This window comes from Anarhichas minor, unplaced genomic scaffold (genome assembly GCF_050575085.1).
Source record: "Anarhichas minor isolate MPS153535 unplaced genomic scaffold, ASM5057508v1 ptg000026l, whole genome shotgun sequence".
NCBI lineage: Eukaryota > Metazoa > Chordata > Actinopteri > Perciformes > Anarhichadidae > Anarhichas > Anarhichas minor.
In genome coordinates, this window is record NW_027466472.1 from 17,761,080 (window position 1) to 17,905,258 (window position 144,179).

At 41.7% G+C, this 144,179-nt stretch overlaps 1 protein-coding gene across 1 annotated transcript; it reads right to left on the minus strand.

Annotated features, from left to right (window-relative positions):
* Nucleotides 1-569: 569 nt before the first annotated feature.
* cntn5 (contactin 5) lies at nucleotides 570-70,870 on the minus strand. The gene is made up of 24 exons (XM_076100699.1): nucleotides 70,843-70,870; nucleotides 69,617-69,733; nucleotides 57,678-57,884; nucleotides 52,733-52,856; nucleotides 52,476-52,651; nucleotides 44,898-44,993; nucleotides 41,077-41,280; nucleotides 35,911-36,013; nucleotides 29,477-29,658; nucleotides 25,629-25,765; nucleotides 25,340-25,469; nucleotides 21,414-21,558; nucleotides 17,003-17,130; nucleotides 16,423-16,598; nucleotides 14,945-15,065; nucleotides 13,092-13,250; nucleotides 10,651-10,800; nucleotides 9,683-9,753; nucleotides 3,643-3,877; nucleotides 3,437-3,546; nucleotides 3,138-3,324; nucleotides 2,854-2,966; nucleotides 1,148-1,316; nucleotides 570-673 (listed from the first exon to the last, which is right to left on the minus strand). Exons 1-24 carry the CDS (start codon nucleotides 70,868-70,870, stop codon nucleotides 570-572), a joined length of 3,372 nt encoding a protein of 1,123 aa, XP_075956814.1.
* Nucleotides 70,871-144,179: the final 73,309 nt, after the last annotated feature.

Genomic DNA, 144,179 nt, shown 5'->3' on the forward strand with positions numbered 1-144,179 from the left:
GTAACACAATGTACAAAATGCAAGTCTGGAAAGATTCTTGGTTCCATAGAAAACTTTTTCCTCAATGTGTGAATAAGAAAACAATGCACTTATCTCGACTGAGCTTCTGCTGCATTGCTTGTTAGGCAGCCAAGAGGTAAATTGACGCAGATAAGTAATGAAAAGAAACAGGCTGGCTGATCCCTGTATTACTACCACGGCAGCTTTTCGAGGAATTGTTCATGCTCTGTGGAGCCACAGAGCCGTAGGAGCCGTCTGGAAGTGGTTAGACGCCAGTCAATGAGAGGAACACTTGATGTCAAAGTAAACGGTTAAACAAATCTTTCCACGCAATGCACACTACAGTACAGCACTATTGTGATGTCGGAAAGAGCTGTGCAAATCAAACACCCAGGGCCTCAAAAGAAACAGGGAACTGAAATGGATGGAACTCTGGAGAACCGGCAGACTCAACCCCCCTTTGGCAGGCCTCGGGCCCTTCGGGACTGGCTAAGGCCAAAGCAAGCAGGCAGTCAGAGGGAATAAGGGAGCTGAAGACTGGTGGCTCCCTCCGTGGAGATGAGGTGGCCTCACCAGGAAGCTGAAGGCACCAGAAGAACCAGGAGCATTGCAGTCCATGTCAGGCCCCGTGGCGTGCAGTGCACTGAGCGCTGGTTGCTTTTTGCTCGCACACCTAAGAGAAGGAGGAGGAGGAGGGGGGGAGTCAATACGGGCGAAAACGAAGACGCAAAACAGAATGCAGGAACTGCAATTAATGTTTAATGCTAAATAACTCCATTGATCTTTCGAATGAATCCGTCTCAAGGAAATGGGAAGAAATGGTGAAAAAAAGAGAAATGGACAGTGAAGGGAAAGGAAAACATGGCAGAAAAACAGCAATCCGTTGCCCAATGTCACACGCAGGACTGCAAGCTTTCTGTCCATCCGGTTGCTTAGAAGTTAATTGGCTGTGTAAGAGAAGGAAGGTTTGTGTGGGCGAGGTAATTAAAACAGTATTAGCCAAAGAAAACTTGGCTCGCACAACATCTGCGATGACTCAACTAAGGGCAGAACATAAGAGAAAACAGCCTGTGCATAGCAATTGGCTTTCAGAGGTGATGTAAGGCAGCGAGTGGCTGAGAAGGAGGTAGGTAACTAACTAGCTTACCGGAGGAGGTGACCACTCGGACTTGGGAGCTGACCGCTCCCTCTCCCCCTTCGCTGAGGGCGCACACCTCGATGATATAGGTGCCTCCCTCTGGCAATGACAGCATGGTGGAAGGGTTAATGGTTCTGGTCACCTGGTTGTGGCCTCTGCCCTCCTGTTTGAGTAACACCTGCAGGACATGGGCACAAAGCCACTTTAGGTTTTACAGAGGAGAGTCTAGCTGCAGAGTTCCAGGCCCGGTTCCGTCGTCGAACCCTTTCCTGTCACGAGCACCGAGGCGGAAATGAGTACGTCAGAGACGATCATCAGGATACGATAGCACGCGTTCATTAGTTTGAAATAAGCCACATGACCTCCACCGATAACAACATCAGGTAAACAACACAAACTTAGTATTTTGAGAGAACTGTAACTTTTAAAGTTAGGTAACGTGGCCTCCCAACCTTATGCGTTTGCTAACTATGCTAATGTTGCTAGCAAAGTAACATGAAATTAGCTAAAATTATTGCATTAATTAACAATTTCTTTGCCCGTTGCTGCTGTGGTAATGTTAAAGTTAGCTTGCTAGCAACGTTAGCATAGCTAGCTAAAGTTATCATAGCTAGCTAACGTTAGCAATTTAGTACAAGTTATTTGCTACCTAACGTTACCTAACTTTATATAACTACATGTTTGTAGTTGTATTGACGTTGTATTGTGTTGTTTATGTGTTATTGGTAGAGGTTGTGTGGCATGGATGTGATACGATGTGCGTTATACGATGTATTAGATGTATGCTAAGTACGCTACTTTAGTAATGATAAGCGCGATAAAACAATACACACATGCGCAATATAGTGGCATATAAACGTAGGCTATATTGATAAAGAAGCACGATAAACACTTTGATTTTTCACATAATCATGTGATAAGGACGTGATTTTCACCAAGGGTGCTGGTGATGGAGACGGGTCCCAGCGCTGGAGGTGCCTGAGCCTGGAGCTCTGCAGCGGGATGCTATTGGGTTTACATGGCATATACACTTTGTACTCATAGAGGTATTAAACAAACTCAGTATAACTGCCCTTTAACAGTAACAGAGCAGCAACAATATTTCAGATGTCCAGGAATCCAGAAGTGAAAGTCCTTTATTTTCTACATAGACAATGATGAGCTGCGGTGGGAGCACTTTCCAGGCTCGGTTGGACATGAAACTCTCCTATTTTAATCAACAGTCCAAAAGATGAGCAACTTTGTTAGAAAACATTTGGTTCTTTAAATACAAAAAGTCAAAGTTACAAGACTGTGTGCATGCAAAGGTTAGGAGAGAAGAGTCCACTACGATCACCAAGTTAAAAATGTCCAATCACGGAGAATAATTTTGTTGCGCATGCTGATAACGGCGAGCTGAACCTAAAGTTTACACTTCAGATTAGCCTTATAATATATTCAGCAGTTTAAATTGACTCACTCTTCGGATATTGGGTCAATGTTGTTATACCAAATTGGCAGTAAAAGCATGCTTTCTCAGAAACAAGGTTGAAATAATAGAAACTCAACATGAATAACATAAAACTATAGCATTGTTAAAATATCCAGGAGAACACTGGAACAACTGGAACTAGCTGCTCCTCCCAATTAGCAAATCTATAGTATTTGCATAATGTTTAAATGTTGTCCTCATTTTATGCAGTTGAAGAAACGTGACTTTGAAGAATGATCATTACCATGTACCCGATGACATCCGATTCGTTGTCCTTTGCCCCCACCGGGTCCCAGTTTAAAGACACGTTGTTGCCCTCTTGAATCCACATGAGGTTAGTTGGAGGCTGAGCAGGAGCTGAGAAGAGAACGCAGCGCTCTGGGTGCAAATTCAAACAGACTTTTAACCAAGAGTTTCAACCAACTAGGTCAATTACTACCCTTTTTACAGGGAGATTTAGAGCGCGCTGCACAGGTAGCCTCCATTCCAGATATAGTGCTACATGATTAGTGTCAGTGCTGTACTCACGGGCTTTCCTGGTGTTGGCTGTGACAGCTAGAGTGGCAGGACCCTGGCCGATGCTATTGAAGCCTTTTACAGTGATGAGATACAGACTGTTGCCCTCTAGTCCTGTCAGGACCATGGACGTTTCATTTTTCACAGTTCTTTGTTTATTCCCCGACTCCTCCTGCTCCATGTCTTTCCAGTAGCTGACCTGTTAACACAAAATTAATGAAAACAGCCAATAAACGTCAGATACTGCATGGAAATGTTCAAGTGTGGATGCAGCACCCCCCCCCCCCACAGAGCACACAATTTACAAGCACCTCATATCCTCTTGGTCTCCCCGGGCCAGGATTGGGCGGTTTCCAAGTGACGCGGATTTCCGATGAAGAAATGCTGTAAGCTTTGACATCGGACGGCGCTTCCCTCGGCTCTGTGAAAACAAGTTGAAATGGTGACAACCATAAAGCTGCTGAAAAGCTTTTCCTCTGTACTTTGAAAATCAATGCAGCCACAAATATGAACCCACCGCCCTCCGCGGAGTGGATGATGACAACTTTGCTGAACGGCCCGTCTCCCTTGTTGTTGTACACTCCGACCTTCACTTCAAACGGGGTGAGGGGAGGGAAGGTCTCGTCTCGGTACTTGTACGTCGTGGAGTCCGCTGACGTCACCATCTTCTCCTTCCAGCCTCTGGTTCCGTTGGCGCGAAACGCGACGATGTACCCAAAGCCCTCGCCATTTTGGAACTCCTCGGATACGGGCTGAGAAATAGAGTGGAAAGACGGGAACTGATCATCACAGAGATAAAGTGCACAACCTGCCTTACTGTAGCGGCACCAGCACCGTACAGCTCTGTGACTGAGGGTGCATTACTTTCTCATTTTAAACAGCCTCTTCTGTGCAAGAGGGCTCTCATTAAACAAAACATGCCTTTTTCCTCTGGTAGTCCCGTATAACCAGCTTTTAATTTCCTACCGCTTGACTGTTGCCGTTGTCTGCCAGTGTTAATAAAGATGCAGTCAGTCTTGAGTAATGGAAACAAATCATATCTGGCTCAGTTGTCCCCATTATGTGGCACATTTATCTTTCCGTGTCTGACGGGAGGATTTCTTTTTTTGGGACACAGGTTTTTGTGTGCTGGCTTCAATGCTTAGCTGTGGTTTTGCTGAAGTGGCGAGACTGGGGGGCTGTCTTCCACAGCTGCTCGGCGCTTAATCAAATCAAATGCCAATTCATTAAGAGAGCTCGGCTTTAATTAAAATACGGGCTGCAGGGTTTTAAATCTAAATTTAATAAATGACAAACACCTGAACACCTGTTTTTTTGGCAACAAAAACTCAGCGAGCTGTAATGTGTTGATTTGCATAGGCTTCAAAGTAACAGTGTACCCTGAAGGCAACCCCCAAATTAGCCATTTAGTCCACAGAGGGATTGGTGGTGGATGGAGATGTAGTTCACATTTCATTCAATCAACCATGAATGCCTAATTACGGAGATGATCAGTGGAAATGAATTAGCTTCCATCAAAGTTATTATCAGAGCTGCCAAGGAATATAGGTCTTTGGGAAAAAAACAGCATCAACAAATTAGCTAGTTAAGTATAGAAACACTTGGAGGGAAGTGAGATAGTTGCGGGTGAGAGTGGACACGGTGTGAGAGGGCTGATTGAACCGAGGTAAGTCTTGTGGATGTAATTGCTGGGCCTGCCGGGCTCGGTCCCGATGACTGTGGGGGCATCACTAATGGTCCTCCCAATGGCTCCCCGAGAGAAAAAAACGAAGGAAAAAAAAAAACAGTCTCCCACCGTCGACTCTAATGAGACGGCTGAATGAAGCTGCAGAGACTGTTTAGTCATTCATCCTGCTTAATAACCCTGCCCACCATGGCCGTCCAGGCTCTGACAACTCGCCACAGATGATTGGAGAGGCAGAACTGTCGCGCGCTCGCATGCCTCGGCTGCCAAAAAAAGGGCCAAGATTCCTGCTCCGTCTCCTTTAATATCCATCGGCATTGATCACTGACGAGGTCCTGATTTATTTCCAAGAGCGTTTAGCAGAACGGGGAAGAAATAGGGCAGAGCTCGAACGACCCGAAATGGCAAGTACCCGAAAGGAGGACACCGCAGCTAAGTGGAGCGTCTCGGCATTGTCCGGCGGGGCTCTTGGCGTCTGACGGACTTATTGATGACTGACCAATTATTACAGACCCACAAGGAGCAGAGAGCAACAACAGCATAGTTTAAAAAGTACTTTAATCTTTTGCAATATTGTACACTCTGTACTTCAGAGGTGATTGGATCTGACCTGCAAAAAAAAAAGTGTGAATAAAAACAGACGAGCGGACTCGATGATGCTCACGCGTTATGAGGCCCTTGTTGAAGAAAGCAAATTGCTCCAATCATGGTGGTTACTGAAACTGAGAAGCTGCAGCAATGCATTTCCTTGAGTCTCATCAAGATGCTCCTTAAGAAAGAAACTATCGCTTTTTATAATTATCCTCAAGTTGATGCATGGCTTGAAAGGACTCGTTGTTAAACTTGTACATCCAACCAATCATGGTTTTATGGGACTTAAAGTATCTCCTGGTTGTTCTGTCAACACGGGGTCCTGCACTTATTGTTAAGGAGGTCGTCATTGTGTTATACAAGCTACTCTAATGACACTCTTTATATAGCATAATTCTCATTTATAAACAGGAAATGGTCTACCGCCAAACACCATCCCATCTGGAATGGACATTATCCCCCATAATGTGCCACGGAGGGGCACTTCTCCTCATGTGAAGGTTATCTTCCCAGTGGCAGTTGGGCTCCCATACTTAATAACTACAAGAATAACTGTCAGTTGCTTCCACATCTGTTCACTGTTCCCCTGTTAATATATCCTTCGACTGATCTCAATTGCAAATTCTCGCCATTGCTGATTGTAATTCTGCACACGTGGCGCCTCAGACCTGGCCGAGAGCCAAGCTGTCCGCTGATATCCTCTTTGCTTGGCGCCGAGAGTTATTACGTATTTTTTTTGCACAACCCTCGTCAAGGTTTATATTACAAACACATATTCACAAACGTCCCTCGGATTTATTGGGAACGACTCCGAGATTCAAGGTTAATCATCATTGTGCCGCTCTGGTGGGACTCAAATTTAAAATTCACGACGTCTTAATCACCGGGCCGGCTTATGCGGCTCTGTGTAATACACAGGCCCGGCTGGCCTTCTTTGAGCTTTGTCAGCAAATTCCGCCCGCCGTGACCAAGTTGTGCCCTCAAACTCTGAGACCCTGTGTGGTTAAACAAATTTCACAACAGAATAAAGAGGGACTCTGTTTAAAATCTGATGAGCTGTGATCCTGGGGTTGTGTACTGTCATGACAATCTCTCTTGGACACAAGCTCTTCAAATCAGGAGAGCCAATGAGAGACAAGAGCTGGAAATACGTCTCTAAAAACATCCATATTTACCGTATTTTCCGCACTATAAGGCGCACTTAAAAGCCTTTCATTTTCTCAAAAAACGACAGTGCGCCTTGTAATCCGGAGCGCCTTATATATGGATCAATTGGTTAATTGGTTGATCCATACTGGTTGTACACGGCGCTCTGTCAAAATGTTTCAGTACGACTGGTAAACTACAAAGCCGCACCGCGGTAAACACCGGTACTGTGCTTACTCCTAGTCCAACACCACTTGTGTGTATAAAGACCCCAAAATGGCACCTTTCAAGAGACACGCTTACGACGCTATTCTATTCTATGCGCCTTATAATCCGGTGCGCCCTATATATAAAAACAGTTCTAACATAGGCCATTCATTGAAGGTGCGCCTTATAATCCGGTGCGCTTTATAGTGCGGAAAATACGGTAGTCATTATTTCAAGTCAATCTGAGGTTTGTCTTCAATGATCAACATATTGTTTTTGTGGTATTTGTTTGAATAGGCTCTGGTGCTTGCATTGTATTCTTTGCTGCTGCCAGGCCTTTATTTCCCTTGGGACAGTTACATCTTTATCTCATAAAAGTGTTTTCTCTTTACAATAACCACTTTAGCCTCTGATCTTGAGGAGAAGCATCCTGCCCGAGTGGACTAAAGCACTTTCTCGTCTGGTTCGTCCCTCGTTGGAACAGTTGACGCCTTTTCTTCCAGGTTGAAAGTGCTCAAACCCTCGAATGTGTGGAAGCGAGTGACAGATAATCATGTAGAATACTGGAGCAGATGGGTCTACAGAGTCCTCCCTTTCCTGTCCTGATGCTGGGCGCTCACCTGGGCCCCCTTGTGTTATATGTTATATGGATATAATGTGCATGTCTCTCGCCGTATTCAGAGTTCAGAGCATCCCGTGAGCAATTCCGTATAGTATACGTCGGTTGTACGCGTTTCTTTTATGCAGGTAAGTAAAAAAAACTGACTTTAGAGATGAGATGATTAGGTCAAATATAAATGAGAAAAAGAACACGATCAATATCTATTTGGAAAATGTATGTAAACAACTTGTCAGCCCCAAAAATGCAATTTGAATTCAATGACATTTCTGCTGAATTTGAAGCTTCAACTCTTCTCGTCAATCGAAATAGATTGCCAACCTCCTGTGCTCAACTTAAATGCTCCAGCAAATCCCTGGATACGCCCGTCCTCCTACCTTTAAGAACATCTCCAGACTCTTCTCATCATTCTCTCACTTGAGGGTCTGAAACGTTCCTCTATGTTTTAATTAGATCCCACTTTGATGGTAGAGGGAATAGGACTGCGTGGAGACGCCGGTCCCCAGCACACACGCAGGGGAAACTGCATCTACTCGTCATATCTCACCTCAAGTGAAAGCTACCGACTGTAAACTGATGCAATCATCTGTATATCTTCAAGTCATTAAACCGTTTCCTTCAAGCTTCGGAGCCACGAGGACTTGTGTCGTCCATCAACCGTGCTTTATCCCCCTTAATAATATCTGACAGGTGTTCCCAGGCAACAAAAAGTGACGGTTTTGAATGGCACATGCAGTAACAACCGCTACATGATTATGAAGTCACATTCACATGTAGGATTTATTACTTAGTGACAGTTTAATCCCTAAGGGAACATTTCAGCACCGATGCTTAAAGGGACCCTTGTTTCAGCGGGCTTGTTGTCACTCATTCATAAATATATTAATAACACAGATTCTCAACCTGCAGGTTCAGAAATGTTCTTATAGCAGCGGCTCGGTGATGATAAATTCACTTAACGTACACATTTATTATTACTTTTATTTTTTTTGTTGAGTAATACTTTCTCAAGTTAAATGATGAATATTTACACCACATGGGTTTCTTCCCACATTTAATCTTGTAAAAATCCCGAAAAAGAATCGCTCCTGTGCTTTTATGCGCGGGGTTTTCAACACCGCAGGCACTGCTCTTTTTCAGAGAGTCGCACTTAGGAAAGGGTGAAAAACACTGGCTTACAGGATCAACTGTCAACTGGAAAATCTGTATTTATTATGTTCTGTATATCGCTCAACGTCAGCATGCCTATTACCATCATCGTGATACTGAAGATTACTGTAAAGCTGCTTTAAAGGTGGCTGACTTTATTTGCTGCAGAAAACAGGGACTGTGAACCACACAGCACAAGGTGTTTGTGTTGAGCCTTAGGTTAAAGGAATACTTCACACGTAAAATGACCATTTTGTATATCAATCACTCAGCCTGTGTTACCTTGAATTCATGAAGAAAACATAGTTTTTCTCTCGTGCCTCTACGACGAACGGAGGATCAAAAAACAAGAGAAAAGTCTTGATGAATTGAAGTAAAGGGGGCCTAAGTAGTCCTTCAAATGATTTATGTGACTTGTGCCTTTTTCCATGAAATACTCCTGAAAAAATAATTTCAAACTTTGTCCCATATTTACGCACCAGAAAAAAACAAACAAACAACTAAAACATGAGTATATTTTCTGACATAAAGTTCTTCCACTTCCGACTCTCATTGCCAGTTTGTTAGTTATGAGCAACTGATCCTTGATCGTCTCCCCTGAGAACGAACATCTTTAGATCGCGTTACCACATTTCTGTTTACATAATGCAACATATTGACATTCAAGACAGGTTTATTATAAGCAAGCATCTTTAGCGCTCAGAATGTTGATCTAATCTATTGACTGGGGGAGACATTGATTTTTTTTTTTGCATTTCTATTAGACTACTGAACGGTTAAGTTTCACATTCAGCCTTCAAATTCTGCTTGAAACCTTAGTGAACTCTTCTTAATAATTATCATTCTGGTATAATTAATGCATGACCTGTGGCAGATTCTGAATCATCATTCTTTATAAAGCGAGAGGATGTTCAGAGAAGCAAGCATCTTGAATTTCAAGGAGCTTAAATCCTTAAAACAACAGGAAGCTGCAAAGATTATTTTTAAGTGACAGTAGACTAAAATAAAAGCTTCCATTGACTCCTGTGTATTCGACAAGCATCGGAGTTTGCTGAACTTGAACAGCAGGCCCGCTGTGACATTTGCGGGGTTTTTTTTCTTTTTTTTTGCACACATGTCGTCACGTTTGTGCAGCAGAAGCAGTTTGGCAGAGGACCCTACCTCCCACGAGATGACCAGTTCGTGCCTGCGGCCGTTCCCTCCGCTGACGTTCGATGGTGCCACTGACGGGACTGTGTGAAGCAGAAAAGGTTAACAATGCATCACTGAACACACACTGCGAACACACTTCAACACGTTTTTGACAGAAAGAAAAGATGAAAAAAAAGAAAAAAAAAAAAGATGTGCTTTAAGGCTCAATCATCAATTTGAGCTAAACTTGGGTTTTATTAATTGCTAAGTTTGTCATAGTGATGCACTTCGTGATACAGATCATGAATACAACAAGACACTGTTTTAATGATGTTTTTAAAAACATCGCTGAAGTAAACAAACCTTTTACAGCATTAGAAAAACATTCAAAACTCAATCGTTTGATGTTCGCGCCTGCATTCAAATACCTGTCGATCAAATTGAGAGTGAGAGTAGGGTTTCCGTGCCGCGTTTTGAATTTATCAACTCTTGTTTCCCCCATCTTTGAATCACGGATTACAACTTTAAGGATGAATTACCGTAATGCAGTAATTAGTCTGTTAATTGCGCTGAAGCGATAGGACAGATTAAATAAGCCACTTCCAAATGACCACTGACCTTTGTAATTATTGCATTTTATAGACGGGAACGAGCAGTTAGTGAAGCGGCACGCCTGATGCAGACCGGCTCAGTCTATTGCTGCTCATCGTAAATAGTGTATTCTGCTGTGTCTTTGCCTCGGGGCATTAAAGGACAGGCTGCTTCAGCGGAAACACCACGCTTGTTGAAATTCATGTAAGCAGCTTATTTTCAACCCTTTTGCCCAATTAAAATGGAGTATTTTAACAATGGGAATCTAGCGTGGTCATGAGGTGGCATGTGGGGGTACTGTAGGCTCTGCAGCTACAATAAATCATCAGCACTCAGTATATTCTATACGTTTCTGGACTTAAAATGTGACTAGAATGTAGTGCATATTGACGGCTTGGCGGATTTACCTGCTTCTTTCGTCCTAACGCCTCTGGACGGTGCACTGGGGTCCCCGGTCCCGATCGCATTGCTGGCCACCACCCTGAACTCGTATTCCACCCAGGGGTTGAGCTCCACAGCCATGGCTGACTCCATGTCCCCCGTCACTGGCTCTGGGTCTGCAGACAGGAGGGTCGCTCATGTATTTATTTAAATCGGGACGAGGAACACTCACACACTTTTGTTCACAGTATTTAGAGGGCGTGAGACACGCTGCCTTGAGTGCAAACACAAAGCTTTAAGGGTGATTGAGAGATCCATGCTGAGTGAAGAGTGGAGCAGGACAGTGATGTTTAACACACAGGCGAAGAAATCAGGGAGGTTTTTGTTTTTTAACATTCGAAAGTTCTGTGCTGTTACCTGACCTCAATCAACCAACTGAGCATCAACACAGGCAATGGGAAGAAGGCTTTGGGCCTCCAGGCAGTCTTTAACTACAGAGGATTGTATACGATTAAATGTGATGACTTTGTGCGATGACTTAAAGACCACGTCAACATGTCCAATTACTTTCTGTTCCCCAAAACTGGGGGTAATTGCTACAATCACATTTGTGTGTAAAAGCAGCGAGTCGACACTTTACCCCAAAGCCCAGAAAAGCAACAACACCACACAATAGTCTCCTTTCCCTCCAGGCTCCCTGTGACTTGGCATATTGTTTCACCAGGTGGTGACGATACACAATTTACTTGAGGCACATGATGATGTCTGAAGAAGGGCTTACTCGCGGCTTTAGAGCACATCAGGAAGTGTAACTCCTGACATAGAGGGAAGCGGATTCCAATCAATTCTCACAGTATCTACAGAGGACTTAGAGAGCGATGTAATTACAAATCACATCCCGAGAGTGAGGGGGAAAAAAACAACAACAAAAAAACGTCGAGATTTCTGCATGTGTTTTTGAAAAGAAATTACAAGCAGGTAACACGACTAATCTAGCTTCTTCAGCGCTGCCACAATCAAGCTTCGTCAATATTGATCCCGCAACAACAAACACGACGTAGACTGAGAGCGTATCCGTGTCACAGGCGAACCAGAGGTCTCACTGTGCTAACAAAGGCAACTCTCGGGGAGGCCGAGGAGCTCGCGCTCTTATCATGGGAAGCAGCTCACGGATGAGACCGCTCCGTTCGAGCGGAGCCGCTCTTCAAACACGAGCTGATAACTCTGTTGGCGAGGAGTGGGAGCTTAAAAGCCCCGGTCCCTCCCCCCCTCTTTCAAGTTCAGCACTGACGATACATCACAGAGTCCTAATTGTGCTTTATCGAATTAAATGTGGTTGAACAGACATGATGTGAGAGGAGTGTATACAAAATGTGATTTATGTATCTGTGGGGATGAATCATTATGGCACCTTAAACTCTGCTATTATTATCACGCAGCATATTAAGATGGATTACACACAATGCTTAGCGAGCCTTCATCCTTTAAATGCTAAGTGATCGTAATTGATGGTTTTTCTTGTCAAGGTACAGAAAAAAAAAAAGCAGCTAATTCAGTTTTTGAGGCAGTGGCAGTGCGTCTGTGCTAAATGGACATGGATAGGTCCTCTAATTCAAGCCCAAAAGGTTAATTTCCCACTAACCGCTGATTTGACACTGAAGCAAATTCAAAGCAATGACATTTGATGTGGGCCCAAATTGCTTTTTGCAAAGCTCCTCTGAACAACAGCCAAGTTCAAACATAAAACGACAGCTTGGAAGAGAGCCGCATTTCAACTTCTTAAACAGGCATGTGAGGGAAAATGGAAACTCTGTTGGATTTTAGATTGTTGTTGAAAAGCTCTGTGGCAAACGCAAGTTTATGACACTTACATGTGTTTGTTCAGCAAGATAATCTTCAAATGAATGCCACTTTTATGAAGTATTGAAGCAATCGGAAGAAGTAAAAAGCTAACATTTGGCGATAAACAAACCACACCACGGTCACATGACTTCACATCATCATAACTTAGCGAAAAGGCAGACTGGAGTTTGACAAGATGGCATTTTGTCGTCTCATTCAGCTCCTTTTTGTAAGACACGTAACAGCTTCAGGTTATTTACTGACAAATTTTATATCGTAAAACAAAACATTCAAATCTCTTTCGCTCGTGTTAAACACAGACCTTATTTCACACATCTAACAAAAAAAACCCATTCAAAAAAATACAAACATTGACTTTGAGACGAGAGAACCTGAAGTGCAAAAATGCTGACTCATTTCTGGATTTAAAAGTCTGATTGTGTTAATATATAAAAGTACCTTTCTGCAAGAATGTGTAGTTATATCTCTCGACAACAGTAACCGTGCTCTTGTTGGGCTGATTCACCATCTCCGCACTTGACTTTGGGCAGGATTAAGGCCTTTGTATACGGCCCCACATTAACCTCACAGATCTAGAGGCTGCAATTTGCTCCTTATTGATTACCTGTTTTGACAGTTTGCCAGCCTAATGAAAATGGGCTGCGGGCCTGTAAATTATAGGTGCTGATAGGGCTGTGGTTGTCCAGGCCACGAGTCCAGGACAGGGTGGCCGTGGTGTCCGTGATCTCCTCCACTATCACCACTCCAGGGGGTCCGGGAGGACCTGGTGGAAACAGAGTTAGGACACAGATTAGATTACAGGTTGTAACGGCTGAACCACCACTGCTTCAGAAAAAACAATCTCTGTTGCTGTTGTAAGCTGGCCCATATTGTGATGTCTTAGTCACTGTGCATTGATGCCATTAGATACACTAATGGATGCTACCATGCAAGCATTTAAGGAAGATGTGCAGCTGTGTGCATACAGTGACAACATCAATTCTCTGTTGTAATCGTTGCACAAACAAACAGCAGACGTACTAAACTGAACCAGGCGGACACAGACCTGCTGTCGAGCATCTCCTGCTGACTAAGTGATATCCAAACATTCTCTTTTTTTTGGGGGCAGTTTACCAGTTGTGCTGGGCACGGCTGTGTGGTAGACCTTCCTGTGTTCTAATACAGCTGAACATATGTTTACCTCAGTCTTCAGAAGTAAATGTAATCTGCAGGAGCAGCAAACGTGGAAGGACTCTAGGGGGAACAGCTGTAAATGAAAAGCTGGCAGCTGGTGCGCTCAATGAAAACCAATGTACTGTGTCCCCAAAAAGTGCCCATTAGAAGGTGGCACTGAAAGGTGCATTTGCATTTTGGGACATTAAGATGCATATTGTGTCACTGTAGGTACAGCACACTCTTTATAGTGTGCCCAACACATGGCATATGTCCTCCCCTCAGAGCTTACCATACAGGTAAATGGCAATCATTAAATCCCATACTAGAGATGGGTTATATGGTCGAAGTTAATGACACAATTTATATCAATTTTGTGATGAAGATATATTCAATTATTTGAAGAAATTACATAAAATGATGTAAAATCTAATGTAAAAGAAACAAACAATATTAATATGAATGATCACAGAACCCTTCTATATTCAATCATTAAGCAAAACAAAAAGTCCTTTTATGTCATCTCAAATGAAACGATATGAGAAGTAACAGCCTTCAGTGGACAATAATCGTTACATTACTTTATCAGCAACAAGCGGAAACAGCCACAGAATCTGATCACTAGACATTTCAGCCAATCTATTTTACAGCACATATTAAACCTGTCCATGAGACAGACCGTCTGTCCGGCCAAACTCACACTGGCCATAAAATAATTAGTCAAGGGCAATAATGTGGAAATAGTCATTGTGCAACTGAGCCTTCGCTAAGCCTCGCCCTGCGCTGCTACTCCGTGGAGCTGTCAGAGCTACCGTGGAGCCCACACTGTCACTAACCGCACTCAATGAAGACATCGTAGTGGATTTTTGGAAAAAACAGCCTGAACATGAACAAAATCTGAAACGATTGCATGAGAGTCTATGGAACCCTGGTCGGAGGTGGCAAATGCTGCGCTATGATTGGCCAGCCTGCGTTAGAGGGCGGGACTTAGTAAAGGGTCAGTTGTCTCCACCAGTTGTGCATTTCTAACGTCTGATTAAATTTACTTCCCAAAGCTTCTGCTTATAACAAATATGAGCCAATTTCCTAGATTCACATGAAACATTATTTCGCAGTAGTGCCTGTCATCGTGTGCATTTCTACTGAACTAATAAACATGCCAAGATTAATTCTCTCTGAGAAACGCATTTTGTTTCGGGGTAGTGGCTCAGTTCACAGGGGGGGAAGTGAGTCACTGCCTCCACTAAAGAGTGCACGAGAGACGTCACAGTGTACTGGAGCACTGACAGCAGATGACAAGCTCACCTCGAACAAGGAGTTCGGCCTCCGCGAATACAGCGTCAGCACTGGTCTGGGCCCGGCACCCGTACCTCCCAGCATGCTTCAACAAAATGCTCCTAATCATCAGATCCACTGTTGAAGACTGCTGCAATTGGGAATGAAAAGGATAAAAAAGTTAGTTATTCGGCAGGCCTAAATGCACTTGACACGAAGCGTGTGATTCCTTTACATCTTGTAGAGGCTCAAGCGGCTTGAGAGATTCCTGTTTAATTCAGGTGCTTGCTTGCTGCTACATTCTTCAGCTACCCGTATTTCCTCTCTCTGTTGAAATGAGAAACGCCGGAGGCAAGTCTGGGAATAATTCAAGGTCCACAGGCAGCTGTTTAGCACGAAACCTGATTAAAATTACAAACCATGCATCAGCCAGGAATCTGTTGTGCCTGTAACGGATTGTCACTGCAAATACTTTCCCTCCCGAGCATGGGTAGTAGCAGAGGACACATCAGGGCAGATGTTGATAGAGGAATAGTGACATGAAGAGGACTCCCTACTCTCTTGCACATTTGTTTTCAACTTGATTTCACGGTTTGGTTACTAATGATTTTACTTCTGCATTATAGAGAGGGTAAATTAAACTAAATGAAGCTTGATGAAACTTACTTGACATTGACTTCTTATGTTTTGAAAGGATGCTTCTGAAAAGGGACGTTCAGCTTAGTTTAACACGTAATTGTTTGTGTGTACAAGAGACATTCAGCATAACAATGTTACCGTGTAGTAAGAGTTTTTTCTCTCGGGGGAAGGTCAAAATGACAAGGTTAACAATGTAACCGTGATGTTTTCGGGAAAGCAAAGGTTAAGCGGCTCTTTGTTTGCGTAGCTTTTGTTTTTCGCTGGGAGAATTTATACGACATCTTCCTCAGAGGATCCTTGACCGTGTCTGCCTCGACCTATTCTAGGTGTCGAGAATCCAACCGACAGACAAACCAACAGAAACAACGGGTACAGCTCAGGAGCGACGGGTCTTTACAAAGCCATCACTTGATAAGGAAGATGACAAAGCAATAATGTACATCAACAGAAATATTGAAGTTTAAATTTTTGTATCATTTTCTTATGTCATGATTATTGCTTATTCAAAAATCATAAAGATGCAAATCCACAGGTGCAATCCAAAACAACAGACTAGAATTTGATGTACATGATTCAATGCAGGTCTTTAATGATTTGCACAGATAACAAGAGCAATAGGTAATTCACATCATTACACAAAAAGCTCAAATGGGAACAAGTAAATAATTTGGACTTGAATAGGTCAATGGGTTAACCAACAACCACCTGTCTACACTTAGCAGGTAAACATGTATACAGACAGACAGACAGGTAAAGCTACAATGGATGACAGACAGACAGATAGAGAGACAGGCTGATAGAAAGAAAAATAGATAACCATAACCAATATGACGATTTTATTCCTCGTCTTCTCTTACTCTGGCTCTTACTGTTTGGATGTATTCAAAATGGCCGCCGTCCTGTTGGAAGTTGATGGGCTTCTGGTTGAAGAACCACTGGAAGGCCACATCCAGCGACGTGTCATGTGCGGCCTTGCAGCTCAGCACCACGCTCTCCCCCACGGTCACTTCCACTCTGCTCGGGCTGAGCTCCACACGCATGGCCTCTGGAAGCACAAAGCTGCTACACTGTCACCTCAGGCTAACCAAAAGCTAGCGTCAAGCCGCTGCATTCCACTTTGACATCACTGCCGGAGCAATCGCGAGAACCCGGACCCTAACTCGGGCAAAAAACAACAACACACACTCACCTTTGTTTGGATAAATACCCTGCTGGGCTCTGATCTGGACTGTGTACAGTGCATCTATGAGACCAAGGCCTTTACGCTGTGTCCTTGTAATATGATTCTTGAAAGTGAGAGCCCTTGGTTCACGGTTGAGCAAGCACAATAAATTTCTTGGCGCCCGAGCAAAGGTAGAGGGGGGGAAGAAATGACATTGGGGACTGTTTACTGGTGGCAGACTTGTGCTAATTTGGCAGAAAATATAAGGCCCCCGGGGCATCACTTACCTTTTACCCACAGTACGGCTGTCATCTCTGCCGAGCCCAGCTGATTCTCTGCCCGGCACACATAGTTCCCCTCATCTGCTCGGCTGGAGTTGACAATTCTCAGAGTATTGTTCCGTAACAACATAATCCTGTGAGACAGGACACAAAAATCAATACTGGTATGAGAAACAAATACACTTACCAACAGTTGCTCGACAAGTTTTCGAGCATGAGGCCGCGTGTTGGCGCTTGCGTCGGGTTACAAGAATAGCAGCGTTCACATGGGATGAGATAAAACTGAACAGATAATCTCAAAATAACCATCCACTGGAGATTCCAGTGGAAAACCTTAAAATAAAACTGTGTTTTCAGCGAGCAAATTATTATCACTGAATTGAAGGACAAAAAGCGCATGACGGTGCGTTGTTTGTGTTACGACAAAGCTCAGAGGACCGAGGGATGTGGAGTCAAGAACAGGGTTTGTATTTGTTGCGCAACCTTCAGCAAAAGGAAGATGAAAATAAACCCTTTTCCGTGGAGATCAATCAAGAATTAAAATGTGTTAATGAATGTGATTTGGAGATACCACGAAGTAGCCCTATCTCGAACAGGATTAAAAAAACAGATGTTGTTAAAGATACAGATTAATGGGGACACATTTTCTGTAAAAAAAAAAAAAAAAAAAAAAAAAGTATTGATGACAAGAACAAAGAACCACAGTATTCCTCTGACTTTCAATTTGGGTACAATGATGCACCATATCTGATCTCCTGCCGCCGAAAGAGCACAATAGGCTGCCAATCTGAGTAATTGCCGTATAATTTAAAATTCATTAAAGGACATATCGGAAAACATCATCTGTGGAGAGAACGCTACACAACATGAAATAAAATAGATTTTCTTTTGTTCCTCTGCATCAATATTTCCATAAATCTAAATAAAACGCTGATGGATCCACCTGACAAACCCTAAATATTGCAGCATTCAATGAATCCAAAAACATAAGCTGTCAAACCGCGGCGTGCATATCACCGAGCTGTCCTCCTGGGAAACACAAGTGTAATAGAGAGGGGAGAAAAAACCAACAACAACACCACGCCTGCATTCATAAGTAGCCCCTTATCCAGCTAAAGGACACTAGCAATACAGGATCGACATGTCGCTCGGAGTTGTGAACAACAGCTGGAGCATTAAGCGCTTGACATCAGATAGTATAGAGTGTATCAACACCGGAGCCAGGCGTGTGAGCAGATGGCTGCAGAGAAGGAATCATATGAAAGAATATCCCCATAGTGTCTCGTGCAATCCCCTTTTTATTCAAAAATCCAAATATTTACATCACATTTGATTTCAGCATTGTCTCACAGAGGCGGGGATGAATATTTACAAAGTTATTGGTTTATTAGAAACGTCCAAAATCAAGCTGATGGGTGTGTGTGTGTGAGGTGTTGTAATCTTATGATCTTATTTGTGTTTGGCATTTATATTTGCAACACTAAGCTCTTTCATCATGGGGCAAAGTGATTGAAATTCACGAGGGCGTGACAAAATCTTGCCGCACATAAGACAATCCAGAGGCAACCTGCAGCCAGGAGACATTTTTCAAATTAGGGTGGAAATTCACAACTGACAAGGACGCCGAGGCAGAGAGGACAAGGTGGGAATATGCAAATAGATTCAACCGTAGGAAATCTAAAGGAAACATTTAGAAGATCACGGCAAACCAATGTGGCATTTGTAAATGTGTATTTTTTTTATTATAAAGGGGTTTTCTGAGGTGAAGCCAAATAGACTGCTACAGAATACTTATAAACATATGAAATCAGAAATAGTTATTTCAGAAATAGAAATAAACAGTAATTATAGCAAAAATGCCTAATTACTGAAGGCACAGTCTGACTCTTAGACAAAGAGTCTGTGGGCTGCAACTGAGTCTGCCACATACTTTCAAACTAATGGGATTAATACTTTCTGTTTAAGAGACAAAAGCCCTGAACATTAGCGGAAATCCATGTTAATTACAAACCTTCATTAAGTCAGCACAGCTGTCAATGCCAGATAAACGTGAAGCTGCTTCGATTCCTCCCCTGCTCTCCCAAGAACAGAACGTCTCTCCATCCTTTAACTCTTTGCTTTACTATAGGTGATGGCAGAAAATCCTTGCCAGGAGTCACCCTGGCCAACACCGGCAAAACGCGCTGCTCCTGTTGATTTCGGCCTTTTCAGATAGGAATCACCCTTTCACAAGGTTGGTCTCCGGTCGAGCGGTAAAAACACTGCGTTACTACACAGTGGTGACGTGAATGAGAATGGACCACACACTGTACATATGACAACGACGGCACTAGTAGTGATAGTCAATGATAAATTACTGCGAAGAGAAAATAAACTGCTTTTTCCAATATTGGGTTCTGCCCGCTTAAGACATGGCTTTATCTGAAGTCAGATAAAAACAATATCAAGGTTTTTCAGACAGGTATGAATCTCCCCCCGCGGTGTGCGCCAACATCACACACACACACACACACACACACACACACACACACACACACACACACACACACACACACACACACACACACACACACACACACACACACACACACACACACACACACGCACAAAAAAATAGATTTGTGAGGGTTTGACAAATACCTCAAAGGCTTTATCAGATCCAGACAAGCCAGGGTCATTAATCACCATTTTAGGGCAACACACTTTCTAACTTCTCCCCATCCATCAGCTCGACTGGAGCCAGCTCTTTTATAGAGAAATAGACATCCAAAATTAGCTCAGAGGACCATTTTCTTTCTTTTGAAACATGTGCGCCGACCTCTGAAAAGGGGCGCGTTAAACCAATTCCTGAGAACTCCTGTTTCCATTCACCTGTTAGAGGCTCGTTCTGAAGGAGCAGCACACTGAGGATCTTATTATCAACTGGCTGCCCTTGCTGCGAGGCTGTTGAACAGACAGCTGTGTCTCGGCTGATAAACAAAGGTCCCGTTCTCTCGCTCCAAACTCGGGATGCTCAGCGGTGGCTGATAATTTCAGCGGCGTCGCTCAGTTTGATTGATGGAGCCTCGCCCCTCCTCAGCCCCCCCCACCCCACCCCCCTCTAGGTGCAACGGAGGGATGTTTCTCATTAAAGATGGTGCATCAAACTGCATGTGAATTCCAAAATGCAATTGTGCCGGTCTAAATTGTCAGCATCCCTGAGAAGGAGGCGGGGTTGAGGATGAGCCTCCAGAGCGTTGCCAGTACCTGAAGGTGTTTTATTCTAGTAGTGACACTTCATTTCAGTTACAGTAATGAAAATGTGGTGTGTTACAACGAGGCACGCGTGCGCTTCCTGAAGGGCCTGCGCCGGAATGGCAACACTTGAAGTTCAGCCATGACAAACCCGCGATTAAAAAACAATACGAAGATATTGAGGGAGACAAACTTTTCATAACTTCATGCATATTTTACAGGGCAATTAACTTTCTCTCATAATATTCTGTTCTCTAAAGTGTGCAGAGGAAAAAAAACCAACAAATCGGGTCCTATTTATAACACTGCAGCAAATCTTCCACCGGCTGCAAAGAAAATGGGCCCGATCCATCCCAATGATAGAAGCAGACATGAATCCTTCCTAAACATCTGAAATAGTGACACTCCAGGCACTGAAACACGCCCCCCAACATATATAACAACTGTTTTGTGGATGTACAGTAAAGAGCTCAGGGCGGATCATTACTTTTGGGATTTTTCACGAAATGATTTTGTCTGAGTTTCACACATTTCAGTCACTTTTTAGTAGCTGTACGGAGGCCTGCGCGATATGACGATATACTGTGCAATTACAAAGACCATAGAGCACCACTTCTACTGAGGTATCTATCTATCTCTTTTAATATCTCTGGATACATTAGGCCAATGCAGACAATGTTGCAAATCAATGACCAGGAAAGCTTTATGGCACCAATGTGATGAAGCATGTCAGATATTAAATTATGAGATATTAAATCAGAATCTCCATCTGGACAATATTTAATCTATATTTGTTTCTGTAGTTTTCAATAAAAAAAAAAAAGATGATAATAGCAGTGTGCTGCTATGAACTCAGTGTGTGTCTATATTACCATCTGGTGCTGGAAAGTGTGCTCTGTCTGTGGACCCAGGTGCAAACTCCTGCGCTACTCAAGTGTCCTTGAGCAGAAACCTTGAATCCCTGTCAGCTGCGGTTAATGGAGGATTTCCTTTCTATTCGTCATTATGTCATATAACAAAGCATACTGCCCAGGGACTATGGGTGTAACTTAGCTAATAGCTAACTCTGGTACAGCTAAGAAGCTGTGCATTGTCCCAGTCAAATAAATATAAAACGCATTAATAAATAAATCCCAACGTCTGTTTGAGAGTGAAACAGGATGCATGTAGAGAGTTGCTGTACCTTCTGCTTTGCTGTATCCGTCGGTCTCCTCTCTTCCATGTTATCCGTGGTTTGGGCGATGCTCTGGGTTTGCACTCCAGCAAAACGTCTTTTCCAAGCGTGGCAATGACCCGTACGGGATTGTGGACAAAGACAGGAGGCGACGCTGTGCAAGACAGACGCACGGCATTTTAAACGTTGGAAAAAAGTGAGACGGACCATAATGCAGTCATATCATAGTAACACACACTAATATTCTGACATATTCATAACATGTGTGATTTATTATTTCCAAATTTACACTCTTGTTGAAACAAGCATGTAAAATGTCTTCAGTCATCAGTTGAGCTCATGTTAAAAGACATTATGAGCATTTTATTTGTAATGTGTGTACAAATATTGATCTATCTTTAGAACAAACGCTGAATCAAAGGACTCCTGATAACAGGGCTTATTGTGAAGACCATTCACTTTTTTTCTCGTCACACAAACTAAAACTAAAACAATGCTGCCTTGTCTGAAAACCTGTTTTCAGCACAGAGTCTACCATAAGCTAATCATATCGTATGCTACCTGCTCAAGGGAAAAGGACACCAATGGGATCTTCGTGTTTCTGCTGAATAGCCAAATAACATCCGAACACGACTCGACGAGCTTCCGTTTGTGTGATTTTGTGGTAAAACAAACCTTTTTAAAGTGGCTTTTCCTTAACTGTGCGGTTAATGCATTTACAAACGTAAAACACGTAGTAACACGTCTTCAACTCTGACATTTCAAAGTCATTATTTGTAAAATGCTGGAGGGCTTAGACTGACACATCATGACTCAAAATGCTTGATCGAAATGCTAATTTGTTTAAAAGTAATAACTAGATTTTCAACGTGAAGTATAACAAAGCACGCTTCTATATAAACATGCTTTTATATACTGCATAGCGCCCCATACTTTGTCTTAATTATGTGCTAATTCAGTATCCACAACAGTTCTACAAATACACAATGTGTTGTTCAGTCTAATTACTTAATAATTGTCATGTTAATGATGACATGCTCGGGTGATTCGCACTGCTTTTATGAAAACAGTATTAACAGTGAATAACAAATGTGTTTTTTTAACAATCATGGCTCGCTCCAGAGAATGAATTAGGCACTAATGGTCTAAATAAGGCTTCAGGCCCCAAAGCAGACGTGGTACTGGTATACGGCTGTGATGCACATCAAGGCCATCTACAGGCTGCAAGGCTTTGTCAGCTGTGATTATTCTAATCCCGAATGATGCTTTATAGGTGACATTATACACAATGACAATTCAATCCCATCTGTAGCTATAGGCTGACCCCTGTCCCTGCAACACTTGTGTCTTTGAGGCTGAGTAGTTGCCTGAGTGGCAGAGGTCCCTCTAGACACGGAAAGCAGCGGAAAACAGAGCAGTTGCTGTGTGTATTTGTTTTAATCAAAATAAGAGCAGGCCTGCAGCCTGGTGGCAGCCGTACCCTTATTGCTTCACCCGCCACCCTCCCAGAAGAGCCGGATCTGGGACAAGATCACAAGGGGCGAGGGCAGCCGCTGCACCCGTGCAGCCTCAAGTGATCGCTCATCTGCAGGCTGTTATTAGCCATGTAATCTGTCCTGATAGTGTTTGCTTGTGGACATCTCCACAGAGCACAGGTCACTGGGAAGACATGCCTGGGGGGTGTAGTTATGAAAGCATTCATCACCAGCTTCCAAACATCATCATTGTGACTGTGACTCTAAGGAAGGCAAAGAAACTTCCTCATCAGCTCATGGAAAGCGTATTAAATACTAGACTTTCTCACTCTTAGAGGCAACACGTTGCAGTCAAATTAACTAAAAAGTGGTCGTTTTAAACGGATGGGGTGTAGGGACAAAACATTCCATGGATCTTCCACAAAAACCTTTGTACATTTCCAATAAGATTTTCAAAATGCCACACATTACCCCTCAAAAAAGGGCATGCCACACGGACGGTGAATCAAAGTGTCCCTCTGGGGATGAGTGTCACCAGATGTGTCCCAGTATAGAAGATGACAAGGAGAAAATAGTGCATCAACACAGAACAGTGGACGGCCATTCAGTATGACTATTGTGCACTCAGCCTGAAGCCTTGTGCGTTAGTCTGAAGAGCAGTTTCCTTTGCTTTTAGTGTCCCTAGATTCTCAAGTACATGCGACTCCTGTTTTGCTACTTAGAAAAAGGAAGACAAATAGTCATTTGAAAAAATGAAGATATTTTACAATGTGTGAGTTATTGTTAATAAGGAATGGAGGAAGTACTACACTGAACAAATATGCTCTGTTACAAGCAAAAGTCCTGCATTCAAAATGACTTTGGTGAAAATATATATATATATATTAATCTGAAAAATACCCCCCCTTCTGACAAATAATATCATATTTGTATTATATCATTACATTAATACATTAAAATAATTTAAAAGAAAAGTAGTAAATTGTAATGTATGTAAAGCTGGAACCAGAAAATTATTTTTGCTTTAAAATGAATTCAATTAATTGACCCTTCACTAAATCCTGCCTCTCGAAAACAGACTGGCCAATCGTAGCGTAGCATCAGCCAACCTCCAGCAGCTCTGCTCCATAGACTCTCATGCAATTGTTTCGGAATTCCATTTCAGGCTGTTTTTGTGGACTTGGAGGTAATCATGGTTAAACGTTGAGTAATAGTGATACTCTTTACCTATTGAGTTCGGAAGCAGATACATGTTTCCAAAACGATACTATTACATGTTAAAAGCTGTAGAGCTAACTTTAGCAGAGTATTCATTAACTAGCGTTAGCACGTCTATGCTACGCTAGCTACTGAAGGTATACGGAACGTGTACACATTCTGCTTTGCCATTTTAATAAACAGTGTTGTTATTTTAATCTGATTGTCTTCAGTCTCGATCACCAGGTGATGTGGTGGTTCACGTTCACACTGATCTGTAGCTTTAGCTTCTGTCTTTAATCTTTATAAACGTTTTCACTGCTATATCAGTTTAACATGCTCGATATATCCTTCAATCGCACATTGTAGACCCCTCTGTCTGCTTCTCTGGGAAATTACTTTTGCTTTTTTACAATAATTTCATAACATATATGCAGGGAGTGCAGTTAGTGACAGTGTGGGCTCCATGGTAGCTCTGACAGCTTGGCAGAGGAGCAGAGGGGGGCGGGGCTTAGTGAAGGGTCAATAGACTAATCCTTTCAGCTGTACTTGTACATTTTCATATATTTTTAAAACTGTCAGATTAATATAGTACCTCGAATCTGTACGTAAGTACAAAACTTGAATAAATGTACTTATTTGACATTACAATTTATTATTAAACTACAATAGAAAACACTGACTAACAAATACCTGATGGAAGTCAAGCCCGAAACGAAGGTTTGGTTTTTTTCTGTGTAATGAAGATTGTGATGTAGGCTGTGCTTTGATGACGAAGGATAGAGCGGAGATAAGACCCTAATGGAGTCATTAAAGTCCATCAAAGAAACCATTGATGTCTCTCTTTTAGTGTTTGCTCCCCATTAGTATAAATCTATACCTACAAGTCATTGCTTTTCGTTCTCCTCTGATATCACAAAGAACTGTTCCAGACCCTCCTCAACTTGATGCAGGCAGACACCTCATTGAATATAACCATGAGGGTCCTTCTTTTATTCATGCCGTCCACTGCCTAGGTTAAATCAGGGACCATTGATTGGCAATCAGCACATCTCACAGTTCAGTGTTCCCCACTTGCATTTCAATCTCCCTTACCTATCATCGTACCTTGTTCAGATGCCAATACTCTGCGATTCCAGAGATTGCAGAGAATCAAGAAATGAATTTGCCCGAAAGTAAAGGCTGCCTCATGAAAATGACACAAACCTTTCTTTCAATGCCATGTTTTGTCTATTCTAAATTATAAACCACATGTATAATTACCTAAAATCTTGAGTTCGGCGTTAGAGTAGATGGCCCCGTACTTATTTCCTGCGACACACTGGTACATTCCTGAGTCCGCCTGCTGCACTCTGTGAATAGTCAGCTCTCCGTTCATTATTTCAACTCGGCCCTGTAACAACAAGAATGCATCAACGGACAACCTATCTAAATATAGATACACTGTACATCATTAAGAATATATAGTGGATGTGTAGTTTCATAAGGATAATTCAGATGTTTCATGGTGCAATCAACAAAAGGAGAGGGCACAGTGTAGTATGGTAGGTACCTGGGATGTCAAGGGCAGACCATTAAGAAGCCAGTGATAGGTGGGCCGGGGCCTCCCCATGGCCTTGCACTCCCACTGGAGCTTCTCTCCACTATCCATCTGGGTGTCATTAATCATCCTGACCCACTGAGGGAGGGCTGGAAGATAGAAAAAAAAGAATCTAGAATAAGTAATATATCCTTGAAACACACCTGTACGTAGAGGAGAAGAAACAGGCAATGCACAAATACGTAGTCAACACACAATGTAAGAGGTTGTAGTTAAGAAAGTGGATGTTGTAATGCTTTTTTGTATCCCACTATTATTTGTTCTTGAAAAAAAAATCCTTGAATCCACCCTAGACACGCTGACTTTTATTGCTCCTGCACTTAACAGAATTAATTCATAAATCACACAATGTATCCGGGAATAAGACATCGTTTTTTCGGATCCTCTCTTATGCTCTTTAACCCTAAAGAACTGAAGGAAAATGCACATGCTCACAAGCAGACATTACATAAAGGAGGGGGAAGGTTTATAATGGTGTTCAGTACTAAACCGACCTGTTCCAAGTCCAGACGCTTGGTCAGTGCCCCTAAGAGTATGATACAGAGGCACCCTTTAGCTTCTGTATAAGAAGAACCGGGCTTTCAACTAACTCCAATGTAAACCGATCCCTATAATTATTAGGCACTAGGAGCAACTGACGTAGTATAAAGAGCGTGCAAGTCCACGTAGTGCAGGTGAGAGTTGACGTTGGATAGGTCAGACAGACAAAGGACTTTCACCCAGGAGACTGGTGTCCATGTCCTGTGTAAAACCATGGCAACATAGACTTATTTTACTATCATTTTGCAACGTAACTGACGTTGGAACTAACGCTACATATGTAACAGACTTATACAACGCAACAAACATACTCTTTCTAACCCAAACCACAACCTTTTCCTAGGCCTAACCAAGTACTTGTGTTGCATAAACCTAACCAATTACTTGTGTTGCCTAAACCTAACCAAGTGCTTGTGTTGCCTAAACCTAACCAAGTACTTGTGTTGCTTAAACCTGACCAAGTACTTGTGTTGTTAAACCTGACCAAGTACTTGTGTTGTTAAACCTAACCAATTACTTGTGTTGTCTAAATCTAACTAAGTACTTGTGTTGCTTAAACCTAACCAAGTACTTGTGTTGTCTAAACCTAACCAAGTACTTGTGTTGTTAAAACTTAATTTAGTACTTGTGTTGTCTGAACCTAACCAATTACTTGTGTTGTCTACACCTAACCAAGTACTTGTGTTGCTTAAACCTGACCAAGTACTTGTGTTGTTAAACCTAACCAAGTACTTGTGTTGCCTAAACCTAACCAATTACTTGTGTTGCCTAAACCTAACCAAGTACTTGTGTTGCTTAAACCTAACCAAGTACTTGTGTTGCTTAAACCTGACCAAGTACTTGTGTTGTTAAACCTGACCAAGTACTTGTGTTGTTAAACCTGACCAAGTACTTGTGTTGTTAAACCTAACCAAGTACTTGTGTTGCCTAAGTAAACCTAAAAACTAAGAAAACCTACGTTGGAAGTTTATTTTGAAAAGAGGTTATATGCTTGTACGTTTCCTGTGAACACAGAGGTTTATTTAAAAAAAACACAATGCAAGTTACCAGCAGATACTGACATGCTGTCCCGGACATGTCCAAAACTGACTCTAATGGGGCAACTAGAGCGGGAGAACCAAGCATCTTTTTGACAAGTTGAGAGTGAGAATGTGCTGCCGAAACATTCAAGATTTGTTTCTGGAGACCAGGATTACGAATATACAGTAACCTGTTTAACAGCACACCTCTAGTCAAGACCACCAAGCACCACCATCCAGACAAACCCTCATTGAGAGCAGCAACCCATTCAATACATTGGATTAAATGATTAACTTTCTTTTGAATATTAACAGACAATGCAGGGGAGATTGTCACTGATGGGGTATTGCATTGTTCTCACGTGTGGATCGCATTTATGCTCTTTGTATCATGTCCATAAACATTTTCCTTTTTTCTCCTTTCACTGCATGGCTGGTCCGTGGCAAAGGCAAGCTTGGCACCTGCCATTCCTGGGAGCCCCTTAACTGAGGAGATTTTTTTCTCTTTTCTTTTTTCCTCTGTGTGTAGCCTACTCGCTTGTGTCCACGGTTCCTCTCCTACTACACATCTGTCACCACTCAAGATCTGAGCACTGTACAGGCTGGATGCATTTTCTTTTCATCTTGTAGTCTCTTTCTATCTGCTGGATCCTATACTACACATGGTTGTGCATTTTCCAGTTCCTGTACATTTACAAGTATATGAAATTAACAAGGACCTTTTGCTGGGGCTGGATCACTCTGTCAGTCTTATGTTGGGGGAGGGGTGTTAATTATTTAGCCACTAACTCAAGCCCTGTTTTCTTTTTTATTTCAATCTCCTTTATATTGTACTTTCTGTTCTAATATGCGTTTACACCCAAATGACACATCAATGTGTGCATACGGCGACATCAACTGTTGTATGTTGTAATGAAGGTGTAATACTGAGCACTTAAAAAAAATATATTTGTGTAGATTGTATTTCTTGGGACAAGTTACACGATTTTTGATAAAGACGTGACATTATTTTAGGGTCAATGTGTTGCATCGTGGTGTATTTCTTGTACTGAGTGCAGAAGAAGAAGGAAACCCCGTCACTGAGCTACTACAGTAACATGCCGAGCACGTTCTCTTGCTATTCTTTGCATATGGCACCTTGGGTAGAATACTTCTTTTTGTGTGTGTGGTTTGATTGAATGATTTCGGTCAGGAAGGTCTCCCTCACAATGTGAGTTCAAACTTGCAGCTGACCTGGGTAAATTACATTTAGCGTGAGGCTACTACAAATTAGCTCCCTATTCTCCTTGTGATGTCAACAGAATGGAGGTTGCCAAGAAGTGCAGGGCCTTGGAAATGTGTCCTATACCAAGGCCGAGGCAGTCCATTATCTTGGTCCTGTGCACACGGCACAGACAGAGAGGAATGGAGGACACCCACCCTCATAGACAAGTATAAGATAATGGGCTGGTAATTCAGCGCGCTTTCTAGTGGCTGGGAAACTAAAAACTCTTCTTTAAGCGAGGTCTGCACTGAAACTGATATCTAATCCCTGGGCACACAAAGCTCCATGTTTTTTGTTGATAAGCCTGTATTTGGTAAAATGAATAATTATAGTGTATACCTGCATTAGATAAAAGATGAGAACATTACAATGTTAGTATAGATAAATAAATAAGGCTTGGTCCTAATCATATAGGTATTCCCAACAACTGAGGATTCTATAATTAATTTGTTATCTACGTAATATAAACAGATTTACTGAAACTCAGCACATTCATATAAAGCAGTGACCAAAGGCATCGATGTAACCACTAGAGTAATATAATACATCTTTGAAAAAAAGACAAAGAACAGCCGCAGCAGATTGTTAAAACAACGAGCAGAGAAGCCGTTAAGGTCATTTTGAAACAGCTAAAAAATATCTTGCTTGAGAGAACCACAGTAAAAGAATCAGCTCATTCGTTGAGGTGACGCACACTTGTTCTTGGATTATCTGCCGTGGATGTATAATTCTGGACTGTTCAGAAAATGAGAATAAAGTAACTAGATTATATCATGAATAATACATGGGAACGGTGCAGAACGACCAAAAATAGCTCCCGAAAAAATAAAGTGTATTTGTTGTTCAGACTACAATGTTTATACCGATATTCCTGGAATGCAACACATCAACACTTGTGCTCTTATCTTATGTCTGACGGCTGACCAAAAGTAAAAGATGAACGAATGAACAGCGAGTGAGAGCATGCCTAGACTCACTGTAGACCTGCAGGTGTCCTTTGAAAGCAGTGCCTCCTCTCGGATTCTCAGCTTTGCATTCGTAGGTTCCCGAGTCCTCCAGTTGAATGTTGGGAATTTCCAGCACAGCCTGGGACTTCCGAAGTCTTGCTTTTTTGGGGATGTTGCCATTGATCTTCCTCCATGTGATTGTTGGCACTGGACTGCGAGGAGAGAAGAGTGGGATTATATTCTCAACGGGACAGTGTAACATAAGAACATAAGAACAGGTTATGTATATATTACACCGTAATTATAATAATAAGAAGAATTGAAATTACTATATATTTTCATGTCCTTGATAGATTCTCTACCTAGGAAATTTAATTCACACCTTTTACAGATTTGAGTGAACTGTTACATGTTAAATTTCTGCATAATCCTCCATTAATTTATTCATTAGTTACCTGAGTTTTGGACATTAGTAAATTAAATACATTAATATTGGCTTTTGGACATTGTTAAGGGTATTTTCAAACTTTTTTCCTGACTACATAAGTAATTAAACCAATAACCATCAAGTTATTCAATAATAATAATTGTTATTTGTTTATTTGCCCAACAAGGGATATTTAAAAATGATAACGTCTAACTGTAACAAACATCGGCGATGTCCTGTAGCCTCCAGCACGATGAGTATTTCATGTTGGTTCTGCTCCACATGTAAACTGCTGACCTTCTGACCACTCGTGACAACTTTACTGTACCCGACGACACGCACATTAGAGCCGGGCTTCAGGGGGGACAAGGGACGAGATTCAACTCAGGCTATGAACAGCCAACGAGATTTTTTTTAGGATTGGTGTTCAAGCGATGTCATCCATCCCTGTTTATTCACGGCTTGCCCTATAGATCCGCGTGATAGATGACTTGCGTATGCAGAGAGAGAGACCATGCGCTCAGTATCAGCAGTGCTCGTGTATGACAACTAGATTTGACAGGTGTCTGAAAGATGGAAATGTGACACCATACAAACCTCCTGTGAACCCATCAATCATTTAATCGAGATGAAAATGTTACATCCCTGAGCTTTTTTATCCGCTCTAAATTCACAAGGACATTGAAGTGCTCTTGGCTGCAATGGACTCAAATTAGGATTCCGAGCATGTTCTGTGTTAAACAAAGCATTTCTTCTCAAAGAGTGTCTTTCATTTTGGACAGGAGTTTTCTGTCACGTTTTCTTCATTTCTTTAAGACTATTGGTTTCAACATTTTCTTTTGCTTTGTATTGTTGAATAGCTAACTCGTTACCTTACAGCATGCATTGAGGTTTCGTCACATCACCGAGGCTGTGAAGCGACACACTGAATTATAGTCAGTGGTTTCAAACGGACGTCAGTTATTGGAGCCCCACGTTTCTGCACATGAATTTGGGCACAAAGTCCGATCACTAAAAAGTGTCTCGATGCAAAGTTTGAGAGACGAAGCATGGCAGTTACTTAATGCAACATTTAGGATGATGTACGACATTCATAGAGAGTCACAGTCATTTATATTTATGTAACAAGCATTCCAGTTAATCCCTTACAAAGTATAATCCCCCCGTTTTAATTAGTCATACAGCAATCTAGTCAAATAGTGTCGAAAAATAAGTGGTTGTCATCATTAGTAACTCCCCTTCTGTAGACAGACAGAGTTGTTCTGATACCAGTAACACAAATGCCTCCGATACAGAATAAAATGCTGGGTTCGGGTATCGGTGAGGAGGATGCAAATCCAATCCAATGTCATGTTATCATTTCATACGTCAGCTCATGTACGCTACATAGGAACAACAAGTCTGTCACTGCCCGATCCGTTCTGCACGTGTACATCCTAGTACTACACACATGAGGTCAAACACTTGAGCAACCTTTTTTTCCCAGGAAAATGCTACATGGTGAACGACAACACTGTGTTGAAATCGGCATTAGGAGAGCTAGTTAATGTTAGCCGTTAGCAGCCGGTGGGATGGCTAAATAACAGCGCTAACTGCTAACGTTTACTGAGGTTGCATTGAGTTACATGATGCATTCAAGCTCTTATCAGTAAAAATTAGCATTGGGGCGTAAATTACAACAGTAAAATGTGTTCAACAGCTTGTAGAATTGTGTTTCTTGCATTAAACTTGAATACATATAGTTGTTTGAAGAGTTATATGTTATTATAGCAACACATGATATATATTAGAGAGAAAATGATGACCTGTTTACCTTCCTGTTTTTTTGTTGAAAATTATGTTTTTGTGAAAAATGCACAGGTATTGGATCGCCACTTGGTATCGACCGATGTGGTGTATCAAACACCAAATATCCTCCCAAATGCAGTATGGTTACCAGGGGCAACATCTGGGGCCTGAGGTAAAATCAAATATCTGCGGTCTAACGAGGGTCCATTTGTCAGGACTTGGCATTTTTATTTCAATGCCCCTGTGGGGTGTAAGAACCACATATGCCATCACCAGATTGAATCAGTACTCATGCATATGGCATGCGGCTGTTTTGGAGCCCTTCCTGATATGTTATTGATGGAGGATTTAGCAAGAGACCTTTTGCTCCAAATAAACTCTCGACCAGCCGCAGAACAGAGCAAATCTATAGAGACCTCGAGGGGCTGGAACATGAGGGTGTATCTGTGGCAGGGTTTCTGTTCGGAGGCTGAATAATGAACACCGGGCCAGTACGTGTCCACAGTCACTAAGTTCAGAAAGCAGAACCTCTGCCTGTCAGTGTCTTCTGTAGCAAACTGCTGGCACCGACTCCTGAACTCAGAAGCTGAGGACATGTCCATTTTATCAGAGAGTGTGCACACTGAGTATTTCATACCCTAACAACGTGAGTGTGCTACACACCAGAGTTTATGTAAGGTGTTTTCAATTTACGAATGTGCCCATAGGCACGCTGTTAATTAGCATTCCACACAACTGCTGTGCCCTCATCTTGTTCTATAATAAAGGTTGAAAATGAAATATAATACCAAAATATAGAGGGGAATTGGTTTGCCTCAGATCATTACAATCTGGATGTTATTCCAGCATTTAGCTCATTTGCTAAGCTCTCAATGTTTTAGTGCCTCTGGGAAATGCTACACGACTTCATAAGGAGAATCTAAAGCCACATTCCACCTGTATTATATGAGCTAAAAATGTCTCTGAAAAACATTAACCATCGTACCAGGAGTATGGAATGTGTTGTCAAGAGACACTCTATGTTACTGCTGACGATGTGGTCTTTGTGGTGCAGCATTGCTCAAAGAGGAACGTAACTGCGAGTGTTTTCAAGAGTTTGATTCCCTCTGGGGTCACTGAAGCTAAAAGTATATCCACTCCTCTCAGGCAATTTTGATGAAAGCCTCCACCACATATTGTATTTTAAGTGGAAATGAGTGGGAGAATGTGTAACCCATCTAATGTACAAGGCCTTTTGAACTACATACTCCAATATCCCCTGAAATGAAAGCAGCTAAAAGCACTGCACTTCCCAGAGTGCCTTGGAAATCCGACTGTGAATCCAAAAGTTTTCAATTGAATTAGTGTTGTTTGAAAATCTATAGGTAGCACATCACATCTCTTTTAATCTTTAAATGATTAGAGATGCTATTATTAGAATGTATATGGCTATTATTTCATCCTTTGTTTTGTTATGTATCATGTCAGTCGCTGTACATCACCTTGTTTACTGAGGCTTTTCCAGGTGTTTTCTGATATTATCATTGTCGTACCACCTGTAAAGTCACTGCTGTTTTGTTTATGAACAAATTAAAAAATTATTAAAATGCCGAAAATCATTCATGGCGATTATCCTGGTAATCTTTTATTTAAAAAAAATCGGGCTGAACAATAACTGTTTTGCATCAGCAAATAATCAAACCAACATGTAAATGAGAACACCGCATATTATTTCAATTAACGAAGACATAAAAGATGTGTTCCCCCAAATTGGAAAGTGCTAATGAAGCTCCTATTTCAAACAAGGGTTATTGTTCTACAGTGAATCCACTTTCTCTCACACACACACACACACACACACACACACACACACACACACACACACACACACACACACACACACACACACACACACACACACACACACACACACACACACACACACACACACACACACACACACACACACACACACACACACACACACACACACACGCAAGTCACGATGGCAAACTATTGGACTATTTCATCGGTATCGTCTCACTGTTCTCTTTGCCCTTGACTGTGGCCTACAAAGTAGTGTCACTGGTAAATATCACAACACACAATCATATCAAGGAGCTCTGGCATTCACACACAAAGAGCTGCTCTGCCCCGTCTCAGCTAGTGGTGCCATCATCAATATTGAACAACAGGAGAACAAAAGCCATTTCAACTTCATTTTCGGCGCTATATAAAGACTGGCATTTCTTAATAGGGAGGCATTGATAAATCATTCATCTCCACAGTATGTAAAAGGGTAAGTCACCACTATCACTGTCTGACTGAAAGCCATCACGCACAAATTGTTTCATTGATGGAAGCACAGAGCGAGGACTGTTCTGTACGAGCATCCACAAAAACTCCTGCTCAGCTTGATGGGAAATACTAAGAGGTGTGAGATTAAAATGCAGTGTCTATATATTTAGGAAAGGATTTACCATAATGTGGATAACTGATTGAAATCAAAGAAAACAATTATGAGGTTCTTAGTCATCTGCAGATTAGAGACTGTTTACACTGAAGATAGGAATCAGCAATGAATAATTATAAACAAAATGGAGTAGGGGTGATAAAAGATTATGTTGTACATTGAAAATGATCCCTTGTAATGTCAAACATCACTTCAACCTTGCTTTGGAGAACACATACACACACACACACACACACATATATGTGTGTAAATATATATATACACACACACACATATATATACACATATATATACATATATATATAAATACATATATACACATATATACTGTATACATACATATATATACATATATACACATACATACATATATAAATACATATACATACATATATATACACATACATATATAGATACATATACATACATATATATACACATATATATATAGATACATATATATATATATATATATATATATATAGATATATATATATATATATATATAGATACATACATATATATACACATATATATATAGATACATATACATACATATATACACACATATATATATATATATAGATATATATATATATATATATATAGATACATATACATACATATATACACACATATATATATATATATAGATATATATATATATATATATATAGATACATATACATACATATATACACACATATATATATATATATATATAGATACATATACATACACACATATATATATATATATAGATATATATATATATATATATATAGATACATATACATACATATATACACACATATATATATATATATATATAGATACATATACATACACACATATATATATATATATATATAGATACATATATATACACACATATATATATATATATATATAGATACATATACATACACACATATATATATATATATATATAGATACATATACATACACACATATATATATATATATAGATATAGATATATATATATATATAGATATAGATATATATATATATATATATATAGATATATATATATATATAGATATAGATATATATATATATATATATATAGATATATATATATATATATATATATATATATATATATATATATATATATATATATATATATATATATATATATATATATATATATATATATATATATATATATATATATATATATATATATATACACAATGTTGTTATTCATTTTTTTGAATATATCTGTTTTCATGCAGTGGTTGTGTACACCATGGAGCCTGCATGCTAACTTTAGTAACTGTGGTAAGTGGTTTGGATTGAAGTCTCTGAGGACAAAAGTCTGTTTTCCCTCCTGGCAGAGAACTATTACCAATTTCATCACACCACAGATGTAACCTTGCCTTCCTACATTCACAACAGACCCTGAAAGCACCCAGGAAACACAGATACATTTGGGCTCTCAATTATGAGAACACATGGGTCCCTTGGGCGGAATTCCCTATTCAGTCCCCCCCCACCCCCACCCCCCACCTCTGCACTAACATGCCATAACAGCAGAGCTGCGGTGCTGCACTTTCTCTACACTCACTTAACATCCCGCCCGAAGACAAGATACGCCTGGTCCCCTTTCAGGTAATGGAATAATGCAATTTAAAGAAGAGGGAGAAACACAAGGAGCGTTATCAAAAGGATCGCTCAGCAACAGAGCATTATACTTTTCATGGTGATTAATATGATGCTGCAGCAATAAACAACATACCCATATTTGTGCAATATGTTCTTCCTTTACTTACTTCCCCAGAGCAAAGCACTCCAGCCTGACAGTGACTCCTCTGGCAGCCAGAACAGATGTAGGGAAATGCACTTCAATTTTGGGCTCATATTCACCCATGACACCTGGAAAAGGTTAGGAAAGAGGAATTGCAGACATTAGAACCAAGCAGATTGAAACGGCTACTTACCCCCCCCTCCCACCCTCCTTTTTCCCCATCATCATCTTTGTCTTTTCTTGCAGTGAGCTACACAGAGACTGGGTGCAGTGATTTGCCCCGGTATCTGTTTTTATGATAAGAAACTATTGAAGAAAAGAAAATCTAAATTTCTTGAGGAGTTCCTGATTCAAAAGGCCTCTCAAAGGATACCGAGGTGTGTTGAATCACGCAGTGTGCAAGTGCACATTATGCGCACCATCTGGCACATCCACCTTTGCTTTAAACACTGTTTATTAATAGGGCTAGTGATACTGATGTAGCCCAAATACAGAGCAACAATCATACGTTTTTTTGCTATACCAAAACAGATTTTTGAAATCTTTATGTAGTCAAAGACAGTTGGAAAATTCAGTCCTGATTCTGCATAGGCAGCATATCGCCATCTACGCGGTGTCACAAAAACAAACCATTAAGATGATGTACTAACGCGTACTCTCCAGTGACAACAGGGTGAAGTAGTGCATTGTCTCCAAGAATTAGTAAGCCACTCTACAAACACACTGTGAAGGACACAAGTGGTATCGTGTTATCGGTCTCGCTAAGTGCCGCTATGACTAACACCCCGGCTCCAAGTCACAGCCGGAGGACGTGTTTTTCTTTGTTTGTTCATCTGTACGTCCAGGTGGCCATTTATATGCATTTACATCCAACGATGTGTCAGATCGGCATCGAGCTCATTTGGAGTAACAAAGGAAAAACACCTTCATCTGGGGTCTAATTACTATTATCGGTCTTATTAAATGGGAGTTTGCCGACATGAATATTGCATGAGCTTTTTACTCTTTACAAAAGAATGTTGAATGTACACACAACCATTGCACGTGAGCGCCGCCGATGAACTGACACGCTGCTAACCCCGGGCACCTTTCTGAATACCCAGCAAAACACAGCGGACCACATCCAGTGCTCGGCCACGTGATCAGCAAGACAAATGGCCGGCATGACATTTGAGAAACCATAATTACACCTCCTACATGTACCTGACACTTTTTATGTGATAAAATGAATGCAGCAGAGAAGGAGTGGGGTTACTGAATTGTGGCCCACTATGCATGGTAAAGGAGTTTTATGTTATTTGTTCCAAAGAACTTTTCAATTTCAATCTCATTCTCAACATTTATAGCTCCAAAGCAGCCTTTCGCATATAATGAATTTGCAATATTTCATGGGCTCAATCCACAGTATATCGAATATCGTATTCAGTCTCGGCGGCTGGACCTGATGGAATTGAAAGAAATAATGTCTCGGTGTGCTAAAACATTAACAGCCCTCATTTGAAGTGTGGCTTTATATTTTATGCTCCGGTTTTATTTATTAATCACATAAAAACTATATTTTTTTCTGTTGTGCTTTGTTCTTCTGCGAACCAATTCCAAAGTAAAAAGCCTATCCTGAAACTTACTGGGACTGCAAGCTGATAGCATTGAAAAAGTGTTTTATTTGCTCTCTGATCCAGTAATACACCGGTGTTAATAGAACACATACACATACAGTACATATCTCGGTAAATAGCTTTTGTATGTTTTTGTCTTATTAAAAATTTTGACCTGAAAAAAATCAAGTCCTCATGCATTAGTGAAATTGTAATAGTCTACTACAGTAACAACTCCCTCTTGGTCCAGCCTATTCCTGGATAGTCTGCCTAATCGTAATTGGATTGTCTCACCCCTACTGCTGAGCTCATTGAGGAAGTTGCCCTACAGGCATTGATCCTCCATCTGCACCGCGGTAGCAATGTGGCCATGCTTTACACGAGGAACATGACTAACAATACACAAAATGTTGTAATATAGCAGACAAACTCTGATAATGTGACGGTAAATATTGATTCATGTTGATCAGATTTATTAAAAACACATTTCCTCTTGAGGTTAAGGTAGAAAGTAGGCTAAATGTCCTGGCTTCATGTTCTCAATGAACACAATACATTCAAAATAAAAATGTTTGGTGTAGTACAGAAAACATGCCCATATGGAGATGAGATGTGCCTGAGAACATTATGTTGCACAGATATCACTGTTGATGTGGAGTGACAACATTTCTTATAACATTAATAACACGAGTACTGCAGTCCAACTGGAGGCGTTACCATTTACCTGTATGTAAAACAATGGTTAAAAGCACAATATGCATTTTTTTTGTGGCAACAAACATTTAAAGAATATTTACATTCAGAGTGATTGAAGAGTTTTAGTTATAAATAGAGAATTCACTTGGTATAGTGCTGTAAATAAATCTTTAAAACAACTCTATTAAATGAACTGTCAATCAGCTGGAGAACAACAGCAGTTTGTTTTAACTGACACTTTCCATTAAAATAAGTTTAAAATAAAAAAAAAGTGCCTACAAAAGCAATGTGTCTTCTTAGCGTAGACTGTATGTAAGAAGAAGATGTAGTCACTGTGACGTCACCCATTGGTTTGTGGACTGGGTTTTTGAAGCCTCGAGTTCGACCTTTGGCCGTCATCATGTTGGTTTTTTTAAACCAGAAGTGACACGAGAGGTTGGACAACCGAATGCTGAATAAGACATTTTTAGGCGACTGAAAATCAATTAACTTTCATGAAAACACAGTGTGAAAGGGTTAAAGGAAGGTAAAAAACACGGAGAACTCTCAGACCGGACAACACCGTGGTAGCGAACTGTGAACCACAACATAGCCCCGCCCTAAAGCATAGCCTGCTTTATGGTCTATTTGACTCTACATGGATCATAATTTACTAAATGAACATCATGCTGTGTTGAAGAAGACTTGAAACTAGCGATTGAGACCATAAACCCATGCTTACAATGTTCAATGCGGTAATGAAACAGGTGAGAAGTAGAGTCATTTTCTCATAGACTTCTATACAATCTGACTTCTTTTTACAACCAGCAGAGTCGCCCCCTGGTGGCCATTAGAAGAAATTCAAGTTTAAGACACTTTTCAGACCCGGAGGTTGCCGCTTGCTTCTTAGCAGTCGAATAAATATATAACAAACTAAATAAATGAATAATCAGAAATAGTGATAATTTTACTAAGATCTGGCATTTACAAACTACCTTATACAACAGTGAGCCGCATGCAAAGATTAAGTAACCCTGGTAGGTTACTCCTGCACGGTCAACCACGATGTACGATGTAAAACCTCTCGGAGGCTTGTGATCCTTTAATCAAAACATTATTATAACTGATATACAAAGGTAAAAGATGGATGACAAAATATGTCCAAAACTACAAGATGACATAATAGACTTTTTTAAATGTCTGTTTTTTTATTAACAGCAATTTCATTTTCCTGTAGAAGTTCTCATTAATAAACAAACAATCTACATGTGTTCTGATTCAGAGCCGTCCCTGCTATCCACGGTGATATTATGCGCTTGCTCATATTTAAACCAAGCAAATAAATCAAAGGGAGAGTGTTTCTGAGATGAACTGTATATCAGTTTAAAAACAGTGCATTAGTGCAGAGGTCAGTGCTCTGCTCAAGGTGGATTGCGCATTGACGATCAATGGCCTCCAGCAGGGCATAATGGAGCCCAGATGCTTGTTTTGATTAAGAGAGTCGGTGTCAGAGCTGACAGTGGTGAGCCGCACACAGATCCAGCTTCAACTGTCTACTGTGTAATAATATCTCACTTTTTACCGAGGCACAGATTGCAGCGCCTGATTGGTCGGACTCCAATGACTGTGGGGTGCACACGGCGCGGGGACGTTTGGGTGTCTGCTGGGAGTTGTGCCAATGCAATTTTCGGCATTTCAGAACCCCAAATTCACAATATAGAAGCCCGCTGAACATCATGTGATTTGCAGGGCGAGAGATGCCAGGGCTTTTCTTTGGCATAATGGACCTACAGCTGTGGGGATTCGATTTGGATGTGCTGTGTTGCAGGTGAGAGGGCTGTCCTCCAGACCCGGTATCGTAGCCACATTATGGATGGACATCGCAATATGGATGCTCCTCTTCCATCACTCCTCCTTACAAAAATGAACCAGAAAAAAAACAGCCATGAGCCACAATAAAGCGCTGACAGCAGACTGACCGCGTGCCCCTCTGACTGTATTTTACATCTCAGTTAATGAGAGACACAAACCAAATTAGCATGGTTATGTGCTAAGTATTATGTATGTCCCCGGGGGCCATTTCATACAAGGTTATGCAAATACAGCGTAGGGATCTTGCTGGAAGGGGTGTGATTCTTAAGAGGCCGATTCGTGTTGCAACATTTGGAACAAACCTGGTTTCCGAGGCAGAGAGGGCCTTTCACAGCTTCACTGGGGATGTACTCTCAGTGGCTCTTTGAAAACCTTGACAATGATGGGCACCTGTGTGAAGTGATGGATGTCACTCTCTGTGTAGTCGGCCGTAAAAAAAAAGCCCGTAGGTTGAAATCCACACCTGAATCCAGCAAACAGCTCCGCGGCACTACTCCTGAGAGGCTAGTATAAAAGAGGCGAATCCCAACCACAGCAAGGGCCATTGATTCAGTTAATTTTATGCTGGAAAATGATTTCCCTGACGGCCAGTTTCACCGAAGCACATTGTGAGCGAAGAAGGCTCCCAACACCAATGTTAAAGCATTGCTCACTATCTATTTACAGTGTGTGTATGGAATTCCTGACGCCCTCCGCAAACCCGAGGGCTCAGCGGAAAGCAGGAGGACCGAGCCACTTTTATTAACCAAGCTCATCTGAACAATTTTTTTTTATCCAAACGATGATACAATAAAATGCACCAGCAGAGAATAAAATATGCTTTTAGATTTTCATCTGCGCTAAACAAGTTCAGGTGGAGGAAGCGCTGTAATAGATGTAAAAATATAAAAATAAATGTTAGACTTAAAAATGAACAGAGGGAGGACTGGGATATTTTCTGCATGGTTTATCCAATGAACTCCATTAGATTTCTCTGCCTGGGGCACTTATACAAATCAGGGACTGTTGTGTGTGTGTGTGAGAGGTGCTATGAATGCTGAGAGCCTCACCGTCGGTTTTCAGCGTGAGTGGCGTCGGAGGGCTCAGGACCCTCGCGTTCGTCACCGCGTTCTTCACCAGACAGATGTAGCTTCCTACGTCAGAGGGCTGCACCTTGGAGATGTACAGGTTGCCTGTGTCCTGGGAGATGAAGCGACGACTGTCCTCGGCCACGAATGAGGGGAACTCATTGAACACCCAGCTGTAGATGATCTCTGTGGAAGCGCGTAGCACAGAACGTACCGATTAGAAACATGCAGAACCTCTCTTTGTGTTTTTGGTTCGTAAACCAATAAAATCAGTTTTAAATCAATAAAATCATTCATTAAATCCGTATTTGGTGACAAATTATTCATCTGTTTAGTAAGCGGCCGTGTAATAAGCGGGATAATGTACAGCCGGTGGGTTGTTATTGTGGAATGAACCCCTTCAGGGTGATTCCAGACCCCTCCGCTTCACGTCCTGCCCGCCCTGTTAGGGTTCATTCTTCGGTAACGACCGGCTCGCTGTACATCCCTTACTAACTAGTAACTATAGCGCGCACTTGGCACCGTCATAAAAGCGTGCACTGGTGCTTATGTAACGCCACTGTGCAGAATACTACATGTATTCAACTTTGACTGATTGAGTTTGTGGCAATTCATGCAAATAATTACTGAAGCACCCCAAAGGATGTTCTGGTCTCACTGCACCCGAGAGCAAAGATGTGACGTGTTGAGTAGTGCTCTGCTCTGAACTACAGTTAGGGTTAGTCACTTACATTCAGGTAGAACGCTGTATATACCGGGTCAACTGAGGAACAGCAAACTCCAAGGCAGATATTAACCGGCGATAATTTACCATTGATGATGCCACCACTGTTAATCACAGCTCAAAACTAATGAATAATAATCCAAAGAAGTAATTAGTGTGGGATTTGTACAATAACAAAGGATCGGGTGCTCGTCAGCATAAAATGACTGTCTATATGAAGTCTAGAAAAATATTACAGAGGCCCCTTAAGGTGAATAAAATAATTACACAGGGCCTTAACGAGCCGGCTATTAGCAGCGAGGTTATTGTACTTAATTGGTGATACAATCAGAAAGGTAAAACTGGAGAATGATAGGCTGTGTGTGTAACTATTATATAATCTGACCAAAAAAAGATAAGAAAGGACCTTTTCTGACTTTACAGCTAATGATTTCTGACAGATTATTAAGGTCTCTGCATGGAAGTTGAATGGTTTGTATTTTCTTCATGAATAACTGTGTGTGATGGTGTTGAATATCAACTCCTGATCCCTGGTAGACGGAACAGCTGTGCTTCTGTATTTAGTATTCCTCACTGTGCATGCTGTTACACAAATTAAGTTGGTCAAAAAGGAAAGAAATACGGAGCTGCTGAGAAGGAAATGTTATTTTTTGGGGGTGTTTTTCAGAAAAAAAGAGGTCGTCAATAGTCGGCCAAGTGACCTTGATGAAATGGATGGATTCAATATGACTGTGATGAACATAGAGCAGACCTTGACAGCATTGCTTTGTGCTTATCATGAATAGTCCTACAGTACACAAACACATCCATCATAACAACGAAGACGAATATCAAACTCAGGGACAATCTATTCAATATCGATTAACAGTATTTTGATTGTGCATCCATAATAGTCTGTTTTCGGCTACATCTCCTTTAGACTATCAATGTCCTCTTTGTTAATAATGAATAACTGCTGTTGTCAAAGACGCTCAGATCTGAAATGCAGCGCTTCATGTGAGCTCAAAGTGCTGCAAATAAGGCCGACAACGGAATCAAAAAGAGGACACTTTTGTCAACAGATTAATTTGCAAGCTCGGCATCGTTTGTTTAATCTACTGAGAGGGCTCCTTGATAACGAGAGGGCAGAGACACGCAGTTGGGATCCAGATTGTCGGCTACGACACAAACTGGACCAACTGTACGACGCCGGAGATCCAAAAGGTTTTATCAAATAAACTTTAGCTTCCTAAAAGTACTACTTACCAAAGACACATAAAAAGTGGTCACCAGCGCTCAAAGCCATGAAATGGAAAACAATAAACATTTCACATCTCGGCAATTCCAAATTATTTTCACTCACAAGACCGATCTAATTTAAGTGCCATTTTAATGTCTTTGAATCCTCCCACAACCAATCTAACCCAAACATTGTTTAACGCTCCCCATACGTCGTGACTATCAAGTGTGACGCGGTCCGACTCACCGAGGCAGTCATCAGACGGGCAAGTTTTTTAGGGCGGTGCCATTTTTTTTTTTTTTGTTTTAATCATTTCTGCTGTCGGAGATCATTTTTCATTTCATGTCAGCACTGCTGAAAAAATAAATTACAATCTCACCTGTATCGTGTGTTCTGAGCATACGCTGTGATCATGAAAAATAAGCATCACAATAACGGCTCGACGGCCTGTTGAGGCGGAGCTGCCATTTAACAACGTTCTAACAGTGTAGTATGATTGTCATAACACCACTGTTTGTATAGATGAATATACACACAACTAAACAGTAAAGCTGTACATGCTAAGAGGATTTCTTCTCGTAGTTTTAGTTGAGGGGCCTTTTTCACTTGTAAACAATAAACATTATTAGCCACGTTGCCTTATCAAGGACCTTGTATCCCACAGTGGTTACGCTTTAAATACATTTCTTACAAAACCTTCGATGGAGATTCTTTTAAAAGTCACGATGTTAATACCTGGCAGTAATAATTAATGTACTTCAGTTCTTGTGTGTCTGATTTTTTACATCTTTTCTTAATTGTTTCCCTGATTTGACAACCTCCTCACAATGTGACACCTCACTACCGGGTTTCACCACACTAGGCTTCTCATTTTGAGTTTTTTGTTTTGATGATCTCATTGTTCTCTTTCAGCGGTTGAGTGACTATTTATATGACATATTCTGTATTGATCCAGTCGCTCAATCTAATGGAAGCAATGTAACACAATGGTCTTACAGTTTTTCATCATGACTCAAACCGTGGTCAATTTTAACAGCTTACAGCAGCAAGACTGTAACCAACCTTAAATGACAGAAAATCACTATTTCCATTATACTGATCTCAGTCCACCGCATCATCTGCAGTGTTTGATTGTAATTCTATGTCACTCACTCGTTCAACCGTTGAGGGGAAAGCGTCGGTTGGGGTGGACTAATAAAAGCATGCATGTTCTGTCGCTTGACCTGTAAATGCAGCGAGAACAATGATTGATGGAGAACTCTAAAGATGAGAATCATCTGCACCACACTTACCTCTGTCAATCATTGAGCTTCATTAATCATAAATGATCTTTTACTATCAGCTTATCCATCGCCGACTCTCTGGTTGCTATCATGTCATTCAAAATGGCCTCCAGAAGCGGGAGCTGAAGAGTACTTAGCAAACATACCCACGGGTGCAGTGCAGCGGTGCGACGGAGCAGATGCAAACAAAGCCCCCGGTGATTCATGGCTCACATAAGAGCTTACATTAGAGGACATGCAGAGAGGGATAGTCGCGGTGCGCCGCCTATGCTCCGCCTATGTGGAATAATTGTCTGTGTAACATTTATTTTCGCTTCTAATGATCCAGCAAATTTGATCTCTGAGAACCCGAGCGCTCCGGCTCTGTCGTCGCCATAACTTATCGCACTCGTCGTTTGAGCGGGATGGATGGATGGAGAGCAGAACGGACGCGTGCAAAGTCTAACCGTCAAAATACAACGCGATAAATAAATGTATAATAAAAGCAATAACTCAGCTTGGCACAGTAATAACAATATTACTCATTGTCATAGGATTCGTGATGAATAGTGATTACACTGAAGGTCTAACCTCTTACCTGGTGAATGAGGCGGAGGAGTACACATGAGCACCACACCTTGGCCTTCACGCACGGAAACCCCGCCCCTGGTCTTCCCACTGAAGGCGCCGAGATCTGGAACAGCACGCAAAGATCACACAGTTATGATACATAGTAGAGGTAGTAGATGACACACACACATTATAAATATACTGTATATAGGTAAAGATGGACGACATGACAGCGCCCTTATAGAATGCTATAAAAGGGGGTGTGGTGTCATGATTGACATCTGTGATTGACAGCGGCTCAGTCAAGAGTCTGTTTAATAGACCATGTGTCAATTTGATCACAGATGTATTTATTGAGATATTGTGGGTAGTTGTGTCTTTCTAGCCCAACAGCCACCTTGGTGCTAAGCTAGCAGCTAGGTGGCTCATGCTATCCGTAGACTGTATAAAATGTCTGTGACATCACTCATAGGTTTCAAAGGAGCCGTTGTAAAGCTCAAAGTCCTCCGGCCGATGCCTTCTTGGTCGTGACGACGCACAGCCTAACTCCTGAGAGTAGACAGCTAGCATTTAGCGCCACTCAAAGCAGCCACGCCCTCAATTATGCCGAACTTTTAACCCTCAATGTAACTTAACGTGTTAGTTAAATAGAATTCACCCCACAGACATTTGTCATGAACGGGGGACGTTATCTTTAGAGAACAAAACCGTTTAATGTTTCAGGCTATAAACGTGTTTATTTCTGCTGTAAAGTTGGGTGTTTGAACATGGGAGTCTATGGGGAGCTGTGGCTTTGCTCAGCTCGTTATTGGCTGGGGCGGCTGAGTGGGCGGAACCTCCATACTGCAGCTTTAGCCCCCGAATCACCAGATGGCAGCTCCTGCATCTGGGATATTTCGGCTTTACTTTTGTACAGGAGACGTGTGGTCCATCTATATATATATATAGATGTATGTGTATAAATATATGTATATATATGTATATATATATATATATATATTAAAAAGCATTTGACATATATCATGTAAAATTGTCCAATAGGAACAAAAAGTTGTCCTTCTTTGAACTGGTGTCTAAGTGTAAAAAGAGAATTATTGCTGACTGATCTTTTATTCAGATAACATTTGCAAAGCTGCCATGCTGTTTGGAAAAATGATTTTTAACTGATCCATGGAATTCTATGGTCCAGAATTGACTACATTGAATCATAATTAAATTCATGATAGATGAATCGTTAGATGAAACCATCTGTCATATAATATCACTTTTTCTTAACCCAGCTCCTTTTGAACGTGCTGATGTGGTAGTTTTTGTTTTCACCTAGTTGTTTTTTTCCATGGCAGTAGAACAAAGCAGGTTTAATCTGAAATCCCAGAAGTGCAGCCTTCAAGACCCCGGTATCGCCCGCTTCATTTCTAGTTGAAGCAATGCCAAAGTGTGGAAATAAAGCGACAGGCTGCTGACCCAGGGCGGGTCTCTGTGTCTCCAACACTTTCACTTCATCACTTTGAGAGGCAGTGTTGTTTACCATCACACTGTTGGATAATTATTCCTCCGAGGGGCTTGTGAAACGTGCTTTTATTTTAAATTTCTGTCACGCATAATAATGATCATGGCTTTCATCACAGTCAATTTACTGTCAAAGAGTATTTCCTTATTTTTCTAAACATCCGTGCGGTCCTATATTTCTGTTCTGGTAACCGCACTTTTAAGAAACTTTCTAGTTCAAAAGAAAAAAAAAAAAGATTAAAAGTAATTATTGAAAAATTAACAAGAAAAAAGGTTCATTTGAACCATTTCAAAAAAATGGTAAAAAGAAATAACTCAACCTTGTGAAAAAGGAAGAGTAAATATTTCATGTGCTTCACTGCACTTCTTCAGCGGAATAAACCAGGAGAGTAGCTCGTCGTTAAAACTGGATTTGCAGCATTCATTCCTCACCACAGATCAATCTGCCAGGCTGACCACTTCCTGTGCTTAAAAGCTGCCGTTTCCACATTGAAACGCTAACATTTCTCAAATGCACAGTGTTAGCCCTCTCTTTGCCCCAAATGTTCAAAATGAGTAATTTCTTTACCTTAAATTGATTTCCCCACATGTTGGCCTGTCAATATAGAGTGAGGTGCCTCCATTCAAACTGGATGCTGCTGGCTGGTCCACATTGTAATGTGTTTGGATATTGGACCCTGACTTGCATTCTTGGACTGCTATCCTAGCGATACTCAGCCCCATCATCTCGGTGCATTGGCTAGTGCTGATATATTTGTATAGAGACGGAGAGCCGCCGACTGTCACCGGGTTCACTATTATTCACCGGCGGCTGTCACCACCATGTCATCTCTGTCGCTGCCACTACCTCATTTTTCTTATTCATTTGTGGATCAATGTTGGCTACTGTAGCTTTAATTCGCAAATAGACGAAAGGCTACGAGTGAGTATATACTTGAATAAATCGCTCAAAGACAGAAACACCAGCTGTCTGAGGACGACTGACCAAGTGTTCTTACATCCAACTGCTGAAGTACAACAACGCGGCTGATGTACTTTGCAGCAAACAGCTGTGAGTTTGTGTGTTTCTGTACTTATTCCGTCCCCTTCAATTATTCAGCCCGGGCTACATGTTGTGGAAACACGAGTCTTCTTAGAAGGCTCGCCTTATTTAATAAATATTGATGCATTTCCATGTCGCTGCTCTATATAACCAACTGCTATAGAGCGCGATAACAATTCAACGGTACGGTACATCCAGTTTAAGAGCCCACACTTACACGTAATAGGGGACGTCTTTCCTGGGAAACATTTTCGGGCACATGGGAAATTACACATTTTGCATTTCAGGCAGCTGCAATACTGGTAGTTTGGAATAAATAAGTCATGGTTAGCATGAGCAATAACAACCACGATGACAGAAAAAACAACAAAAAGACAACATGGACCTCCAGTGCTGAGGGATTATCGAGTGAGTACAACGGTGAAGCCCCACAACAATGACCACTACACATGGGAATGTGAAAAACAAATAAAAGTCCAAGTGGATGTTCCACTCTATCAAAAATAAGACTTATTCAATGTCTTATTTCTGTCTTAAATGAAGCAGTCATATGTTAGGGAACCAGGAGTAGAGGCTTTCTGACCTATCATTTCAATTTGCAAACTACAGTTATGTAAGTGAGTCAATATTAATGACTTTACAATCATGTGAAAACGGCATGGTCATTATCCAGACATGCAGGGATGAAAATTGCAGGGAGCACAGGAGCAGGTGCTCGATGCAAATGACTTATTTCAAGATCAGTATGGATTCAATTAATGGGCATTAAATACAGATCATGCCACATTTGTAGAGCATTTCAGAGGCGCGCGTGTGTGTGTTTGTGTGTGTGTGCGTCTTCCAATGCTCAAATCAAAGCATCCCATTAATTTCATTACTACTGTACTGCTCGGAGTGGCTCGATACCTGAGCCACAGCCAGACTCACGTCTGCAGAGAGAGAGAGAGAAGTCTTTGGGGAGAGAGATCAGAGGCCTCCTCTCTGCCTGCTGCCTTCAAAGTCCCGGCTGAAAAACAGCCCAAGTGTGAGTTCAGCGGCTCAGGATTTCAAAACAAAGTGAGAGAAAAAAAGGCATCCTACTGAAACATGGAGTACGCAGGCCAGTGGATAGAATACATAGAGCCTCGGTTGAACCTTTTGCTCGTGCACTCGGGTCGGTCCGCTCCACCTCTCCCCCGACTCTCTGCATGAGACGGGGCTGTGTTCGGTTTGACAGCTTGACTTCACAACCCTCTGGACGAGAGGATACAGGCGAGTGATGCAACAGGGACGGGACTTTGACCAGTGCCCAAAACTTACTAAACAATTGTGAGATTTGTTTTTTCCCCAGCTCTACCAACGTTCAAATTTTAACTTCAAAACTCAAAATTCTTTCCAACAGTATGCAGACACAGAACAGTGAAAATATTAGAACCCCCCCCCCCCCCCCCCCCCCAAGGAAGAATCTGACCTGAAACCTGCTAAATGTGAGATGCAGATCCCTATGAATTAGCCCTGCTGTGTGTACGTGACGTCTTAACGTCCATGAACACAACTCAAGTAAGTTAATTATTCTACAACATATAAGAGCATATAATTACTTCTTTAAAACACTCCGCTCACGAGGGAGAGAACCGCCCGTGTGCATCATTAAAGCAGCTGACTTCTGTGCCGATGCGAGAAACAACGGGAAGAGCCGACATGAAAAAGGGAGGAAAAAGTTGAGCTCCACGCTGAGTGATAAATGGCCGCCATTTGTTATGCTGAGAGAGAGAGGGAGCGTTCTGCATCCTAATGTGTGCTGCGGGGCACCTCTCTTTATTTCTGTGGCTCGCCTTTTGAAGAGCCACACTTGAAAGAAATGTAGACCGAGTGCGAGGCTATTACACGTGGAATATTTGCGCCGCACACAGCTGACGAAACAAATGTGTCACCTCGTGCACGAAGCAGCCATGGATAGAAGGAAAAGAAAGGCTCTCATGTCAAGTTCAAGTAAAGCTTATTTAGGAAATATATATAATTTGTCTTTTAATTAATAATGTGTAATACTGAAAAAATAAAACAGTGCATCTATCTGCATATATATATATATATATATATCTCCTCTAAATGCATATTTGCTATATTCATACTAACAGCATGTAAACTATGTCCACAAATGGATCCGTCTTCTTTGACAGTGTGATGATGGTATGTTCCACCATTACACAAAGAATCATTAATTGCCCCAAACTATCCTCCGACTCTCTCTTCACATCCCAACACAACAACCGCTGGTAAGATGCCAGGTTTGTTGCTGACTCAATAGTACGACTGAGATAGCCACACATGTTTATTCAGCGAGTGATATTTCCCTCCGGGCCACAGAAAATGTGCTACTGTGCCGCTCTGCGAGGAAATGATGCGATCTGGCAACAGAGCGGAATATTAATGATATAATTTTATAGCCGATTATAGGCCATTTCTGCTGTAATACCTTGAACTCGGCGCAGCCCGTCTGGGCTGCATCTTTCCACATTACGCCGTGTCACGCTTCCCCCCCAACAACTTTATACTAACTGGCCTGTCTCTTATCAGAAATAGAAAAATCCAATTTTGTGCAAAAGTGGCTCGGGTGAAGCTGTTGTGCGACGAATAAAAAGGCCATTGTGTCATCTGACGCACCTGCCAATCAACCAAACATGGCCCCGAACATTCCTTCTGCTTCAGCCTTCACATGCGTTCAGACTTCAAGACTAAAATGATGCCACGGCACATTAGATGAATTAACTACAGAGACAACAAGAACTGATTTGGATTTGAAAAGACAGTTTTGGTTTATAATATATTTCAAAATATTCAGATGCTACACTAAAATACTTGAGTGCTCAGCAGTGGTTGCTACTGGAAAGGAAGGTTATTACTTCCAATGTGATGTCATTCTTTATAAAAACTTGGTTTGAGCTCTAATCCTTTAATTAAAAGAAAACAGAACAAATAAATCAATGCTACAGTACAATTCTGGGAAGCCATTTGCAATATATGACACATCCGTAATTCACTAAGCTTTGTTATCTCTGCCAGGCACGAGAGGAGATTATGTGTTTGTCTGTCTGTCTGTCTGTCTGTCCATGGCTAATCTTAAAGCAATACTAGATCCATCAGTCTAATATTGTTTGTGCTCATTCGGGACTGCATGCTCAAGCATCTCTCGTGGTCAAGCGAACAACTGCTTCAACTGCTTCAGGCACAAAACACTTCAGGTCGCGGTAAGGCCCATGAGACACGATCCTGTTAGGAGCAGACAGCTGCATAGCTTCAAATGAGAGCGTGAGACCTACGGTGAAAACATATACGTCTGATATGCTTGTGGTCTAGACGGGGGAATTAGACAATTGCGGATGGCATTAATTTAATAAAACATCACAAGAGTGGTGGTTGCAGACGCCGCTGGAGGAGATGTGCACTCTACTGAGTGCACCTTTCTAGTTGTAAGTCCAGCAGGATGCAGTCGCCTTCGTCCAACAGATAAAGAAGCGAAGCGTACCTACAGAAATGCACACTTCGACAAATTCACAATGAATAAGGTGCATTGCAAAACACCACACTGAGTGTGGCGCTGCCCCTGTCTAGGCGCTAAAAGATGAAAAAAAAGAAAAGGCTCAATTCTTATTTTTTCGTACAGATTTGACACTCGGGTGGAGCGAGGGGGTGGAAAAGATCTGGACAGTTAAGAGGACAGATAAGTGTACGTGTTGAAGACGCAGCTTCTGTCCCTCATAAATTATTTTTTGAAGCGCTAGCTGTGCTTTACCATCTGGGCATTTCTGCCTGCCAGTGCAGTCTGCCTTATATTTAATTTATGTCTTCTTCTGTTTTTTTGTTTGTTTTCTTTATCACATTGAAATACATGAAACTCTGTGAAGGGAAAAAACTAAATAAAAGAGCAAAAAACAAACAAAAACTTCTGTTGGCCTGAAGGGAAAAGAGCTTTTATACTGTATATATATATATATATATATATATATATATATATATATATAAACTCCATTTCACTTTTCTGTTTCCATAGTTTCAGGCTGATCTATCCATTTGTTTCTAAAGTCATTCCTGTAATGACTGTGAGTCCCGGTAACAACGCATGAGGGTATGTATGTACTCTACCTTCAAGCAACATTTTAGAGAGTGAGGCCGGTAAGCTCCCTGTAGACATGTCAATAACGCAATTATGGTCATTGCTCCTGAGGAAACTGTGGAGAATAGCAACAAAGCATTTCCCTCTGAGCACAGCGCCCCTGGCCTCCCTCCTCTTAGCCTGTGATGACGCTCTGGAGTTGGGCCAGGGGATTACTGGGGGAAGGAATGTGCTTTTTTTGCTCTCATTTACCATTGAGACGTGGCATTTGAGGGCACATACCGTGTTAGCGGTGCAACTCAACAGTATCAGATGGAGCCGGTGGGAACTGAACCCAGCAACGAAAACCTTACTGTAGACAGCGTGGTGTTTATTTACCCCTGGAACCAAACAGGTTTATTTTAACTCGCAGAGACACAGAGCTTGCAGCTAATTATTTGCTTCATATGAAAGCCGTGATCTTCTTCCCCCCTAAAGGCCTTTACACACCGGCGGCGTGACGAATAAACAACACGAAGATGCAAAATACTCGAATATTTTGCATAAAATCTATCCATACTGGCAGAGATGCGATTTGGAGAAGTTGCAACAATTTTCTAAATAACAAGGTTTGAACAGGCAGAGAACCAACTACCAGGATCCTATTGACCCAGAGCAGCATCACTCAGTCTGTCTGATTTATATTGTTATACTGTACAGCCTGAGCTACTGTGAGCTATATTATTGAGTTTCCTCTTAGAAAGATGTTCTGAGTGAATTTAAGTTCTCTCTGGTAAACGGTTATGCAGCGGATATGTCTAGGGCTTTTATTGTGAGAGGTAAGAACAGAAGAAGTGGACTGACTCAAATGTACATTTTTCTAAAACATAGACATACAGAGGTACTGTGTAGTAGAGTATATCAAATATAACATTCGGCCTTGTGTACGAATGTTTGTATAAAACTAATTGAAGTCTACTCACATGCAAACTGCAGAAGAGCTTCTCGACCCAGGACGGTCCCGAAGCCGTTCCCTGCTTTGCACTGGTACTTCCCATAGTCGCTGCTCTCACTTGCGTTGGTAATAATTAAGTTCCCATCAATGAAGCTGTAGCGGTAGTCTGCTTCTGCGTCCACTTCTGTCCCGTTGATGTACCAACTGAAAAAAAGAGATTTTAATACATTTGTGATGAATGACACGCTAATGAGCTGTGAAAGTAGGACCGCAATTATGTCGCACCTGTATGTGGGCGGCGGATTCCCCCGAGCCTGGCAGTGCATCACCACTTTCTTTTCATCAGAGTCCAAAGGAAAAACAACGTCGCCTGGCTCATGGATGAAAACAGGCCCGAACTCTTCGCTTTCTACGAGGGAAAGAAGGAAAGATAAAGACAAGGGTGATTGCATTTATCACATCGTGAGTGCCACTCAGTTTTAACATCCAATTACTTTTTCTATTATTCCCCAGTTTGGTTAGTACAAGTTCATAGTCCCCCCCCCAGCCCCCGAAACCTCTATTATAGGAAACAAGAGAAAAGGAAGATGTGCAGCTCCATAGCGAGATGGAATTATAAACAACTAAAACTAGCATGACATCCAGCAGCAGACAGCAGTTTTTCTCTGACAGGTGATAGCACCGTTGTGATATAGTGGATAACTGATCTGGTTGCTCAACATTTGGGAAACCATTCTAGGAATCGTCAAAGCCAGAGTGTTTTTCGCCGAGGAAGCCCGGAGGCTGTTGTACTTCCGCCAGAGAAATAATAACTTCTCATGTTCGGAGTGAAACAGTTAACCTGGTCAGACGTGATTCCGTTAAGCTCAACCTCAACGCTATATCCTCCAATAACTTTTACATCTTTTGGACTCTCTGTTGTCTGCCTTGAGGTGCCAAGTGATGAGCGAACACTGCTGTGACCGTGAGTCCTAACACACTGAGCAGTAATAGTTCCTGGCCAGGTTTGGGTGTGAACGCAGCTGCCGTCTCTGACGCTCGTTTCCCACGATGACCCCGATTCACATTTCACAATAAAGCGCATATGTTCAAACAGTAAAACGATAGTAACTAAGTACCGTTAGTAAGATCACGTTTGTACGTTTGATTCAACTATTTATCATCTTTTCTCTTTCATATATTTCCATTCTTTTAAAGAATAATTTGACCACCCTACCGATGAAAATAGCCATTTTTCAAAGAGGAAATGTTACAACAACCCAATCTTTCCTTTGTTTGTCAGGCATTCTCGTCAGCATTGTGTCCTATCCTCCCAATAGTCTGTGGCGGGCCTCTGTTTGTTATATAACAAGCTCTACAAGCAAAATTACAAGACATAAAACCACACGCCTGTGGTCAAAAATGCCATTTGGGACTCAGACGTTGGTGAATTCTGGGCAGCTTCTGTAAGAAGTTCTTATCTTTTGTTATTAATATTGCATTACTCACAGCGTTTATGACATAGCAGAGTAAAGGTAACACAAAAGTAATTTGACATTTGAGTGATTATCGATGATCTGTCATTTAAGGCACAGAGTGCAATCTGCCATCAGTCGTGTCATATGTAGTGTGCAAAGGGAGTGCGCTGCCACACTTTGGTTGTTTTAGTGGCTGGAAGGGGACGGAGCACCTTGGGTTTAAACGTCTTTATTTTGTTTAAAATTGAATTTGAGAGCAGCGGATACAGAAATGCTTTTTGTAAAATGAGGGCACACTAATAAAACGGCAGATATCAAACGTTACTAGTGTTGCCTCGTTATTTTGGTTTGACATGAACATGTGGTTTGCTGCTCTAGAAACAGAGATGTTCTTGCAGTGTAACTGGTTGTTTGAGCCGTGACTCCTTATAGTTTTATGAATATGGCTCACAGTCAAACACGTTTGGCCACCGCTGCTTTACAATTATCAATAAGACAGAAAAAACACTACTTTAGACCTCACAGTACCGCAGTTGAGATGAGTCAAGCTCGTAGGTCCAAGGCAAGATTAAAGAACCAAATTAATTAAATTAAATTAAATGTCTTTACTGCCTGCCGAGCAATCATTTTTGAAGTCGCTAATTGACGCAGACACAGGATGTGTTGCAGAATTTTGTAATAGCATTACTATCATGGGCATAGTATTTATGTTTTTGCAGTAACTTGCTTACATACGTACAATTTGTGACATGGTATTTAATACCAACAGCACAAGTATGACTTGTTTCATAAGCTGCTATTGATTTAAAGTGCTTCTCATGTAAGATTTGAACTCTCCCCGGCACAAATGCGTCCACGTATTCATACATTTTCTGCTTCACATTCTCCGTTGCAATTTCCTTCTGTTCCTTCAGAGTGCTCTACTCTTTGATCTCGCCTTCTGTTAACACACAAGTGATGCACTTATTGTAGAAGGGTTCCTGAGGTACAGCGTCTCGCAGCTCACATTTTCAGACTCTCCAAAAGGCATCTTGTGTTCTTCAGAAGAATTGTTTCTCTGTGAGATAAATAATGCATGAAGAATAGAAACCCAGTAAACAGACAGGTGATGATGTGCTCTTTGTGACGGCGCAGTGCAGCAGCTGAACAACTGACGGTATATAGAGATATCAATACATTGAGCATTTAGGTGTGCATTACATTTGATCTGGTTCATAACTACTACAACCATGTGAGTCACCAGTCTTGATTACTGCTCTCTCTTTAGGATCTGATGACAAAAAGAAAAAGAATCATGGCTTTTTGTTTCCTCGGGGTATGTATAATCTCACCAACGCTTTGTCAGCAATTTACTGCTCTGTAGGGAAATCAAAAGTGCTTGAAATAAAACCCCAATCAGACGAGGGAAATTAACCGATATTAAGTTGCAAACCTTGCTGTGCATATAAAGCACAGCGATTCGGTGTGTGTATGTTTTCCTCGTGCTAACAAATAGCACGAGGTTTCTACATTTCTTGACACAGCTCTCTGTCTATGCATCCATGGAGTATAGGCGTACACACACTCAACCACACCAGGACGCTCCGTCTGTCCCCTTTCAGCTTGTGGAGGGGGCCATGTTGTGTGATGGAATAGTCTCTGTTTTAAAGGAAACACCACGGTGTCACTTTAAACGAGTTAAGATACGATCAAGGCCCAGCAGAGAATCACAGAGGAGGACACTGCTGATGTCTGTGGGTCATCGACCATTAACTGCAAAGAATTAGATATCATTAAATAGGGCGACGTCCAGTTCCACTTTACGTCACATTTTACAGTTAATATATATGATTTAGCTTAAAAAAAGGGCAGCAATTCCCCCAATGTTTGTCGAATGTGAATGTAAACATCCTCAAATTAAAGATTTAAGTTTTACTTTGACTTTAAATTGACATCCAGGGTTGAAGAGCACAAAGCCAAATCCAAATTTGTCCCCGACTGTACTTAACTCATGTTCTGTGTCTTAGAAAAAATGCTATGCTCTCTGCTTCAGATGTGAAACTGACCATTGATTAGAGTGACGTCAAAATAGTTAATACACGGACAACTGAAGCAGAGACATCATGTTTCCATAGGTGCAGTCGGAGGTGTACCAACATTGCAATAAAAACAAACAATTTCTATGCATAGGGACATATGATCTGTGTGTATCTCTACAAACACAAACAAGCATAGAAGTTGTTTAAATCACTCCACTTCAAGTGCCGGGGCCACCTGCCAGTCACAGGGCCAAAAGAAGTGGTGTCCCCTCTCAGTGTGTCACCTTTTCTGGCATCCATTTCATCCACAGAACATCAATCCAGTGCAATGGTATAATGTCCTTGTCATCACTGACAATGGAGACATTACTCTCACCTTGGTTATAGAGATGTAAGTCATTTTATGGCCATATATTGATAATGCTGTCAGAAACGTTAAAAAAACAGAAAAAGACTGGCAGAGAGGCGCAAAGAAAGAAATGAGGGGAAAAAATCTGAAGCAAAAAGAAAATGACAACAAGTTGATTCTTAGTCTCTGCCTGTTTTTAAGATCTGCTAAGATCCTTTCTGCCAATTCAGCAGCTACTTCAAATGTCCATTAATTAAGCAGTCCATATGCAATTAGCATATATCATATATCAAAGCTTTAATGTGTCATTACAGCCTCTAGAGTTGTTCATACTGTAACAGAGGATGTAAGTAAGTGACCCACGTAGATTTACGACAGTGTGTTTCCCTGCTGGTGTTTGGGATATTAAATCTTCCCCTTTGACAAAGATATCCATCACATCTATGGTGTCTATCCTGACAGAGAGGCAGACAGAGCTGGATATTGCCGTGATCCCACTTCAATTTCACAAAGGGCACGACCCCGGTCACTGCGGACCACGCGCGGTGATGATAGATCGGCGAGATTCATTTCCAGAGCAAATCTAAACAGGCAGGAAGTGTGCACACTCCAAGTGAGTCCAGAGAGAGAGAGCGCAGACCCGCCGAGTGCATTCACACCAATCACGTCTGCTCCGTTGTTCTCCTTCCCACTCCGCAGTGTCCATTCTTTTAAATTGGTTCATTTTTGGCAGGTTGAGAACGAGGTCATCTGAACTCGGGCGACGACCTGAAAATCCAGGTCTCGGTGATGCATGATGTCACTACCGGGCAAGTCGGTCGCAACCGATAATGTCATCCCGGGCTGATAACAGGAAATGACACAAACATGCACAGCTGTCTTGGCAGAAGGAGGCAGATGCTGACATTTGATAGCTCACAATGACTCCTAATAATACGAGCCCAAGGCAAAACACTTTTTAGGGGTAATCACGTTCAGAAAGAGCTCCCTCTCTCTGTTTCCTAAAAGGTGATAAATTCAATATTCAGAGCATATGTATTGACTCCACACGGCTCCCAACATGGCGACTGACGCGCAGCGCTAACAGCGCAAACAACAGCAACAGTGCTGACAGAGCTAAGAGTGTTGGCCTGAGGGGTATCACAATATCTTTACGTGGTCGTTTGATGCTATAATAAAGCTCCGCATGTCATATGAGGGAACCTTTAACTAACTAAAAGTATAACTGCTCCATATGCTTGGCTAATGCTGCCAGTTAAATATATGCAGGAAGTTAGTGAGGTTATTCCACTTTTACGTTTGTTTGTAAGCGTGAACTTCTACAAACCGGAAAAAGAAAAAACTTTTCAATTTTGCTTGAGACAGGAGCCAACAAAGTGTGGGTTTGAGCGCGCCATTCGTTTTACCTTCACTCCTGTAGTCCTCCTGAGAGCCGAAAAGACTCAGGGCTGACAGGGGATGACTGGAGAAAGCGGGCCAGTCAGGAGTCACCGGCCCGCCACCGTGGTGCTGTCGAGGTCTGCTGCGCGAGTCGAGCACTGACGAGCTGTACGCTTTCATTCGTAACACTGCTGCGTACGATATAGGCCGTGCTGCCACAGCTCTTGCAAAGTCTGGAGGGGAAAAAAACACAACAAACAAACAAACAGGTGAAGAATTACGTCATATATGCTGTAATCCGTTCATGTGGTCTATTTTGTTCACACGTTTATTGCATTTCTGTCAATGGTCATTGTTTTGAGAAAAGTATCTTAAACCGATCTCCAAATGGGGAGAAAGAATTATGCAAATGTCTCTGTAATGGAGTAGTACTACTCTGTATACCCTCCTCCTCTGTGGATCATTTGCAACAAACCAGTGTTCTACAAGGCTGAGCGGAAACAACGAGGAGAGACAGCAGGATAAGGAGGTGTCACAATTCAGAGGCAGCTCTGAGTGGAAAAAACCTAGAATGCACATCCTGCAGTCTGCAGAAGAAGGCATGTAGTGTTGAGAAACATGGGCTCAGTATCTGTGATGTACTGGCACGGCTGCAGACTAACTTCTTTACTTTGGTTGCACCGGTGCGCCTCATTTTATCTTCATTTAGGTGCACCAGCACATCATTTAAGTCCATCCAGAATGTTTCGCTACTACTTTTTTGGCGCCACAATAACATATTGTAAGCGTTACATTTATTTACAGCTTCCACACACATTGGTCATGTCGTCATACAAGATGTAAAGACTGTAAACAGGAATTAAAGTCCAGATACATGTAAATGTGAGTCAGAAAAGGTCATATATGGTAGTGTGTGGTTGGGCGAGAGACAGAGTGACGGCAATCAGAGCAGATCAACTGTTGAAGAGAAGACTTTAACGGTAAAGTTGTCTAATGTTATTAAATGCACAGTGTCACACACACTGTCTTCAGTCTTTTACTGCAGCAGCATGTAGTCACCATTAGAGGTACGGTGTAAAGGCGCTCACGACGCCGTAGGTGAAAACATGCACTTCTTACGAGCTACAACAGATACTCTGCATATTCTGAAAATCACCGCCATCAAAGTCTCGTATTGAATAAAACGGTGTGAGTGTAGCAGGAACAGGAGGGAGACAGCTTCCTTTAAAGTGGAAGAGTAATACCCTCTATGAAATGTAAACTGTCACTGCTCATTGCTGTCACCGCGTCCTGCTACGACTTACTTTCTGAGGAATTGAATACGAAGTGCAATGTTTGTTGTCTCTTATGATACTATAAATGTAACAACTCAAGATTACACACACAATTAGTTCACCCATGACGGCTGATCAGCAACACATATTTTTTCCAAAGAGTACAATCCGGCTAAAAACACCACTGAGAATGTGGAAGCATTCCTGTTTCGGGTTTAACGCTTAAAGAGAAAAAAGCTAAAAAGGCTAGAAGCTTGAAACTCGGCTAGAGTCTAATCAGAGTTCTGCAAAAGGAGGAGGGAGGGGGGGGGGGGGGGGGGGGGGGGGGGGGGTTGCACTCCATGATATAGTGTTATGAAAGAACTGAACAAAACTGAGAAATAATTATGTGCCCTTGGGGACTTGTCAGCTGCAAAAAAAAATAAAATACTTTCTATCTACAAATGGAGAGCGGGCAATTACTGTATTACATATTATGAGGAAGAAGCAAAGTACTGAGCTCCGCTTTGAAATTAAAGGTATCGTGAGTTGGAAAATGGATAAGCAAAGCAATTAGCTGGTTGGCAGTCAGTTAAATCGTGTATCTTTCTGGGAATCGGCTCGATTGAAGCGTCAGCCGCGTTCCCCGCTGATGAAGCCCACGGTCGGCTCAACAATGCAGAGACGGCTCCTCTTTTGCTTTGACAGCTGGGGGAAGTTTAAAAGACATTTTAACTTCAGGTAGGGAGACAAACATGGAACAGCGCGGTTGGGTGAATGACAACGCCACCTTAATCATAAGGTGTAGCTGTATCAACACAGTTTGGTTATGTCTAGCAAGCTGTACATTTAACATGCCACACCAATTATCTCACAGTGAGAGACGCTGGGCAGTGGTTTCGCTGAACAATTGCTTTCCATACATTTAATTAGTCCCTGTGTGCAGTAACGTCTGACAGTTCTCAAGAAACATGCCTCTTTATCCGAGCTATTGTTCTCCTTTTGGGTATGTTTTATTGATTGGTCAGCAAGTTCTTTTTACATTGCAAACATTGTTGTTACATTGTTGTTAATTTATGTTTTTGCAGTTTTCTTGGCGATGTAAAGACTTCCTAAACATTATAACACTGATCCGCTGTCTGGTCTTTCACACTTTCGCACCTCTAAGGCAAATTCTGTTGAGCCAGTTGTGTCCCTCCCATAACATTCAGGTCCATTTATCAAAGAATTAGTGAACATTCAGAGTAAAAAAGATAGAAAAATGATGATTCAACAATTCAGCACTGAGGCGCAATACTCCGACGGGAGAGGTAACAAGATTAATGATTGAACATCATAAATGTGATGCAAGCTACATCTTGTTTGGTTTAACTACAGGATTGGGAAGTGAGCGAGCGACTCCCTGGTGACAAAAGGTTTGGCTATGTGCATCATTCTACTCGCACTAATCATCCCGTTTCTCACACTGACATACAAAGAAAAATAATTTTCTTGAAAGAAAAATCCAAACAGAGCTGAGAACATGATCTACAGCTGTTGTCTCTGAATGAGACCGAACTGTCAGAGGCAGACTGGACTTAATTCACGTTGCTGTGCACCTGTTCAGGTGACAGCACCGCCACAGCATCTCTCTGACAGTTGCAGTGCGGTTGGGACGAGCAGCGAGCGACGACGGGGAAACAGCTTGTTGGAACATACGTTGATCCTGTTAGATGACAGCTGCACCGACTTCATTTAATCAAGGATCCAAACGCTGTCAGTACTAAAAAGGCTCGCTTCTCTTACACATCTGAATGGGAGATGTAAACACGCCTCATCATCTCAATGCCAGTTGGCACACTTCTGTCACACTAATCAATCACGATAGAAGTGAATTCATCAGAAATGTTCCTGTGAATGTGGTTGTACTGTACGGTAACAAACAATGTTGAACCCCAGAGACAACTTTATTGTTTCCACCAACAGGTTGTGGCTCGTGGCCTTCATCAGGGTCATCCATATTCACCGTCAGAGGCAGATGCATGCAAATGGAGCGGTGAAGGCTGCATTCATTGTGCATGTGCGTGCAGAGTATTTCTAATATTCTTTCCATCTCATCTCCTATCACTCTGGGGATCAATGAAGGCTTATCTTATCTTATCTCAATGTCAGAGGTGGAGGGAGGTGTTATGTTGGATTGTACATGATGTAGCTAAGCGTGCCTACAGTGATAGACTCAGTAAGGCAGCTACACAACTGCAACGTTCACCCAAACTAAGGAAACTGGTACCTGGAGATGTTTGGATCCATTGATCATTGATTTTACTCGTACATTAGCAGAGAAAACGGCATGAAAGCGTTGCTTTGTGTATGAAACCTTCAAAATCAAAAGCATTTGAGTGTGTGCCCAACATATGCAAATTTAATTAAAATCTTTCAATCTTGAATAAAACGTAGAACTTAAGTTTGGCACGTTATTCCCCTTTGTGGATGATTGATAGAATAAATAACAAACCCCGGCAGATGGATGGATAAATAGATAAACACACATAATCTGTCCCTGTGGGGAAACTGGTTTGCAGTACATCGGACTTTGTTTACAACAAACAGCAAGAACAAGAATGTTGTGTTAGGGTGATATACACGCACACATACGCATGGGATAAGTGCATTTCCTGTTTAAAAACGATATGGGTTGTCGGACAAATCAAAACTTGGATGTATTTTTACGGTGGCTCAGATTGCAACTATTTAAACGAGAAGGCCAGGACGGGGCCTCTCTTTCCCATCATGCTGACTCTGTAGATGTATTCCATGCTTGGTAGCGTTGTCCCTGCTGGCCGTTGTTTCCTGTGCCTCATTAGCATAACCAAACCAGGAGATGAGACAGACGTTTAAAACACTTTCCTGGAAGCACGGCCAGAGCACACTGCTGTTATGCATCAAACACGGATATCCTGCCAATAACAGCCATGTTGCATATTGTTCTGGCAAGTGCAAGTTATAAATGTCCATTTCCTTTACCTAGGAAACTAACATTTCAAGACCGGGGCTAAACCCTGACAAATACAGCATATATATATATATATATATATATATATATATAAAAAAACAGACTCTCTTTTGTTTGTGTGACCACTGAAGCCGACAGGCACTTGCTCCTGTCAGCTGTAACCTTCATCTGATAAGAGCAATGACCCTTGCAGATCCCATTGATCCCTATCTTTCAGAAGCACTCATTGTTGTTGAAAGGGCTGCACCTGCTGCTATTTAGGGAGCGTCAGAACAATCGCTTCAGGTCTTAATACCACATTGGTGATAACATCAGCGTAGGAGACCAGGGCCATTCTACACGCCAACAAAGAGCAGAAATAGCCAAACGTTCCTCGTTACCTTGTCCTTATTATCATACCTATGTTAAACTGTGGCTTTACTGAAAGTAAATGTAGCAATGTAGCATGCGGTGAAGTCTAAATTATCACGAAGTATGGCCGACTGAGGAGACTTAAATGGGATAGAGACAAGGGGACGTGCTCACTAACTAACACCAGAAGGGAAGGTGAGGCTGAGGGAAGATGACATGTTTTAAGCAAACGGAGGGGGAGACCCAGGGAAACGGTGTGAGACCTCACCTCCAATTTCTGGTGTATAAAATCGTATGTAAAAATTGTCTCCAACAGATGGCTGCGCAAACGCCAGTAAACGCACCAAGGTGCGGCTTTGCTGGTTCTGACTGTAACAGCTAAACTCAAATATCACTAATGCATCAATGATTTTAAAATGGTATTGTTTTAGGTTCCCTATTTTTGCCGCTGAAGGCAACCAAAGGCCAAGAGTTGGCCAGTTTCTCATCATGGCCGTTAGCGTCCGGCCCTGATGCGCTGGCGTTAGGTCGTCGGGTTGTCAGCGCTGTGCGTCTGCAGCCTCTGGACGACTGGGCTGTGGAGAATTAATCAGAATATCACACAGTAAGTAGGTGAGACGCTCACAGGGACTCAAGTGGACTGACATGATTAGACATCGCCTGTGAGATTAATGAAGACCTTCACGGGGAGATTATATTGACTGAAGCTGATTATGCTTGAGACCATTTATTCAGCGGAATATCATTACGGATGGAACAATCCATATATCATATGCAGCCTCACCTCGCCTCCCATCACAGCCGACTACTTACTAAAACACTGTTCTTTTTATTTTTTCTGTGGAGATTGTCTGAGCTGGTTCAACCTTGCCGGAGTGACGATGTAACCGCGGTGGTGTTTGTATGATGTATGGTACTATGTTGCCGAGCATGGCGGTCTCTAACCAGCATGCTGCGTTACTGATATTCACTTTTTTTTTTTTTTTATAATGCCCATATTGGAGGTAGAACTTAATTCTACTGTGACATGACGCAAAATGAGATCCCACACGTTTTATCTGCATCTGAAATATGAAGCGATTGACAACAAACTTTAGTAATTGGCTTCAGGCTGTATGGCGCATGACAGCAGGACTCAAACGCTGGCGTCAGCACACACAGGCCCATTGTACATACTTGTGTATTCTAAAGTGCCAAAAATCCCAAGGTACGGATTATAGTGTTGATCACTGTGCACACCAAAGACACTTTACTGCCAACACTTGAATGTTGATCCCAACTTCTAATGGTTACAGAAATCAACAATGATATTTTTTTTTTTTTTATCATTTCATCTCCTTGGCCCAAGTTGTGAGTGAAAGAGAGTTTGTCACAGCTCAGTTTAGCCTGCCAGTTGAAGAAAGTCCATAAGTGCCTGATGGTGGGAGCCAAATATAGATCCCAAAGTTTGTGTATTTGTACACAGAAAGATAATAACCTGCAGAGTTGCAACTATTGAGGACAGTTTGAGGCATTGATTGGGGTTAGTGGGATGTTGGGACAGTGGGAATTGCAGTTAACCCCCTTTTTGCCTCGGAGTGACTCCGTATCTCAATGTTTATTTTTCAAGGCAGCAATATATTCATTGCATGGTCCCACTTTCTGTGTAGTGCATGCAAATACTCCACTCCCCCGTATTTCTAGTGCACGACTCGTGTGCCCTTGGTGAGAATGACTTCATGCATCAGTTATCCAGCTCTACACATCTGTATTCCCCGCAACCCACGTTTAATATCGAGATACCTCCGACTTAGATGAGGAACATTTTAATTACCATACCACGCTTAACCCTCCAAGCAACATTGTAGTCCAATCAGAGTGGCCCCAGACATCATACCGGCCCAGCCCACTTTTCTACACATGAGAGGAATCTGTGCTGCCCCTCTCTGCTACTGCATGGATTACATATGTATGAAATGAATAAGTACCGGGCAGCGGAGAATTAAATAGAGCAGGGGAACTATTGTCTTGAAAGTGAGTGTTTTCAGAATATTCAGAGAGCACAGTGGGTCAATAATCCATTACATCGTGTCAAAAGTATCATAACAGACAAGGACTGCACCACACCCCTGGGAGTGGCTCTTCATGGCTCTTCATGGCTCTTGCTGCTGGTAATATTGAAAACCAGTTTGAAGTGCGGCCCTCTTACTGAAATGTGACATCTTTCTAACAGCTGTGAGCTTTAGAAGCGTACTCCGCTCAAAGCGCTGTGGAAATTCGACTTTTATAGATTTTCCGTGCTTCCTATGGTCCTTGCACATTCAACGTTGTGGTGTCAACATGTGCTGTTTGACGCCACAATTTAGCATGTTGTATTCTTCTTCTTTAAAAGCCAATACCTTGAGGGTATGAGAGCTGCAGACAGACTGTGCAACACTAATTTGACTGATTTAATTTCAGTGATTGACAAGGCAATGCTCAGCTGTTATTTTGTAGATGGATGATGGCAAGAAGTGCACATTCCTTCAAGAGTCTGTTGAGAGTCTTCCCTTTAAAATAACCAAACAGGAATGAGCTCAGAAAACGTCTCCCAAGGCAAAAGAACCAAGACAACAAACACAAGTAAAGGCCTGTCATTGCTTGTTATAAGACAACAATATGCCCGAGGACAATGCTGATGAATGGTGTGTCTCTTCTTTTTCTTTGTTCTTTTATGCTATGCCTATAAACATTTAATTTGTCTACACTGTTATATGGATCTCCTGGCTCTCTCATCTTACAAAGACTTTACAGAAATGCACACCAGAACTGTATAAATGGACAGAGTGGGATGAGAGTATGTAATGGAAATATTGTGATCATATGATTGTGGGCAACATTGCAATGCATTTCTCAAATGTCATGTTAAACTTTCCATCAATTTCCAATTGAAATTAAATGATTGCACCGGAGAGGTTTTGCTGTTACTGAAAGTACCAAATGTTTGGACACATACAGAGAAGAATGTGCTCCAAAAACAAGCTGTGTTTCCTCTGTTATACCTGGAAGCAGAAGACAAACAAGGCCACTGTAATCTTGGTTGTGCTAAAGTGAAATGTGAATTATTTTGTGACATCATCATTGCTGAAAGGTTAATGACTTGCAGTTTATGAATGTGCACATTATCATATTTGATTAAATGTGAAAACATGAACAGAACTCCACTTTCCTTTCCTGTAAAGTGTGATTTCATGAGCTTGATTTAAGTTTGTCTGAAACTTGGGCTCCAGAAAATCGAGATATGTTTTACCTCCGATGGCTGAAATTTCCCTCAACGAGAGTACGGAATGCAAAGGTAGGAAAATCAATACCATAATAAAGTTCTTTATTAAGGCTTTTTATAAAGAGTCAACGTATTTTTTTTTCTGAGAGGCAATTACTTTGCCAAGCAGTAAGACAACAGGAGTCAATGCAGCAACAGAGGGCTGAGATACCGATAATGAACAAGCGGAGCAAATTCTGTCAACTTTATGCACCCGAGGTACCACGGAACCAAACCCTGAGATCAAAATCAATGGACAGAATTGACTCAACTCAAACAAATTAACTGCACAGGGCCCTGTTTATAAACTTGATAAACTAGTTTAAGTCTTGATAAACAGAAAACCTCTAGCTTCTCTCCAATGTCATGCTTAGTTTAAAGGAGTAACGCTGCACTGAAGTCACGGTTCGCTTCATCCCCAGTAGTGCAAGTGTCCGAGACAGACAGAGTCATTTTGCTTGGGGCAATTACTTTGATAAACCATTTTCATTATGAAAATAGATTACATTACAAACACTTTTACATTTGACACTATACGAATGCTCAACAAACTCTTTCCCAAAAGGCCAAAAAGAGTCTCTTATACTGTGAATTTGAAAATACCTAAATAAATAATAATAATAAGTAGTTCCACGATGGCTACATTCAAAGCACCCAAACATTTGATCGGCACATCTGGTTGAGGCCATATGTTGCTAACGGCGTACATATGTTACGCCGACTCCAGGCGGAATTCCCGACTTTAGTTCCACATTACGTGCATCAATCTACATGTGAGCGACGACAAATGATCATATTGAATTATCGGCCGGCCCTACAGTGACGGTTTGGTTCTAAAACACTCGCACGCAACCCGAGCTTCAACTGTAGCTCAAGCTACAGTATCATCTTCTGTGTGCTTCTATACTTTTAAAGTTATTTACAGTAAGAATGCAGAGGCAAAAGGTTAGAATCAATCATCTCTAAATATTATATGATGCTCACAATAATATAAATAGCAGATGATTACTGTTGAGGTCATCGAGCCAGGATAAGAGTTGGGGTGAGGTCAGCAATGTGGCTCGTTGGTCCAATGCTCATGAATTTCACATATACTCTCTGGTGACCGAGTTTAGACGCAACACTGAACTATTTGCATTATGCTTCCAACTTTATACAAATATCAATACTATATATAGTTAGGAAATACTGATAATAACATTAATATTTCACGGTACTGTGTGTTTATTGTCCAGTCCGACGGTAGACATCGGTATAGCGGAGTCTGTGTTCATGATGTTGTCTGTACTGTGGCAGCCATGGCCTTTGCTGTTATCTCACATAAATCAGATAGACACCAACGGCACTGTTTCCTGAGAGATCTCTTAAGTGCTTGCGTTGGTTTGAATAGTCATTGCACTTTGCGGTTACACTGCAGTTGAGATAGTGTGTGTTTCATTCTAAGTCAGTCTTCAATCTGATTGACGTGGACGGACTGAATATTTTTGCACATAATGTGTTCTAAACCATTTCATCTTTTTTTCTTTTTAAATCTAAAATGCTGATCAAAAAATGAAGTTTTTCTTACATTTCTTTATACTTGGAACTTGGAGAGAAGGTGGCAGAGCACAGCAATGTGCACATGTGACAACCAGATAATAGAGGCGTCTTTGGTTTTCCCTGGAGAAATTCAGTTGTACTCTGAGACGCCTTGATCTGCTTCAAGAACCGTAGAGGACACAGAAGTCGGATTGTCAGTACTGCAATGTACTTAAATATCCCGTGTGTTGTTCTCGGCTGTATCTCTGCAGCCAGATGAACCTCACGAGTACGGCTGACATGAGCGAGATATGAAACCACCGAGTAGTAAACAAGGTGGAGATGGACTGTAACGGCGTGAGCAGGGTTGCTTTCTTTAATCTAAATCCTTTGATTATTTGATTAGTTTTATCAGTGAGATCCATTGCTGGTGAAGATATCTTCCAAAGATATCCTCAGGTAGCCTCACAGTTTCTCCTACACACACCCACACCTTCACAAACTCTACGGGAAGTCAAGACTTACACTTTAAAGACAAGGGTTTAAAATGATTATGATTAGACTACAAAAACATTCCAAGTGCTTATGCAAATGAAACCACAGCCCCGTCTTCCCATTGGCGTACATTTAGAAAAGAATATAGGCTATGAACAGAGCAATCTGCGTCGTTCTATAGTGTTGAATTGGGCTGTAGAAGCCTTACACTGCTCCTAATCAGGGAACAAAGATGTGTCATCCGAAAACTGCTTTGCTGTTGCTTTCACTGCATTGTTGCTTTATATACAGTGCATTGTTACCCTGTCTACACAAGCACATACTCAATAACTACTACCCACTGGTGCAAGCTGTAACACTGCACAACAAATGAGGAACCGAGTGTGTGAGTAAAAACAGCCTGCCGGAGTGGGGGGTACTCAACGACGTTCCAAGCCTCCACGGGCGCTTGGCCACCAAATGTTACAGAAAAGAGCCTCCTCTAAGCTTCAGTCCCCTCTCACCCTCCACGCAGTCACTCAGAGGAACAGATCTCAGTCAGAGAGACTGATACTTGCTCCTATGTTGTACTTTACTTTGCTATTATTATCTAATGTGAGATGAGGACCAATATTCAATTTCAATAATGTTCCTTTTTATCAAAACAAACAACGGCCACAAAATGTTCAATAATCACATCAAATAAATTACAGCGATTAAAAAAAACGAATTTGCTCAAACGAACAAATGAACAAATAGAGCCTAACCCTAACCCTAACCCGTAGCCTGTAACACACAAAGTCATAGACCCGACACACAACCGTGTTATCCTTCTGACAATAATTCATTATAGTCCATGTTGATGCATGATTAATAATGTGAGATTCATGTTCCTTATTTCATGGGCTGTTTGGGATTTCTGGGGTATTGCATAGCCTTTACTATCGAATACTGAGTTTCGAAGCATTCGGGTCGGCCTTAAAAAAACCTCCCTTTAGCACCGTCTTGGATGTAAAACACCATAAATCAAAAGCATCAAACACCAATCAAAGGTAGAACATGTTTGCATCAAAACAGTTCTTGAGAAAATAATTATCACGTTATAAAATTCCAATGAAAATCAGAAGACTTGGATGGAAATGAATCATTGCTCTATGCACAACATGGCCAACAGAAATAGTCATTTTAAAACCAATCGTTCTTTCTTAACCCGAGGCCAGCAGAAGTGTGACAATTTTAGAGATTCCAGACAACTAGTACAATTAATAACCCTAATTCCAATTCATACTGGTGTTGCCCTATAAAAGACTTTAAAAGTGGAGCCAAGAAGATGCTTGCCATGGCAACACAGAAAGGCCATAAACCTGTGGCACTTAAAATACCACCTTTCCACGTTAGCTATATGCATGTAGGACCTTGTTGACCCACTTGTATGTACAGTGCTCATTATGACAGTCCAATCCAGTCTTTCCCTTCTAGAAACGTCCACAATTTATTCAGAATCAAACAGTCCCCAGAGACAGGGCTCAAAAGCTAAGAAACAGTAGCTTCCATTTAATAGTGTGGCTTAACAAGCAGATGACAGAGGTCAGCGCTGTGTGTTTGACTCCCACAGACGGAGCTCGGAGAGAGCCACCGAGTGTGGGTTGAAAGAACCATTAGAAAGTGCAGCATCCATTAGACCGCCAAACGCATGCTCTAGAGTCTAGACCGACCAATGGGGGCACTTGATCTGGAACTAAAAATGTGTGCATTCACTGCTACAGTAAAGACAAGAAAACTACAACTCAGAGGTTTGGATTCCTACTGAAAAAGGAAAGTGTGTTAATTGGTATTTGTCAGGCTAATAAATGTTTTCGGTATTAATGCGACCTAGCCGTTGGGTGGCGCTTTTATTTCTGAGAGCACCTGTTGTTTACAGCTCTCACGTCCATGAATGATGCTCTCCCAGCTGTGTCACATCTACAATGGTCGTGACAGGCCAGTAGATTTCAGTGTGTGCCGTACAATCTCTCCTAATATCAGCGCTTAGGAAGACGATTCTGTGCGACCGTTCCCCTGCTCTCATCTCGCAACACTGCCTGTTGAATTTCTTACCTGAAAGGCCACTGATGACAGACAGGAGGAGAAAGGGTTTCCATGGTGACCCCATACTTGTTGGAGAGGGTCCCTTCTGCAAGAGTGTTAGCAGGTCTGCGTCTTCATTAAAGCTGCCTGCAAACAGAGAGACAGGAGAGAGTTGGTCGGAGCACACACACACACACACACACACACACACACACACACACACACACACACACACACACACACACACACACACACACACACACACACACACACACACACACACACACACACTTCTGGTTATCGCATACATCCGGATCCACACTGTAAACCTCCAAATCACTAAATGACATCTTTCATATGAATCGTACAAATTATAGCGCCACCACACTATGTCATGTAGAAGAATACAATAGGTTTGTGACGAGGAAGAGAAGCTTGTGAAGTCAACGGAGTATTTCTTGTTATTTATAGAACAAATCGTATGTGGAACAAAAGCATTATTAGCCAAACACTCTCCAATCCCCTGCAGTCCCGGCTCTTTATAGATTCCCCAAATAATAACTGTGACTGTTGCGAGTCCTTTGCTGAGAAAAATCACACATTTCATGGAATCGTGAATCCCACAGCACTGACTGGGCTCTGAAAAGGACGATCGCTGGTTTTATCACTAACTAGATTCCAATGTATTCATTTACTTATCGCAACTCAGCGTATTTGTGTCAAAACTTGACACTTCAATGCGACCACGATATGTTTCGTGGTCAAAGGAGCGGCTGTAAAACGACGGATCCACACATTTCTTTGCCTCTGAAGTTCTTCACAATACAAGTCCCACATTATTTTTGCTGCTTACTCTTCTTCCCCGTACTATTAGTAGACTTGATGTATTGAAGGTTTACCACGAACAAAGCTCTACTGATTCTGTGATTTATACATTCCTCACAATAAAAGTCCACCTTCATTTTGTTATTTAAAAGCTTTTATTTTGGAGCAGCAAAATGAGGAAAATGTTGGTTTTTAATCAGCAGTAAATGAACAGGACTCAGACAGCAGGTCTCAGCTGTGCATCAGGAGAGGAACTCCGGCCAGATGGGAGGAAGATGGAGACCTGCGTTTGATAGATTGTCTGGATTGTCTGGATTGTCCCCACATGCTGTCCGCAATGAGATCCGAATTCATTGCGAGCCAGGCCACCTCGGCAACTGGTCTGGCTGATCGGATCCCAATGAGAGCAGGATCTGATATTCAAAGCGTACAGATTTGACGGGTGATGCGTCCCGGCATGATCGGGTGTCCCAAATCGCAACTTTTAAAGCGAATACAAAATAAAAGGATGATTGATATTTTAAGTTATTTAAATAGGTTGCTGACAAACACACACACACACACACACACACACACACACACACACACGTTCAGAGTATAAAACTGGCCTCTGTATGCTCCAAACACAGTGCGAATAGGAACACAGCCCTTTGGCTTGGAGTGTGAGGAATGTGTAGCTGCTGCATAAAGGACTCTGAACAAACACTCCATGTACCTTTCTAGTACTAGTTATTCCCTAAATGAATGCAGTCGTCTACACGACCATTTCAGCACAGCAAGGTGTCCCAGGAATAATAGACGAGATGGAGCCTCTGCGTAGCGGGATGGCCTTGACTTTGTGATTTTCTGTATCAGGACACTTCTGGGCATATTCTCACACTCACACCGTACATACTGTCTTCAAATCACTTTTCTTTTTTAAAAGTTTGAGGTTCGTTTGACCCGTTGGCTTTGTTTGGCTCGACATTGTTGCTGCTATGTTTATCCAGATGGTTTGTTACACAGAACCCTCTGAGAAGCCCTTGTTGGAAACCCTTGTTGGTTTGATCTCGTGATATCGCAAGAATCCTGCTGCCGTGCAATTTAAAACATGATTACCTGCATTCTAATAAGCATTGCACTGAGTTAGAACGCAGGTGGGACACGAGGTGCATGCATCACTATCAGACACGCCCCTCCGTGCACACACCCTGACAACGGGAGTTGCTCGTGCAGCTGCAAGGATGTAGTCGTTCATCAAGGGACCCCTACCAGGTGCCAGGGGGTGCAACGGATCACAAAAGTCCCGGATGGATCAGGGGAAACATCAGGGAGCAAGTACAGCTTCTAGAGATGAGCTGGTCATCTGTTTTCCCCTGCCGATAAAGATTGCCGATCGTCGACGAGCCACTTCGGTCAATACAGACTGTTTTTGTTGTTTTGTTATGTTTTAGCAGCTGGCATTTCAAGATTCCAAACTTTTATTTTTTCACCACCTTCCCCGAAAAATCATTTCATCTTCCCTGAAGTCAGTGTAAACCGCCCAAAATTCTAAATGTTTTCTTTTACACTGTTATTTTCATCTTCGGTGGTTATTTGCATAAAACATGCAAATCAAATTGATTAGGAAATAATAGATTGTATTTTTCTGAATAAAAAAAGTGTATTATAAGCTGCTTAGAGCTCGTGTTTGGAAGTTAAACAGGTCTTAACTCTCCGTAATTACTCCCCAGCTATATATTGCTGTGAAAACATCTCCTTCAAACAGCTGTGCAAAGTTACCCAAGACTACATTTGAAGACGTCATGATACCATCATAGTTTACCTTCGCCCCCCTCTGTACAGATCAGCTACAGTCCGTGTAGAATAATCCCATTCACTGCCTTCAGTCATTCATGAGCTCAGCATCAACACCTGAGCGTGATAACAAACACTGGCATTCAGGTGAACATTGAGTGTGAAACACTGCATCTGGATGTACGGATGCCATCCTATCTAGAAACAATGCTAATGGGAAAGATTGCTGATGTGAATAAAAAAAAAGAGCGAGAACTGCTGAGCTTGTTATTCTCCTCCAGCGCCATTCATCGCCACGCAAAGAGCAGTACTTTATCAGCCTCTTTGTCAACATGTTTAAATGTATGCTCCCTCTCCCTCTCTCCTCCCCTCTTGTCTCACTAACGGTCTCTCTCGTCTTCATTTAGCTCGTCTGTCATGTAGATCATTAATTCGTTGGCACAGGCAGCTCTGTGGGTTGAGGGAAACATGTCCAGATCCAGCAGGACTCGTCTCACATTCATCATTCATGCCTCCTTTTGTCTCGGCCTCACCTCGATTGCTCCCTCTTCTCCCACAATGCACCAGCCGTAGAGCTATTGGCTTAAACAATTTGCGACTTAGCAATTAGGCGGTTATTTAGAAAAGGAAAAGAAACAAAGAGAGATAAGCAAACACAATTATCCATTTCCGTCGTTGCTGTATGCAACGTTTTTACTGTCTTTTCTCAGGTTTCTCAATCTGCTATGTTTAAGCCTTTTCTCTACAGCTGGAGATAATTGAACAAACTTCTCAGTGTGCACTCTTTGGTCACCGATGCAAAGAAATAAATAGCTGAAGATCGGCTGTCTAGACAGCTGTCTGCCCAGGCTGCTCTTCTTTTTGTCAACAGGTTCTCACCCGGCTTTTCACCTCACCGTCGCCCTCCACTCCGCACACTGCGGCATAAAAATAAAAGCTGGCTGAGTGACGGAACATGAGCGGAGGCCTATTGGATACACTGAAAGCACACAGGTCACCTCGGGAATGGAGGCCTCCCCTGCCCCTGTCTCGCAGCACTTTACTTCCTGGCTGCGTAGGTCAGCGTGCTGTCAGACAAACCCCTGGGTACGTGTTGGACCAAGCAGCCTCCACATCAGGCCTCGTGGGAACCGGGAGGCAGAAGCACATCTACTTCCCACAGAAAACCCACCTCTGGCCTGCAGTGTGTGTTTGTTGAAGGAACACAAGAGAACACAAAGTCCAAGAACATGTTCCCTTCAGGAGGATTGTCATAAAAACTGCAAGTTGGCACGTTTGTTTGTCTTGGTTGGTTTGGTTGGTTCTGTATGATTGCCAAGTAGTTTATTTTATGCAATTATAATATGTTTACTGTAACTCCGGGTACTTTGTCTGTTAAACTGTTAAGTTGTTGTTGTAATATCACCATACGACCATTATGAGCTCAGAAAGAGGAGAGAAAACCTGTTATGCTCCCGTCTGTCTACGAACACAGTGAACGCGAGAGTTATTGATTAAGTTAACTTATTGAGTGCAGAGTTTTTGTTTCTTTGTCGTTTGTCTGCTAGTTTTTTATGTTGCTCCATGAGAGGACAAGAACACATGTGAACGTCAGAACGAAGCGTGGACTCTTTATGACCAGTGTGGGAAAAAACAGCCATGTTGGAAACGCCGACATGACAAAATGGATCGTGTGGCAGGAGCAGTTTTGACATTAAGTCACAGACCTTCAAGAGGGGAGAAAAAGGTGACAAGATATGAAACTAAAATCAGAAGGAAGAGCATTATGGTGTTTAAAAACGCAAAGAAGTCTTTTGAGGGCATTTTGAGATGACTTGTTTTGAGTTTCACTGCATCATAATATTATATTTTGCATTATAATTACTGATACACTAGTGTTGCTGCTGGTAAATGTGACACAGAAAATCATTCTCAAGTAATTCACTTCAGCCTGAACAATTACTGTACTTCTGTAAGAGTAACAATGCATCTTCAGCTCTACACAATACACACATGGACGACATGGTTTACACTAAAAACGTCGAGTTTGCAGGTTTTAAACCAGTTCATTACAGATGTGCCATATTTTTTGTCCAAAATAAGTCAAAGTTGACCTTTTAAAATGCAACGGCTAGTTTCATTTTTACCCTTTCCTTTCGGTTTGAAATAGCTAATTGTCTACTGCTGCAACAAGGACATGATCCCTCACTGGCTTCTCTGGTCATTGCCAATTGTGTTTAGAAGTGGAAGATATTTTTTAAGTTTAAAAATGGAATTCTCAGAAATGTAACAGCTCTTCATGTGTAGTGGACATTTGTACAGTTTAGAGGCAATCTTCTTCAATTTGGGAAGAGTGCTGTTTGTTGGAAAGTGCCAAACACATCCTTATCTAACAGCGTCCCCCAGTATCAACCATGTCTGCCGTGCACAGCTGATTAACAACTTGAATAGCTGCACTGCTCGGCCGACAGTCCGACAGCACAATGGGTAGTTTGAGGTAAAATGTTTCATGGCTTGCACACAAGCCAGGTGCACGAGGATAATCTATTTACGGATGAGGAAGACGGAGAATTCAGATTTCACATTGCTATCAACATTTACCCGTCGTTATAATATCAGTGTTGAAAATGCAACGGCAGAGATACAAAACAGCTGCAAAGCACACGCCGTGATTACAGTAAATGTAGATACAAAATGATATGCATTACCCTGAAAATACTAGGCTACCGCTTTAGTGGCTGTGACAGTGAGTGAGGTTTTGAGATGAGAAGTATTTATCAGAGCAAGGGTCTCCTGTGTGTATCAAATAAAGTTGGTCTGCACTCAGACAACTTACAGTTCACTCTCCTTGAATGCTCGGTGTCTCACAGGACTCTGCCAGACATGTCCTTTGTGGTCTCAGCTTTCACTTTCCAGTCAACCATATACTTTATACGGGGGGGGGGGGGGGGGATGGTAGAGTCCTTTTCGATTCACAAGACGAGACAAAAACCACGCAAAGCATAGAGGCTTAGAGCACAATGGCATTGAAAAGTGGACTCCATTAGGCAGGAATACCTGCCAAAGAAACATGAAATAGATGACAGGAAGTGACCTGTGACAAAGCTATAGTCCACCAGCTATACAGACAATATTGTTTTAATTTGAAGATCCTTTAAAAGAAAGTGGCCACTCTTCTTATGAATGCATACCAGCTGTTACGCAGACCAAATCTACTGAAACCGGTCCAGGAGAGGAGTCACATATCAGAGGAACGATTACTTATGTTTCCCTGGAAGCGGAATCTCCTCCGATTTGCTCTTTCATGGAGCACTCTTCAAAAACAGAGCACACTCCATAGTATCCTGGAACTCTTCCAGGTGTGTGCCGTGTCCATTAGCGGGCTCGAGGAGCTGGATTCTGCCACGCTTCAGTCCGGGCGATCACCGCCCAGACAGATGGTTATTAATGGAGGTAGAGCGCAGGGTGCAACGAGGTGCACCGAGGGCTCTGAACGCGATGCTTCTACTTAGTGTCATGCCGGTGTTTCCACGCAGACATTGTTTTTCACCCGGCTGAGGGTCGGACAAACCAAGTGACACACACATCGCCTGGTAATCACAGCAGCTGCGTTGTTGTCGGCCACGAGACAATGCGAGACAGCAAGTGTGTGAATGAACTGCAGTGTGCGCCTTTAATTTGTATTGTTACGAGTACTGTGCTAGTATATGTACCGTGTTTGCCAGCACTAACACTTTGTGTAGTACTGGGGAAATTCACCAACCTGTTGAGGTGTGAATCTTGCCGTATCTCACCATTCCATTTTCCATTCTTGGGGTCACGAACTGATTGCAAAACGATTTTCGATTCAAAGCGGAAATTGAGGCAGTGTGGCAAATGATGGCATTAGGGCAGAGTAACATATGTTTAAGATTATAGAGCTTTGATATTTAAGAAGTTCTATCTACTGATTGCAATAACGTAAACGCACAAAGGCCAAAGCTATTTATTTATTCATGCTAAACTTGCACGAATAAACACGTGTAACCAAAATGTTTTGTAGTATTTGTCAATTCTCGGTGAGATCAAGTTGCACCAAAACAATGTAAAAGCTGCCAGTTACATAACTGAAATGGGTAGGCTAGCTGCCTTTGTAATAAAAGCAATAAATGTGATTTGTTTTTGTGGGAAAAAAATGATTTTTGGAAGTTGTGAATCGATTCAGTCTTAGAAGATCAGAATCTCTGTTACATAATCAATAATAACTTGTTATGGATTATTCAGCAACTAGCCTGTTTCTCTGTTCATGCTTAAGTTAAAATATGTCATGGATCTAACCTTCTAAAGGTATTAGAGCAGCAAAGGTTGAGTCATAAAGGCAAACGTAGGCCCCGATGACACACGTCACACTCACATATACTCAGAGCCTGATTGTAATTATCGTCTTCACGCCCTCTCGGCTCACCTTGTCACCGCTTCCAATTAGCATACGTCTACATCAAGGAAGGGACGTCTATCGAAGGATGACACCGGAAATATAATCAGTGGCGTCGTAGTCGAGCACAGCACTTGTTACTGACACACACACACACACACACACACACACACACACACACACACACACACACACACACACACACACACACACACACACACACACACACACACACACACACACACACACACACACACACACACACACACACACACACACACACACACACACACACAGTGTTAAACTACAGCAGATACAAATTGAAGGAAATTCTCTTTCCCATTTGTAAAATTAGCTTTTTTTCCTTAAATTCTTTTTTTTGTATTCTTGATTATTAGGTAATCTTATTAATGTCTTTGTACTTAATGTAAATGGACTGTGCGTATTTATATGAAATACATATATGTGCAAATAAAATAACACAAGGGGTAACTTATTAGCCTTCTTCCGGTTACTAAAATGCTAGCGCTGACACCCACCGCGTGCTCTGCGCTGTGATGACAATAATAAGTGCTAGAGGTACTAGTGATTACAGTAGTGGTAATGATAGTAATATCATAGTACTAGCATCTGTAATGGTACCAATAGCAGTAGCAGAGGCAAACATCTGCTTTGTCCTCAGCATCCATTTGAATTCAATCATCCTAAAAAATATGTGCATGAGCCAGTGAGAGAATGGCACTTCACTGCTCTCCGTGGTGCTTATCTCTGCTCGTATAGTTGTGGATATTGTGACATGAACACTTGAAGACACGGGTGCATTACAGGTATGTTGTACAAATCCATATTAGCGTTTGCTCCGCTATGAATGGCAGACTTGCTTTCGGCCTAGATCCAATACATTATGATGCAGCACATCATTTAAATTGTGTGGGTGATACGTTCTACAATACTGTAGAATATGATATATATATATATATTCTAGGTGGACACAGAAGTGGAACAAACCAGACACAGAAGCACCGCATGCCGCTGTGGCAGCATTTAAAGAGCCACCTTGACTTCAAAAGCTTCCTTTTACAGGGACACTTTGTCCTGGACAATATAAGGTCTCGCTCTCCCCTTCCTCACAGACTTCCATCAGACGTTAAGGCAATTGAACCTGTCATCATGTACCAACTAGAGCTGGAGAAGAAGTTACTCTGCCAACTACAGACCAGAGGGGATCTGTGTAACTCTGTCTTCCTCCATTTCTCTGGTGTGGACAGAAACATTTTAGGAAAAAGCACACGAGGTTATGGCAGTCTTAGGTATCAACTGCTTCCTGACAGGAAGCTTGATGTGAATAAATAACATTTCAAAATGGTGATAAGTCACAATTACAATTTGTAAATATTTAGTTTCTGTGTAATTAGAAGTTATTCATGAATATTAGGATCTGTATGTGGCTGAGTGGAGGTGGCTGTGTTTCAGAAAAGCAGAGCGGGTCATCCACTAATCAGAAGGTCGGCGGTTCGAGTCCCTCCCATATACTGTGTGAGTGTGTGTGTGTGAATTTAGTTTAGCACCTGGTGAAGCAGCCTCTGCCATCGGTGTGTGAATGGGTGAATTTTGGAAAGTAGTGTAAAGTGCTTTGAGTGGTTGAACGACTAGAAAGTCCATTTCCTGTTAATGTGAAAGCCTTTGAACGAGTTTGAACAATAAACATGAACTAACAAGCAAAATGTTTTCAGTAAAATGATTCGTCCAAATAAGTACCCGGTGCAGTGGAGCTGCACAGTTCAACCTGTTCTACAGGCTCTACCTAGTGCAGTCATTCTCAGGGGGAAAAGCATGATAACAAAATGAACATTTTGGAATGTGTAGTTAGAAAAACACTTCTTGGAGATTTTTTTTTTTGTGTATTTCAGCCTATACAAGCCGCTAAACTCTTTAGAATGAGTCTCGTTACACACACTAGAGGTTTTAATCCGAGCGCACGGGGATGAAGTTAAAACATGATAATACGGGGATTACTCTCACCACAGTCGCACTCCTTTGACCAAAACAAGCCCTTTTCGTTAAATGGACATATTTACTTGATTAGCCTTCAGCTAAGTCACGTTAAAGCCACAGCAAAGTCTGCTAGGAAGGACCAGGTGCAGGAGGGGATAACGGGGAATTCCCATCGGCAGGAAAGATGCAACATTTGTATCAGATGAACAAGGGGTTAAAGCTAGAATTAAAGCTACGGCATGCAACTTCACGCTTTGAGGCACTTTGTGTATCAGTTCCCACTATCAACCCCCTCAGTTGGTCAAGTTCCCACTCCTCCACTCGTCACTCGGCTGGTTGAACCGTCATGTAGCCGGGGGGGGGGGGGGGGGGTGGTGAGGCACGCAGCATAGATGAAGCCATCAAAGGGTGTTGGAGAAGCAGCCAATCAGAAAGCAACTTCGACGTTCGTATGGTTTCTGAACGGCTCCTGTGTGGGTGGGTGTGTGTGTGTTTTTGCCGTTGTTCACCAAGTGATGGATCAAAAAGCTTGGAACAAATTAATTGCTATACAAATGCTGTTTAAATGATTTGCCTAGTCAGCTCACAGTGTTCACTTTGAGTCTTTTCATACGGGACGATACATGTTGAATTTTTAAAAACTACAGTAATTCTACTTCTTTACTCCCTTGTTATTTCAACTTTTAGGACCCCTCTGTGTTCCGGCTGGCCAGCTGCCGCTGCTGCACACGCAGAATTCACGACGGTTAAAATAAAGTAATTTTCTCTCAGAGTGAAATGTATTCTCCTCGGAGCTAATGACCAACTGCCAAAAACGAGCCAACGAGATGCAGCGGGGCGACTCGGGTTTCCTTCTTCTACAGAGGCAACGTGATGGAGACAGAAGAGGTGGAGGAAAGCACCTGGGGTTGAAGCCCCGTTTGAAACAGCTGTACTGTATTTGGAAAACAGTCGATATAATTCAGTAACAAGCGAAGCTGTCCTCATTACGTTAAGATTCATGTAATAAACACACAAATGTCAATTAGATGGTAATCTGCATGAAAATAAAGGAAAAAACAACAACATCCGGTTATAATAATCATCCGCTTATTGTCGATTGGCCCCGGGATGACGTGATCACTGGAAAACCATTTAGAAACAATTGCAGGCAAACAGCAGGAGGTGAAATTCATTTGCTGCATAATTTTAGGCTGACATTTTGTAGCCTCATTGTACTGAATAAATTCAAGACTTTCACAGATCTTTGTTTTTTTCCATCATCTCAACATTCCAGCTCATCAATTAAATATCAAACAATGTCCAGCTCAACTGCATTCACTATTTTATTCTTCACACTCCCGGTGTCATCGCCCACAGCTTTTAAAACATACCCACGCCACTCAAAACTGCATCTGCAGCAGAAAGGCCGGTGGGAGTCCTGCGTTAATGCAAAGCTGGACCAATAGAGCCGGCACTTAATTCTGGAAGCAAAAAACTGAGGAGAATTTCCTGCAACCGCCTCGTACAGAGAACTCAGCAGCGTAACGGGAATGACTCATGAAACATTTAATGTCGTGTGTACATGTTGCTATTCTTAGCACTAGGTCTTTGTGTGAGTAAGGAATCAAGGAAACTGCTTGTTTGTAGTGAAAAGGAAAAAAAAGTGGACCAAGTACAAGTTGTACGAGGAAGTACAGCAACATTCTTCCATAGAGAGGTCCGTTGGTTGGTTTGTTGTCGGACAAATATGGTTTTGTCTTTTCAGGAAGTAATCAAGTAGCACTCCTAAAGACTTAGAAGCATGTGGACTAACAACCATAAATGCAGAATTTAACCAAACATCTTTTGCTTTACTGGCTTTAAAAACATTTTAGACAAAATAAAATAAAAAAGTATAGTTTGTTGTAAGTGGTTTGTAATCTATTTTCCACCACGGTAAAGTTCAGGTTTAGCATAAAAGTTTATTATAATTACTTTAAAGTTCCAAGTGGGGAGAAAAGCCGGTTGTCAATAAGTGCAACGTGAAGCAAATACATTCACTGGTGTTGCTGCTTCCTTCTGATAGGCTAAAGACAGGCCTGTGGATGTCTGCATCTATCCCACACATTCACAACCAGAACAGAAACCCAGAGGATGCAACATGCACCTGTTTATGAAACAGACTTAAACTGACCTATAGGTAGCCAGGTTGTTGCACACCAAACTCAACATGTAGGGGATTTGCAGAGCTGTGCTGTACCGGCTTCCAGAATAACTATACATAAAGATGTCTTCTATCTTCAACAACACTATCGCTATATTGTCCATTTGTCGGTGATGTTACAGTATGTGTGCCCTAAAATGAGCTCCGTATATATTGATTTCAACAGAAAACTGCTGATTATTGGGCGTTATCTACATTCATGCATCTTTTAAACATGTTTTTGGTAATATTGCCCTCCACAGTCAAATCGACAGTCTGTCCTTGAAAAGCAGAGTCAGACTGTAGTGATGACGTCATCAACAGACAAATCCTGGAGCTGCTTCACAGACAGTGAATAATGACACAAATCCCAGGACGCCATGACAGCACCCATGGTGATGTGACTGGGACGCGGGGACGTCTTCTGAATCACAGCTGAAAGCCCGTCGCTGGGATAAAACTCATTTGGATGCAATATTTAAAAGAGAAAATCCTCTGAGCCCACAGCATCACTCATTAATTCAGTCTTGCTGGATGAGCTCCAAAAAGGTCACCTGATGACATCACGATCCAGGTCTGGATGCTCAGCTTTGCAGCAAAGGGAGGCGCTGTGTTTGTACTGAATTTGCTGAATATAATGTAAGCTCTGTTTCGAGTGGGATTTCTCTGCAACAATGTTTTCAGGTGGTATCAAAGAGCAGCTTTTCCACACTCGTTTACACAGCTGACGGGCCTCAGAACGCCATCTATTGCGCCGGGAAGGTGCTTTGAAATGGTTTGATTCAATGAAAAAGCAATTTTTCTGCTAATTTACAATGATTTTTATATTTCTAATAGGCTCAAAAAATCCCATAAACAAAAAACATAACATTAAGATGGATGTTAATGACCAGTTCCATTAAATACCACCAGGCCAATCACGAGGTAGAGACAACGTTCCCTCGGATCTAGTGACACAAAATGCATCGTCTAAGAAGTGATGTGGGAGACAACTCTGCGCTCCGAAGCGCGTCTTGAAGAAATATGACCCTGAATACATTAAATGTGGATTCATAATGGCAGCCAGTGATGGGTGAGGGGAAGCCGAATATTTATTTAGCTCATTACAGGTGGCATTGGCATAACACTTATTTATGGCCAAGTTTATACTTCCTCCATTTTTTTTCCCCCTCATTTGTTTGGAAAGGTTATCCTCAGAATTCTATATTACCAATCAGAGGTGGGCCTTATATTAAAAACAGGTTGAAGAGTCTTATTCAGTGTCAGCTGCAGTCTGACCTTGATGAGAACGACGTGACGGCATTCTGCATCCGACCTAACGAGAGCAACGTGCGTCTTCCTAATCACTGCGTTATTGTCTCAGGCATACAATCACATGAGAGGAACAATGGTGGCTATCAGCATTCCCAAGAGAGATGGCATCATAACAATCCTCCACTGAGTGTGAAGACAGCCCGTAACTCCTTACAACAATAGCCAATCCAAACTCCAGGGACGAGGTCTATTCAAATAGGGTCACTGATGGTTATCCAAATGAGTAATTGGGGTAAACACTTTATTATTTGGTCTTTAGGAAATATGCCATGTGATAACCGTCAGTGCTAAAGCCTCAGTGAGCTTCTTGCAGTTGGTGCGTCCATGTATCTGCTCACTGCTACTCTTTGATGCTTAATCGTCCATTCAGCCGGAGAGGACGTCTAGAAGTTTGTGTCAGATCGCGCCCCAAAACCTCGCAAATTGGAGCGAAAGTGTGAACTGGGCGGTCGCTTCTGCAGCTTGAAACAGAGACAATTACGGCTGTGTGTTTGTTTTTTGTAGCCTCTGCCGTACGTCTTCACAACAAGAAAACCACAAAGAAAAACGTCGGCCGCTGAAAAAATGGTTCTCCCACACCCTCGGACTAGTTAGTGTGTGTTAGAAGAGATCCGCCGCCGTCTCCCACGCGGAGACAGGAGAGACGACTCCTGCCCACGCTTCACCGGCACACATTGACAGGGAATGGCTACTGCTGATACAAAAAACAAATGTTTAAAAAGTCACACAAAACAGGTGGAATTCCTGGAGATGAGAGCATATTCTCGAACTCTGTCCTCGTACCTGACATTCAGCCGGCTGCTGCAGTTGAGGCGAGCGATGTGTGACTGCTCAGAGGCGGCTTCCTGTTCATTGTTTGAACGGTTTGTTCGTCTCCGTATCTCCTTCGTCACAAGCGACATCCCAGAAACTGCTGACCCGATTTTGACAAAAGTGATGCGTCTTCTTCCTAAGAACCAGCGTTTCACTAAAATTCCAATGATCCGTCTAAAGGGCCCCGCCGCAAATAAGGGAGATCATATCGCCCGTCTTGTATGACACACCATCGTGAATCGTTGCGTTTCGCCATGAGACGTTTCCACAAACTGACACCACCAATTGTGTTTTTCCAGATTTTAAGGAAAGTGGATGTTGCCAATGTTGCCGCTTGAACGCGTTCTCAAAAGGGACATACTCACCCTTTGTTCACTTTCATAAAAAGTGCAATGTCATTGCGATGCTCGAGCTGAGGTCTAATTGAATTGATGACGTGACAGACGAAGAATTAAGCTCCCTTGATCCCTGACGACACCCTCAATAGATCCTTTAAAAGAGATAATGATTAACACACTGAGATGAAGCGGTGTGGACACAGTGGTTCTGTGCGGTGCCCTGTGCTGACTTCAGTGAGTCTCCGGATGCACAATTATCTTTTCCTGTACGTTTTTTTGTTCCTCCTTTCTACCGCCGAGCATGGCTGTCTCGAAGTCTCTTGCTACCACTTTTCACCCCTCAGTGGTTTTAATTGTCCTGATGACCTCAATCAAAAGGCAATTACCAAAGAGAAGAGCGGCGCAGGCAATTATTGTGTTCAACACGAGACAGAGCACACCTGAGCGGAGCGAGAACCTTTTCACGGCGGTGAAATTACACGTGCCGCCAGTGACGGCTGTCGCGGTGAAGACGTGAGCATGAAGTAAGTGTGCCTGAAATTCTTATGTGTCCTCAGAGAAGACACTGACACTTCAAAGCCCAACGAGCAAGGTGCTACTGTTTGAAGCGGCGCACGCGAAGCTATGCGGAGGAATTCAGGGCAAGCCGAGATGAGTCGGAAAATAGGTTAAGACGGACTGTGAGCATACGGACACTTCTGCTCTGCTATAAAGTAACTGAATCGAATTTTCTCAGAATTTGAGAAATCCTCTGGACATTACTTTGCAGTCCACCAATTATTGGCACTGCAGTAAAAATGAGGCCTAGTCCATGAAGCTAAATCCTCATGCAATGCTTTGTGAGGTTGTTGAAACCCATTATTGTTTCAGGAATTGATGCAGGGATGCACACAGAGGCTGCTGGAAGGAATGAATTGTTCTGGACTGAGAGAGGAGGAAGCCACGGTCATATCTGCAGCTGCTAGGGATTATGGGAAGGGAACACTTATTCTGTGTGGCCAAATCCACGTCACAAACAAATACAAAAACATCACTAACACTTTCTAAAGTGTATGAACCAACCTATAATATCTGATAGTCTGCAGAGTGAACCGTAAAGGTCTGGCTATAAGCACTCAAAAATGTTCATAATGCTTTATAAAGCATTATATAATGACTTATAAAGGCACGTTTGATAAAACGTATAGTTGCTGGTCACTTTTTTTGCAAGGATCACAATGTATTATAATTCCTGCAATTGTACAATATTATAATTACTGTTATAATGCATTATAATGTGACTTTAAGTCATTCTAAGGTGTTTGCTTTAAGCAAAGTGATAAAAAAATTCAAAAATATTAACTCTATATGATAGAATAACATGCAAAACATTGCAAAATTTATTTGTACTTTACTTAAAGCAAACAATGACCACTTAGACTAACTTATAAACATCATATTGCATTATAACAATGATTATAATGTATTACAACTCAGGGAATTATACTATGATCCGTGCAAAAAAAAATGTCTGAGTGACCAATTATGAAGTATTATGATACTTGACCTTGTGAATAATAATAAAATGCTTTATAATGTGAATAATGCTTACTGTTATAAAGCAGTATGAATATGTATGAGTGCTTATAACTTTAGTTATGACACATTTTGCATTCCTGTTGCGTTAGACTTTTAATGTCTGTGTGAATGTCTCGTCTTCTCTTCCATCCGGTCTTTTGCGACCACTAAAAACTATTTGGCCAAAAACAACCAAGTGATTTATTGTTACTGATGCACCCTTTCAGCGTTTTTCCACTCACCCGTCTCTCCCAAACAATGCACTATACTATTTTCTTAGAAATAACGAGGATAATATAAATACGAGTGCAAATATAAATGCTGGCAGCAGTAACGCTAACTGTCCAGAGAAATTGATACGACTGAGAAACAGCACACCATGCCACTGTCACAAGTATAAAGCTCATTTCAAATTACAATACAACACTCGGACAGCTTTGTTTCAACACAGTCAGTTTAACATTGATTCACATTTTTCCACCAGCATATTTTTTTACATGATAATGCTATTGGTAGGAAATGTGATATTTAAATAAGCAAGTAAGTGGACCGAGGCTTTATCTCTAGTTGTGAAAGCGATCAATAAGCCTTGGATGAAAAGTTTCTTTGGAGCTGACTGTGGCTGAGTCATGCTGGTGCACCCAACCCACACCATGTTTGTTACGGCAGGGCAACTGTGTGCTTTTTCCTTTGTAAAAGCAAGCACTAGATAACAACATGCCCACCGAATATCAGGGCTCGCTCTGCATATTGTAGAGATTTGGAATTCAAATTGAGTTTAGAATTTGACAAACTGGTCAGTAATTGTGTTAACACCTGAAGAAAAAGTCCTTCCTTAGTGCATGCTTGTTGGACACAAACATGTGTTGTCTAATTGACTGACCGCGTGTTGTTTCTGTCACTAAGAGACCAAGTTTAGTCAAACCTAAATAGTGAAGGCAGCAGCTTGCAGCGGGCTTAGCAGATGTATAAACCAGACAGTAAAAGTTGGCTACACATGATATAAAGAGGTTGTAACTTGTGTCGATCAGTATTTCAGCCTTAGGTTCATTGAACCTCATGCAAGAACAAGTTCATATTCATATCTTAACTTTCTCATACCTTTTTATTTTACACTTAAGTAAAGATTAATGCCAGTGGTAAATGTCCGTGCGTTCAAGAGAATTGCATAATTAATGGCCCAATAAGGCCGTATACTGTCAGCCTGTACGTCCTGCCCCATATGTCCTACATTAAAGTCTTGCTTTTGGAGATCAATAAAAGGAATGTCTTTCATTTTTAACAGCGTCAGCAGCAGAATTAAGGGACCCGAAGACAAATAACGAGCGCTGGTAACGCCGTGTCACCTGAGAGTCGTACCGTCATTGAAATTAAGAAGAAACGGTTCAATATAAAAAGCCACAGAAAGTCGATCAATGACTTCAACAGGAGGGGGTCAAATCATTTTAACATGTAAGTATTTATTGTAGTGTTATATAATATCATCAAAAGCCAATTCAAATTAATGGTGAAACTGTATGATTGTGAATAAATATTAGCCTTTAATTGGAATTGCATAGTCAAACAGGATAAAGTAAAACAAAAAGAAAAGGTCAACATAATTACATAAATGATTAAACAAAATCATTTTAATCTATTTAGATGGTTTTCAAACTCAAAATTGCTTGAAATATATACAATATAATAGTGAATAACTTGAATAACAGCCGACTCCTACAACAGGTCTAAAGCACTAAGTGGTGTTCGTCAGAGTAAACTCAAAATACGAGAACATTGGTGGGTTTGGCTCTATTCTCCTCAATCACTCGTACAACCACTTAAAAAAACGAATCCGTTCTTACAAGTGGTTTCGGCATGAGGCCCATTATGAGGCCCATTATGGCAAGATTAACTGTATCGATGGCAAAGATAGCTGTTTGATTTCCATACAAGTTAAATATTTCTGTATAGTCCAAGAATCCTACTTTGACAATAAATATTGTTGCAATGATGTGGAAATGTACGTAGTTGATTTTGTTGTCGGCTAGATATGTTGAGGTTGTGACCTTTGCTGGGAGGACATTTTAACCAGACGAGGAATAACTGCAGCTGTAGACCCGGACAGAAACACCTGCCCTTTCTTTAAAGGTCGTAGTCGTACTGCCAAAAAGGAGATCATAAAAAGTGTGCCACATACACAGAAGTCTAACGGATCTAACTGATAATTAATTTATTCTGATAAATAATCAATCTCTCCATCATAAAGTATTGAACAAAGCTGCCAAGGAAGGTGAAGACGAGCTGGCACTAGTGAGCCAGGTTAACAGAGAGAGGTGTCACAGACCCTGTTACGATTGAGCCGGCAATAAGCACGAGTCCATCTGAAGTGGCTTTACTTCTTCTGAGATGTTACCTTTGTGGCAGGCAGATTGTTTTACTCGATTCCCATCTGCGACCCGGCAAAAGCAGATCGTAGAGCGGCAAGTGCACGCGAACCCCTTCGGTGCTTTGAATGACACGCGTTTACTTCCAGCAAGCGCCTGATTACCCTCCCCTGAGCTTAATCGAGGAGCACACTTTAGTCCGGTTCATTGGATCAAGTGAGCAGCTGGTGATTGGTTGGGATACGTTTCATTTTGCATGATCAAATTGGAGTATTATTTATTATAAAATTATTTTAGGTCGGTTTTTGATATACTGTATATATATGATAACTTAATCAAAAACATTTCTGGTCATAAATTTGATTAAACCGGACTTTTAACTTCCTTGGGTCTTCACTGGGGTTTACTCGATCACTTAAACCACGGGGTGTTAATCAACCCTTTTAAGAGTGTGTGTAAACAATTTGATTTCAGAACGTCCATTGCTTTCAATAAGGGGCAAGTTAACACTTTCTGAGTCTAATTGAAAGATTGGAACATTCTGTCATTGTTTCTATTTGAACTGTTTTCCTTGAATCTACAATCTGAGGCAACATGCTCGCTCACCTTGTTGAGCCAAAAGACATTCCCCAGAGAAGATGCACCACTCACTCTCCTATTGTTTGTCACTTACACGTGCTGCCTCCCACTTGTTGCATCTTCCTCAGGGATCTGTGTACATGTGTTATTTACTAGTTTCTGCAAGGTAAACTGAAGGCGTGTTTATCTTTCTGGTTGTTGTTTTTTTAACTCTAACTCTTGCATCAGTGCAAAAACACAGAAAAAACAAGACTTATTGCACATAGTGTTGTGCCCAAAGAAATAGAAAAGGAGTTGAATGAATATTCCCATTCAAATCAGAGCAGCACCTGTTTTTATGGATACCGTTTTTTATTGCGACCGTTGTAGTGGGCCAACTTCTGAACCGACTTATTACAAGTCGAGAAGGTGAGGTCTTGTTGTAACTGAACCAAAAAACGAGCAGTGAAGTAGTGAAGTTACGGAGCGTAGAGAGACTCAATGAGAAGATTTAACAACTTACTGCTTCATCCATCTTCTCACAGCGCCTGATGTCTGACAACTTTGTGCAGCTTTTTTTTCCCAGTAAGCGGTGTAGCATTAAAGCATGGGTGGAATTAGTGAGCGGGCCAGACAGCTGGCTTAGTTAGCTAGCTTGCTAGTTCCGCCGTGCTTTAATGCTACACCGCTTACAGAAAATGAGCTGAACAGCGTGCCGGTGGTCAGCTGGGTCGAACAGCAACTCTCCCTCACTCCCCGCCCGCTCGCCCGCCGCTATGGAGGAGGACGAGCTACCGAGCTAACTGGCCGGCCATCCGTCTCTGGAGCCGTGTCAGCTCTTTTTCCTGCGAGCTGCAAAGACTTTTTTTTTTGTACTAGTGTAAATAGCCAGACTCATTACATCCCGTTCTGGGTAGGTATTTTTTGGAGACAATCTTATGCTGTAAAAGAAGTAATGAATAGTATTGTCTCGGTTCAAAATGATTGCTTCTATTGAGACCCTGCATATCTCGATACTGATAGCTATATCCTGGGACCCACAGTTTGTTTCCTGTCCACTTGCTCCCACACGCAGCAATTCTACAACCATGCACTCCTGCAACATCCCAATCCCAATGCCGTCCTCTACAGCAGAGCGCTGCACGCACGCACGCACGCACGCACGCACGCACGCACGCACGCACGCACGCACGCACGCACGCACGCACGCACGCACGCACGCACGCACGCACGCACGCACGCACGCACGCACGCACGCACGCACGCACACTCCGCCCGGCTTTCGTACATCAATGGAACTCATAGGAAATATCCTACAGCTCTTATTAAAACACCGTCATTTTTAGAGTACTGGTACTAATAAAATGGGGCATAATGCCATTTGTAACAGCAGGTTACCTTTCTATTATTCATATACCGTGCAACACTATTAATGAACTAACACTGTACCAACTCTGGCTAATGTTTAACACACGCCATTTCACCCAAGAATATCCACCTACCAACCATGTACTGTAGGTGACAAGTACGTAATGGGGCAGCTGCCCTAAATAGCCGACTGCCAGCTCTGTGTGTTGGGGTCCTAATCCTTCAAAAAGCTTACTTGACCTTCTCTAAGGGTTCTGTTTTATTCCAGCTCCCCTACCGGATAAGGGGGGGCAGACAGGTCATGCAATGTGGGGAATTTACTGGCTCTAAAATGGCTTGCGGGGCTACATCTTGCCATGTTCAATACATTCCGACGCCCAATTTGTAGATTATGCAACGTAGCCTGACATGAATTACATTTTGCAGCCGCATAATTGTTGTAATTAAAATGAAACACATTTAAAGCATGACACCTGAGTCTGCAAGAAACGTACAGCCCCCCCTAAAAACATCCAGTTGTTTTAAGGTCTAGGACAATTACTTTCCTCTGAGAATATGAATAAATCAATTTGTTCTCGCTTTAAGAAATACCGCTGTTTTATTTCTCTGTGTTGGCTGAGCCTTCTTTTAAGGCTGCGTTTGGATCCCCACAAACATGTGGTGTGTTCAGTGTCACGTACATCACATTTACATACAGGATAGTTCACATCTGTGCACAAACAGGCACTTGAATTTGTCCCTATTCACAGGGAACTGCAGACACGTGTGTCACTCTAGTATTGAGCGATCTCTGATGAATATTGAGATTTAATGAGTATGCGATCACGCGCACGAGGGCACTGTCTCAAGGCTCATTGTTGTCTACAGCTCAGGTTAGCGCAGTTAATGAACCCACTTGCGCATGGTTGCCAAAGATACCTGGCAACTTAAAATCTAACTGAGGCACCAGCTATGCTTTGTTCTGTAAAGCAGTACACAGACGAGCACTAACAGGATCTATCCATCCTGATGGTACACAGTAAGGGAAATAAATACTGTAGGTCTACGGATGATTGGCTAGCTGAGCTCCAGCAAGTCTCAGACTACAAACCAAAAGAAAATCACAGATATTTATGCCCAGGGTTGTTTTCTTCTGGTAACAGCGAGTTAGAATATCAGATGTCATCATAACTTATCACATACTAACATACTAACACTGTCAGCTATTCACCTCAAACTCAATCTCTATCCGCTGTTGCTTCTTCAGAGTTCCTCTCCCGTGTGTTACAGAATCGTACGATATATCTGAAAATGACATGCTCTCTCTGTATTATTAGTGCATACTGATGTTATATACTCCCACTTATCAGTCTTTTCCACAAACAATGGAATAGCAGCGGTACAAAGTGAGAAATCCCCCGATGGCATGCTGAAGGCATGAGAGAAAGAGTGAAGGCACAGATGGTCGTTTAAAAGCCCGTGCTTTGATGCTGCCGTCTCTGTAAATTAGCCAAGATGCTTTCAGTCCCGACTAAAATTCATGCAATTATGTTGATACCCGCCTGAATGCAGACAATTAAGGTAAGAAGCAGAGATGCACACCGAGTGACGGGTCGGCGAGAGCAAAACCAACTATTAGATTTGTTGTGAAGTAAAGGTTGCGTCTAACAGAGCTACCATGTGACCCGATTCCCCCAACCAGCTCGAATCAAAGGGCACATGTTGCCATGGTAACTATAGTAAAGTACGGTATAGTAGTAAACCTGTGCAATCTCCCTTCACCTTCTAAAAATTGCTTTCATAAAAAATGGGACGGCGTTGTGACAGAGATCACTTTTTAAGACTCTCGATTGAAAACCACTGAAATGTAGCTGTGAGTTTCTATGTTACACGCTCAGCCGCAGTATCATGCTGTAATCTCCCATGGTGCATCTGTGGCGATGATGTAATGATCTACAGTTCGACGCTTGCATGAATCAAAACGCCTGAGAATCATTTCGATGTGAGGGTTCCGGGACAAGAGGATGTCAAATGTGTACAGTTTGTAAAGCCCTCTGAGGCAAATTTGTAATTTGTGATTTTGGGCTATACAAAAATAAATTGAATTTAATTTAATTTAAGTGAATTCCTATACAAATGCGGTAAGTGTTCATTCGGGGTCATTTGTAAATAGCAAAGCTGCCTCTTTAATAACTTTGTATTCATCTAATAAATGTAAAAATGTCAATTTGATGGTAATTTGCATGAGAAATAAAGGAAAAAATGAAATAAAATTGGTTATGATAAACGTCCGCTTATCGTGATGAATTTGACATGATAACAATAAGCTGTTTCCATAGTAATAGTTTGTTGATTTGTTTGAATTGGGGATGACGTGCCTTCTTCTCTTCTGAGAATACAGTGAGGCTACTTGCTGGTTGACATTAGCAACTCAATTGTGGATTTTCATTTTACATTATTTTAAAAAATCAAAAAATCCATATTCATTAACTGTGATGAACAAATTATTGGTATTTGTTTTGGTAAATGTGATTATGATGCACCGCTATAAATGATTAAAGCAAATAGAAATCTTTATCCTAAACTCAACAGCCACATTAAGCCAATTACAAAAGGACTTAGTCCATGCATGTATTATCAGTAGACTCAGTCTTTACAGGTCTCCCTAAAAAATCGATTCGACAACTGCAGCTGATTCAGAACGCTGCTGCCTGATTCCTCGCTAAGACCAAGAAAACTCCACTGGCTTCCCGTCTGTCAGAGAAGTGCTTTTAAAACACTGCTGTTGGTTCATAAAGTTCTTGGTTCATACTATTTTTCAAAGCATGCTCACACCATCCTCAGAGTCAGAACTAAACAGAGAAGCAGCGCACATTGTTGTATGCACCATATATCTGGACCGAAAACACCCAGAAAACTGCAGATTAGCTGCAACTCACAGTTAATTTAAATCAAGGCGAATGACTTTTGTTTTGCCGCTGCCTTTGATCAAATCAAATAATTATCAATGTCTCACGCTGCACTGTAACTTGTATTCCTGCATGTGATACCTGCCGTAATCTATTTTAGCTTCTTTATATTTCCTATTCTCTTCGCTCTTTAATGACTGATTTATAATTGTATTTGAATGTCCTTTTGTGGTGTCTTTCTTTTGCACTGTCTCAATGCTTTTAATGTTTTATGTAAAGCACTTTGAATTGCCTTGTTGCTGAACTGTGCTAAATAAACTTGCCTCGCCTCGCTCTAAGATTACAAAATGCATTAGACCAAAACATTAGGGTGATTACATTAGATGAAAAAGACAACATAATCAACGTGGCTTGAATTTAACTCTTCTTCGGGCTGTATTTACAACACAACAGCTCACTTTAATTCACCTATTAAAACCGTACAGTACGTAGCCAAAGCATATAGTTTGTGTGTGAATTAATAAAGTCAACATTTAAGGATCTTAACTGGAACTTAAACCCACCAACAGCAATAGAAGGCATCAAAACAAACCCGCCTCTGTGTATGATTCCTCTCTTTATACCTAAAATGTGTTGCAGAAGCGTCCTGCCCACTAACTAATCTTTAGTTCCTGTGACTTGCCATCAACTGCATTGCACTGTTTGTACTTTGCCTTTATTTTCCTCATGCCTGGTTCCAATGAAGATGGTGTAAAGGCTGATGTTTCACGAGGAAGGACGCGGACTTGGCACGTTTGTTAGACCTCAAGGATACAGAAACACGAAAGATAACTTTTTGTTTACAAGACAACTCCACGGGGCACCTTTAACGACAATGCAGCCGACTCTCACGACTCTTAAATCTGGACTGTCCAGGCTTCTTCTCCAGGGCTCAACCAAGAGGATTGCCCGATTGCCCGGGGCAAGTAAAATGCCTCTTCTGTTGGCGCCCCTAGTCCTCACCGCAGCCGCTAGTAAATCTCACGACTCACTTGCCCAATCGGGAAAGTGGTAAAAAAAAAAGAAAGAAGAAGAATTAAAGCCATTGTTTTTCCCAGAGTTGATGACTCGCTCTGTTGAGAGTTGTTGTCTGATGAGAGCCCGTACTTTTCACTATTTCCAGGTCCGTGAAAGCCGCTGCCGTAGACGTACGGTGAAGCCAGAGGCGGTCAGGCCAGCCGCCATTTGGGTTCTGATGAGTGTCTATTCATGCAATTACGGTGCCTGGAGCGGCCAAAAAGGATGAATTTCAGCAATAACTTCACAAGTCTTATAAACCAAATAAAAACAACATTATATTCGGCCTGCACATTATATAATAAATAAGGGTTAGTTGAAAATGTGACATCACATCCCAATATGTGAAAACACAACGGATTTCTGCTCAAAATGTTCCTATGACTATATAAAGTAGTTTACGGTACATTACTGTTATGGGACAGTCACATCAAAGGGCATTTGGACAGTTTCCTTTACATTCTTTCCATATTTTCATAAAAATGTTATGACTCCACATATAAGACTTGCAAAAAAAAAGAGAGAAGGGTCCTTAAACCGTGTGAGACCACTCCTTAAATGTGCTCCCTTTGAAACAAAACAAATTCAACTAACTCGATACAGCGGATACATATGCGTCTGTTCCGGACCACCATACTCGTCTGTGCAGCAGATGTTTTAAGTAGCTGATTAATTACAAACCTCCAGTTGTTGACCAATTGAAAGCTTCTCAGAAGAGAATTCAGCGAGTCAGTGGAATCATTTTAAAGCTGGAGATGTTATTGAAAGCTGTGGCCTTAATGGTTTCTGCTATTTTGATAGTGTAAGGCTGCATTTCTCTATTTCAATTTACATGTCTGCTAACAGTATTGCTGTCACATCTCCTGTTAATCTCCCATTATGTTAACTATTACATTTATTGATCTATGGGGCTGCTGGGAAATGAGACAATTCAGTCGCCTCTCACCCGTTGCTCACGGGCTGCTTATCTTACTGTTTTATTAAGAGCTAATCATTTCCAATGACATTACAGGGAAGGTTGAACTTTGACTCGTGAATTAAAATGTCCACCGCGGACACATGACCACGCGTATTAAGATAAAAGCAGAGCTGCCGTGAAATCAGGAACAATGATCTAAAAATCAGAGAAATACATCACAACGCTAACCAATGTCTTTGTAACAACATTACGCTTGTTTATGTTCAGGATCACTGCGGCTGTGATGCCACCCGCAGCAAGATAAAGCAACTGTGTAAAAGCAAACATTCCCCACACAGCAGTTTGGAATAAAAGCTTCACAGAGCAGCATTCAGTGCTTCTATTTCCTGTGAAAGGCAGCAGAGCGTCTGTCTTATCTCAACGCCTAATGAAGCTTCACATCATCCAGACATCTGGAGGACGTTTTACCAGTTTTCAGCATGCCTTCTATATAATGTATCCCTGTAGAATATGATACCGTTTTTTGGGTTAATATTGCCAGCTCACATTAAGTTGGTCAATCACTCAGTACAGCTAATGTATCGGATCCAGAGTTCCATTAGAAATCCACTGTTGAAGTACAGGAAACCACTAAACATCAATCATTATCCATTCGTATGATTGCAGTTATGTCATAGCATCACAGAGCGACTTTGAGGAAATGATTCGGTGTCTCTGTCACTTAGGTAGAATAAATAGTGGGCCGCGAGGCGATGAGCCGGGGAGGTGCTGCACGAGCACAAGCAGCCCAGTTAGTTGTGTCCTGACAGATACCGCCGCACACGTTCCTTCTCTCGGGAGAAAGGAGGCACGGGAGTGGAACGCGCAGTGGCAACTCATCAGGAGCCTGCGGGATGCATGACTTACTGTACCGGAGGAAAGGTGACCCCAAAACACTCCTCCTCCTGGTAGTGTGCAGCTCGCCTGCTTTTCTTTTTCACAAAATGCCCACTGGGTTGCATCTTCACCGTGAGTTCGTGGACAATAGGAAGGCCTTGACCGAAAAAAACCCCACCTGATTACACTCTATATGGCAAAAGAATATGTCACAGTCTGACAAACAAAATCGTACTCGTGTGACGTTTCCACACTGGGAATCTCACAGGAACATATACCACACTCACACACACAAAAACAGTGTTACGGAAGGTGAAAATGAAAACCCAAATAAAACCAAATGAATAATGCATACAACACAGGATTTGAGATCCAATTAACTATTGAAAACATAATCTGCGAGGGTGAAGCGTTGTTTTAGGCTTTTACAAGAAAGCTGCTGTGAAGCAACGTCACATTAATGAGCAGGCAAAGAGGGTTGTTAACCAACAGGGCCCGGAGACGCTTCCATTAGGGTTAAAGAGCAGAATGTAAAACGGTGATTATACATAATCAGGTGTAATAACAAATGTTACATGAAAAATTCCACTGATCTGTGGAGCCGTTGGTCTGACTCATTAAGTCGCCACAGAAACGAGAGAAAGACTTGTTAAGAAAAGGTTTGGGCTCCAATGAATTTTAAGTGCGGGAAGAAAGAAAACTCCCCACGAATCATTCTTCAGGGGATCAATGCCCTGTCTGACGTGATGAGAAACAGAAACAAATGTACGAGAGAGTCAGGTGCTCTGACAAAAACAAACAAAGTGATTATCGAACAGACCGACTGCTCAGAGCTTAGGTTCAACTAAAGACCGTGCATGGACCGTGTTCTCCCATTTACTGCTTGCCACACATCAAATTGTTGACTTACGCAAAAATAATCAAATCGTGCCAAAAGGCGAATCACATTTTTTGACTTGCTTTAAACCTGAAGGTCAAAAGTATGTCAGTAATTTCAGCAAATCTTTCATTTTGTACTATCAGCGTGATGCAGATATAGCCTCAGACCCTGAATATGACTCCCCTGTAACCACAGACCCCTGTTTTTTTCTTCTTTTTTTTTTTACACCTCCATCTCACTAATCTGTCTCGAGCATGAGATTGCTCGACGTTTGGGAAGATAAAAAATCAAAGAGTGTTGTGCTTCATCGTGGCCCTGGAAGATAAGGCCCTTTACTGTCACATAAAATCAGGAGCTGCCTCCTGAAAAACACTCCATCCCCGGGCTATTCCCCACCACCACCATCATCACTACTCTCTCCGTACCATCTCCACGAATACTTGGTGTTCACTTCGCTGACAAACTACTCCCAAAGACACATCAAATCCTCCACCACCTATTTCAACACATGCGCGATGGGCCTGAAGTAGAAATGCTTTTGTGTAAATGCTGCTACTGTACAGATTGTGACATCACAGGCCAAAGGCCAGATATTAACAAATGAGGGCCGGATATTTTCAATCAGCGGTGTGTGTGTGTGCTTTTCAAATACCACTCAAAACAACACTGCTAGTAATTAATAACCTTTAAGATGTCCACAAGCAGCGGTTTATGCTGGTGCACAGCAGGAAGCCTGCAGGTTTCTGCTCAAAGTTAACACAAAGACAAACAGATGAAGGGACTGCATAATTAACCAACCCGAGGCTGTGGGACGTAGTAGCAAACCAAAGCAAGATATTGCAGCCATTTAGATCCGCTGCCGACTGCCTAAGGAAATGTAGTCAAGGGAGAAGGGCCACATGTTGGTGCCGCCACATCTTAATAGAGAGGCCAAGTCCCGCCCCTTCCGGTGTCCCTCATGGGACCTTATTTCGGAAAAGAAAAGTACAGTATTGAATGGTAAAGGACGATATATATTTTTCTATATATATATATAAGATATAGATATATTTTTGATCCCGTTTGAATGATGCCAATTTGATGTCAACTTAAAAGATAATTAAGCACGTCAAGAAAGTCACAGTTTTTCGTAGTTTGGTGTGAAACCGCTCGGTGAACAACATCTTGCACAATACTCATCACCAACAGGGCTGTCCCCTTGGCGAGCAAGCAAGCTAACTTAGCTAGGCACAAATAGTAACGTGATCTAACCAAATGTGTTTTATCCAGCGGCTCTTTTTATCAGCCGGGAAGCAAAAGAACGAGCAAGACCAATTCAAACAGGATCTTTCTCGATGTTGACTACCGTCGTTCAGAAAGGTCCCACAGCGGTCCACCGGAGGGTGAGGGGCTTTGCCTCTTTATTAGTGCTCGACATGTACACCCATCTGTCCCGGTGCAGGGATTTATTGTCCAATCTGCTGGCTGCATCACCAGATCAGAGCACTAACCGAAATGAAAGAAGAGAGTGAAACTTTGTTGAAGGATGCAACAGTCTAATCAAATTATCAGCGCTGCTTTTGGAGTTCACACACGCTTCAGTATGACAACGTCGCCGTGACTTCAGATTGTCTGCTTGACTCATTGGACGTCAAATCCGAGTCATTCATAACTGTGACAAGTGGAGGAGGGTGCGGAGAGTCGGTCTTTCTTACGCAGATGCTTCCGAGCAATTACATAAATGAAGTTGTCAGATGGTCCTGAGGGACGTTTGTCTTCCAGGCTCTGCGAGACCAGCGGGGGCCTCTGCTACAAACAGAGTGCAGCATAGGACGGGTTGGCCACCGTCTAGATAACCCACATTTCTTTAATCTAACAAATGCATGTCATCTCCAATCTCACCAGGGGAAGATGCCCCCTCTTAGTCACTGTTGTGTTTTGAGAGCAAAATTACAGCCCTGCATTCTCTGGACACGGGGGGGGGACATTAAAGGTTTCAGAATGTCCAGCAATTTCCCAACACCTCCTATCTGCACTGTTGTGTCACCATAGAGGCGTAAACACAGTGTGCTCACCGACTCTGTGCTCTTCATACGCCCTGTGCTGTATGATACCACATCACTGACTGTGACTATGTATGTGGAAAAGCACAAAGTGTGATCTGCGAGACATTTTTGTCCATTTCCCCCTTATTAGTCTCAGATTTGTCAGTGGAAATAGCACTCCCTTGGGTGCCATTGTCTTGGTAAGACAGTTTCTATCCTTGGCCTCTTTCTTGTCACTGCTGGTGTGCGTTCTTTTTTTTCCTCGAGTGTCCCAAGGGTCTCGAAAGGCTCGCCTTCGCCGGAGTTGTCATTTTCAATTAGCCGTACCTTAAATCCAAGTCTGTTGGACCGTGTCAATAAGGGTTTCATTTAAGAAGATGGGACGGCTGGAACTTCAAGACATATTCAATTCCCATCAAGGTTAGCCAGGTTACTGGTTTGCATTTCATCTCACACCTGCACCCCCCCCATCCCCCCGAGCGGATACACATAAACATTTAAAAGCATGTGTTGCGAGCAAATAACTGATTTACATCCGATAAGGATAGGGGTAACCTGTGATTGGTGCCGCAGCTGTTCATTCCCTCCATCGATTCCCCTGATGTGCAGGTGGAGCTCTCGGCGGGATGAACCTTTTTATTTCCGCATGATCTCAGGAAATTAAACTAAGCGGTGGAGTGGGCTCATATGAAAAACCGTTTAAGCACATTAGGTCTCCCGAAATATATATCTTAGATTAACATTATGGCAAATTACAGCCCATTTTAAAATCACAAGCATGCCTTCAAGTTAGACTCCCGTCATTAAGTCTTAATGGATGATGTGCTGTACAACGCTAACAGGAAACCAAGGCAGCGTTAGACTGTGACGCAGGTCGCATGCTCTTAACACTGATTTACAGACGTACAGGTACGATTCAAAGATCTAGATGTTGCTGTGAATTTTAACTGACATTTAGCAGTGTTTTGCATGGAAACATACTGTCCGTAGAGGTGTCAGTCCAAAAAAAAAAAGACAAAAAGTCAAGAGATCAGTGTTTGACAAGAAGCCAGATGATTCTGCTGATTCGGCTAGAATTTCTTTACATCGTAGCAAAATTGAATATCGATTGCGTCCATGTTGCAAACGATATGGTACCACTACAGCACGGTATGTGTGACATCACAGGTGAGGATGGATGTGCTCTACTCACAATGCTTCAAAGGATGTGGACCAAATTGCGCTTGAAGCAAAAAAAGACAGAGTAGGCTACTTTTCTCCGTGCATATCCCACTCTCACCTACACACACACACACTGTGTAACTCAACCTGGGGGTCAGGGCATCACGATTTATGGAATAGCAACAAAATAAATTATTTAAAAAACTATATTTCTTCTGCAGATAAAATGATCACATTTTTGTTTCTTGTGAAATTTCAGCCCCATGTTGGAATTGCACATCTGTCATGTTCTCTGATGCTGTTTACATCCGCAATGTTTCAATCAGCAGTGGTTCCTATACTTGAGCATCATTTGTGTCAGATACTGGAGTGACTGAAGCATGGCACAAATTAGCTTCCGTATTTTTAGAAGCGGAAACTGGTCCAAAGGTTAGTGGTTTTAATCTTCAGGAGTCTTGCATATTGTAGTGACATACTTAGTGGCTTTCAATTAAGAGCCTGGCCTTAAAATAGTATGATGTTGTCTCTCGGAGTCTCTGAATGGACCTGCATTAAAAATGCAGAGACGCCAGAGAAGCAGGGGGATTTACTGACAGCAGACGCACTTTTTAAAAGCTTGTATTTCCCTCTGGCAGACGCTCGGCTAATTGTTGTCATTGAAGAGAAAGTCACACAAACTTCCAAGAAAAAACAAAATTGGAAGTAATACGCCTGATTGAATAATGCCTCAATAATACCCTTTGCTCTCTGTGCATCATCCAAACAGCAGCAAAAAGCCAAATCAATAAGATCAAAGGAGAGTCTGTGAGCCAATCCCCCCCCCCCCCCCCCCCAGCCTCAATGCACCACCCAGCTGTCACCAGCACAGTCAGACGACAGCGTTATACTAAACACTCAACCGCAGCAAAGCCGCAAAATTAAGAGTTTGGGGGGAAATTTGCATATCTCTGATCAGATAATTCCGGGGGGTCTACTTGTGTGGTAAGTGGTGCGTTAGAAGCCTCCCTCCCGCTCTGCTAACCCAAGGATGCACTCCCCGAAAAACAAAAAGGAGCTGCCTCTGCACCTTGCAGAAGAGCTCTTATCTTTCACAAAACACGTCCATGGATCCCTTTCAGCTCCTATCAAAAGGCTGCTGGATCTCAACCAAACCACTTCACTGTCTATACATTTCAGAGTCTCTGTCTTTGGAAGGCTGATGGTGGTTTAGTCCAGGAGACCTTTAATTTGACCTCAAAACCTTGTTTTCTCAATGCAAAATGTCTCATCTCAGCAGCTCCATCCATCGCTCACCTGCGTAATTAGACGCGGAGCACTCTTTATGAAAAAGGGAGAAGTTACTGAACATGGGTGGAAATAAACCAGACTGGTGAGCAGGAGGCTGTCGGTCAAAAAGCACAATAACTTAGTCTGATTATCCGCCTCAACGGCACCATTCAGAACTATTCGGCCCCGTTCACGTGGCATTATTACTATTATAATCACCAGCATCGTCAGCGGAACTTGTCTCTCTCTGAACAACCTGCGGTCACTCACACAGCTGCGTGTAGCTGCGTTACCACCGCGAAGCAGGAACAATTGGGATGCACGAAAGTGAAACACTTTTACTCACGGAGATAATAAAGTCGTCCCTCGCCTCTCTTCTGTCCGTTCTCTCCCGGGTTGATCCCGTCCGCGGTGTGTCTCCCTCCCGACCCAAACGGAGGAATGGCAGCGGTATTAGGAACGCCAAGTCCGGGGTCCTCGTCTGTGTCTCTATCCGGTTAGCCAGCATAAACAGTACATCCTCGAGTAAAAAAAACTAAATAGCAGGAAATTTGACACTGTTTTCTTTCGGTGTCCAGCTCTCTTTCCCCCCCTCGAGCGAAAATAAACCCTTTTTTTCTTCCACTTCAGGGAGCTTTCTGCCGGCGCTGTGCGTCGTGGCGGACGGAGCTTTGGTCTGGTCTCCTCTCTGTCAGCCTCCACCGCTGCAGCCGGCTGAGGCTCTCTCTGCAGCGCAGCATCCCGTCTCACTGGTGCTGAGGCGGGGGGGGGGGAAAGGTGGCCCTCAGTTAGTTATGAGGAGTGGCATCGCATCAGTCTCAGCCACTGCGTAACGTGCAGGGTTATCCAAAAGCTGCTTTTTGTTTGTTTATGGCTGTTGTCTGCAAATGGAAAATGGTAAAGTTGGTTTAATAAAAGGGGTAAAAAAAAACACAAGCAGATGACGTTAATGTTACCTGTGCCTTGTGCACAGAGTGGCTACATCTCCAAACAGGTGCAGATATTAAGGATGATTTTGGGTAATTTGACAATGAAACCAATTAGGGAGCTAAATGGAAGACACAGCTAAGCTCATCTGCAGAGCTGCTTCTTCTGTAGATTTTCCCGATTTTTGGCAAGCTTTTTTGTAATTCTTTACGGAACAAAATTGTTTCCCTAACGTCAACTAAACGTTAACTTATAAGTTAACGCTAACGTTAGATTATGCACCCTGTCTAGCTAGCACACATCTTTGTCAATTTTGAAAATATTATTTTGTATTTCGGAAAGTGTACTACGCTATTTTGTCTGACTTTGTAGAGTGCCGCCCTCCAGTGGTAACAGTACGTAGCTATGTGTCGTAAAATATTTGAAGGGTAACGACGCCTCTTCAGGAGCCGCCATTGTAGCTTTAGAACAATGCTATAGCTGCTCAAATCGATTGGTTCATGCACTGGCTTTCGGGACACAAACGCATAACTTGAAACCCAACAAGATTTTCTTGTCATATGTGGTCCCGCGATGGGCCTTCAGTCTATGGGGGGGAGCTTTGGAGCTGATTGGCCTCGACTGAGGTCAGCTCTCTCAAAGTGCTCTTTGAGTTATGTCTGTCTATATCTGGTCTTGATGCTTTTAGAGGAGAGTAATCACTGTGACCAAAGGAGGGAAAGGATTCTCATCTCATCTGTAGCATAAACTACATTTAATTAATAACACACAGTGTACAACTTGTAGGCTTCTTTCTGATAGCATGCTAGCTAGGCCAATTGCCTGGATTCAAGCTTTTAGATTGCTAGCTTGGCTGCCCACATCTGCTTCACAATGTTGTAGATATGACACTATTTACATTATAACGAAAGAAGGCAACGATATAGATGTTAACATGCCATCATCTTTCTGTTAGTACGCTTCGGATTGTGTCAGTTTGGTTACTTTATTTTTTATAGTATTGACCAGAAGTCATAGTATGATACAATAGCTGCGGTGATGCTGGCCTGATTAGTATAATAAAAATAAATAATTTTCTCCAACAGGAGAGTCATGCCATCGCTCCCGTGTGCATGCGTGCGTTTGTGCGTGAGTGAAAGAACGTGCACCTCTACGTTGTCCACGGCATCCTGCATCCTGCTGCAGCAAACTGCATGAAAACCTGATGAAAACACGCAAGGAATGCTTGTGGTTGCGGTGACCAACACTTTCTCAAAACACCTTTTATTGCCTCTTTTATACTGCCATTGACTACCTGGTGATTCCTCACTCCTTACTCTTCACCGGCCGTAGGGCCACAAGTGATAACACAGCTGATTGCATCGCCTAACCCCAGCCGCTATACTCTGCAGCCAGAAACGGTTATTCTGTGCCTTTAAATTGGGCATCAACCTCACCTTAATATTGTCAAAAAAAAAAATAGCCTCAATAAACACTTCAAGTCGTGGTTATGCCCGAGAGTCCAACACACAATATCATAGTTATTTATCACCAATATACCTGTATGATACTTTCATTAAAAACAATTTGAAATGGTGACCATGAAGTTGTTTGAAATAAAGCACTCTAAATAAATGTAGAGGTAGTTACATAGTGTGACCACTGGAGGGTACTGAACATTGTGTGACAAATGTGTTCTATCATCATGTCTTGGTTTCCTGTTGAATTATCTTCACAATTAAGTTGATCACCACAAACTGACTTCTTCTAATAGTCTGAGGACAGGCAGGGGGTTTAATGCCTTGCCCAAGGATTTGACAGGACAAGTGTCCATTGATGGTCACAATTGGCTGTAGATCAACGCAGGCTTCACCAATCAATGGGTCAATTTGCCACCCCATTGAGCTTCAAAATCCGATTTTCAGTTTTTTGATGGGACGCACTTTTGTTTATCGTTTTTTCTTCCACTTCCATTTGTAGCCTATATTGAGTTATTAGTTTGTTTTCAAAGAGTTATCTCAGGGGGGGGGGGGGGGGGGGGGGGGGGGGCTATACTCTTATTCAATCCTATCTTCATTTAACGGAGGAACAATGAGCAATAAACAGGTGAAGCACCAGTTTCTGATGATGTGAACATGCACAAAAACAGAATCTAAACGAAATAGATAACATGAGAGAGATAAAGTATTTTTTTAAATATTTCCATCTGTTGGATTAGTTGTTTCATGTTCATGTTACAATAGAGTTACATCGGGCTGAGAATATTTTTTGCCAATGAAATTAAACAACGGCGGACAAGATAACAAGGTACATGATCAGTGCAGTGAGTGTGATTGTTTTTCTCACAACCCAAAGCAGCACAAAAAAACTCTTTCCGTAATTTATTAATATCTATTTATTAATTGCGGGTCTTCTGCATTCAGAGGGAATTTTAAAAAGTGCATGTGTGTCATGCAGCAGCCCTCTCAACAAAACATTAATAGTACTAGACTGGAGAGTATGGATTAGTTCCTTCTGTTTCATGTATCAGTTACATAGCTCATATTGCCACCCTCTGCTGTGAGTATCTGACTGACAATATGGAGCGAACAGCCTATCTCGACCCCCCCATCATTAATTAAACAGTGCCCATGACTGAGTGCTCTTCCTATTGCACGATTGATCCATTCCAATGCTTGTAGCTCTTATCAGCTCTTAGATGGCATCGTTTTTTAAAGCCACATCTTCAGGGTCATTTTTACAGCTTTGCTTCTTGGCATTGACACCGCTTGGAGAGCTGTGCTTACAGTATTGCCCAGTGAAATATATTTCAGAGGACAGGAATATCATTTCTCATGTCTGCTACCTCAAGCTTAGTAGTTTTAGGCTCTGCCTCCAAGTGCTGAATAATGTTTTAGATTCAAAGATATGGTGTATTCAAATTTGTCTGGCACTTTAAGACTATGTGGCAGTAAACTGTTCAGTCAGTGTCATTGTTTCAACACAGTGGATATGCTGTAGAATCTTTATCTCTAATGCAGTTGCATCTATTCAGCAGAGGAAGTCTTAACATTGTCTTACATGTGCAAAAATAACGGGGAAAAAAAGCAGAAATCACAGTCAGAATACTGATAATACTGATAATAAACCTCAATCATGAAAACAGCCTGTTCTGAATCCAACACTGTTTGTGATGGATGTGAACGGTCTTTGCACATTTAGGGACCAGAGTGGGTTTTCTGCAGCTGATCCATCTTGCTGGTCGACCGACCTAAGGTGGAAATAAGATAAGCAGGGAGTAATTACAGTGAAGATAAACTATAAACATGCCCCCTAAAGCCACATGTTAAAAGCACCATTAATGCATTTGTTTACCGGGCAACAGGAACACGATGGCAAGCCTGCTCACACTTCAATGTCCCACTGCCTGTGAGAACACACCAACGTTGGTATTGTCTGGAGTACACTGCAGACTGTCAATATGACACTAATACCTAAGAGCATGAAACATTAGGAACAAAAGAGAAGCAGTTATCATAATGAACTAAATCTAAATGGTCTGTATATACACCATGCCGCCGCAACTCATTTCCAGTTAGATGTTGTAGCATTGGGCCCAACACGACATGTTTAACGGGCTCTATGGTAGACACACAATGGTAGAAGGGATAAAGGACACATTTAGCCAGCCTTCACAAAGCTCCCACGTTGACTATACACTATATTTTATCCCTTACCATTGTCTGATATATTTCTTTTTTTCTTCTCTTGAACTCCAGACACTCTAACCTGTAACACATCATTTTCATGTGAAACATAATTACAGCTCAGGAGGATAGTTAAAAAGTAAAGCTTCAACTTCTGCTGTTCCCGTTTTGTTGGTGTTGGTGAGAACACAGCAGTCACGTACTGTATAATTAGAGAGCATTTTTAGAAATTAGGGCCTGACAACTCATGTCAAGTGTTGACATGATGTGTTGCGCAGGAATAATGCAGGACTTTCCGAGCTGTTTGCCAAACTTTATAACATTGGCGTGTAAAATGTGTCAGCTGCTGGTAGAATGGAGGAAACTAAGAGAAACAAATAGCCTCCTTGACCCCAACACAACCCATTATTTCAATTTTATGTGGGCACGCTAGAAAAAGACCAAACGTCTTTTTCTTTCTCTTGTGAAGCTGGCTTTGTATTATCCCAGCAGATCCACAAGGTTTACTGTATGCAGTTTTATATTGTTCTCCTTTATAATTAAGATGCAAGAACATCCAAATGAACTGTTCTGACAGCAGCCAGTCCTGTGAGCGACCGTAGCTGTGTCTGATAGGAATCAACAGCGTGCCTGGAACACCTGTCTGATCCATCATAGCGCTTAGCAGAACCTGTTCTTTACATAATCGTCCTTCACTCAAGTCGGTGTCTTCCTCTGTCAGAGTGGGAATGAACACTTTCACACTTCTAACGACGCAAGTATCTGACATCTGCGGTTTTGCAAGGTGGTGTGTGATGTTGCAGCCGACTGCATCCTAATTTCCCAAGAAAAGGCTAAGGAGATGGCAATCCTCAGCATTGGAGCAAACGCAGCACTCCACCACGAAACGTCTTAATTTATCTTCATTACACCAACCGAGAGCTGCGTTGTGCTACACTGCTCTCCACCTCGCCACTGCACAGACAGCAGCACCAGCTTCTGATTCAAACACGGAAGACGGCATGTATTTTTGGTGCAATCTAATGTGTGTTCATGTATTATGCGTTTCAGCTGAAATATATGATATTTCTAAGTAAAGTGTGTTTTATTTGCTGAGTGTAAGTCTTGCATCTGCCTGGCTTTTTACAGACTGCGGCCATATAAACGTCAGGAAAGCATGAAGGTATACTAGTACAGATGGGGAGTTGCATTAACATGCTTAGCAAATTTAAGCAATTTATATTTACTGCTCAGCAGATGCTGAAAAGATAGAGGTGGTAAATTATAATTTGGTTGGTAGACTGATTCTTTTCATTATTGGTAACGCCAACATCTGCTGTGTAGAGTGCCTATGCAAGTGGCTGCATGGAGTCTCTCTGGGGGGATGAAAGATTTAAAGTCTATTTAAAGCAAATGTGCATGTGTGTGTGTGTGTGTGTGTGTACTTAAAAAGTAAAGGACGCTATGCTTTCATTAGGGTACAGCCAGTACTTCTTGAAAGCCAGTTTTGATCCATTGCCACAGAGCGTGGATATATTTTGTGCCAATACTTAGAATGCAGTCTGTAACATAACATAATGCATTATTTGAGCAAGGGTGTGTGGATCATTACCTCGGTGAAATGGCAAGGACCCTGGACTGGAAACTGAATGAACACACGAAACTGAACATCGGACCTGAACCGCTCAAAGCACTGATCAGGATTCCTGAGGTTCCTTTAAAATGTCTTGACAGGCATTGAATTCATTAATCTAAGAATAAGGCTTTATTTTGTATTAGAATGTCTGAAATCAATCCTTTCAAAAGTCGTGTAACTGCTAGACATGGGAGGTAGGGCTTTATGCATATTTATTTTTGGACATTGCAATTTAAATATCTCAAAATAATTGGTACCATCTATTTTTAAAATAATATATATAATATATGCAAGCCTCGTGGCATGTGGCATTTTGAGCAGGAAATGTTTCAAACATGGCACAATGACAATCAAGCGGCAGCATCTTTTTGCAATTGTTCAAGCGCTCAAACTTTTTTTGTCTGGCCACTCCAGATACAGCCTCGAAAACAACAAAACTGCCAAAAAAAACCTGAAAACAGACGCCTATAGACGCTATTTCTGTCCTTCTTAGTCCCACCATTCAAAGTAATTTACGTGTTTTTCTGGTTATAAAGTTGGTCTTAGATTTAATTCCGAGCAGCATTAAAAAAAACTCTGTATCAAACAGAGACTCAGTTAACAACTAGCATTTAGCAGCTAAAGTTCCTTTTTAGGAGTTGGCGGAGACCAAAAACAGCTAAAAGAGAGTGAATATTGCACTCACCATGTAGACATGATGCCAAATCAATGCTAATTTTGCTCTGTGCCTGCTAATGTGTTTGCTACATCAACTTAAAAGTTGAAATCTCATTGCAAAACTTAAGTTTAATTTCAGCCTAATAAATCAACAGGTGATAGTTTGGTCTAATCCCAATACGCATTGTAGGTGTTTGTTAATAATGAATCTGTTTCTAATTTATCTGAGCAGAAATATATCATATTTACAACAATTTTGAAGCATTAAAGAATTATGTAAAAATATGATTTCGATGTGAAAGATGGTAACATGCCCTGTCGTATAAATGCATCTTAGCCACAGAAGCAAAGAATACCACTCAAATTCTTTATGTTTATGTCGCGGTCACACTCCACCCTGTGCTCCATGGCTCTCTCCCCTCGCTGAAGTGTTGTCGAAGTCATCCAGCTGCCTCAGCGTCCGCTAGATCCACCTGCAGAGAATGTGAGATTGTCTGCCTTCTCCCTGCGGAAATACAGAATGCATTTGTCAGTGCTTGTGCCAGCAGAACGCTTGTGTCTCAAATCGCCCCCATCAGAATCATCGAGCACAGATAGTCACTCTGGTGCTGTCTGCGCCGCTGAAATAACACACTCCGACTCCATTCAGCTGTGATTGGAAATAACAATCATAATTACCACGGCGTAATCATATCCCTTAGCAATGACTGTCACCAGAGAAATACCATTACTCTAATGTCATAGCAAATCAGCTGGTTTTAAGGACAGTAGCCCGAAAAAAGAAGAGGGAGGGGAGGTTGGACTCTATAATTAGGAAAGGTTCAGTATCATGTATCACGCAGTGCTGAAAAAGCTTTGTCAGAATACATTTGGTTGCATCTGAAATTGGGTTTATGCCACGGTACGTTGGAAGAGATTTGTGCCTTTGTCTCCACCTCAGAAGGTCCTAGCCATTCATACCCCCTCACCATTCAATGGTTCCTACTCAATTTAGAAAAGAAAAACCCATCTATACAGGAGTGAAGTTGAGGCAAAAGAGTGTTAGTGGATGCTGACATTCACCCTCTGTCTCTACTCTTTCTGGGAGGATTCCTCATCTCTCATGTGGCGGCCCATTTGTCCTGGAGTAATTCATTACCTGTTCACTCAGTGGTGACAACACCTCAATTCCATCTGGCTCCACTGTCTCCCGGGGGGCCCCCGGCAGCCCCAGAAATGATAAGGACAGCCACCGGGAAACATATTTGCTCACCTATTACCTCAGTAACTATGTAATGATTGATCCCTTGTTGGATTATCCGTGTGTCACAGCACAGCAGAGAGCCTCTTCAGCCAGAGAGGCACCGCTCGCTCCACCTGTGACTCCGTTCCAAAGTCGCAGATGAAAAGCCGAGCACATGTACCGCAGAATATGTGACAACCATTGCCGAAGTCGAGTGACAGGCGGGCTTTTTGCAGAGACGAGTGTATTACAAGTCAAGTTGTCTCGGCTCATGCAAAATGGGTTCTGTACTGAGAGCCTGAACAAGTAAAATTGTGTCCCTACAGACAAAAAAAACAAAACACATTCTACTGACCAGTTTCTCCCGCGGGTGTAGAAAAACACACAAACAAGGGCAATAATTGCTGCTTTGAAACCACTTGTCCTTCTCCAAGTAGAGCTGTTTCAGCCTCCGACAAATGTATTCATTCAGTGTCACTGGAGCTGCGTGCGATTGATCACCAAATGACATGGATTCCGTCAAAAGAGGAAAATACAGAAGCCGTAATGTTTCTGTTATGTAAGATTAATAACAGCGGCACACAAACCCAAGGACACGTTGATATTTAACGGAGGTCGCAGCCCTGTCACAGCCCGACTGATTGGGTCACCTCACCAGTCGTGTTGCCGCCACCCAGGGTGTCACTTCAGAGGCCAGCAGCTGTGCCAGACAGCTGGACACATGTTGTCCTCCTTTCCCCCCGCAGGAAGCTCAGGAAAGGCTCTCTGTGTTCTAGAGCTAACGCTTTGAATCCGTGCTTGATCACAGCGTCTCCGTCACAGAGCTATGAAAACAAAATTACAAGGCGCGACGCTTCCCACGGTGCCAGCCATTTCACATTTAGCTTACATTTTAGCCGTGCAGCTGATGCTTTCATCTATGTGATGCAAACAGTGGATAAGCCACCGATGAGCTTCTGATCACAAATATGAAAATAATACAAATTTGGTATGAAGTGGAGTGCAAGCATACCAGGGAACCTTTCAGGCAAACGTCTGGCCAAATTTCCATCGGATTGCTCCACAGCGTCTATCGATCCATCTGCTGTTATCATGGTGCATTTGTGGTCTACAAGGCATCGTTAGTGTTTGAATTTGCCTTCCCTCCGCCCACACATTCCTCAGTCTTTTGCTCTTAGGATCATGCATCTGGGATCTGTTCCAGCTCGGCTAAAATTGATTAATAGTGGCTCTAATTCCACAGAATGCTGACTGCAGACTCGGCAACTGTGTGTCCAGAAACATGCTCCTTCCAGTCTCATCATCGAGATGTGTGTTTTGGAGAAGTTAATGAATAAGTCATTAGGAGGTGACTATGATTGATGTGTTAGAAACAAACAAGCTACCGTGGGCTGCTGCTGGAATCAGTGTGGAGGCCAGACAGACGGCGGGTGAACCAACAGCAAAATTAAACACGTGCATTGTCTTCCTGAGGAATATTCATGTGGGGGTTATGATTTTTAAACTTGCGTGCACCTCGTGGGATCTCTCATTGGATGAGTCCCTTCACAGGGAGATGCTGTTTTTGTTTGGACTCTGATCGCAGCCGTCTTTACATGAATCGTTACATATAGTCAGGCCTTACTGTTATCTGCAATTAACCTATGAAAGGCAGAAGGTTGTCCTGCTCACTCTGACGGCTAAAGGGCACACGAGCAAGGTTTCCTTATGCGTCTTTATTTTCGTCAGCACAGGAAAAGGTTCCGAAAAAGCACTTTGATGACGGGAGGCTTCAACCTTCCACTGGAACCTTAGCTGATGAGCTTCTTTTGGTGGTTTGCAGCTCTTCAGGTCATGGTGGTGCGAGGAACATGCATACTTTATCAGCTCAATCTCCTAAATTTAGATCTGTCTCGGGATCAGGTCACATTTTGCCTGAGGCGCACTGAGCTGCAAACTGTCAAACACAGCAAAAAGGAAAGAGCCTGACACAAAATCTTGTGTCAGTATATTTGTGCATGAAAAAAAAAGACAAGCGGGAGAATGAGGTAAATATTGTGTTGTCAGCGGACGAGTGGGAAGAGATCAATGAGCAACAGTGGGAAACAACTTGCTCCTTGTCCTGGAGAGAATACAGATAAGAAAATACAGCGTGTTGGAGACTCTGCTCAGCAAATAAAGCAGATAATTTCCATATTTTTTGGGGTTGCTCCTCTATTAGCCTTTACCGGTTGGAGCCAAAACAATATATGGAGAAAATATTGAGGGAAAAAGTAACACTTACATTGGATGTACTATATCATATATAGATTTGGAGACAGATATATGTTTTGAATAATGTTAATTGTGAGTAAAAAGGCAAAAATATGATGTTGTTTTCCGACATAAAAATGCATATTTGTTTATCTAACTCAATAAAAAGAGATTGAAAAAAAGAAAAAGAAAAGATGTTTTATATTCAGTGTCACTCTCCACTATTAAAAAGACACTTTGGTGATTTAAAATACCCACTCGACTGCGGGGGATCTGAAAACCTTCTAGAAACGTGTCTTATAGTTGCAAACTCAACATCCTGCCCTCCCCAGGCTACAATACAGCAGCGAAAGGTAATAAGCCGCTCTAAAGACAAGACTTCATGCAGAGACAAGCTGTTGAAATAGCTCTAAGTTGCATTGCGCCCAACCCTTCAGCAAAACAATTTCAAATGAATAACTGCTGTGTAAAACATAAACTCATATAATTCTGCCCTGCTTTTTAAAGTGCCTTGTAAAAAAGGGAAAAAAAAGGAGGCAGAAATGTTGCGAAGGAGAGCGCTGCAGTCATTACAGATGATTATGTTAAACCAGGGTGATGTAGGCTGAACATAAGGACTGTAAAGGTTGCTGCTTGCAATCCCCAAACAAATCCCTTTAACACAAACCACTGATGTGTCCTCTGAAATGGCGCCCTTGAGCCCCGAATGCTAATATCAGCACAGACTGTGGTCGTACTGGGCGGCCTTCAGATGTAACTGTTTGTGGAGCTGGTTGAGTGTGAAATAAGCGTTGCAGGAAAAGTGCTTGGACGTTCACAAAACTCTCATTTCCCAATGAGTCAAGGTTTGTTTGTACACTTATGGATGTAAGTACTTTTCTTCAGTGGTATCTGGAATATCTTGGTGGAAAACACTTCATGTTACACAGTTCAAATGTACAGCTTCCTGCTGCACACACTTGTAGAACAATTTGGCGCTTTTTCTCTGTGAAGAAAAAAAAAAAACCCATTTAAGATTGTCTCCAAAACACACTCAACACACTGTGGACTTTAATCGCTGCACTTGTCTGAGAGTCACGAGATCCACGCCGCTCTGCTTTAAGCCGCATCAACACTTCAACCGTCCGTATAAACAAACAAACAATTTCCTGCTGGAGATGCCGCCGTGGCTTGAATGCGTCAAATCAGGGTTTCGTTCTCAGACGCAGCCACCCGAGCTAAAGAGGTGCTAATGTATTTTATCTTACACATGTACTAACGAGTCGGTAAATACTTGGCACCGCTTATGGAGGCCTTTACTGGCCAGAAACAAGGAAGTCCCACTTGTCTGAATAGAGGACAGTATATTAGCTAATTAGAGCAGATCTTCAGATTCAGCTCCAACATAACTAAAAATGCCTCAATAAACGCATAACACAAAAAGGCACGTTGATAATATGTTATTAAAATATGTGCAAATATGATCAGATATTATCGCAAAGAGCATATTTGTGTTCACATCTTTATCTCACAGCAGACTGTATGAGTACGAGATCAACGTTCAGAGTGTGAAACTGGTCAGAGCGTTGCTGGAACGAGCAGACGTCACACCACCAGACCCAGGTAGCTGACTTCATGCAGGTTTTGTCGTTTCCACCGTTTATCGAGCGTCTCCTAATCTTACCTTTGAACCGTACATGCTATTGTTCTGCTTCCTTCTCGTCTATCTTTACCCACCCCTGCAATGGAAACCTTCTTTATGGGGGCTCAAAGGGAATTATTCAGTCTCCTCAGGGCTCTGACAAGGTCGTGGGCTCTCTGTCTCCCTTCTCTCTTGGCTTCTGTTCTGAACCGTAATTGATTAGGTTAAACAGCGAGAGAGGGAAGGTCACGCCTGCAGCGTCTGATCTGGAGCGCTCGACAGCACGCGGCGGCCACAGACACATGCTCTCCATCACCCGGAAGACAACCGCGGCGGTGGACAGGGATGAACCGCACCTGTGAAATGGATCTGCACACAACGAGATCCGGTTGAAGCCGCAAGATGCTTCTTTGAAAAACCACCGCACCGTGTATCAAAGGAAGTCAAACACTGGGATCTGGTGTTTTATCCTTCTGTAAATGAAGATTTTCATTTCAGAAATGCAAACATCAGGAGCCAGTCAAAGAGGAGCATCCGGTCACGCGTTTGTGCACAAAGAGAGTCTCAAAATAAATCCCAAACAAGAGCAATTGTTCCTGGTAGGAGATGGAATGAAAGGGATGCTTGGCTCAATTTGTGCAGCTCGGGTGCCTCTGAATCAGCTTCATTAGCCGTAAGACATAAAAGCTCACCGGATTGGGAGGCGGGCATGATGCGGGTACAGTAAGATCTAGGGGAAGATCTGAGTGTTTTTATTTTCCCTGCTTTGGAGTCAGTCAGCCAACACAGCCAATCCAGAGGCTTATCAAAGACTGACAATACTCACAGCGTGAGAGCCACGCAAGGAACAAAATGGGAGAATTCACTCTTCAAATACAGAGCACATTTAACAATCATCTGTTCTCTGATGATGTCCGTGACAACATTTAGGAGAAAGTAAGGTTTGTTTCCACATGAGGTGATAGCGAAAATAAGACTTTTTAAAAATTCTAACCAAATCCTCCATTGATCCTGGAGAGAAATTACATCTCTTCTCCATCCTTGTGGCTCGTTGGTTCACACGGAAGAGGAAAACAACCTTGTTGTGAAGGTAAATAAAGGATGTCTCAGCCTCACTGCTTGCTTGACATTCCTCTGTTGTCCCTCTGCATATAGTCAGGAGCCGTCAAGGCATTGTGTTTTAGAACAGGGCGCTGTTGTTCGACACATTACCGCCTGCCATTATTCACAAACACGTTGTTATATACAGTATATATATATATCTTTGCCTGGATAGTCCGCTGCTGGTTGTAAGTGGACAGGAGATAAAGGGATTCACACGCATTTTGATTTTTCCCACAAAACAAACCATTTAAAGAGTCAGTTCATGCAAAGCACAAGAAGAAAAACACATCACTTACTGCTACAGGTATGTAGCTTTGTGGATATTTCTGGTTTATTTGCCCGACTTTTGAAAAAAAAAAAAAAAACCTGTCTCAGAGATTTCTGCTTCCGCCCCAAATGCAATGAGGGTGAATTCAATTCCATTACTGGTGCTCACAGAAAATGCAAAGTATTATGAAAAAAAAAGCATCCTGGGTAAATAGAACCAAAGCTATCTGCACCGCTAGATAAAAGGTAACTGAGGAAATTGTTTGTTAGGTAGAAGCAACACTTATTAGGTGTCTGGCTATGCAGACTGACACAGAAGGGATGGACCTCTTTGATATCATTTCAATTATTAATTGCAGCTGCTGTCTTTGATTTACTCTGACTGACCAGGGAGCGCTGCGACTCGGAGTCCAGATGTAACATATAGCCTGAACAGCTGCATGTGAATGAGTGGCAGGGCCCTGATATCCCCACGCATGCAAAGTGGAGCTCGCAGAGAGAGAGAGAGAGAGAGAGAGAGAGAGAGAGAGAGAGAGACAGACAGACGATGAGTCCATCCCCGGCAAATAAATTGGGGTTGACTTTGTGAGGGCCTTGAAGGAAAGGAAAGGGAATGGAATGAGAATGCGCCGTTGCTGTGCTGCAGGATGATATTCATGGCAGATGAGACGCCATGGTAATGTTAGGTGAGGGAGGCGGCGAAGCTTCATGAAACCTTTGTGAGGGTGAAGGGCGGCTGACCCCGGCTGCTGGCATTGGCGCCAAAGAGGAGGATGGTCTTATTCAAACAGCAGCGTCAAGCTGAGTTGAAATATTCTCATCAGTGACCCGGGAGAAGAAAATAAAAAGAAAACGTTGTGTTTTCTAGATGCACAACAGAGGCTTGAAAATGAAAATAAGTGGAAAAAAGAGAATGTAGCCCAGTGTTATAACATTCCTGGAGAAATGTCTCTTTTATTTTCTTTTTCAGACAGACAGTGAAGTCTGTGCCATCTTTTTTTTTTTTTTTTTTTTCTTAAAAAGGGCAAAGCCTGATATGAATATTCATGAACAGCGTCCTTCAGACCTCTGTGCTTGAATGCATTAATAAAACACAACATGTGTGTGTTTTCTTCTTTTCTAAATGAATGCAGCAGTAAAAATGCAATAAAGGTGCATGACTTTCTGGAGGAGGCCATTAAAGTTTGAGGGGAATAATGAATCCTTTTAGAGGAGTCGCTCTCTCAATGCAGCTACGAAGTTGAGCAATTAAATTATTTAGACCTCCCGCAGCGAGAAACGTTGCTAATTAGCATCAAACTACTTCAGCGTGATGAGATGAGCCCGTATCACACAGGTGCAATTGTCACTTTGTGTTGTTGAATAATGAAGGAGCTGACACTTGTTTCGGGGGCTTGTTCCTTCTTGTACCTCAGATCTGTACAGGAAAGTCAAACCTGTTCCCTGAATTTTTTTTGCAAATGTCAGCCGTGTGTGTGTGTGTGTGAGTTGCATTTTTTTGGGTGGAAAAAACAAGATCCTCTTCGAGAGCAATCATTTAATTGTGCTTATGAAAGACAAGTATTGAGTACAACAACAAACTGAGTGTTCCGTTATTAATGAATTGGGAATTAAAAAAAGGAGATATGTGATGGGCCTTGACAGGAGGTATTGGTCCGCACATATCTGACTCTGCCATATTTCCGAGCCTAGTGTGTTGTGGGTAATCCTGTCACGGTGCGTGTCCGGGTGTAGGAGTGTGACAGTAAAGCGGGGAAAGGGGGGGTTGGAAGGGGTCTGAGCACACATCTTGTTACCCAGACATGGGGATGAGTGGTCGGCTGCACCGAGAGGAAGAGGAGCTCCCCGCCGGGGGGGGGGAGTGAAGGCTTCACGTGCAATGGCAGCATGATGAATGAGGGAGGAAAACTGCAGGAGGACATAAATCAATACCGCCACCTTCCCTCCTCTCTTTTAAGGTGGACACTCCCATGCACGTCGTTTTGTCCTTTCTTATTTTAAAGACGCACCCCTGAACCTCACCTCTGGGCAGCTGTTAGCCATTCCGCTCCCTCAATAGCTCTTCCTGTACATTATGATCGCTTTTCAGCAAGAGCAAAGTAAACAAATGAAGTCCCCCTCAGGGGGGTCTTATAGGACGGAGTGCTCTACCACTAAATGCATCCGTCTGACACCATGAATGATTTATCAAATGGTTTGTAGCTCATATTAGAGCTGCTGCGTATCCTGAGCCAAGCTCTGAAAACATTAATCCCATCCCCATTAAGCATACTGCTGAATAAATACACCGTCTGCAGCACCTTGTGACTGCCATTATTCATACAACCTCATATACATATTCATTTGGAGGGACAACTTCAGAATTAAAATAAGGGTCTTTGTGTGTCACACTGGGTAGGTTTTGAGATATTTTATAGTACCCCCCCTAAAAAAGTTTTCTAATTTTGTTTGTGGTGAAAAAACACATTTTAAATTATTCCTATCCTGGTTGTCTTGATTATTCCACAGACCTAAAAATCAATAACAACGACACTGTGTTGCATTGTTTTTAACCCTTATATGCAGAAGTAGGTCAGAAATTACATGTATTATAATCAATACATATAAATAAATGCTATCTTCATAATTTTGAAAAAATATTATCAAAATAATTATTTGAATAACTAGAATTATTTAAGGTTTGTAATGATATGAGTCCAGCCTACTTAGCCTATGACCTGAGTGTACGTAGCTATGGCAACAGTTAATTCACATCTAGTTTTATTATCTGGTCAAATATAAAATTGTGTGTCAAATATGGTCCACAGTAAAAGTAACCGATAAGATAAAGATCCCTATGAACTGAAATGCTTACAGTTCACGTCTTATGTAAAATGAATGATACCTAAACTTAAGGGAGAGGTTCACACATCGTCTGTCTCCAAACCAGATGAACATTGAAACAGGTTTTGCCTCGTTGTACCATTTGTTCATACTGGCCACTCTGATTGTACTTCCAAATGTAAGTGATGAGGGAATGTGTTTAGTTGATTAAAAAGTACTGAGGTTGAGGCTCCAGCAGTCTGAGCTATAGTCAAATCAAGTGTTCGGATATGTCACAGCCTTTCTAATACAGAATTCATTTTCTCAATCTAGCCGTGCCAATTTTGACCCGCCTATATGCATCGAAAGGTTCTTAGTGCAGTGAACACCATGAACAAAACTATATTCACCTCCACAGTAAGATATCGTCGTGAAGAGTGGCCCGGAGAAGGTTTGACCTGCATGAGCAGCAGGGATGTGAGCCTGATTGATTGACAGTTCATAAAAGGAGGCAACACTCCGGTGTGCTGCATCCCCCCCTTTACTTTATGACCCCCAGCAGCAGCGCAGTGAGCTTCTTCGGTGATAGGAAACCAGTTAATATGGACACCGCCACCGTTACACAGAACCATTCAAACCGTTTCAAATGATCCCCTTCATGTGCTGATTGTGCATGACACACTCGCACACCCACAGCGTTCAAGCTCATCCTAGAAATCAGCCATTTAAAAAGTCCTACAACGTTTTACACAATGGTGGAAACTGCAATCTCTGATACAGCTATACAACCATATATATTATGTGTCTTCATTTGGGTGACGCAGCGCTTTTAAACCAGTCGAAAAATATCTTAAAATGCAGCCTCTCAAAAGACATTTGGCCAGGCAAGCCTCGTCCACGGAGCTGACGTCTGCTCCGGTGCTTCCTCCATTATTGACTAGTGTGTCTCAGGACTTCCCAAGAGTATCGAGCAAACAGTGGCCTGCAGAGAGCTGTCTCTCATCATTCCCCGGCTCTTTACTCTCCCCGACAGAATCTACAGGCAAATATTTGAGTCGAGATACGTTTCACATTACCAGGAGATCTAAACCTGTCGGAGGAAATGGCACGGCTGCCATCTTCATTTGGGGGCCTGAAATTGAGCTGAGACATCCGAGCATCACAGGCAGGGCGACCGCCGTATGGTGAAACTGATTAGTTCTCCGTTTGTGTACTCCTCTATAAAAATCATTGTCGCACACTGGGTGGGGAAAGTTTTTCTGGAATGAAAAAAACAATGTAATCTGTTGATTGATTCGGTTTTTCGTTTCAAAATGATTATCATCGCCGTGTCAGCATGTGAGTCCTCTCCTGACAGTGTTCCTCGTATACCATGTGCAGGCTGTGTAACTGATGTGTCAATAACATCCAACAAGTTCTTGTTTTGTTCTCCCAGCGAAGGTTCTTACGCTGCAATAACAATCACCAGAGCAGAACTGTCTTTACTGGACCTGTTGGGGGAAAACAGCAAACTTCCGTCAACAACTCTCAGTGGATAGTCATCTCGCCGAAGCTCAAAAGGGACCAAAATACAAAGTTTGAGCCGGCGCCGAAGGAGGGAGTCAATGAAGCAAGAAGAAAACACACCCAAGGTTCAAAATGTTAATGAAGCCCAAGGTTGTTCGGGGAAGAGAAGTTTAAGTTCTGACAAGGCTTAATAACTTATTAATATGAATCTGACATGAAAAATAACTTGACAAACCTCCTCAGTGGAATAAGCAGGGCCCTAAAAACATCAAACACGTGCACAGCTAATTGATGACATCAAATTATAAACACACAGAGAACCACACTCAATCTTCCTTTTATATTTAGGGAACAAAGAACTCATACCTCAAGAAAACAAAATTCAGTAACGGAAATGGCTTTTCATTAAGTCGCTAAAAGCATGTCTTTACAATTTGTAGCCCAGACTGCTTTTTTTTAATCTAATGTATCAATATCGAGATTAAGCTCTGACAAAGAAAGAAAGGAGTGGAAACACAGAACAGCAGGCGATCCACTTGTGGTTCACAGCAATCGATATACGCATCAGTGGGCTACTTCCAACTGCTGACTGACGTCAAAGACTTACTGCGGGGGGGCTTCGAGCCTCGCGCAATGCAAATTATGCAGCGAAGAGTGCTGGAATTAAGGTGGAGATGAATGTGTGAACGCTGTTCTAAAAACGCTCTCGTGTTCCTAAGAATATGGATCTTTTTTGCATAAATTGCACATGTGACTCATAATAATTTCCTTTTCTTTTCACCCCATGCGCAGCAGGTCTATCATAATTCAGGGTCAGCGATAAAATATTCTATTTCACCTTTAAAGTACAGCGTGTACCATTCCGTGGGAACGATTAGCAGGAATGTAACACGATATTCATAGCGAGGTTTTCATCTGTGTATAATCACCTGAAACTGAAAATAGTTGTGTTTTCATTAGCTTAGAATGAACCCTTCATATTTAAAGTAGAAAAAAATCCACCGTTTAATGTTTTTATAAACTACACAAGATTTGCATTGTGGAAGATTTGAAACAGTCCATTAGAAGGCCTAGATACAAACAACCTGGTATTCAATGGTAATACAAGAGGAGACACCACAATACCTTTCTGTATTCATATTTGTGAATACATGTTTTGAAATTGAATAATGAATTATTTTCGGAGACCCCAACATTTTTACTGTTGAGGCTTTCAGGTGGTCTCAAGTGTCAACAAAGGGGTCCCAAACCCTCCTAGATCCTACATATTTCGCACATTGGGTGAGATGATTCAGTGGGAGTAGGGTGTTTGGGTCGGCCCAGCTGGCTCTGTAAATCTAAAGCCCTTTGGGGTCTCGCAGAAAGTTTTTCAGCATAATAACATGCAGCTCTGAGGATAAGTCCTCACCTTCGCAGCAGGAATACCTCTCCTTTCTCCTCCAAAGAGAGCAACAGCTCAGAGGATTGCACAATGCACCTATCAAACGCTTCTTTTTCAATTGTCAATCAGTTTTATGCACAACAGAACCAAACACTGCTCTAATTGCGTTTGTATAAGATCTGTTTGGTAATATATTGGCAAACCGTGCTGAACCACCCACTTCCACTTCACTGAAACAAGAAAATAGGGCCTCAGTAATGTTGGCAGGGGAGGATAAATCTGCCACTCCTTGGGAACCGTCACACCTCTATTGGACTGCAAATGTTACCACATGTGTGCTTATCATAAGAGCATTTCATGATTAACATCTACTCTGAAAGAGCTGTTCGCTGGAAGAACAACTTTCACAATATCCACCTTATGTTCATGGACACAGTTAGTTTTTGCTCATGCTACAGTAGAGGAAGTGGAGCCTCTTCTGTGGACCGAAAATGTTGTTGTCAAAACAAGAATAATACTTTGAGCCTGTGCAAAGCATTATAGGCTATATGGCATATCTTACAACCTCAAAAAAGCATGGTTCAACAGGAGGTCAGCAACTTATAATACTCCACACCAAGCCAAATGAATCATTTATCTTATAATAAAATGATTTTAAAAAAAAAACTATCTGAGGGGGCAGGAAGCCAAAGGAACAAAGAAATAGGAAGGTGTTCTCTTAGACTGCGAGCTTCTAAACACTAAAGAAAAATAAGGTGGAGAGAAAACAGACTGACTTTACATAATAGAACGAAGCCATTAAAAGAGAGTTGTTCCTCAATTCAGCATAAGTGGTTTTGCCTTCGGACTTTTGTCAACCTCATCAAAAAACATGGCAAAAGATAGCAACAAAAAGGAACTGTTGTGTTATCTTCCCAGGAGGCATGCCATTTGTGTTCCGACAATAAAAGGTCTCCCAGGATTTGGTCAAGAGGGACAATAGATTACATAAAATGGGACACAGTAAATATTACCAGCCAAATTAATAACTGTTGCCACGTGAATAAACTGGAATATCACTTTATATATGTTTTGTTATGATAAATCTCCTCTTGAGAAGACATTCATCTCGTCCTCATTTTCTTTATCTTTAGTCATAATTGACCACTAGAGAGAGGAAGCGCAAACCTAGAAAATACAATGAAATAGTAAACTAGAAAATGCATTTCCTGCTGAAAATGCGTTGGAATGCTGAAAGCTGAAATGTAAAAAAATTGCTGAAAATTAAGAAATGGGAGACTACCCGTCTGAAAAATGTTGAAGCCTGAAAGCATTTAAACTGCACTGCTGAAAACCCTTCTAGTTGAAATGTCTCACTATGGCGTCTGTAGCTGAAAGTATGAGGAAGAAGAAGGCTTTGAAAGTTGAAGAAGTTTAACAGGATTTGAAGATTTTCTTCATAGAGATCCCATTCAAAAGAAAATTGCAAATAGCTTAATATTTCAAAGAATTTAAAGATTACAAATATGAAAAGTCATTTCACCCCTCTCCTGAAAGAGCTGAACATTTTGATATTCGAATGGTTTCTGTGGCTTAAAAAATGTCAGACGTAGTGATATTTGTAGTAGTAGTACTAGAAGTTGTAGTTGTAGTAGAAGTATTATTAATAGTAGAAGTATTAGTAGTATTAGAATGAGTAGTAGTAGTAGCAGTAGTGATATTTGTAATAGTAGTAGTAGAAGTTGTAGTAGAAGTATCAGTAGTAGAACTATTAGTATTTAGAAGAAATAGTAGAAGTAGTAGTAATAGCTGTAGTAGTGGTCGTGGTATTTAATATAACAGCAGTAGTAGTAGTAATAGTAATGGCAGTATTTGAAGTAGCAGTAATAGCAGTAGTAGTAGTACTAGTAGCAGTCGTACAAATAGCTGTAGTAGTATTACTACTGGTAGTAGCATGAATAGCAGTAGTAGTAGTAGCAGTTGTAGTTTAAGTAATAGTAGTAGTGGTAGTAATAGCAGTAGTGGTAGTAATAATATTGATGGTAGCAGTAATAGCAGCAGTAATAGTAGCAACAGCAAAAGTTGTAGTAGAAGTAGTAGTAGTAATACTAGAAATATTAACAGCAGTAGTAGTAGTTGTCGCAGTATTAGTAAGAGCATTCATTATTTCAACAAAAAAGCCTAATTTTGAGCTTAATGTTTAAATAGTTAATCCATGGGGCTTTTATTTTGAAAGGGTGGGGGAGAGAGGGGACATAATCATAATGTTTGACACATAAACAGAGGTTATTAAATGTCAGGCTTCATCACAAGCATTTCAGTTATATTTCACTCTGTGGGGCTTTTATTTTGAAATGGGGTGTGTGTGTGGGGGTGATCCTCTAAAGATCTCTAAGAACCTGAATGACTGTATGAGAGAGAGAGAGAGAGAGAGAGAGAGAGAGAGAGAGAGAGAGACACAGAGAGAGAGAGAGGAGTGCGTGTGTCTGTGAGTCTGTGTTTATCAACATCACTAATGAGCTTAATCAGAAACACCTGTGTCCTTGCAGCCTTTTCATGGAGATAATACAGGGAAACACCTCTCAAACAAATCCTCAAAACTCCCATAACCGTAGCTCCTATTGCTCTGATATTAATAAATGAGAGGAAGGATGAGTTGAGAAACAGATCCTGTAAAAATTGTGTCTGTAGTATAAGAAATGTGTCTTAACTGGCGATCTAGAAATGGGGTACCGTGTTCTGTGGAAGATGTTTTTGAAGCAAAATTTAACATTGGTCTCTATGGAGCAGAAAGTTGGTTTTCCTCTCAATTACAGGCTTCTGTGCCAAATGTGTAAATCTGTGGGATTTCACAGTCATTTGTCTATGACAAGGACAAGATTAGCTACTTCTACATCCAGAAATGATGCATGAAGAGTGAAGATTGTGGACACAGTGATATCACGCACTCTAAGCTGCGCAATACACACCCATTATACAGTCAGAAGAGGACTGAAAAATCATAAAAGTTAAATTGCTGCAGTTCAAAAAGTTTAAAATATATCAAAAAGAATCATTCTGCAATAGCTCAGGGTTTTCTCAACATTTGAAAGTTGAAATGGTGTCTGTAGCTGAAAGTATGAGGAAGTAGAAGGATTTGAAAGTTGAAAAATATTAAGATCATTTGAAAATATTCTCCATAGACATCGCATTCAAAAATAAAAGTGCAAAAAGCTTAATAATTCAAAAAGTTTAAAGATTAGAAATATGAAGAGTGTTGGGAACGTAGAGGAGCGTGTTTGGGTTATCAGCATCTAAGAAACTAAATTCTTGACATCAATAGAATTATTAATGTCAGTAACAATTATTAATGATTATTAATAATAACGGGGCACCACCCTGCGAACAGGGACCAATAACCAAACAATAAAACCAAGTCTCATAATTAGCGTTCACTCATAATGTCAATAGTCTGAGTACTATTACACATTCAGAGTGAAAGTGAAGGTTTAAATTCGAGCACAGGCCACTACATCCAGTTATTATTACACACATATGCACAAGTAATCACAGACGACTGCTCTTTAAAATATAACAGAGTTTATTAAATAAAATAATAAATGATCAGATCAAGTACTATCAAAATCAACAAACACTATCATACAATTATATGTCTAACGTAACAAGATACAGGAATAACAACGACATAACGAATAGGCTAAATTAAGATAATGCTAAGCTAAGCTAGGCCCAGATACCAGTAACTCTTACTTGTAGAAGCTTCGTTCGGTAGGGTACGTTTCCCGTGGTGGGGATCACTCAGTCCTCGAGTAGCCGCTGGCTCTCGGTGGCGCGGCCTCGGGGCTGGCTGGCGCAGACTCGGCCTCCTCGCTGCAGAGAGGGGCTTTTTAACTTCGGCTGAGGGACGAGGTTTGGGTCGTCCTTCCCGGAAATCTTCGGCGAGGAAAGATTGTTACCTTCTGCCGGCGGTGTGTACACAAAAAGGGTGGGAGAACGGGGCATAGGAGTTATCCGTTGTCGCACTACAGGATCCAAAACTCAAAATAAAACACAGTCTGTTCGACCAGCGAATGTTAAATGTGACCTGATAGGATTTGATGAGGCCGCGGTTCCTCGTGGATCTTCTTGTCCCCTGGACGAGTCCGGAGTGAAGAGACCTTGTGGACCTCCTGACACCAGCGTGTGTCCGGGGTGAAGAGAGCCTTGTGGATCTCCTTACACCAGCGGTGTCTGGACGGAAGAGAAAGAATTCTAGCTGTGCTCAGGCTTATAAACCAGGTGGCACAACCAGTGGGGGGGCCCTTTCTTGGCCAATGAGGGACCAGCATCAGGTTTCTGCAGGAGCTGGGGGGTGTGGTCATGCGGCATGAGGTTTCTTGCAGACCCCATGTCAGGCGTTTTGGTGAAAGGAAGGAACATGGCTGCTCCTTTGTTTGAAAAGCACGTGTGAAGGTCTCAGCCAGCCAGGACAGCAGGGTCAGATCCCAACAAGAGTCATAGCCGGCATGAGCTGAAAGAGCTTTGATAGTTTTGATAGTTGAACGGTTTCTGTAGCTTAAAAAATGCAGAAGTAGAAGAGGTCCAAAAAACGTACGGAAGAAATAGTTGAATAAAGAATAGGATAACAATTGTTGGAATGCTTAACAGCATTCCAACAATAAAAAGCTTCTGGAGTTCGCATGGGCGCTTGAGGTGAGAAAGACCCAGGACCTCTGATAATGAGCGAAGGTTCAACAACAACAAAGAACAGAAGAAACCCAGACAGACAAGGTAAAGAAAATAAACCATCCGGTTAATGAGAGGAACGTGCTAACATCTGAAGCTGGCAATACCATAGCACCGAAACCCAAAGTGGGGTTTCAGCACTTTAATGTGAAGAAGAAGAGAAAGATCTATTTTGACCACGACTACTCTGTGGGGTTGCTGCGAATTTCTGAGATGAGGATATGAAGTAAAAGATGTGGGAGGGGAAATTCCGTAGGCTCTATGCTCCTTCAAAATGTTCAAAATGGTGTTTCTTGACAAACTAAAATTTGAAAAAGTCTGTATCTGGTCGGGGCACACCTGCTCACATACCTTTAGCATGCACTGCTTCAAAAATGCACCCTCTGAAAAACACTTGGAAGCTCGGGCGATTTCTTCAGCCACAATAAAGCTAGCTTTCACAGCGGCATCATTCTTGGCTGTAACTTTTGTAAATATATTCTGCTGCGATTGCAGTCTGTCTTTTAATTCTTGGACACTTTTATGTTTTCATTGGAGGCTAAATTTAGCATACTTGGCTCCGTGTTTGGTGTCAAAATCCTGACGTAAATTATATTCCTTCATCACCAACACTGACTCATAACACAGAAGACAGACCGGTTTCTCTCCTTGAAGCACAAACATCTGTTCTCTTTCCCATATTTCATTAAATTACCTTCCCTCTGCATCAATTTTTCTCTTCTTGGACATTTTGGAATTATTTGTTGATCTCTTTCAACTCAATCACTTGTTGGAAAACCGCTTTAGTTAAATGCCGCTATGGAAACACTTCTGTCTAAGAGCAGGATGCTTTTTGCGGGTCACACAATCGACATGCATTGTGGAAGGTGTAGTTTATGGTCACTGTACACTGTAAAGCAGTATAGACTTTCATTTTAAGACAATCATACCTTTCAAGCTCTCGCGGGCCACATAAAATGCCGTGGCGGGCCGGATTTGGCCTGCGGGCCTTGTGTTTGACACGTGTGCTCTAGAGGGTTACAGATAATTGACTTGTTGGCTTGAAAGGGGAGGTAGGTTAGCTCCTAATGGGTTAAATCTCATTACGAGCTGGGGGCCCTTTCCTTATGGAAGGCTTTCCCCCTCAAAGCACAGAGTCAACATATAATGAGGGTTGTTGAGCTGGACACAACTAGTTTTAAGAGGAATAAGAAACCACAAAGTGTGTGGGAAAAACAGAGAAGGGAATGATGTGTGGAGGGCCCCTTCATCCTATTTAGTTGTTATTCAGCAACACACTCTGTTTACTCTAGAATTCATATGTTTTCATGCAGAGAGAGGGATGGAATACAAGGATGTCAAATTGGAGTGTCTGACCTGACATGTTCGATCGTAGCTTTATTTACCTGAAGGTGTATTCAAGTGGCAGAAAGAAAGATTCAAAATGGAGATTGAAAGTGGAAATATGAAATATTAAGTCTGTAGAGCAAATCAAAGCTTATATTCAGAATTATCTGGAGGAAATTAACTGACGAGACAGACTACTGGGATGCATTAAAAGTGGTCATACAAAAAAACATGCACAAGTAACCTTAACAAAGAACAAATACCACAATATAAGATACTTTTAACCAATCTAAGACAATAGGAATAAAACATAAAGGAAAACCTGAGTAAAAGAAACAACAACAGATGAAAGAGGCAAGAAAGAAAATGCACTATTTACTCCAACAGGAAGCAAAGACTAAAGCAAGATATTCATGACAGAATCACCGTGAATTAGGCTCCAAAGCTGCCAAGTTATTGCCAAGACATTGCAGAAACAACAAGCAGGAATTATGGTCCATAAAGTGCATGACCCAAAAACTAATCAACTTAAACATGAACCAAAAGAAATTGAAAATATTTCTGTAGACTAATACAAAGAGCTCTACACTCAATCATCTGCCTCAAATGAAAATGAGATTAAAACTTGACTCCGTGGACCTATATATACCCTCTTTATGTACAGTGCCAAAAAGAAAAAAAAAGCACAACGACAAATGCAGATAGAATCCAGAACGCAATAGGAAAACTAGGTAAACATAGAACCAATTACATCATTTAGTATTACTAAAGACATGTTATTCCATTGTTAAACAACTACAATTGGGAAAGGAGCATGGGCTGTTAAAATTGCTTTTGATGGTGAATTTAAACTGACTTTAGATTTAAACAGTGGGTGAGAATGTGAATAACAGTCACATGCACTGTTACTCAAAAGGGTGAAATGAGAGGACTGAGACGATTAAGAAACAGAGAATGGTGCCAGTGAACAAATGGATGAGTAATGCTTTTCTGTAAATATAATGAAAACAAAAACTCTTCAGTTGTGAAACATCTTGAGCATTTCAGAAATTGGAAGTCTTCTGCAGTGTTGTTGGGTCAAAGCTGATAGTGTAGTGAAGTGTTCTGAAATTAAAAAATGTTTTTTCCACTTATTCAGAATTCACTGATGTGCTGTGAAATGATGTAAACTGTTGCTATGATTGCTAATATTCACAGTTTTAATGGGTTTATTCATATTTTGCACCCTTGTAGCTCATGCTCAATGCTGCTGCATCAAAGTGGCTCTCGGTTTCAAAGTGTATATAAACTATGCAGACTCCCTAGTGTTGCAGCTCCCTGTTTTTAGAAAACAATTAATCACGCTGGACTCACACCATCTCAATATTGCAATTAAGCAAACAAATGCATGTGTATAAACCAATAATGGGCAACACAAACAGCATCAAATTCAATAACACAAGGTGTCGCATCCATCACATTGTGGTACTTGTGTTGCTTTCTTTTAGATTTGTTTTTTTTACCTGACAATTGGATCAGGAATTACAAACTGCACCTCCCATCTGACATTTGACGGTGAAAGAAATTGACATTAACTGTAATTTAATTACAAAGCAATTTATAAGCTTTACTTAAAAACTAAAAAGCTTAAAAACTTAAGCTTTTGAAAAGCCGATACTATGAATAAATTTGAAGAGAAAACCAGTGGGGAAATGATAAAGAGCCATTTACACAACGGTGGCAGGCATTATCACTTCTCATAGCAGGAAAAGCACAGGTGTAACTCATCACCATAATTAAGCCTCCCTTCCATTAAGGGGTCACAGTAGGCCAACATGCAGAACAGCAGGGTTCTGACATTGGCACACCCAAGTGAAATATAGCCGTTAACGATATTAGGTGCAGCTGTGTTTGGCAGGTCAAAATGTCCTCCGTGAGAAGGGCACACTTCTATTGCTAAAGTTCGTGTAATCTTTCAATTGCACCGTAAGAAATGGTGTTGTGTCAAATCAGGAAAAAAAAGTCTTTACTATAACATTTGTCATGTCTACAATGTCAACCTTTGTACTTTTTAGCCTTTTTTAGCGAAGACATTCATGGTGCACGGAGGATTAATCCCAATGAAGAGATATTGAGCATTACCAACAGGTCAGAATTCCCATCTGTCCAGCACTCCAGTTCATGATATGATGCATCTACAACCAATGACTGTGGCCCAACTTTCCTGTCGACTGTATTTATGCACCGCGCTGCTTTGAGCTGAATGCTAATGTTTGTTTTTTTTGCATCTCTCTCACTATACTTAGATAGAAACATAAATAACCTCTAGGGACAAGGACAACAAAGCTGGACAAATAAGAGTAAAGAATATGCAAGTAGTGAGAAGAAATAGGTGTGTATATAAATATTATACAGATGTATTAGAAAAAACACCAACAATAAAATAAGAAATGAAACATCTATAATCAAGTCAAGTGTTCTGTAAATTGTTAAACAACACAAATACTTAATGCATTTACATGGACTAGATCAGGGGTCTTCAACAGGGGGTCGATGATCCCTAGGGGGTCCGCGGAGGTACTTCAGGGGGGTCGTGACGTTTTTGGTTGATTAGACACTTTTTCATATTTTTTTTTATATTTAAAAAAAAATATATATATATATATATATATATATATATATATTTTTTTTTTTTCCCCCCCAAACATGAATCTGTCCATTATTTTAATAGTTCAGTATTGTATGAAAGATAACAGGTATGTTTATGCATGGCAGTGGCACTAATAGGCCATCACTCATTTTTCGTTTCCACATTTATGTTTAAAATGAAAACGTCAATTTGAAGCTTGTATGCATGATTATCATGCAATTGACAGACAATGTTGATATTGGCATTGGTATCAGTTGACAAGGTATGTTTATAAATGGCAGTGGCACGGCCACCCTGCTCACTGTACCTTGCACATGTTTAAAATAAAAACATGAATATATGAACCTGTGTATTATTTGAATAGCTTAGTATTGAATGCACAATAAAGAGGTACTAGATGGTACTACATGGCACTAGGCCCAGTTTAATATAAAACACAATTTTATACAATATATAGTCGGGGGTCCCTGCTCCATCTCTCTATCAGTTTGGGGGTCCTTGGCCTGAAAAATGTTGAAGACCCCTGGACTAGATGATTATGTACAACACATGCATGTGAAGATGACTAAGATGACTAATGTATAAACATCTCGCAGGATTTATATTAAAAGAAATGTGCATTCAAAACTGTAAAATTGTAATCTATGAAGGCAAATATCTACAGTGTTTAAACATGTATAATGTTTGACATTGATACTTTATTGTACATGAACTCTATATGGTAACCATTAAAGAGCATGCCACCATGGAGATGATGCAATGGTTTATGTAAACCAACCTTGAGGCTCTCACACCTTTCCACATCACCATCTGAGGCTGGACACTGGAGGCAGCTGAGGAGTTGAAAGACACTGGCCCAGCAGCGGGAAAGCTCTGTGTGGGTGTTCGTTTTGACACCTATTAATACACTGTCTTCTCTTCTCTTGTATGGGAGAGGAGGCCTACATTCCTTGCAGATGAGAATGTATGTAGACTTTTCTGGCATCACATGCGAGGAAAGCCTCAGGGCCTGTTGGAGTCTCTCCTGACATACGAGTGCAGTGCCGTAATGCATGCAGCCCAGCAAAAGTCCTTTCTTGCTTAAAGTTACCCACTTTAGTCCCTATGGTGCCTCCCACTCCTCACCAGAGACCAGAACGATGCCGCATTTCCTTCTTCACGAAACATCTGCAAAGTCGATTAAAATAAAAAGTTAAACCTGCATGGTTTACATCCATGTTTACTGGCTAGCAGCCTTCTTCCCTAACTAATTCTGGTGCATTGCTGCATTTCTTGGAGCATTAAGTGGAATAGTGTGAAAACATTGGCCGGACTGTGTGTTTTCTTTCCTTCACCCATCATTGACTGACACTTAGCCCTGTTCTATTAATCTGCTGGTGGATGTGTTGAACCGCATTTCAATTTACTGGACACTAATGATGGAAGAGTATCAATGTGCTCAAGTTTGCAGATGACACCAGCTAATCCACAGCAAAGAGTCCATGTCCAGGTGTGTGTTTGCCCACCTTTTGTCACAAAGTGCTAAAGATGCATTTTTGACCTCCAAAGGATCGCATCTGGAACCCCTGTCGGAGAAACAGCTGGTTAATATCACTCATCTGCGAAGCTGAATTATTCTGTGTGGAGTGGCGGACTATGCTTGACTGTGATCAGCTGTCCAAGCTCTTTGGCTCTATGGAGGGTGAGTATCATTGTCTTTGTTTTCTCTCTTTCTGCATAATGAGGACTATGTAGAGTTGGCATGACCTTTGTGGTTATTATGTTTCTTTTTTTATGTGTTGGAGTAGTGGGGATGTGAGTGCTGTAATTTACATGAGTTTAAGGATGAATAAATTAAACTTTAAATGTTAATGTCTTAGGTGCTAAAGCTGCAAGAATGCTAAAATGAATAACTTTAAATGCAAAACATTCAATACAATTTCTAGTGGCCTTGTATATATGCATTGATGTAGTCTCCTCAAGACAAGTCCTTGCGCATTTTTGTGGATTAAAATGATTTATTTTCCATTTCGACTGTTTATGTATTCTGACAATTTAAATTGAAAGAAAAACAAAGGAAGTCAAGTTGCTGCTCTAAGGTTGAAGGAAAAAGGGAACCCCCCCCCGCAAAATGTTTTTTTCATACCGCCTATGTTTCTGCGAGGAGGCCCTATGAATAAATGTATACTAACACAACAGCTGCATGTGGCTGGCACTGTAATGGGAAAGCACATTACCCCCAAAACTTTTGGACCACGTTGCCTTTTTCTTTTCCCCAATTGGACTTCAGATTGAAACACCCCTCCAAACCCTCACTCCAGCTCTATCCATTAGTCTGCAGTGGATTGCTTACCTCTGACATCTCAATCAGAAGTGGAGATATTGCTGGGAAAGAGAGGTGGAACAGATGCTCGGGGGCACGTCAGCAAATCCCTGTTTAAACAGAAATCACTCATAACAACATCACAGCTTTTTTTTAAGTCGCTGGCGAGAAATGTAGCTTGAAATTGCAATGTCTTTTTCCCCAACGGAACAAGTGTTTGAAAATCAGCAACCGTGAAAGTAGACACAGACATATTATCCATTAATGACTGACAGAATTCATGACATATTATTGCTCCCACGTTTCAGCAAAACATGAGTGAAAAGGGCATTTGTTTTTATGGCTGATACAGATTTCTTCACTAGTAAGAAGGTGGCGAGGCATTTTCAGCAGCTTTTATTTATTTCATTTTTTTGGATTGATGAATATGTAAAAATGAAATAAATATAATTTGGTGGAGGATAGGCCATGTGGACAAACTAATGTTTTGATGACATACATTTTTCGTGCAGATCTATCATGTTTTGCATAATTCTTTAATTCTATTACAAGGCATTTTAAAGATCAGGAATCAAATGAAGATTTGTACATTTCTAAAGGTATTTGATAAAAAATAAGTCAGTCATACATCTAATTCTTGCTTTACTTACTGTAGACACAGCAGCCGTACTTTGAGTGAAATGTGACTGGTGTTTAGCAGGTAATGTTCCCCATGTTCATCATAGTTCAGCATGTTAGCACATTAGCATTAAACACAGTGCAGGGAGAGTTGACCTGACGACGGTGCTGGAGGAAACGTCACGTGATCATTCAAGTTATTAGGATTCATCCTGTGGGGATCATGAATGTACTACATTGTATGCCAATCAGTGTAATAGTTGCGCAGGCATTTCACGATTAAAAACCCCACCAATGTGCATTTCATACACTTATTAAGAAAATTGTGAAACGTATTTGGAAACATGCCCTTTATATCAGTGTTTTGGAGTTTTTATTCTTGCTGCTTAGGAGCCGGTACACAATGCACTTAAATGAGTTTTGTCTAAGATTGAGTCAGGAAGCAATTCGAGGCTATAATTGAATATTTCCTTTCCCTGTCACGTTATATTTACTCCACCACCAAATACAATCCAATAATAAAATATATATTATCCGGAAATGGTACAAAAAGGTTGTTTTTAATGTTCAGACTGCAGACTAAAGTGGCCAAAATCTGATTTCTTTTTTTGTGCCTGTGTGACTGAGATCTGTTTTCTTTTTAAATCACATGAAAACTGATCTGATCAATTCTGATATAAGATAAGGGTCTGAACAGACTTTTTCAAATCACTCAAAATTGACAATTGAGTCTTGTGGAGAGGTGCTGACAGGTGTAGATTGAGTAAAATTAGGTGTAGATTGAGTAAAATTAGCCCCAAACATCCAGAGAATTTGAATGAAATCTTTTTCTGTGAAGTCTAGTCCCACCACTCCTGATCCTTTTCACTGCATCCACACACAGCCCCGTACAGAAGTAGTGTAGCTACACGAAAAATCCATTAGTTATGATTATCATCTGCTCACAATTCGCTGGCTTTCACTGCACATCAACATAAAAATGAAACCGTAAACGCTGACGTCAGTGGCCTCCATGTTCACTCCCGTACGACAGCGTGCTGCATGTGACGTCTTTGTTGTTGTTCTTCTGCGTATGTGGTTCAGTTCATAACCGCAGTTTACACTGGAATCGGATATTGGCCAAAAAATAATGTCAATAGCGAAACAAAGAAATCGGATCTGAGCATAAATCCCAAATGAGCACCAAGGCTTGCAGTGTGAACGTAGCCTAAGTACATGTTTTTGCTAATATTTACGCACTTTTACTTTTTTCTACACTGTGAAATTGCTACTTTTACTAAAGTAAAAAGATATGTGGTCCGTTCTCATTCCCATGGTGTCAAATTCCAACACTATGTCTTTACACTTTACACTGTAGTTAGTTGAAAAGCCCAACTAACTACAGTGTTAACCCAAACGTGTCATTATTAGACTCTCGTAGAAAATTGTCCGGGAGTGTCATGATGTAATGTAATGACCAGAAAAACAGAAAAAAAACAGCGAGTGGGTCAAACAAATACAGGAATTTCAACCCACGTGTTTTCCGTACTTTGTTTCGTTGTTCAGGTTTTGCTTAACCCAACCATGATGGTGTTCACTGCGACCGTGCGCTGGGCTATACACGGTGCATCAGTACGTGACAAGTTGTGATGAGAAAATGCTGAGATCTGGCTTCTTCCTCCACCACCACTGTCACACCTCATCAGAGACGGTGAGATGTTTGCTCATGGGGATGTTACAGTGAAGCAGTAATATCACAACACCTCTTAATGCACGACACGAGACAAAGACACATGCTTTCACACCAGTTTGAAGAACATACACACTTTCTCTGCAATCAGTTCAGAACAGTCTCATTTTGCGTACTGTCTATGGTGCACGTTGTTTTGATTCACTTTCCCTTAACTAAACCACCGTTGTTCCATTGGTATTTAGCCTCTTCGTGCACAGTTCAGTTGAGTACATTTCACGCCATCATAATGAGCAAAGCACCATTTAGATTTAATGACTTTAAATGCACATGTGACCGAGCATGCTTGTGATTGCTGTGGAAATAGAGGCATGTAATTTGTTGAGTGTAAAGAATGAGGTCTAGACTCGTGTCCTTTTTTCAAACCCCGCTGGACTGAAAGAGCATTTGCTGCCCACAGCAGGTATAATGGGCCCAATCAAAGCCATCAATAACCATAATGGTCACCCAGACATTTGTGTTACAGTTACCGGGATGAGGAATGAGGCGTTCAAGTCAGAGGGCAACCTTTGTGCACACTGATTTTAAAAGGTCCTGTGATTTGTTTATCCAATGCCAAATGATGGCCTAAGATAACAGTAATGGTCCTTTGCAAATAACAGTCATTTTGCCAGAAATTTGATTTAATCTGTAAATTACATTCCTCACAGGCTGACATGTAGCGTTTTGACTCAAGGCTCCCCAGCTACAAACTAACCTGACTGGAAAGATTTCAGTCATTCTTTGGTAAAGAAAACCAAAAATGATGCAATAATTCTGAATGTAAACACTAAAACATCTGGGCTTGACTAGATGTAGGAATCAATCTTTAACTTCTGCATCGGCCATCTTTGATTATATACTTATGCACATGAAATTGTGCAGCTTCTATTTCTAAAGACACAGAATTATTAATAAATACTTACTACTATGGATCTACATCTTCACTCCCCCAAACTTAAATAAAACGTTATATCCATATTATATTCTCACATTCTGAAGCATATATTCCATATTCATCACGCTCATTAGTTTGCGTCTAATTTATTCACCCAATTATTTTTTGTCGCTATTAGTTATTAATTTGACCAAGCCAATGTAAAGGTCTTACATCAAAGATGCATTTCCCTTTATTCTGGCTGTGAGATAACGAATGTGAATAACAGAGTATGCAGCAGTACATGAATATAGATCAACTGAAGAATCCAAAATGTACATTCTCATCTATGAATCTTCTGGATCTCTAAGCTATTAAAAATGTGATGTATGGATGAAAAAAGGTTTGATAATCGCAAACTGCGAGTTATTTTAATATCAAACTGTTCATCGGTGTTAAGATGTTTTGGCAGTTTGAGCTTTCTGCAATCAAACTGCACTTTTTTTTGGTCAAAAATAATCTAAACTTTAGGAAACAAAATAACACAAAAGTATGAAAAACTATTAATTTATTTTAGTACAGTTGCTCTGATCTAGATCATGAAGGTCTTACCATGACAGCCACCTAATTATCAATATTCTAATAAACTGTTATAAATAAACATTATTTTCAGTTTATCAAAAATCTTGGCACAGTGTGGCATGAACATAATACGTTATAATACGTGTTAATTAAAATGACGAGAATAGAAGAAAAGCTCGAGCTGTAAACATCACCTCGGTGCTGTTTCTCAACGATTTCTTTTAAAACCTGTTAAAATTCATAAAAATGCATTACTTGTTTTTTGTTTTCTTCATTTACCATGTTTCCATGTGTTTCTCCCCTCAAAATACTCTCACATTGAGAATCGTCTTTCAGACCCAGTCGTTTGAAAATCTTGCTTTAAAATTCTTTGTGTGCAAATCAAAGAACAAGGTTTCAGCATTCAGCAGCAGGTATTAGGGTTCGGGGCTGCACACGAGGTCAGGCCCAGGTCACCTCTACTTCCTGTTTGCCACTTAAATGTTTTCACCTGCTGCCCGAGGTGTTCCGAGCCAGTCACTGATTCGATGAGCAGGATTCAGAGCAACTGCTCCACTGAGATGAAGCAACGAGACTTCTTCTTCTGAAACTAGCAGCGCGACATGAACTGATAGAAACACAGTGGTGGGAGCTGAACAAACGATGTAAACGCATGTTGTATGCGTTTCTCTTTTACCTTTCGCTCTGGACCGTCTCCGAGCCCGGGAGTGTTGCAGATCCCCATATTGGCTGAGATAGAAGGTGTTTCAGCTGCGAGCTTGTCAGTCAAATGGCAGACGTGTGTCAGTAGAGTAATGCCATCCCCCTCTGTGTGGCAGGGGGAGCAGATGTGAGTTCCTGGTTAGCTACAAGCCTGTCTGTGAGACTATTATCGGGCATTCTCTCAGTGACTCAAAGACTTTCAAATTCAGTTTGAACACTTTCATTTGCATGTTCTAATTTGAGAATCCCCTCCATAATTGTCTTGAGTGTGATGTCAATCAGAAGTTCAAAACACTGTCTCCAAATTTAAATAAGATGTTACACAAAGTGAAAAAAATAATCTGTATTTCCAGGGAATTATTAGTTTATTTTCATTCTCTGAGCAGTTGTTTCTCCGTCAGATATTTTTGACTTTTCCTTGGAGAATAATTCTCTGTTTCCTTTTCCTTTGTGGGACAGTTGTGCTTATCAACACCGCACTTGAATCGATTTTGGCATTTTTACATATTTGTAAGCTGAAAGCACAAGTAATTAAACACACTGTCAATAATAAATATACAGTGCATAGCCCTTACATTATGGAAATGGAAACAAGTTGGAAAAATTGAAGTAATTTGCTGAAAGGCTTACTTCACCCTCAAAATCCAAATTTTTATATCAATTACTCGTCTTGTAATTCATGAAGAAAAGACTGTTCGCATGCCTCCACTTGAACAAAGAATCAAACAATTGGAGAATGTTCTTGGTGAATTGAAGTACATGGGGGTCACGGACGAGTAGCGCGCCTGCACAAGTGTGAGATTGTTATTGCAGAAGTGTTTTTTAAATAGTAAGGTTTTTAGCAAAGATGCATGTGTTTGGAGAGGAGTGGGCAAATGAATGAGACTTGGATTATTCTGCTCGAGGTGTGAGAGAGTTTGTAAACGGATGTTTTGATGTAGTTTTTCTGTTGTTACTTCAACTTCCTTCACCGTGGAGCTCAAGGTAACACAGGGTGAGTAACTGACATACAAACGGTCATTTTGTGGGTTTTTCAAAAACAAGTCATGGAATTTGCTGAAACTCACAAAAATGGTGTAATTACTGTTGCAGATGATGCTCTCCGTCCTCTGCTCTTACAAAGTGTTGTACAGTCGACCATTTCAAACTGACAATTGGAATACCATCTAACTATATCACTTCAGAAATAAAAAATAAATAAAAATAATAACATATTTGCATTCACAGTACCCGATTGGTCAATGACATTTGTGCTGCAGAATATCAAACTTGACAGATGCAACATCACCTTTGTCGATGTCCGAACGTGCAGAGGGCCAGTCTCTAAGGTGCGTGTGGGGGACAGTGAGGAGGAGCACTAGCCTCCTTACCTCTAACAAGGAGTAGAACAGAGTGCACACAGCTCTGGGCAGAACTCCATGCCAACGTGTGGCCGGCATGTACAAGCAAAGAGGTTGAGATGGGGAGAGAGAGAGAGAGAGAGAGAGAGAGAGGACACCGGGGAAAGTGCACATCCCTTTTAATTGTGGTTTCATGCCTAAAGCTTTGGTTCTCAGGAGGTGTTTGGGGCGCTGATGAGGACACCGGTGGGGTTTTCGTGTCTGCGGCCCTTCCTAAGCGGCGTGAGGAGAGCCTGTGGCAGAGAGCTGACTGTGACCTGCAGTGACAGCAGTGGTCCAGCATGCAGCAGATGAGACTCGCACACCTGGGTTTTTCTTTACCACCCTTAAAAGGTTAAGGAGAGAGATTTTCCTCTCATGTCCTCTTTTCTCTTTTGATGTGATTGTTCCTGCTGCTGCTATAAATAAACTTTACTTCTGAGGCCCTTAACTGACTCTGTACTCTGTCTTTGTACTCGGGACACCAGAGATCTAGAGAATTGTATTCCTTATGTTTTAAACAATATCTGTTGTTGGGACAATCCCACAAGCTGAACTGTAAACACCACAAGCACAGCGTGCTGGCTACCTAGCTAGCATGTGGAATAAGAATAAGGGCAAACACAGCGGGACCGAGGATCATCTGCAGCCGTCAGGGAGTTCTGCAGCGGTGATTTGAATTAGCTGTTTGGTAATAAATAGCTGCCACTGTGATTAGTGGCTTTGGCTTAAGAGAATTGATGAGAAGGTAGATGACTTGGAACAAGTCAGCAGTATTTTTCTATCTGGCTAAACGGTTGAGAAACATTAATAACAATAATTGACGCATCTAATATCTCCAAGTTCACCTTTCTTTCAATCTGCATTTATTAGAGACACATTTTTCCTCAGTCTGACTGAATGAAAAGATGGCGCTAAGTGAGTTGTTAATGACTTCGTTTTGGGCGACTGAGTCACCACTGCCAGAGACTGTGACATTAAAATGTCTTAGTGAAAATAGTATCTTAGGATCTATTCAAATGATTTTTCAATAGACACTTTTCTGCAGGGGTTGGAGAATAACTTTTGTTGAATAAGGCTCATCTTTTTTACCAGCACTAATGTTACTGTTGCATAACATGTATCATCTTTGGGATTTGATTGATTTTCTTCGGAATAAATCAGGGAAAACACCAGTAAAGAGTTTAAATTGTGAAAAGCTAATGAGCCCAAAACAAGCAAGTTTTCAGAGAATGTTTTCATTAATCAGTCTGCTGAGGTAGGAGTGCCGCAGGGAATTGAATTCCTCATCGCTGAATGTTTTCAGAGTTAAATCAAGACTGGACCAAGCAGTGTGTGATATAAAGTGAGTAAACAATACATCCACATCATTACCATTCATTTTCTCTTTGAAAATCCTGATATTCTACTATCATTATGTAGAAACATCCTAAATTATAACGAAGAGTCTAAACTTTTCTCTGTCCTCTAGATAAAAATGTTTCCTTTTCTACAAATCCCGACAAACTGGCCGCAGATGTGATTACATGAGATGGCATTTAACCTCAGGCCGTTTGCCTTTCAGGCATAGTGCGTACGAGATGTGAGCTAACCTTTGACAGCTTCACTAAACATCAGAAAACTCACCGGCATACTAGTAAACCCAAGAATGAGAATGTTTTGAATCTCAGTCTCTATTTTTAGCTGCGAGGCTTCGGATCCGGCGCTTAATGTCCATTGGAACATGAACGATGTCTTTCCACAAGACAGTTTAACCTCATTTTGCATTCGGCCTCAATGACACACAGTTAGTATAATGAAACGGAAGCTTTGGGCTTGGTGAGGATGCCTGTGTGTATGATTTCTCATATTTGTGTATATCTGCAAGCCTCTTTAAATGCGCGTGCGAGTGTGTGTGTGTGTGTGTGCAAGCATACAGCCTCGCCTTGGGTCAGTATGGCTGCAACAATCGGCAGGGGTCTTGTGAGAGTGCTGCATGGAGAAGCAGCTGAAAGCAGCCTGATCAACGTGATGGATGCCTGTGAGCCTCGTGTGCACTCCGACGTGCGCACCTGCCGCCTGTGCCCTACTTCATCCATCCATGAATCAATTTAATGGGTGGAGGACGGGGTCAGGACTTCAATAAACACCCCACCAAGCTTTCCGATTTAACGTCTGCCCAATGAATGATACTGTATGTTCGACAAACGCCCATTGCGGAGCACTTCCGCCGTAAATTGGAAATGGGCTTTGAAAGCAATCGCCACGTACAGTGGCCCGCGCGCTGTCGAACCGGATGCGCTTCGCAGCTGGTGCGTGAGCATTGCCGACACGCCTTCGTGAGTTCAAACCAAGAGCAAAGAACTGTTCAGTTTTGTGTCTGAGTGTGTGTGGTGGGGCGAGAGAGTGAGACTTGAGAAAGAACAATCAGACACCTTCCATTGGTAATCAATACCGCAGCAGTGACCTGAGCGTTTTCTCGGTGATTCATCCCATTTAGAGCAACAGGGTTGGCTGTCTGACAGAGACAACTCCATGATTTCCCCTTGGAGTTCGCCATGGCAAATCCACCCGCTCTACGTGACTACTTCTACATCTACATAGTCACTGAAACCCAGTGCCATTATCCCGCCTCCTGCGGTAAACCCTCGAAAAACCTTGCCTGAAAGTCGGCGCACTGCTTTGTTGTTAGAATCTCTTTGAATTTGTGCACCGTTTTTCATCCACTTAAGTTTGCATGAAATAACCCCACGCTGCATCTTTCAGGGCAATATCAAGGGGACAAACAAAACAAAAGATAATAAACTTTCACCTCGACCGGATTCAACCACGAGCTCGCTTCCGGTCTCGAGGTCATTCGAAGCAGCACAAAGGATCCGCGTGCTTGCTATTTAGATGTCTGTGGCAGCAGCATCCCCAGCATTTTTCTTCATCCACTGGGGACGCGGGGGCTAATGGAGCATGAGACTGGCAGTTCCCCCGGAGTTGTGTAGCTGAGTCACGCCCCCAGTTTGGAGAGGAGCTGCAGGCGGCAGTAGTGTGAGATCGAGACCAAGGGGCCACGCTGTGAGAGTCTGGGCCAACTCAGGGGTAAACAGCGCTGGCAGTAATTGGAGAACAACACAGCAGGGGAATTTCATACTGTTCTGATCCATGTGGCTCTGCGCAGAATACCCTGACTGTGGACTTTTTTTTTGGGGGGGGGGGGGGGGGGGGGGGTTCTGAATGACTGATTGTCCGCATGCCAAAGGTCTTTCCCAGTTCCCGTGCAGAATGTGCTGAGCTCCCCACGAGCGAGCGTTCATTTCATCGGTCAAGATTTCATTGATTGAAAAGAGCACAAAGCTCACGTCTCAGAAGAATTCCCTTGGATGGAGATGCTGATGAAGGGGTCGTGCGCGTTAATACAGGCGTAGATGAAGAGCTTGTTTGCTGCTAACACACCGAGCTGTTGCTGTCTATCACTTTTTTTTTCTCCTTCTAATTCTTGTGGAGCTTCAGTGAAGCTATTAGTCCTGTGTTTGTAATTAGATCCAATCAATATCATTAGTCATCCATTACAGGAGTTTAAGGACGTCCTTTTCAATCCATCCATCTGCTCTTCTTTTCGCATCAGTACTTTGTGTTCGGGTTTGCAAAGGCAGCACAGGTAGCTGTGTAACAGTGACATCATATGAACACCTCTAGAATATAGCATTCCAGGAGAAAACCCTGAATGCTGCCTTTGTGAAGCTCATCATGTTCTTTTTTTTTTGTTGAGGCTCTCTCACAGAGATTGTACCCACTATATGGTAATGTCCAAGGCACAGTCTGTGCCGTTATCATCTATTTGTTTGTAATGCCGTGGAGATGAGGGTGGGAGACGACATGGCAAAAACAAACGTACAATATAACGCACATGCACATGTAACAGGAACGCCACATATCATACATATCATTTTGTGCTTCCAGTTTGATTACATCGAAAAATGTATGTGTGAACACGCACACACCTCCAAGCTGCGTTTCTAAACTTGTTGGGAAGGTACAAGGTTAGCGATGGCATCCTGTGGTTTCCGCTGAGGTCTCTTATCAGAGTCTGCTCCTTATCACTCAGCCTCACAACAGCAGAAACACACAGCAGAGACTATTTTAGCAGCGCCACATGAGAAGAAAGTATCTTTATCAATGTCTGTTGCATGACATTCTGCTGTCCAATTACAGACAAGCAGCAGAAATATATACGAAAAATGATACTTTTACGTACAGTTCCAGAGGAGATCTTTGACTGAGTATGACGTCGTCACCCAAAGCGTATTTTTGTATCTCTCTCCTCCCGTCTGGCCGTCACATACAGTATTCAGACATTTTTTTTTTGTCCTGTCAATTTTCCACCGAGTAATGACGCCCCTATGGTCATAACATGATGGGACTGGAAAACCCAACACACATTGTTGTGAATCTGAAAGCCTAAATAAAAGCTTTTTGAACAATCCCTGCCACTTTCTCAGTTGGTTATTCCTACAGCAGCTGCTCAGGTCATGTCATCTCACTGACATGAGTACACACCGACGCTGGCATTTTTATCACCTCGTGAGTCTTTGTGTGTGAGTCATCATGGCAAAATGTGATCCTGTAGACACCGACTGTAGCAGGAACTACCACAGAGGTAGTTTTGACTATTTTCCCAGGTGTTTATATTTATGTCTGTGGACAGATTTTGTCACCGCGCTAGCGTCGCAACTGTAAAAGATGCAGATACGAAACTTGACAGGTGTGTAGTTGAGATCACAGTGAAAGTTGAGTTCGAAGACGGGTGTGGTCCGAGCAAGGGGGGGGGGGGGGGGGGCCATTACAGCACATTTACAGTATGTCATTGGCATCAGTCTCATCACTCTCATCAACCCCCTGTGGGCACTCGTTTCCAGGAAACACATTCTGATTAACCAGTCAAAGATAGTGACTAGCAAAGTAGCAGCAAAAGACCCAGATATATCATCAATAAAAGCTGAAAGGAGAAATAATACTAGTTATTATTGTCAAAAAGAAAGAAACACGACCACAATGATCGTTATATGGAAATTTCACATATGTGCTTCAGTCAGCTTACATATTATAACTGAAACATTAAAACTGAAACCTATTGTATCTCTGTTTTACTCTACCCAAAATATTACATTACGAATTGCTCTCAAATATATTGATCTCTTCTTTGCTGCAGGTTATAAGCATTGCTGGTAGATAGCTATCTTTGGCACCAGCCTCACAACAAGTAAAACATGTTCCATTGCTGCATAATGCTGAGGTACAGGACATAGAGTACTTGTTTACAACAAAGTGTTTGTGTGTGTGTGTGTGTGTGCGTGTGTGTGTGTGTGTGTGTGTGTATGGGGGAGGGAGACATGTAAAAAAAAAAAAAGTTTTCCTCCACATGTCTATCTGAATGCCAGCACAGCTTTATGCTCTCCTGACATTTGCATGGCAGAGAACTGTCAAACCCAGACAGATGCCAGCTTACAGATAACAAATGTAACACACACACACACACACACACACACACACACACACACACACACTGGACATCACACAAGCAGAGAGTCAAAGGTTTGTCAAAGATTCTGGTTAGATTTGACACTTTTCATGTGTTAGTTTCTTTTTTGTATAATTAGAAGTATGACCACGTGACTGCACATGTGAAAAGGCCGACTTTGAATGTGCACATTACACAGAAAACAAGACAAGAAACAGCTGATGGATGGCCTCGGAACACTTTATTATTCAACTGAACAAGCCTTTTTTTTTTTACAACTTTGATGAATTTTATATGATCCATCATTCATTATGGCTGTTTATTGGGCATGAAACGACTTGGTGCTGAAAACGTCCCCCACATCTTGTCCCTCCTTCTCTTAGCAGTTGCTCCGGACATTATGAAAACAAATGGAGAGAAATCTCATTTAGAACTTTTCTGTCATTCTTGTCATGCGTATTCTCCATTAATGATGCAAAATGACACAAAGTACGCTGCCCTGGGGGGGGGGAAACCTACACAGACTTCATTACAAGGTACTTTTAATTAGCCTTTGTAATTAAAAGCAGAATATTGGCTGCGTAAAGGCTGGGAGCTAAATTGATATGCCCACAAACATTTGCATGTTCGCTGGTTAGGCTTAGCAAACCGTCTCATTTTCACTCAGTCAGGTCCGACGAGAGGCTGAGAGTTGCACTGCAGAGGGATTTAAAGGAAAATGTGTATGACATCTGCCTAATTAACTGGAAGGAAGGAGGGGAGCTGGATAATGAGAAAGTGAAAACTAAGTGTAAAGGGTATCTACATATTCTCTCCTATTTTTGTCTGACCATATACTGTAATATGTCATCTAGAAGGGGCTCGCAGGATAATACTCACCCAAAGGCATATACTATTCACAGCTGTGAGGTAATTGGCAGTGTCAAACTGACTTCAGTACCTTAGGTGATTTATAGGTTTAATAAGTTGAACAGACCTTTTTTTTAAAACTCATTTAAAAAAAAAAAAAAGGACAAAAAAAAGCTTACCACAGGTAACTAGATCAAGTAGAGTGCAGATCTCAGCAAGGTGTGTTTGTAGCGACCACAGCCCCCGTAACGGGCAGTAGGGGGTCGTAAAACACACTTCATTCAAACCTAAAACAAACGGCGATGTATGCAGGCAATCGGCTTGAAGTCGTCCTATAAGACATGTCACACAATCTCGCCAAAAAACAAATTAAACTGACCCAGCAGTGTGTGTACTAGTTCTTTTAGCTGTTAGGGGTTGCTATTAGCTCTGTCTCTGGGCGCAGAGTCAGCGATGTCCTCAGCTGTGTTATCACCATGCGGCCCCTACTGGCCCGGGGGCCGGTGTAGAGTAGTGTGTGAGGAATTAGCAGGCAGTCAATTGGAGTATAAAACAGGCAAAGTGTGAGTGACCGAAACCACGAGAGCATATCCATAACTGGCCTCCAAAAATATTATGCAGTTTGCTGAAGCAGACTTTGAGATTCGACGAGGACAGACACACAGGTGCACGATTGCACGGTTCTCCTGGCGGAGATTTTTTCGTACAGGTTCTCACAAAAAAAAGGGGATTTTATCAGGTGAAACATTATTGATGAGTCCGTTGATTATTTTCTTGATTAATCATTTAAAAAAGATTTTTAGCAATGTGTTGATCAAATAATCGATAAATCGACTTCTCGTCCCTCAGCTATAATATGTTGAATAATATACAAATTCATAGTATACAGCCTGTGTTGAAACGATCCCCAAGTGATTGTCGAGACTTGTCTTTTAAAGAGCATCATCCTCTGTTTTAATTAAATTCATATGAGCCAAAACATGCAATCACTTCTAAGAATACAATCTTTGGTTTATCAGCCTTAAAGTTCAAACTCACACAGTATTTGAGCTTGGCTTTGAGTTGATACATTTTTATTTGCATTTTGCATTTCCATAGCAATCTGCAGCTTATTTATAGGCCTCTGCTGGGCTGAGCTCTCTGTAATAAACACAGTACCAACACAGTTTCACGGGTCTTTGGAAATTCAGCAGTAGCACATATTTCTCTATGTCGCCCCAATGGTTTGGCCTTATTAATATGTTTTGCCAGGTATAATAAACTAGATGGAAATCCCAAAATGGGGGCAATCTTTAAGAGGAATGGCAATGTGAAAGGAAAAAACCAAGAGAATTGGGTGAGATTTATAGGAAGCTCTGCTTGGTGCTTGGTGTGTTGGTAAAAGCAAGCAAAACTTCAATGCAAAACCCAAAACCACTGATGCTTTTATTAGTCCTGCTGAGCGCTGACAGCTTTTGAATGCCTTGAATATGAATCAAGTTTGACTTTTTACTTTTTCCTTCTGCCATCTAAAGCTGTCCAGTCACATCTCAGAACATTAAATTAGAGTTAAATGACATGGAGCTTGCATGAATCATTAACCCCTAGACTCAGAATTGCACAAATCCACACTACACATAAAATGGACAAGCTGTAATTAAACCCCGTTTGAGCTGCCAGGTTGCATAAGAGCTCAAGCTGAGTGTACAGATGAATTTTATTAAATGAGACTACTTTGTTCTGTTAAGTATCTTGTTACTTTGAAATCTGTTTGTTATTTGTGAAAAAGGCAAAGGACTAAAGTTTAGGATTAGTTCAGGAAGCCGGCTAGCTCAGATTGACACAAGAGTGGAAACGGCTTTTGTCCACAGGTAACAAAGTGAGCATACCAGCACCTCTTACGATTGTTGGACATTT

What these genes read in the sequence shown, in the direction of transcription:
- cntn5 (XM_076100699.1), bottom strand. Translation starts at nt 70,870, where the DNA reads ATGCCGGGACGCATCACCCGTCAAATCT. An exon ending in ACGCATCACCCGTCAAATCT is followed by an intron (nt 69,734 to 70,842) that starts GTACGCTTTGAA and finishes CTCTGTTTGCAG; the next exon opens with GCAGCTTTAATGAAGACGCA. An exon ending in AGGACACCTGCAGGTCTACA is followed by an intron (nt 25,766 to 29,476) that starts GTGAGTCTAGGC and finishes TCTATCTTCCAG; the next exon opens with CCCTCCCTCAGTGGGTCAGG.